At 44.0% G+C, this 113,886-nt stretch overlaps 4 protein-coding genes and 1 long non-coding RNA gene across 34 annotated transcripts in view; 2 read left to right on the top strand and 3 right to left on the bottom strand.

Annotated features, from left to right (window-relative positions):
* Nucleotides 1-5,773, bottom strand: part of LOC101089933 (zinc finger protein 2) — an 11,342-nt gene extending 5,569 nt beyond the window's left edge. Inside the window, exons 1-4 of one of the 8 annotated variants that reach the window (XM_045054601.1) lie at nucleotides 5,623-5,704; nucleotides 4,601-4,661; nucleotides 2,653-3,061; nucleotides 624-708 (exon numbers count right to left, since the gene is read on the bottom strand). In XM_045054601.1, coding sequence (XP_044910536.1) covers nucleotides 624-656 — 33 coding nt within the window. In that variant the 5' untranslated portion in view covers nucleotides 657-708; nucleotides 2,653-3,061; nucleotides 4,601-4,661; nucleotides 5,623-5,704. The other 7 variants (XM_045054600.1, XM_045054603.1, XM_045054599.1 and 4 more) reach the window with 7 other exon arrangements.
* Nucleotides 5,774-11,446: 5,673 nt separating this feature from the next.
* Nucleotides 11,447-37,365, bottom strand: ZNF2 (zinc finger protein 2). 4 transcript variants are annotated; one of them, XM_023251907.2, is made up of 5 exons: nucleotides 37,180-37,365; nucleotides 18,334-18,405; nucleotides 16,768-16,894; nucleotides 13,887-14,000; nucleotides 11,447-13,357 (listed from the first exon to the last, which is right to left on the bottom strand). In XM_023251907.2, the coding sequence occupies exons 2-5, from the start codon at nucleotides 18,364-18,366 to the stop codon at nucleotides 12,351-12,353; spliced, it is 1,281 nt and encodes a 426-aa protein (XP_023107675.1). In that variant the 5' UTR covers nucleotides 18,367-18,405; nucleotides 37,180-37,365; the 3' UTR covers nucleotides 11,447-12,350. The 4 variants fall into 4 exon arrangements, with proteins under 4 accessions (XP_023107675.1, XP_023107677.2, XP_023107676.1 ...); XM_023251909.2 differs by lacking the exon at nucleotides 37,180-37,365 and adding an exon at nucleotides 27,730-27,878; XM_023251908.2 differs by lacking the exons at nucleotides 13,887-14,000; nucleotides 37,180-37,365 and adding an exon at nucleotides 27,730-27,880.
* Nucleotides 33,854-46,796, top strand: ZNF514 (zinc finger protein 514). Of its 12 annotated transcripts, none has more exons than XM_045054610.1 (5): nucleotides 33,854-34,383; nucleotides 34,873-36,597; nucleotides 41,607-41,733; nucleotides 42,075-42,158; nucleotides 44,763-46,796. In XM_045054610.1, exons 2-5 carry the CDS (start codon nucleotides 36,487-36,489, stop codon nucleotides 45,746-45,748), a joined length of 1,308 nt encoding a protein of 435 aa, XP_044910545.1. In that variant the 5' UTR covers nucleotides 33,854-34,383; nucleotides 34,873-36,486; the 3' UTR covers nucleotides 45,749-46,796. The 12 variants fall into 12 exon arrangements, with proteins under 12 accessions (XP_044910545.1, XP_044910549.1, XP_044910544.1 ...); XM_045054609.1 differs by lacking the exon at nucleotides 33,854-34,383 and adding an exon at nucleotides 34,398-34,566; XM_045054608.1 differs by lacking the exon at nucleotides 33,854-34,383 and adding an exon at nucleotides 34,398-34,626.
* LOC109498264 lies at nucleotides 37,366-57,551 on the bottom strand. Of its 8 annotated transcripts, XR_006595778.1 has the most exons (5): nucleotides 57,377-57,543; nucleotides 42,952-43,135; nucleotides 38,890-38,972; nucleotides 38,570-38,662; nucleotides 37,471-37,882 (listed from the first exon to the last, which is right to left on the bottom strand). It is a non-coding gene; the product is annotated as an uncharacterized LOC109498264 (long non-coding RNA). The 8 variants fall into 8 exon arrangements; XR_006595776.1 differs by lacking the exon at nucleotides 38,890-38,972 and adding an exon at nucleotides 37,366-37,423 and having other exon boundaries at nucleotides 37,763-38,662; nucleotides 57,377-57,539; XR_002741232.2 differs by having other exon boundaries at nucleotides 37,471-38,662; nucleotides 57,377-57,541.
* Nucleotides 57,552-57,703: 152 nt separating this feature from the next.
* MRPS5 (mitochondrial ribosomal protein S5) lies at nucleotides 57,704-87,625 on the top strand. Of its 2 annotated transcripts, XM_003984272.6 has the most exons (12): nucleotides 57,704-57,835; nucleotides 62,203-62,283; nucleotides 64,287-64,424; nucleotides 68,966-69,091; nucleotides 70,741-70,974; nucleotides 73,935-73,969; nucleotides 75,570-75,660; nucleotides 77,686-77,732; nucleotides 78,430-78,487; nucleotides 78,772-78,834; nucleotides 84,018-84,154; nucleotides 87,253-87,625. In XM_003984272.6, the coding sequence occupies exons 1-12, from the start codon at nucleotides 57,778-57,780 to the stop codon at nucleotides 87,475-87,477; spliced, it is 1,293 nt and encodes a 430-aa protein (XP_003984321.2). In that variant the 5' UTR covers nucleotides 57,704-57,777; the 3' UTR covers nucleotides 87,478-87,625. The 2 variants fall into 2 exon arrangements, with proteins under 2 accessions (XP_003984321.2, XP_019683169.2); XM_019827610.3 differs by lacking the exons at nucleotides 57,704-57,835; nucleotides 62,203-62,283; nucleotides 64,287-64,424; nucleotides 68,966-69,091 and having other exon boundaries at nucleotides 70,757-70,895.
* Nucleotides 87,626-113,886: the final 26,261 nt, after the last annotated feature.

Raw genomic sequence — 113,886 nt, 5'->3', positions numbered from 1 at the left:
ACTTGTAAGAGCTAAAACTGAAGAAAAAGGATAAAAAATATGGTGTCCCTTTGAAAGGAAGATAATATTCCAGACTAGAGGATTCAGAAGTTTTATATTCCCATGAAAGTTCTCTAAGCACTCCCTGAGCCATTGCTAAGGGCAGAACTGCCTCAATTCTCTGCTTCCCCACCATTACAAAACACAGGATGGGGCTGGTCATCAAGGCCTTATGAAGGGCCATCTAGAAGGAAGATCCCGGGGCACCTGGGTGGCTCAGTTGGTTGAGCGTCCGACTTCAGCTCAGGTCATGATCTCATGGTCTGTGAGTTCGAGCCCCGCATCGGGCTCTGTGCTGACAGCTCAGAGCCTGGAGCCTGCTTCAGATTCTGTGTCTCTCTCTCTGCCCCTCCGCTGCTCATGCTCTGCCTCTCTCAATCTCAAAAATGCATAAATGTTAAAAAAAAACAAAAAACAACAAAACTTTAGAAGGAAGATCCCTACAGCTTTGTTGTATGGTGAGAAGGGAGAGAATCTGAAGCCAGAAAGGGTACTAGTCTTTTCTATAGAGCACCACTTCTACCAAAATGAGACCAATCTCAAGGCTGGCAAGGAAGCTCCGGACTGAAGAAAATCCAACTCACCTGCCATCTGGCTGTTAGAGGTACAGCTGCCATTCTCTCCTCTACTATGTCCTCTTGGAAAAGGCCCAGGTCAGAGTTGGCAGAGCTAGAGAAGGAAACATGAAAAGAGACCACTCCCATTTCATAGTTAACTGACCCAGACTAAAAATCTCTACATATCCATTAGGCGTGAAACAGTCCTTACGCTCAATACCACTAAGAGCAAAGCAAGCCTAGAAGTAAATTCACCCTTTCCCAGGAGATGGAAATTACGGATAGTGCCACAACTCTGTTCCTGAGTTAGCAGCTTCCTGGGAACAGAGCTCTGTTCCCATATCAGAAAACTATTAAAAATCAAATAGTTTACAATGAAGGCAATTTTTTTTTAATTTTTTTTTCAACGTTTATTTATTTTTGGGACAGAGAGAGACAGAGCATGAACGGGGGAGGGGCAGAGAGAGAGGGAGACACAGAATCGGAAATAGGCTCCAGGCTCTGAGCCATCAGCCCAGAGCCCAACGCGGGGCTCGAACTCACGGACCGCGAGATCGTGACCTGGCTTAAGTCAGACGCTTAACCGACTGCGCCACCCAGGCGCCCCCAATGAAGTCAATTTTTACTCCATTTTATAAATCTATAATAAGCATTGTGCTCTGTAGTATTTTGACACAAATAAGCAACTTAATAAATAACTCAATCTGACTTTTAAATTCAAGATGACCAGAAGGAGGCTTATACTAGCATTTTTTTAAAGGCTGATGTGGAGCCTATATGGTCAAGAATAAAAAAGCAAGGGGCGCCTGGGTGGCGCAGTTGGTTAAGCGACTGACTTCAGCCAGGTCACGATCTTGCGGTCCGTGAGTTCGAGCCCCGCGTCAGGCTCTGGGCTGATGGCTCAGAGCCTGGAGCCTGTTTCCGATTCTGTGTCTCCCTCTCTCTCTGCCCCTCCCCCGTTCATGCTCTGTCTCTCTCTCTGTCCCAAAAGTAAAAAAAAAAAAAAAAAAAAAAAGAATGCAAAAGCAAATTCGTGTATTAGTGTTATTAGTCAAGTTTTGTTTAGTTCTAAGGGCCAGAAATATGTTCAAGCAAGCTACGGTGTTATTTTTAGGATACAATGGACATTATAAGGATACTGTAATTAAACAGCACCTAGGCCTCATGACATCTGTGGCCCCTACTGGGATGAAGAGCACTGGCCTCCTGTCCTAATTCTTTCCTGATTGCCAAAGGTCCCAAGTAGAGGTTCAAGAAGTGACTGGGTCCTATCCAATCAAGAAATGGAGTCAGGGGCACCTGGGTGGCTCAGTTGGTTAAGCATTCAATCCTCGATTTCAGCTCAGGTCATGATCTCACAGTTCCTGAGATTGAGTCCTGAGTCGGGCTCTGCACTGACAGTGCAGAGCCTGCTTGGGATTCTCTCTCTCCCTCTCTCTCTGCCCCTCCCCCCCACACATGCACATGCTTGTGCTCTTTCTCTCTCTCAAAAAGAAACAAACTTAAACAAAAAATTAAACAACAGCAACAACAACAACACAAGAAATGGAGTCAAACACCAAATGCTAGAAATTCCAGCCAGTTTCTTTAGGGTCATCTTTTTTTTGTTAGAGTCCATTTTTTTAAGTTTATTATTTAGTAATCTCTATACCCAACGTGGGGCTTGAACACATGACCCTGAGATCAAGAGTCGCATGCTCCTCTGACTGAGCCAGCCAGAGGCCCCTGTTAGAGTCACTTTTAAAGTTTCCATAGAACTAGGAGGCTATATGCAAAATGAAACCCAGCTATTCAATCCAGTCCAGAACTGAATACAATTGCTTCTCCAGCAAAAGGGGCAGCAGGACCAACCGGATGGACTGACTGACCGCTGCCCCTACAGCACTGGCTGGCATCACAGAAGCCCATGGGAAATAAAGGATTAGCTAGAGAGCTAGGTGTCCAGAGTGCAATGGTCACCTGCAGAGACAGACCCCACGTGAAGTTTGGTTTCAATGTTGAGAATGATGATGCCACACGCACAAACACACACCAAGTATATAAAAAGGTTTATTACTTATGTCATTGAGGTCTCTGGAGAGAGCAGAGCCGGTCTCTCAATAGGTCCAAAATGGCTCTAGAGAGGAGGAGGAAAGGAGGAAAGGAGACCAGCCTGGTCTTTATTGTGGTTAGGGGGCAGGGCCAGGGTGAGCGTGCCCACATGCCCACAGGAAGGGGCTTGTGTGATTGGAATCCCCCGCCAATGCCCAAGGAGAGAGCATTCAGACTTCCTTATCAGCTTGTCCAGGTGTGAGACACAAGGGCAAGAAGGAGGGGTGAGTCTTAAAAGCCCAGCAGTCAAGTATCAAGGCAGACCGCACAGTGTAACTATATGTCCGAAACAGGAGGAAGAATCTCTGTCCTCTTCTCTCTAGACCTTCTGATCTTTGGGCCTGATATGGAGACAATCTGTGACATAACAGCAACTGGAAGACAGGAGAGGGAATACTATTCTCAAGAAAAAGATTCATTTACCTAACAGAAGCTTTATTCAGAGGATCTGAAAAATCCTTCCAGGAGTACAGCCGGGAACAACGATCTCCCCAAACTTCCCTGTCCACAGGGAATGCCAGAATAACATTCTCTCAGGGTTTTATTACAAAGACTGTTAAAAATGTAGTCGGTATCCAGTAGGGAGGGCAAAAGACTAGAAAAAGAAAGAGGGTAAAGGGACCCAATAGTACTCATCCAAGGCTGACTCTATGTAATATAATCCATACAAACCAGTAGGATGAGTCACATTTGGCACTATCTTCTGGACTCCAATTATGATGGTGATCCACTACCAATCAGATTTTTTTTTTTCATGAATAGATTTGTGTATCCTGCTGGATACTGAAGGATAATGATGGTGCCATACATCTTTATCTCTTGCTCTTGAGATCAAGATAGAGCAACGTATCTTGATAGAGAACCTGGATATACCATCTTGGACATTTAGAATGGCCAACAGCAAGATTACATTGATAATTTCTGTGTACGCAGGCCATCTGACATGTGCCTGGAGGTGACCACAAATGAGAATGGTGCTGGAACCAAGCCACCAAGGGCTACATGGGTCATGCACCTCTCCATCCCCCAAGAGAATGTTCTGAGTTCTCAGAGGAATGTTCTCGGAACATTCTCCTCTGTACAGACAAGGTTCAATAAGGTCTTTAACTCCCAGCCCTCCTGAGTTTATTGCTCTAACACTCACAATTAAGTGGCCATGGTCTCTGTGTCTCCTACTTAGAATTCTCAAGACCTTTGTGGTTGTTAGCCATTGAGAGGCTAATGACCTTAGATCACGTTTCCACCTCTTACCCACTCAGCCATTGCCAAGGAGCACAATGAAGAGCAGTTCTCAGAGACATGAACTATGGCCAGGACAGGCCTACCACTCTTTACAGAGTGATTTTCTTAGTAGTTGTATTTCAAGGTGAATGACAGGCAACAAGAAGCATCTACTGTTCTGTCTCTGGAGCTCTGCCAATACTTCACACTTTTCAAGGCCATATCTTTATTCACATCCATACATTACTAAAAACGGTCTCTATTTCCTGGCCAAAGCTGACTGGCATCTGAACCAATTAGTCCTTCCCCTGGCATTTTGGAAGTGGAACCAAGAAAAAGAGGTCAGCCTCTCATGAGGCTCCCCTTGAGGGCATGAAAACCTGGGACCCCTTGACAGTCACATTTTGTCATGCCATCTGAGAGCAGAAAAAGCCAGTCAGCAGTGACAGGGAAATATAAAACAGAAGTACAAACAGAAGTAAAGGCAAGGGGTTAAGAGAGGGTCCTGAATTTTTTTGTTCTGTCCCCAGCTGCAGTTTACAAGCACACCGCAGTCTTTTTCCTTGGGTTCCGTGACCTAACCAAGCATCCTCAAAATGAATCCCCCTTCTACTAGTTTGAGCGGGGTTTCTGCAGTTTGCAACCCAAAGAGACCTAAGACAGGGAGCAAAACTAATCTTCTACCTTCTTACCTGAGGTTTCACTGTTCACGTTCTGCTACCAGACCTCTCCTCTTAAGAGCTCTTTTGAGTCCTGGGGGTACATAGAGGACACAGCATCCAGTGTGGCTCACAGAACCAAAAGGGTGGCATTAATCTTAAGACGCCTGCCAGTATCATTAAAATAAGCTGTGGATGTTTCCAGCCAAGCCTATAAACTCTTTTCCAGTCCATAACCAAATTGATCCACATCACAAAACAAAGACTCAGGGTCATTACCGTCTTTGAACGCTCAGATTTCTGATTCAATCACCTGGTGTATACTATCTTATACTACAGTTATTTGTATCTTTGTCTTTCTAAGTAGGTAAATCTTGGGAGTCAAATCTTGCTTTCCTCACACTAAGAAAGCTACTTCCACAATACTTAGTACTCCAGAAATCTTTGCAGACTAATTGAAATACCAAGTTTTGCAAGAAAGTCTAGTTGGTGTTGGAAAGCAGCTCTCAAAGAGGGAGCGCCACTGGATAGCTCCAAGAAGCCGGGTGCAAGGGGTTGAAACCCTGGCCCAGGGAACCGAGAGAAATGAGTAATTGAGGGGCTTTCCCGGAAGGATGGACCAGCAGGATTCAGCGGAGTCAGTTCAATCCTGGCGTACTGAGCCCCCAGCACTTCCCAAGCAGGGGAAGGGCCGCCTCGGGAGGAAATGCGCCATTCTACCCAGCGGATACACACTGCGGAGCGCGGCCCTGCGCACCCCAGCGCACGTCATCTCACACTGCGGGGCCAGGCCACCGACGTCTCACTTCACTTCGCACCCATGTCGTCACCCTGAGTCGCGCCGGGCCTGCAGCTGGCGCCTCCTCCCCTTCCCCGCTGCAGGTCGGATCAAGGTCAGCCTGGGAGCAGCGGCCAAGGATAGTTCCAAACACCCCATTTCGGTTCCACCCTCACGTCACCGCGCCTCGCAGCCCAGCTTCCTTCCCGGCCCGTTCTTCAACACCTTCCTCTCGCCGCAGCCACGGGTCCCACCACACCCAACCCCTGGTCCTCACCTTGGGCGCCAACCGGCTCCCGGCGGCCCCCACGAGGAGCAGGACCACAGAGCGCCTGCGCAAAGTGCCCTCGGAAAACTACGATTCCCAGAAGGCCTCGGGGCGGGTTTTCGGAGGCCCCGCCTCCTGAGGTACCACAGGGGTAGTCGCGCGCGTCATTCAAAAGGTGGAAGGTGACACTTGTAGTAAAAATGAAGGGAAGAAATGTAGTAAATGTAGTAAAATAGAAAGAAAATGTAGTAAAAAAAAAAGTGAAGAACCAAGGCTGTCTTCTGGCCCTCCCTGTTCGCTTGCCCCAGGCGGACCCCTACCAAGGATGCCTCTGTTTCTTAGGCAGTTTTCTATCCAGGAGGATATTTGCAACCTCTACTCTCTTCAGGCACCTGCTGCTTCATCTCCCTCGCTTTCCGAGTGGGGGTGGAGCGGAGAAAGCTTGAGAGAGAATTCCCATACTTGCCTGTAATCAGAAATACAAATTTGCCTTTCTTCACGTTCGTTCTACTGCCCTCTCCAATTAGAACAATAAACAGAGATACATCTGGGCTTTGTAATTATGTTAGTTAATAAAGTCCCTTGAGGCTTAAAGCAAGTTGAGGAAGCATTTTCTATCTGCTGTACCCGAAGGCATCCTGATACACATTCACATCTCTTACATTTTTTTTTTTTTACATCTCTTACATTTTAAAAGAAATATTCTCTTTGTTTCACATCCCGCTCCAGCTACCAATCTTAACCTCTCCTTTTTATCAAAGCGAAACTACTCAGCATTGAAGATACTTGCTATGTTTACCTTCCTCTCCACCCATTACTTAACCAAATTCATTCCAATATGGCTTTGGCGCCACCATCCAAGTTATCGACAAATCAGGGGGTGGGGGTGGGTAATGCTTTGGTTTTCTTTTTTTTTAATGTTTATTTATTTTTGAGAGAGACAGAGACAGAATGCGAGTGGGTTAGGGGCAGAGAGAGAGGGAGACACAGAATCCTAAGCAGGCTGCAGGCTCTGAGCTGTTAGCACCGAGCCCGAGGCGGGGATCAAACTCACGAGCTGTGAGATCATGACCTGAGCTGAAGTCGGATGCTCAACCGACTGAGCCACCCAGGCGCCCCTAATGCTTTGGTTTTCTTGACCACTTGACAACATTGAACACTTTTTGACTATTCCCTTTCTTGAAAGTCTTTCCTGTTAACCTGCTCTCACCTAGTGTTTCTCTTTACCTACCTAGTCTCTTCCATTTACTTTTCTTTTATGGACTCTTCCTCTTTTCATGCCCATTAAATCTGTGTTCTTCAAGGACCTGTCCTAGATCCTAGTCTCTTCCAACACTCTACCTTCATAAGCTATTTCCCACCACCTATATGGTTTCAGGTATCATCCATATATATGAAATCACTCTTTTCAGGTTCAGTCTGCCTGCAGAACATTCCTACATTTGTCTGGATATTTCACAAACATCTCAAGCTCATTATATTCAAATGGGCTCACTCCCTACCCTTATACCAAACACCTTGGGTACACTACCTCATATTCTCTTGGCCCGAATTTTACCCCAGCCATGCTGCAGCAACCACATTTGCACAAACATAATCAGATAACCCCTTGCCTTGGTCGTACCCCACACTTTTCACTTTCCTCCCTGGAGTTACTCTCTGACTCTGCCACAGGGGATGACTACAGCAAGCCTTGATGTTCATGCGGCAACACTTAGCCAATGGGGGACGGGAGCCAGTAGATAAATGCTCCCCACTTCAAGGGCAGATAATCCTGAGGCTCACTCGACATGACTCTCCAGGTCCCAGCGGGACTGAACCTCAGTTGCCACGGCAGTGACCAACTTAATTACACACTGTTTATTGGCTTTTTCTCCTTCCCTTATTTAACAGATACTGTCATTAGTGTAATGACTGACATCAGTATTTTAATTATTTAAATCTTGCTCTATCAGATTATGGTATAATGCAAAAATAATGAATTATCTCAGTGGCAGGACAATAAAAGCAAATTGCTAGTTTGTTCAGTGAAGTTAAATTTACACCGCTATTAGCGGATCAATTTAATGGGTATAGAAAAGAATGTGTCAACTAGATCAATGGCTACATATCCGTCAAGAGGCAACTGACAGCCATCTTCCAATATAGAAACAAGGCGAAGCACAAAACGAGCTACGGTTGACTCTTCTTCATTAGCTTCTCTATTGAGCTATCAGAGATAGTTAACTTCTCGGATCTAGCTTTTTCACCAGACAAGTCAAGGAATCAGAAAGGAAATGGTGGGACAAATCACTCCCAGGTCCTCCAACTTTATTGTCATGCCTTTAATTTTCCTCACTGTTTTATATTGACAGTTTTGGAGTGGTGGGGGAGCTCCAGTAGTTTCCACTGGGCACATCCATTGCCAGCACCCATTCATGCTTTGCCCATTCTAATAGAACATTTTCCTCCCTCTAGAGTCATAATAAATGGATTCTAATATCCTGCTCAGAAAGAGGTGATGATCACACGAAGGATCGTTTATCTTTCACAACTGGCAACCTTAGATATTTCCTCTTCCATATCCTGGTTGGGTTGTTAGAGGTCCGTAAGTAACATCTCTTCCCTACCTGAGATAACAAAAGATCCAACTCAGAACAAAGGAGTCCGGCACACAAAGATCCAAGCAGCTGTTTTGAGATCTATTTATAAAAAAAAAAAAAAAAAAAAAAAAAAAAATGTGCCTGAGGGATGGTAACAACAGGCTTCCCAGGCTTGGACCTCACCCAGACGCTTGACCTACTGGAAGCAAAAGACTTCTTTCTGCAGGTGCATAGTGCTTACCACAGGACCAGAAACAAACACCCCTCAAACATCTCCAATGATCAAAATAACTCCTGGAGTGCGTGGGTGGCTCAGTCAGTTAAGCCTCCAACTTTGGCTCAGGTCATGATCTCACGGCTGGTGGGTTCAAGCTCCGCGTCAGGCTCTGTGCTGACAGCTCACATCCAGGAGCCTGCTTCAGATTCTGTGTCTCCCCCTCTCTGTCCCTCCCCCACTCATGCTCAGTCTCTCTCTGTCTCAAAAATAAAGAAACATAAAAAAAAAATTCAGAGGCGCCTGGATGGCTCAGTCGGTTAGGCATCTGACTTTGGCTCAGGTCACGATCTCATGGTTCATGGGTTTGAGCCCTGTGTTGGGCTCTGTGCTGACAGCTCAGAGCCTGGAACCTGTTTCAGGTTGTCTCTCTCTCTCTCTCTCTGCCCCTCCCCCGCTCAAGCTGTGTGTGTCTCTCTCTCAAAAACATTAAAAAAAGTTTGAAAATAAAAAGAACTCAAAATAGTCCCTTTATCTGTTACCTATAAAAGCCCCTGATGGCTATCCGAAACTGTGCTGTACGATATAGTAGCTGCTAGCCACAGGTAGCTCTTGAGCACTTGAAATGTGACTAGTCTGAACTTGAGATGTGCTGTAAATACAAAGAAGTTGAAGATTATTTAAATTATTTTTCTTTTTTTAATGTTTGAGAGAGAGAGAGAGAGACAGCATGAGCGGGAGGAGGTCAGAGAGAGGGAGACACAGAATCAGAAGCAGGCTCCAGGCTCTGAGCTGCCAGCACAGAGCCTGAGGTGGGGCTCCGACCTGTGGAACCACGAGGTCATGACCGGAGCCAAAGTCGAGTGCCCAACCAACTGAGCCGCCCAGTCACCTCGAAAATTTAGTTTTTTTCAAAAAGGTTGTAACACATGTCAATAATTTTTGCGTTGATTACATGTGGAAATGACATTGAATGAAACATTTATTCAACTATTTTTAAATTAAAACTTAATTATAAAAATTAATCTCACCAGTTTCATTTTTAATTTTAAAACTATGGTATTTTTAATTTTAAAACTTTGACCAATTTCTGGTTCCAAGATTTGCTACTACTAATGATCATTTGGTGAAGCTGAAACCTCAAAATTTAAGGCCTCCAGTACTGTATGCCCTATTGGGAGATACCAGTTCAAAGGTAAAGTGGCCCTTCCCTCAGAATTTTTAGTAGGTGGAATAGTATTTCACATTAAAAAAAAAAAAAAAAAAAAAGCCCTCCAGATCACTACATTTAAAAAAAGAACAAAGATGGGGTGCCTGGGTGGCTCAGTCAGTTAAACATCTGACTCTTAATTTCAGCGCAGGTCATGATCTCATGGTTTCCTGAGTTCAAGCCCCCTATTGGGCTCTGTGCTGATGGTAGGGAGCCTGTTTGGGATTCTCTCTCCCTCTCTCTCTGCCCTTCCCCTGCTCATGCGGTCTCTATTGCTAAATAAATAAACTTAAAAAAAAATTAAAAAAACCAAAAAGGTAACAAAGGGAAAGTATCAAATTTATATCCCCTTTCTGTTTCACTAACCACTGTAGTCCCAGGTCCATTAGTATTCTGAATTTGTTCTAGTTTTATCTTGCTGACAATAGCAGAATATCTTAGGAAAATATTTGATTCTCAATTTACTTATTTACGTCTTCCTTTTTTTTTTTTTTTTTTTTTTTTGTGTGTGTGTGTGTGTAGAGAGAAAGAGCAGGGGAGAGAGGCAGAGGGAGAGAATCTTAAGCAGGCTCCATGCTCAGTGTGGAGCCTGATGCAGGGCTCAATCCCATGAACTTGGGATCATGACCTGTGCCGAAATCAAGAGCTGGGCCTTCGACTGACTGAGCCACCCAGGCGCCCCTGATCCTCACTTTACTTCTAACAAGGGAATAAATTAAAAATTCAGAACTCTCAGATGTAGTCATCAGTCCAAAGTCTGTCAATCGTCCCTTTTATTTTCTACTGGACATTAAATAAGACCAGCTATTATCCACGCTGATAGATTCTGCACTCTGTGAAGTGTTTTTCCTTAAGTTGCTTCAAGAGTCCACACGTGAAAAAGCCTTCCCTGCCACTCGTCTGCTCTAAGAAAGGTGGACAAATAGGGTTGTTAGGAGGTGGGGAGTGATCTGTTTGGCGATCCCCCTTCTTGAATATGACTTTAGCTCCCAGGAGAAATGTTTCTTGGTCCCCTGGGATTCATGCTGGGAGAACTAAGTTCCAGACAGCCTTTCAGAATCAAGTTCTCTTCTGGGCTTCACCTCAAGCAACCCAGAAAGGAATGCAGACACCTGGAGTCGAAGTTGCCTAGCGCCTGATCTTTGATAAAATAAAAATATAGGACTGGGCCCAGGGCATACAGGAGTTTTTTGGGACTCAGCATTTCGGGAGTCAGAAGTTCAGAGAGGTGGAATCACATCAAGGCAGACCTTAAATATTCCGAGATTTCATTAAACAGGGAGCTATTTTAGGTCTTGAATAAGGCATTGATGGGCAGGAGAGAGTCATTTAGAAAGACTAGAAAGACTGGCCTAATAGTAGTGTGCAAAATGTCAGTAATGTGCAAAATGTAATTTGCGACAGAGGCCGTTGATGTTAACCAAATACTGAGGTGCTTTCCTAGCCTCTGGTGCTGGGTTCTGGTTTATGGGATGTGGAGAGAAGAAGGGATGGCCCTTAAAATTGTCCTAAAATACCTCCCAGCTTTCTCTTTCATGATAACCCTAGAGGCGACAAGTTCTAAATGATGAGGATGGAGTAAGACAGACTTGACTCACATCAGATTTTACGTGAGAAAGAAAACTTTACTTGGGGGGTTACTTACTATGGCACCATAGCATAGCATTCCCCTGTTCAATGGTGAAGAGGGAAGAATTCAAATGAGGAAATGACTACTGCAGTAAGGGAGCTGAGATGAGAAAGGTGTAGGCTAGACTGAAAATTCAGAGAAAGGACGAACCCAAGGATATGTTTTACACAGAGAGAACTTGGTAGGTAGAAAAGTCATTAATTCGGATAAATATTTATTGAGCACCTATTATGTGCAAGGCACCGTGTGAGATACAAAGACACATAAGTCACGCCTCCAAGTGCTTACAATCTAGTTGAGGAGAGATTACACGTACATAAATTATGAAACAGACCGTAGAGCATAATGCTTAAAGGAACAGACTTTGAAGGCAGACTTGTATCCAAGACTTGGCTTCACCTTTTCCTAGCTGTGCCACCTTGGGCAAATTATTCGACACCTCTAAATTTCAGTTTGCTCATCTGTAAAATGAGGATAGTAACAGTACCTACTTCTACTTGATAGGGTTGGTGAGAGGACCAAATAATCTACTCTTTGCCGAACTCTCCACTGAGTGCTTACCCCATAATGAGCACTCGGTAAGTGCTACTTAGCTAGCTAGTCATAGCAGCAGCAGCAGCAGCAGCAGCAGCAGCAGCAGAAGGGACCTACAAGCTAGGACACAAAGAACAAGGTCAGTGCCCAAAAAAGCTCCCAGGGGAAAGGGACCCAGCTATAAAAAGAACCGTTCTGGAAGCAACAGTACGGCCCTGACACAATTCTGCCATCCCTCCCATCCTGGCCTCCGGTTATTAAAGTGCAGTGGTACCTGGGGCCTCAGACAAGAGGCGTGCCTGCGGATCACCTCCTAACATTTATCCTATTGTCTGATAAGCTTCAGCAAAATGTCGACTCTTTAGAGTCACAGCCTCCTTTCCGGCATCCCACATCAGTTCTATAACACAGTAGGTAGCGAGTGTTTATTCACACCGTGGCAGCAGAGATGGAAAAGGGGAGTAGTGGCCAGAATACGTAGAGTGCTCAAAGGAGGGATTTGCCTGCTGTGGGAAAGACCAGTCTTGGGTTTCTACGGTGGTCCGCTGACTGAAGCTTCCACCCAACTCAGTCTATTCCTTGTTTGGCATAACGCCGTTGATGTTGAATGACTGACGATTTCGAACTGAACACTTTGCCACACACGCTGCATTCGAAGGGTTTCTCTCCCGTGTGCACTCTCTGATGTCGCGTAAGCCGGCACCTCTGGCTAAAGGCTTTCCCACATTCGGTGCATTCGTATGGCTTGTCTCCAGTGTGAATCTTCTGGTGCTGCGTGAGGGACGAGCGGTCAAAGAAAGCTTTCCCACACTCGCTGCACCGATAGCGAGGCTCTCCAGTGTGGGCTTTCTGATGTCTGTTCAGTGACGAGACGCCATAGAAGGCTTTCCCACACTCATTACATTCGTAGGGCTTCCTGCCAGTGTGGATGAGCTGATGTCGAGTAAGAATACTTTTCTGGCTGAAGGCTTTCCCGCACTGATTACATTCATAAGGACTTTCTCCAGTATGAATTCTCTGGTGTCGAGTAAGGGACGAGCGGTCAAAGAAGGCCTTTCCGCACTCGCTGCATTTAAAGGGCTTCTCTCCGGTATGAATTCGCTGATGGACCGTTAGGGACGACCGGTCAAAGAAGGCCTTCCCACACGCGTTGCATTCGTAGGGGCTCTCCCCCGTGTGAGACATCAGATGTCTGCTGAGACTGCTCCTGTGACTGAAGGCCTTCCCGCACTCGTGACAGTCATAGGGCTTCTCTCCAGTGTGAGTCCTCTGGTGGCGGATAAGCGATGAGTGGTCAAAAAAGGTCTTCCCACAGTTGCTGCATTCCTGGTCTCTCTCCTTAGTGAGAATTTTCTTCAGAGGGCTAGACCCTTGCTGCAAATTTTCCTTCTGGGAAAGGGACTTCTTGCAGGTCTGCACCACAGGGCTCCCCTTCCCTGTTTCTAACTCACCCTCCAGGGCATGAGCTTCAAATTTAGGACACAGAGGAACTTTTCTTCCAAGCCTTTCCCTCACTATTCGTCCTGGTTTTTCTTCTTCCGAAGCACCCTGAGGCTCAGGCTTGGTCTCCCAATCTGGAATGGACAGAAAATACAGATGCAGTTTCTTTCCTGGGCTGGGAAATACTACATCAGAAAGAAGAGACACTACGATAAATCGGAAAAGTAGAGTGTGGTGACTGCCTCACTCGCTCGCACAGACACTTGTCCATGCTGGGGAAAGACTGAGACCTGGGAAGGCAGAAGAAAGTAGGGAATAGAACTGACAGTGGACATCTCAGAAAAGAGAAGACCTTCCATTGGGAGCATGGCCAGGATAACTAGGAGAGTACACTGAGTGGAGAGGATGGTGGGGAATAGGAATATCAAAGGGTGAACGGGCAATGTGACAGATCTGAGAGAACAACATTTGGTGAATAAAGATGAGTGACACTTTAAGGTGTACAGAAAAAAAGTCAAAGCTCATGGGTGATAAAGAGTAAACACTAAAGCAGAAGATTTGAATGTGAGGAAAAACGTGGTACCCAAGCCTCCCTCCCAAACACCCAAATAACAACCACAAAACAAACCCAAACTCTGCCCAGCCCTGTTCATACACAATTACCTAGAGAGACATTCCCTGGACATTCTCTCTCCTCAGATCCATGAAGATCAACTATCCAAGGCTCATCCCCTCTCTTCAACTGAAAAATGACCTCAGGTCGAGGAACTGGGAGTCCTGCTCATGGAGAAAGAAACAAGCCAGGCACATGATGAAAATACGCCACTATTTCAAAGCGTAATCCCAGCCTCAGAGTGCTTCTGAGAGAAAATGCAAAAGGCAGAGGGCACACACCAGGAATACAGAGCGCAAAGTACTGCAAAAGAATGCTCAGAATGGAGGTTCTAAAAGGGACCAAATAGATGGGGCCCCTGGTGGCTCAATCAGCTAGCATCTGACTCCAGCTCAGGTCATGATCTCATCACTCTGAGTTCGAGCCCTGATTCGGGCTCTCTGCTGTCAGCACGGAGGCCACTCCGGTTCCTGTCTCCCTCTCTCTCTGCCCTTCCCCATCTCGTGCTTTCTCTCTGTCTCAAAAATAAATAAAAACATCAAAAAAAATTTTTTAAGTTAAAGGAAACAAAGTAGCACTTGGTCAAAAAGTTGATAAAATTCATTTGAATTATGTATTTATTCTTCCCACTGAACTGAATGGGATGTCCCAGCTTTAGCACTGGTAGGATGGGGGGAAACAGTCCTTGGGTCAGGGAAGATGAGAATCAAAACAGATCATCTTGAGTAAAAACATATAATCTTTTTGTTTACCCTTTACTACTAAGCTGTTATTTAAACAAGTGGGTCATGCTCATTGTAGGAAAATTAGGGGTAAGTTGAAGTAAAAAGAAAAATCACCTTTTGTACTTTGTATCTATTTTGAAACTGAAAGATACTTATAGATACATTCTGTTAAAAACTGGGTTATAGGGGCACCTGGGTGGCTCAGTTGGTTAAGCATCTGACTTCAGCTCAGGTCATGATCTCACAGTTTGCGGGTTCGAGCCCCATGTCGGGCTCTGTGCTCACAGTCCAGAGCCTGGAGCCTGCTTCAGATTCTGTGTCTCCCTCTCTCTCGCCCCCTTTCCCCACCTATGCTCTGTCTCTCTGTCTCTCAAAAATAAATAAACATTAAAAAAATTTATTTTTTTTTTTAATTTTTTTTTCAACGTTTTTTATTTATTTTTGGGACAGAGAGAGACAGAGCATGAACGGGGGAGGGGCAGAGAGAGAGGGAGACACAGAATTGGAAACAGGCTCCAGGCTCCGAGCCATCAGCCCAGAGCCTGACGTGGGGCTCGAACTCACAGACCGCGAGATCATGACCTGGCTGAAGTCGGACGCTCAACCGACTGCGCCACCCAGGCGCCCCTAAAATAATTTTTTTAAATGGGTTATAAAATAATCCTGACTTGTAAATTTGATTTTTTTCACATAATAATAAACTTAAACATTATTTTACTTCAATTAACACAGATCTATCTTAGCACTTTAATGGCTACATGAGGTTACGTTGTATGGAATAATCTAATTTATTTACTCTCCTGCTGACAGACATTCAGACTGTTTTTAATGTTTTGCTATTAACAAACAATGATATGGTGAACATTTTTATATACCAGGGGCTGTTAATCCTATTACTTCCTTAGGACAAATTTCTAGAAGTGAATCTGTCCATTTTTGGTTATTTAAAGAAATAGAACCCATCCTAGAAATGGTCTCGAAGTCTAAACTTCTATTGCACTGGGGGCCCCAAACTGGGAAAGAGACACACTTTCTTACTGGGCCCACGGATCACCTATCTGGTTGTATGCTGATTCTCGGCTGATAAACTGGCCACATCCATGGCCTGCCTGTGGCTTCCTCTTTCTGACCTTTGCTAGGAATTCTATTTTCCCCAATATTTCATCCCACCAAAGCCTGTGACAAAGGCTCAGCAGTCTCCCTTAATGGTCCCTGAACATTTACCTGTGTTTTCCTATTTGGCCTATTTAAATTCTTGACATGCCTTGCATAAAATCTGTAATGGGACTCCTTTGGCTGCCACCTCCTGCTTATTTTATACTGGTTTCTGAATCTGTACACTCTCCCAGCCTCTTATTCTGGAAGCTCCTGAGAGGTTCTCACTACCTACAGGAGCCTAACTTCTTTACTTCTCACAAATATATTACATCAGCTTCTTTTTTTTTTTTTTTTTTTTTTTTTTTTTTTTTTTTTTTTAAGTAAGCTCTACACCCAATATGGGGCTTGAACTCAACAACCCTGAGATCGAGAGCTGCAAGATGTACAGACTGAGTGAGCCAGCCAGGTGCCTCCAGGCAGTCATTCTTAATTTTCCCTTTGTCACACAGGTCTCTATAATTGCAAAGTGCCTTCTGTGCGCCTCTAAGATTGTATTTAAGATAAATATTCAAAAATCAAACGCAGAGTAGTGACCTACTCTGAGGCACAGCCTTGTATTTCTGTGCCCATACTGCCCTCTTTTTAAAGGGAAACACTTCTTCCTCCCCTTCTCTGCTTCTCTGAAAAGAAAACTTCCCTCAGTAAGATAGCCCCTGCCCCCCACCTCCCCCACCAACCCTTCATCCTCTGGATGGAGCTGAGAAAGTTACCTGCCTGATAAGCTGGGGGAAGGACGGGGCATATGTGACTCGGCTTCTTCTGTCTGCCCCTGCTCTGGGGAGGGGGCCCTCTGTATTGCAGGGGCAGGCTGCTGAGCAAGGGAGGCTGGGGTTCCCTTGCCTACGGCTCAGGGAACAAGTCTGTCCAATGCTGCGGTTCACAATTGAGAAGTCCACTGTTGCTGTACATCTTAGCCATAGCCTTCTACCCCTCCATTTTGTCTCTCAGTGCTTCAGAACTCAGGTGGGAGAAGAGGTATCACTCATTAGCCCACGACCCCCCATTAACGCAGTACAGAGTCTAACTTCTTGTGGGAAGCTCTCCTTACCCAATGAGACAATGCTCTTATAGTTTTCCAGCATCACCTCCTTGTAGAGGTCCTTCTGAATAGGGACTAGATGCCTCCACTCTTCATCTGTGAAAATCACAGCCACATCCTCAAATGTCACTGATTCCTGGAAACACAATAACATTCTCCCTTACTCATAACCCTTCTTTTTACATGGACCAGACGAAACAGTCTATAAAGGTGACAGCCCTGAGGTTGTGGAGGGAAGGTTAAGGGACATGGTTCTGATAAAGCAGGGCTTTGAAGCACTCGGGGAAAGTGGCATAATTCCCTGAGGCATGAAGTTCTTGGTCGTAATCCCTATATTCACAGCTCAGCCTGTGAATATCAGGGCCTCTTTTTTCATACTTACAGAAAACTTGCAAGGAAAGGACAAAGAATTCCTATGTACCCTTCACCCAGCTTCCCCAAATGTTAACATTTTCCACATTTGCTTTATCTTTCTCTCAGTACACACACATTCTATCTTTCTCCTGAACTTTTTTTTTTTTTTTTGAGAGAAAGCGTGTGCATGCATGCAGGGAAGGAGCAGAGAGAGAGAGAGAGAGAGAGAGAGAGAGAGCGAGAGAGCTTGAGAATATTAAGCAGGCTCCATGCCTAGTGCAGAGCCTGATGCAGGGCCTGACATGGGGTTCGATCTCATGACCGTGAGATCATGACCTGAGCTGAAATCAAGAGTCAGACACTTAACCAACTGAGCCACCCAGGTGTCCCTTTCCTGAATGTAACTTGCAAACATGATGCTTCTTTACTCATATTTTATAAAAACAAGGATATTCTCTTGCAAAATCACAGTATAATTATGAAAGCCAAGAAAACAGCACTGATATTACACTATAATCTACAATCTTATTCAGATTCCACCAATTGTCTTTTTTTTTTTTTTACAAATCCATAAAATGATGATGTAGATTAGGTTGTCCTTAGGATCCCCTCATCTCACGCTAATGCTTCGTGATTCTGCAAGACTGCATCTTTACCTCCAGTCCTAAAACTCCAGATGAGTCTCCAGGGTGCATGCAGACGTTCTAAGCCAGAGCACAGAATTCAAGACACTGGGCCCTCGGGCAGGAATGGGGCAAGCCACATGTCTCTACCCACACTCATCTCTCTTTGTTCTAAAGAGAACACCTCTTACCACCTCTTACCACCTCACTGAGATGCTCTACAACAGGTGTCATTGGCCTAACCCAACACCTCCTGGAATACTTGGGGTCTGCTCTCAGTCTATACACAGATGCACTAAAGGGAAATAAGGACTAGAACCGTTCCCCAAACCATCCAAGCAGACCTGTACCAACACTTTTAGTCAAAATCACTCAGCGCAAAGGTCACAGTGTGCCTGGTGACAGGCTCCTGGGCACATGTTCAAGGTAAGAAAAGGTCACTGAAGGATACCACAGATCAAATGGGAAAGACACATTCCCTGTGGAGTCCTTCATTCACCTGGTTAGGTTTGATCGAAGAAGCTCCAGGATAGACACAGAAAAGTGGTTACATTCTGGAGACTAACAGAGTATTTCAGAAACACAAAGTCCACCTCACCTGGCATCTGTCAGTTGGAGACACAGCGGCCATTCCCTCCTGTGTGCTCTCCTTGTAGAAAAGGGCAGAGTCCTAATGAGGAAGAGGTACGGGATGAGAACGTCGGTATGAGAAAGACTAGTCTTGTAGTTTTCTGACCCATTAAGCAGGAAATCTCCAAATACCAGTGAGTCATATGCCCATTCTCATTCCTGATACCCTACAAAAAGGGAAGACAAAGCAAAGCAAGGCCAGGAGCAACCCCACCCCACCCCAGAACTGGAGCGAAAGACCACAGATATTACTACTCAGGATACAATGTGGGACTTGTTTTACTATGATCCCACAGGAGAAGTTCTGTTCCTGGAACCAAGAACGTATTAAGCTTACACTGTATTTATAAGGTCATTCACTATTGCCCTGATAGCTACCAGATAAAAAGTCCAAGAAATTTTATAAATGATTATATGGATAAGATGTGTCAAGTAAACACCCATAGTCTCTTTAAGAGAAAAATAACCCATTCATGACCCCGTGCTCCAGGAGCAGCGCTCGGACAGCCATGTTTTGTTCTGCATGATGCTGCGTCTCACTCCGGGAGCCACACTGATTTAGGTCTCAGGTGGGCAATGTGCAGGTTGACCAGTAGACTGAGATGCAATCTAGCTTAAAAAGGTGACATCCTTCCTCGGGAATGTGAACTAAGAAATGTCAGGACAACAGGTGGGTGATGAGCTGAAAGGATATCATGAGGGATGGAAGTAGCCATGAGGATCAGGGGAGCCCAAGTAACCAGGAAGCAGAGCCAGTGAGTACATGGGAGGCATGATACGGTAAGACTAGACATGGGTCAGGGGAAGAAAAGCCTGCTCACATCAGCAGTGGAGCAAAGACCTCAGAGTTTTTTACTGGCTTTGAAGTCCCTCAATTCATGTAGGACCATCTCTGGGCTCCAGTTTGCATATAGACCAGCCTTATTTATTCTTGGATTTCCATAAGACTCTAAACCTCTTAGGCTTTGTGTGAATCCTTATCAGTAAACTCCCTTTACTTGAGTTAGCTGAGTAGGTCTCAGTTTCCCACAGTCAGGAGTCTAATTAAACACAGTTGAATCAAGCATTCTTGGGATTCATGAGTGGTATGGGAGGTGTGGTCCTGGGAAGAAGGAGGAAAAGAGATCGCCCACTGACTATTCTCCTGTAGTCAAGGGAATATATGTTCTGATCTTTGGTATTCATTCATTCGTCTACTAACTAACATTTATTTAGCAGCAACTTTTTATGCCAAAGACAAAAACTATAGGACACTGTCTTTGTCCTCCAAAAGCTTATAGTCTAGAACACAGGACATAAGAGTAACCCAAATAATGAGTCACTACAGGATGGATACGTACTATAAAGAGATACCTGATGAGGGCTTGCCTAATGCAGATAGGGGCTTGCCTAATGCAGATAGGAGGGCTTGCCTAATGCAGATAGGAGGCTGTAGGTTCCTTGGCAGAAGCAGGATCTAAGATAAGTTTTGATCTGGGTGGGGAGGAGGTGGAACATTCTAGGTAAGAAAAATATCAAGTTAAAAAAAAAACAAAACGAGGAGATGGGTCTTTACACGGAAAAGATGAGCAACTGTAAGTGGTTTAGAATGGGAGAAGTCTAGGCTGTGAGTAGTGCTGTAAGGAAAGATGAGACTGGAGAAGTGGGCAGAGGCCAGGTAGATCAAGGACAATTTTGCATGGGCCCATACATAGAAGAAGGACCGCAGCCATGGAGACCACTGAGGATTAAACATGGAAGGGTTATCATCAGATTTGTGTTTTAGAAAAATCATTGCGATTGGTATCACAGGCCTTGGAATATACATACTCTTTGGCTCAGCAACCCTCTCCTAGGAGTTTGTCCTAAGGAAATAAGTGAGAATATATGCAAAGTTTTTCTTAGTCATCATTAACACTAACCTTTACTGAGGTGTTACATGTGGTAACTTTTGAAGCACTTTACATGTAGTATCTCATTTCATCCTTAAACTACAGGAAAAATTTGAAATATCCTAAGTTTCTACAACAGAAGATATGATTAAATAATTTGTGATCCAGCCCATCCATACACTGTAATACCATTTAACATCATAGTAACCAGCATTTATTGAGCATTTGCTATTCACCAGGCACTGTGCTAAGCACTGTTTTGTTGTTGTTGTTGTTTATTTATTTATTTTGAGAGAGAGAAAGCACACGCAAGTGGGGGAGGGGCAGAGAGGGAGAGAGAGCATTCCAAACAGGCTCCGAGCTGTCAGCACTGAGCCCAATGCGGGGCTCGAACCCATGAACTGTGAGATCATGACCTGAGTTGAAATCAAGAGTCAGATGCTTAGGGTGCTCAGTCGGTTGAGCGACCGACTTTGGCGCAGGTCATGATGTCAGGGTTCATGAGTTTGAGCCTCACGTCGGGCTCTGTGCTGACATCTCAGAGCCTGGAGCCTGCTTCAGATTCTGTGTCTCCCTTTCTTTCTGCCCCTCCTCCACTCACATCCTTTCTCAAAAATAAAATAAACATTAAAAAAAAACCAAAACTGACTGAGCCACCCAGGTGGCCCTGCTAAGCACTCTTTCTAAGGATAATTTAATTCCATCCTCATAAATCAATAAGGTAGGTACAATATTACAGATTAGTGAAGTTAAGGCTTTGTAAGAGGCTGAAGTAGAATTTGAACCCAGGTCTGTTAATCAGCTTTCAATCTCTATGCTATGTGATTTTTATTTTCATGAAAAAATAACCACATAGATAACAGACTAATAGACTAGAATAAAAAATCTGCAAACGTATCCAAACATGTAGAGAAGCTTGATCTACAACTGAGGTGGCATTACAAATCACCAAGGAAGGGCGCCTGGCTGGCTCAGTCACTAGAGCATGCAACTCTTGATCTCAGGGTTGTGAGTTCAAGCCCCACATTGGGCATGGAGTCTATTTAAAACAAAAAGTCACCAAGGAAAAGATCACTAGTGATAAACTGCAAACGACTTAAATGTTCATCAGTAGGATAAACTGTGATTTTATGTGTGTGAGTTTATGTGTATAGGAATATTACACATTGATTAAGATGAATGGAGTAGAGCTGTACGTTAATGATAGAGATAAATCACAGAATTACTGAGCAAAAAATAAGAAAGCTTTAGAATTACTGTGTAGTATTTATACAAAACTTAAAAACAGGTAAATAATATCTACAAAAATCTATATGGGGGGTGCACCTGGGTGGTTCAGTCAGTTCAGCATCTGACTTTGGCTCAGGTCATGATCTCATGGTTCATGAGTCTGAGCCCCATGTCAGCCCCTGTGCTGTCAGCATGGAGCTTGGAGCCTGCTTTGGATTCTGTCTCCCTCTCTCTCTCTCTATCCTTCCCCCCACTCGTGCATGCTCTCGCTCTCTCTCAAAAATAAATAGACATTAAAAAAGGGAAATAATCCTTAAATATTAAAAAAAAAGTCTATATGGGACAATAAGTACCAAATTGTGAGTTATCCCTGGGGAGGGAGGGTTATGGGATTGGTACAGATAACCAGGAGAGTTCAACTTTGTGATGTTTATTTTAAAAAGTTTTTTTTTTCCTGTGAAAACGTGCAGTGAAATTTTTATTTTTATTTATTTTTTAATATATGAAATTTATTGTCAAATTGGTTTCCATACAACACCCAGGGCTCATGCCAAAAGATGCCCTCTTCAATGCTCATCACCTACCCTACCCTCCCTCCCACCCTAAAAAAGTTTTTCAAACAAATTCACAAATATTAAGAATGCACACTTAGGGGCGCCTGGGTGGCTCAGTCAGTCAAGTGTCTGACTCTTGATTTCTCCTCAGGTCATGATCTCAGTGTTTGTGGAATCAAGCCCTACACTGGGCTCTGCATTGACAGTGCAGAGCCTGCTTTGGATTCTCTCTCTCCCCCCTCTCTCCTCCTCTCTCTCTCTCTCTCTCTGCCCTCCCCCACTTGTGCTCTTGCTCAAATATCAATTAACTTTAAAAGAAAAAAAAGAATGCACACTTAAAATTACTTATTTGTGTACGCACATGTGTATAGAAAAAAGACTGAAAGAATATATACTAAAATGTAAATGGAATTTGACTGGTGGAATTGTGAGTGATTTTATTCTATTTCTTACAATTCTTTACATTCTAATTTTTGTTTTTACAAGAGTACGTATTTACTTTGGTGCACAGGAAAAATAACAGGAAGGAAAGGTGGTGTACAGAAAAGTTACAAAGCAGACCCGAGACTGCTACTCTTAGAAAGGTCTACTTGTGAGACTGACCCTTGGCTGGGGTCTGGGAACTTAGATTTTGGGAGGGTTCCCTAAAAGAGAAGGGTGGTCCATTGCCTAAATGATTTGGGTCCATGCCTAAATGATTTGTGCAAACAATGCGGTTTATGCTGGATGCTTGCTTTCCTGCTAGACGCTCTGGAATTTTGGTAGGTGTTAGGCAGAGGGTGCCTACCTGACCTGCCCTCAATAAAAAATAACTTGGGCTCTGAGTCTCTAATGAGCTCTTTTGGGCTGGAACATCACACACATGTTGTTGCATTTTCATTGCTAGAGAGGATGTGTTCTGTGTGACTCCTCCTGGCAAGGAGAGAACACAAGAAAGCCTGCCTATGAATTCCTCCAGATTCTACCTCTCTTCCCCTTATGACCTGGCTGTGCATCCTTGCAAGATCGGTCATCATCTTAGACATGAGTGCAACTATAGGCTGAGTCCCACATCCTTCCGGCAAATCCTTGAATGTGGGGTGATCTTGGAGACCTCTGACACAGGCAGCCATGCCACTCTGGAAGCTGCAGCAGAAAGGGACCAGAGGAGGGCAAAAATGGAGGTAAGGAAGAACCAGCGAGGAATCTCATAATTGAGTAAAAATGAAGAAAAACTGAACAAAAGCAGTGGCGGCAGAAATGGAAAGAAGGGGAACTACTGACAAGACATGAAGAACAGACAATAGACTGACTGGAAGTGGAGGCCGAAGGTGATGGGAGAGGCAAGGATGACTTATGACTTCCAGGTCACTCATTTGCACAACGCTGTGCATAATGCTACCATTCGTGGAGACGTGCGATGGAAAAGGTGGTTTGGGGGGAAAGCTAATGAGTACAGCTTGGAGTATTTCGAATTTGAGCTGTTCCCACATCTTTGGATAGGAAAAATCAGGTGACTCTGGATTCACTGGCCAAGTTGTAAAAATTATTATCGCTAAATGAAATAGTTCGAATTTTGAAGGACGGTGAGTTAAACGCTCAAAATAGAAAAATTAATATAAAGTATTAAAAACTGGTTGTAATACAAACAGGGCAATGAGTAAGCCTTTAGTTACATAAATAAGTACTTTGTGTTTTTTTCTATTAATTATATGACTACTCACCAAGTACAGATGTATCCTTAGGATATATACTTGCACCCATTCATATAAGCATGAAAAAAGAAATCTAGGGAATGGAGGTAAAACCAAGTAATGCCAGAGAGAGGAACTACAAACCCTAAACAGACTAATCAGTACTGAGGTCAGGAAGAAGGAAGAGCATGTACCTCTAATAATGAATCCACTTTAGATTCTAAAAAGGCAAAGTAACCGTGCAGACTTAATCCCTTCCTTCCCTAGATGAACCCTCCATCTTGCCTTATTAATGATAAGATCCTAATAAGGTACAGTTTTCCAAAACTCTGAAAGACCAGATCAATATACATTTACTAGACAAGGGGTTACTGAACACTGGTTAAGCCAGACTTTAAAAGAATATTACCCTGAGGTGAACACCAGTTTGCATAAATGTGTAAAACCTATGCAAAAGGTAAAAACTTAAAAAAAAAAAAAAAGTACTGGAAAGACAAGTTTAATATAACTATAAAAAAAAAAAAAAAAAAAAAAGAATTTGACCTGAGGAGAGATTGGGGTTTGAATCTTGTTAGGAGGAGGCAGAGTGATATATACACAAATGGAAACAGATATATGATCAGTAGCCTGCAAGTTGCGTTTAGACAGTAGTCTTTTCCTTGTTTGTTAAGATTTCTCCATTTCCAGGAGGATCTTAAAATATTACTCTTGGGCCCTAGTAAGAAGTCAAAATTAGTATTTAGAGATACAGGACAGTTTAGTCATTAGGTGTACGGACTCTGGCAGACTGCCTGAAATAAAATTCCAGCTGTGTCTTACTACCTGTATGACCTTAGGCAAGTTTCTCAACCTGTGTCTCAGTTTACCCATCTGTAAAGTTAGAATAATGAAGGTATCTGTCTAATACAGTTACTGTAATGCTTAAATAATACCTATAAAGCATATAGAATAATGTGCCAAGTGTTAGCATTAGCTAAAAGTCATGTTATAATCCTAGGAAGGTAGAAATAATGAAAAGACTAATTACAACGAAATTATAATTACAATGTTTTTGAGTAGGTTTAAGTATAAGTGTAGTAATAACTTTGGAACCAAAGTATTTGGATGTTTCCAAAGCATTTGAGCTTTTCAAACAAATCAGTTGAACTACATCTGAAACTGCTCAGTGTTTAAATGCTTAAAGATAATTTTCAAAGTTTCATTTATTAGATTATGACTTCCATAAAGTGAGCATTGAAAAATTACAAATGATGGGGAGCATAAAAGCTCCCCCAGCCATTAAGCAACCAGTCAATACTCCCCCAGGTGCTCATTATCTGTGGGCTCCCTGCCAGGCTGACTTCCCTCCTGGGCAGTTGCTTCAGTAGGCTCTCGGTGAAATTCAAGGCTCCCCAAATCCACCAAATTCACGTGGAGTTACTTCTGTTCTCTCTTGTCCTCTTCCCGGTTCTCAGAGTATTTCTGGAGAAAAAACTCCCCAAATTCTTATTCTAGATCTTCAAATAAGCCCTTGTCTGGAAAGTTTTTAGTGTTCCCATCCTTGCTCCATAGCTACCATTCAATTTCAGTAGAACACTCACTCACAAAAGAGTTCCAGAAGAGGCGGGTCTGTGTGGTAAAAAGCATTCCACAGGCCTTTAATTATTATCTGTAAAGGCTTGGGCATATCACTTAAGCTAAAAGTTGACCCCCAGTTGTTTAATACCTACTTCACAAAGTAGTTATAAATATTGAATGAGATAGTTAATGGAAAGCATTTATTTTTCTGTCTGTTCAACAAACGAAAGTTGCTTTCCTTGCTACTGCCCAACACCAACCCATTCACCCACTCATTCATCCTACTATTCAACAAATATGTCCAGGCACCTGCTATGTGCTAGGTAGCATGGGATGTGAGGACAACCAAACAGAAATGTCTGTCTCCAGGACTTTACCTGAGTGTCCCTCTGACTGTGTCCTACTTCCTTTCCACTACTGTTGCCTCTTAGAATCTGCTCCCTGCTCCCAGTCTTTCTTTCTCCACCATCTCCCACCTCACCAATAGCTTCAATTCCCACATCTTCAAACAGTACAACCCTTCATCTATGTGAAACTATCTCCACCACATCCCATGGCCTCTCTGTACCAAGGGTTCTCATTTGGGTTTTCCTTTCATGATCAATCTTGGTAACATATACCTATCAATGCCACCTACTCTTCTTGAATCCATTATCCTGCTCTTGCTACCCCTCACATCCTGAAACTGCACGCTCAAAACTTACTAGTGCATTTCTGACCTCTAATTCTGATAGTCCTTTTCTCCTTAACTTTAATTCTTGCAGCTTTTGACTGTCCTGACAAGTTCCTGCTTCTTCAAGTGGTGACTGTAGTTGCTGTGATACTGCATTAGCCTGACTTTCTTCCTACCAATAAAACTGCATCTCTGTGTGCCTCTTTTTCCCAGTCTTGCCCTGGAAACAAGGACACTGCCCAATGCTCAGTCTTTGTACAATGCTCTTCTTGCTATCCCTCGGAAAGTCCATCCAGCTGGCATTCCATTTTCCACCTCTACAGAGATGGCTCCCAATCTAGTCCCAATCCCTCTTCCAAACCCAACCTGCGTTTCCAAATGACTCAAATGTTGAATCTGGCATTCTGCCAGCACCTCAACACCATCTTCCCCTATGCAACTCCCCAATCAGCCCCTCTCTTTCTATTGTGCTATTATTTTCCAGATGCCCCCAATTCAAACTTTTACCTTTCTTTCCTTTCAAATCAAGTTAGTCACCAGATAGATCCCTTGACCCTTCTTCCGCATTGTCATTTTTATCCTTTCCCGCCACTGACACCATAATTCAGGTCCCTAACAACTTGCATCAGGATTACTCTGCATTCCTAACTGGCTCCCTGCCACTAGTCCCTTCCTCTCCCTAGTCCTAGATATGATCTCTAGAATTGGTGTCCCCAAATAGTTTTATTCCTGTCAGTCTCCGGATCAGAACCATAAAATCCACCCTGCCTACTTGGTTTTGTCCTGATTCTCTAGGTCATCACACCAGTAGACTTTTCTCCACCCTTATCTCCCACTATTCTTGACACTTCACTCCAGTTAAAGTCAGTTCCCTCTCAAATTCAACTAATGATTTGCTACTTACTCCTTGTTTGTTTGCTTTTTTGCCACCTCAGATCCTACCTCCTCCATGAAAGGGCTTCAAGGCCCCTAGCAACTAAAGAATGATATTAAAGCATTCATTCCTTTGAACTAAGAAAAGATTGTATATGATGTTGACAGCTGAAACAGACACATTAGGCATTAAGGTAGCTTTAATTATTGGTTTAATCGATAATGATATATGTCAAACCAAGAGCTTTAAGGACTGCATCTCAGACTCGATTCACTAATATTCTTCTTTTAAATCGAGGATATCTTAGAGGTGTACTTATTTCGAGAATTAAACTTGTCAATGAACTACATAATAACCATAGCTTTCAAAAATGGATTCCAACCGCTTAGAAGTTCAACTGCCATGATTAAAATCAAGTAAAAATGTTCAATGATGTAGTCTAAAAAATGAAGTATCTATCTTTAAATGGGAGCCTCACACGAAGGCCCAAGGCAGGGGGCTAAACGAGACAATCCGAGACTCTTTCTGGGAAAGAGGGAAGGGGCTGAGTGGGCGATTCTATGGATTTAGTGTCAGTTTCCACCCGTATTTATTAAACACCCATTATGGGAAGAAGAACGAAAAGAGCGGAGGAAGGCTCCAAACTTCCAACCTGAAAGTTGGGATCTGGCATATGGGATCCATGCTGAAAGACCACTCGTAACAGTGCCCACACTCCACGGAACACATGCACACATAGCGGGCGAGGGGCAACTTTCCGTCCGCCCCTCTCCGAGCCGGGACGTCCACACACACAGACACACTCCGCAAGCTGGCTCCGTCCGCGTCACCCCGTTCTATTCCCACAGCACCTCCCCCAAGTTCTCAGTGTTCCCTTCTCTCGGCCGCTGCGCTCACTCCGCATCTCGAAGACAAACACCCCCAGCCCTCACCTCCGGCACAGAGTGCTCGGGACCCAGGAAGACGGCGCCTCTTCAGGTCCGGAAAACAATGCGCCTGCGCAAAGCCTCTGACGTTGGCGCTCCCAATCAATGTTCGGCCTTCTCACAAACTCCATTCCCCAGAAGTCTCAGCGGCCAGCGCGCTTCAATATGACGTATGAAATTCCGCGCAAGCGCGCGTTTCTGAGAAAAAGGCTGATGGCTCTGAAGGTAGTTAGTCCCAGCGTTCCGGGAGCCGTAGTCCGGGTCGGGGGAGAACGGTTGAGGATGTAAAGGAGGCTTATGGTCACCCTGGAAATACTGCCTACGTGTGATGTCACGTCCCTCCAGTCCTCCGATGGAAGGGCCGTCCGAAGAATATGTGTGGGATCTTTGGGGCCCGTCCCTACCCTTCGTTTTCACTGCCCGGGAAGACCAAGAACCAGTCTCCTGGCGCTTCGAAGAGGCTTGTTCTGCTTCATCTTGTCCACTTTCAGGGATTTGGTTCTGAAATTTGGGCCGGAGAGATACAGAATTTGGTTCTGAGGACGAGGCTGCGCCTGAGGCATAGGATGCACATTTTTGCGCCCTAAGTGGAGAGCCCAGGATACACGTCTATACAAACTGGGCACCCGGGCAGACTACCGACAGTTTGAGCGCACACCAGCCTGCCTGCCTTGGTACTGCTAGAGGGCCCTGGGTGGAGACGTCGTAGGGATTCTCAGCCTTGGCTGCATGTCGGAATTACCTGAAAAGCTTTGCACATATTGATACCTGGAATCCATTCAGGAGCGAGAGTTTACTAATAACTTCAGGTGACTCTACTGTGCAGCTAAAGCTAAGAACCATTGAGCTAGAGCTCCAGAGAAGACTGGAGATTACAAGAATATGATAAAATCCTACTTTGGGAACAAGTCTGTACTTTCACTCAAAAAGCCTAAAATGCCAGCTTAGGCAAGGCATTGTTACCGATATAAATAGGACACAGTTAACCGCCCCAAACGAACTCATGCTCCAAAGGAAAACCCACAATGTAAAAGCATAACAACACAATGCAGTATGTTCTATATGTCACGTCTAAGACACTATGGGAGCACATGGAGGAAGCAATTAACTATGGCTGAGAAAGTTAGAAAAGGCTTCCTGTAACTGGTACACTTGAAAAAGAATAATTCATTAAGAAGAAGAAAAAAGTGCAATCTATGCAGAGAGAATAACACCTGTAAAGGTACAGACTAGAGGATAAAAATGCGAAGAATTAGTAGCAAGATGACTGGCGAGTGGGTGTTTAGGGGCTGATAACCGTAATTTGGGGCCAGATTGGGGATGATTTTGTACTGTAGTAAGGGTTTGGACCTTGATTAAAGGTCCTTGATTAAAGTCATGATGTCTAAGACATTTTCTTGCTCTTCCTTTCTGTGTGGTGTTTGTTTTAATTTAGCCTTATGCAGAGTTGAAATTTGGGGGTTCTAGATGAGTTTCCTTCTAGAACTCCCCACCCTTGGGCAGGCCCTAGGCTTTATCTCTCTTTGCTGACCCCGGTTAACTGTCAAAGTGGAAGCTTAAGTTCACTGGGGTTTAGCAGTGAAAAAGTCAGGTTTGCTGCTCCCTTCTCAGAGTTGTAGCTCTCCATTTTTTTTTTTTTAAGTCTGCAAATTCCTCATTTTCAGACCTGGTGACCAGTGTGTTTATAAAGATGTTTTATAGCTTTTCAGCATTTTTAGTGTTTTCAGTTAGGAGAGTTGTTCAGGGTGTGCAATCTGCCATGTTGCTGGAAAGTTTAAAGAGAATTTCAGCTGAATTTCTTAAAAAAGAAAGGGCATATAGATGCTGAGCAACCAAGAAACAACACCTATCTTGTCTAGGTTAAGACAGATGTCCACTAGGCCCACCAACTCTGAGCTCTGACAAACTTCAGGACGTTATGGCTATCTGCTGCTGTGTAACACACTACTCCAAACTTAGTCACTTAAAACATCTGTATCATGCGAATAGATTGTGTGGGTGAGGAATTTGGACAGGGCACTGTGGCAATGGCTTGCTTCTGCTTCACTGCTTCATAATTTCCGGACCCTCAGATGGGAGGACTCAAACGGCTTCTCCACTTGAGTCTGCTACCTGAACTGGAACCTGTGGCTGGGCTCACGTGGGGCTGTGGGCCAGAATTTCTACTGGCAGCCTCTCTTTGTTCTTGGACTACCTCACAGTAGGTGGTTTCGGGGTAATCAGGCAGGGTATATGGCAGCTCAGGGCTCCAAGAGAGTGTTCCAGTGAGCAAAATAGAAGCTGCATGGCCTTTTATGACCTAGCTTTGAAAATCAGTAGTGTCTGGCACAAAAACAGACACATAGACCAATGGAATAGAATAGAAACCCCAGAAGAAGACCCACAAATGTATGGCCAACTAATCTTTGACAAAGCAGGAAAGAACATCCAATGGAAAAAAGACAGTCTCTTTAACAAATGGTGCTGGGAGAACTGGACAGCAACATGCAGAAGGTTGAAACTAGACCACTTTCTCACACCATTCACAAAAATAAACTCAAAATGGATAAAGGACCTGAATGTGAGACAGGAAACCATCAAAACCCTAGAGGAGAAAGCAGGAAAAGACCTCTCTGACCTCAGCCATAAATTTCTTACTTGACACATCCCCAAAGCAAGGGAATTAAAAGCAAAAATGAATTACTGGGACCTTATGAAGATAAAAAGCTTCTGCACAGCAAAGGAAACAACCAACAAAACTAAAAGGTAACCAGCGGAATGGGAAAAGATATTTGCAAATGACATATCGGACAAAGGGCTAGTATCCAAAATCTATAAAGAGCTCACCAAACTCCACACCCAAAGAACAAATAACCCAGTGAAGAAATGGGCAGAAAACATGAATAGACGCTTCTCTAAAGAAGACATCCGGATGGCCAACAGGCATATGAAAAGATGCTCAACGTCGCTCATCAGGGAAATACAAATCAAAACCACACTCAGATATCACCTCACGCCAGTCAGAGTGGCCAAAATGAACAAATCAGGAGACTATAGATGCTGGAGAGGATGTGGAGAAACGGGAACCCTCTTGCACTGTTGGTGGGAATGCAAATTGGTGCAGCCACTCTGGAAAGCAGTGTGGAGGTTCCTCAGAAAATTAAAAATAGACCTACCCTATGACCCAGCAATAGCACTGCTAGGAATTTACCCAAGGGATACAGGAGTACTGATGCATAGGGGCACTTGTACCCCCGATGTTTATAGCAGCACTCTCAACAATAGCCAAATTATGGAAAGAGCCTAAATGTCCATCAAATGATGAATGGATAAAGAAATTGTGGTTTATATACACAATGGAGTACTACATGGCAATGAGAAAGAACGAAATATGGCCCTTTGTAGCAACGTGGATGGAACTGGAGAGTGTGATGCTAAGTGAAATAAGCCATACGGAGAAAGACAGATACCATGCGGTTTCACTCTTATGTGGATCCTGAGAAACTTAACAGAAACCCATGGGGGAGGGGAAGGAAAAAAAAAAGAGGTTAGAGTGGGAGAGAGCCAAAGCATAAGAGACTCTTAAAAACTGAGAACAAACTGAGGGTTGATGGGGGGTGGGAGGGAGGGGAGGGTGGGTGATGGGTATTGAGGAGGGCACCTTTTGGGATGAGCACTGGGTGTTGAATGGAAACCAATTTGTCAATAAATTTCATATATTGAAAAAAAAAAGAAAAAAGAAAATCAGTAGTGTCATTTCTATTGCACACTATTGGTTGCAGCCATTATAAGCTTGCCCAGAGTCAAGAGGAGGCACCATACAGCCCACTCTCAAAGGGAGGTCTATGAAAGAATCCGTGGCCATGAAAAACAAACTTGTTGTGGTGCCTGGGTGGCTCATTCGGTAAGTGTCCAACTCTTGGTTTTGGCTCAGGTCACGATCTCATAGTTTGTGGGACTGAACTCTGTGTCAGGGTTCACCCTGGGCTTCCCAGGGCTCACAGAGCCCACGCTGACAGCATGGAGGCTGCTTGGAATTCCCTTTCTTCCTCTCTCTCTGCCCCTCTCCTGCTCGTGCGCATTCCCCCCCTCTCTCTCTCTTTCAAAATAAATAAATAGACTTAAGAGAAAACTTGCCAAAAAGGATTTGGGCCTTCCCTCTTTTATGGGCGTTTCTCTGTGAGAAGCAGGGGTGGGGGCGGAATGTAGAAATGTCCCTATTTCAACCAACGTTTTTGCTTTCCCTCACGGTTCTGCTTGTTTGTATTGCCTCCTGAAGTTGCTTCTACCAGCAATCTTTGCTCCTCCTAGGTCACTTCTTGCAGTTCCAAGACCTCTCTTCTTGAACACCTTTTGGCTTTATTTCTCTAAGCATCTCTCCTTAGCTGCTGCTACGTAGTACTCTGTGTCCAGATCTACATCTTACAATATCATCTATTAATCAATCTATCTACCTCCATATCTGCCTGCCTACCTATCTCTCACAGAAGAAAGCATCATCCCTTTACATCATGGGGCCTTTTTAGAAGTGTTACCTTAGAGGAATAGCACAGGTCCTTAGTGGTATTTTCAGTTTTATCACTCAGTCAATGGGGGAAAGGATGGTTGGCCCCCTAGCAAAGAGGTTTGACTACTTAGTAATAATATTGTTTATTTTCTACTACCAACTTTCTTTTTTGCAGTGCATGTGTATCATCAGAAGCTGGGTGATGGGGCGGAAAAGAAATATTCAGGCACAATTTCACACTATACCTGAAAAAAACACTGCTGCTTCTAATACCCAGGTCTGATACCAGATTGGAGTAGTTTTTACTTCTATGTTTTTGTTTTTGTAATCCCTTTTCTCAAAATGGCCACCATTGGGGCATCTTTAGTCCACCGTCAATGACCCAAGCCCTAATTGTGAACATGTTGCTGTTTTTACCAGGAGCTGCCAACCCAGGAGAGTTGGAGGTTGTGTGATGATGGATGTCTGACCGCTTGGAGGACCTGTAGAAAAGTCTGTGCTTTGGGGCACCTGGCTGGCTCAGTTGGTAGAGCATGTGACTCTGTCTCAGGGTTGTGAGTTCTAGCCCCACGCTGGGTGCAGAGATTACTTAAAAATAAAATCTTAGGAGCGCCTGGGCGGCTCAGTAGGTTAAGCGTCCAACTCTTGGTTTCAGCCCAGGTCATGATCTCATGGTTAGTGGGTTAGAGCCCCACATTGGGCTCTGCGATCTCTGTCTCCCTCTCTTTGTCCCTCCCCCACTCGCACTCTCCCTCTCTCAAAAATAAACAATTAAAAAAAATAAAATCTTGTGGTGCCTGGATGGCTCAGTCGGTTGGGCATCCGACTTCGGCCCAGGTCATGATCTCACAGTCCATGAGTTTAAGCCCCGCGTTGGACTCTGCACTGACAGCTCAGAGCCTGGAGGCTACTTCAGATTCTGTTTCCCTCTCTCTCTGCCCCTACCCCACTCACACTCTGTCTCTGTCTCAAAAATACAAATAAAAGCATAAAAATTTAAAAATAAAACCTTTAAAAGATTCTGTGCTTCAGTTCTGCCTTACAAAAGCACCTTTCACATTTCTTTTGTTGTTTTTTTTGTTTTTTGTTTTTGTAATTAGTTCTTAAAGTAGGGTAAGCCACCTCCTTCAGGCTGATTCGATTTACAGATGCTCTTGCTCTCTGCTCTTCCTCTGGTAAACTGCAGTTTATCAATACTGTTCCTAAAATCTGATGTTACCCATTATTTTTTTCTCTCCATCTTCCATGGTAATAGAATTCTAGCCAGACACATGTTTAAAGAATACATTTCTCTGCAGCTAGGTGTGGTCAAGTGTCCTGGTAAATAGGATGTCAATGGATGTGCTGTGTAGCTCCTTAAGACAGCTTTCCATATAGGATAGCTAGACTCAAGAGTACAAGGGAATGAATTATTGGTCCCTATGACAACACAGATGGATCTTAAGGGCTTAATGCTGTTATAGAAGTGATAGAGTGTGATAGAGTGATGGAAGCCACTCTCAAAAGGTTACATACTATATAATCCTGTTTATATGACACTCTGGAAAAGGCAAAACTATACGGAAAGAACAGAGAGCCGTCACAATGGGCTGGAGTGGGAGAAACGTTTGACTACAAAGGAGCAGGAAAAGGGAATGTTGGGGGGTGATGCGCAAATATTTCTTTCAGGTTAACGATACTCTTTGTGGAGCAGGAAGGAGTCCATAGTCCTTTCTTCACTGACCCTTCACTGAATTCAAAACTTGGGGCCGTGAGGGAAAGGCGGAGAAACACGGGATGGCCTATAGAATAGCAGTTAGTAGTTAATGAGACATGGGTATCTCCTGGGCGCCCTGTAAGAAATACGCCCAGAGAGCCTCCTGGAAATCCTTACTCTGTAGATTCAGGGTAGGACCCACGTTTCTCTTTTTAACAAAAAAGAGTGGTGGCCTCTGGTTGGAGAGCCGCAAACCCGGCTATCGCGTCTAACGTGGGAGTTGCTCCCAGGTCCCAGCCGGCGCTGGGAGCCGGCTGGGGGAATCCTCCACTCACGTCAGCGACGCACAGAGAAGCTTCCATGAGACGCCAGCAACCTCACTCCGCTCAATTCTCTCCGGCCTCCAGGGCGCAGGCGCCGCTCGCCCCGCCCCGCACGCAGGATTGATTGCTCCTTGCGCGGTGGCCCGTCTGCGCAGGTTCGGGACTTATCTTGGGAGGAGGGGCCGGGGAAGAGGTGGGGTTTGTTCTTTGTGGGTTCGGAGACTTCGGGGCCGCCGGCCTGTTGCGAGCGCTGCGCGCCAGCCCGTGACATTGTTGGAAGTGTCCCTCCGCGAGGGGCTGTGGGGCCTGGAGCTAGGAGATCGAGTTGCAGTGTCCCCGTGAGGCTCTCTTTTGAATCCCTGCTAGCTCCGGGCCGCGGAGGCGCACTGGGTACCGAGGTAGCAGGTGTGGCTACGGCCGTATCTCTTGGTGGTGTGGTAGTCATCATGGGTGTGGGTCTGCGCTGAAACTGGGGTCCAGAGTCCGGTCCCGAGGAGCAAGGCGACGGAGCGAAGCCAGGGGGCCCAGGCTCGTGAGGGGTCTGAGAGCGCGCCTGAAAGCAGGGGAACCGCACCACCCCGGGCGGCAGCGCTACGCGCTCGGACAGGAGTCTGGGTTTGACTGCCCTGTTCTGGGCCTTGCAGGTCGCCTGGGCGTCACTGCGCGGAGTGGGAATGCCCGATGTCACCTAGCTTGCTCCCTGCTCTCTGAGCCGTAAGGGAGGACCTCAGGGCTGCGGCTGCAGGACAGACATTTGGACCTAGTGAAAGGACGTCGCCGCTTAGCCCCAGCTATGGACTCCACAGCATCAGGTTTGGCTCTCGAGGGTGGAGAGGGCCAGAAGCCCTTCTGGGGAGTTAGTCGCGGGCCAAGGAGGAGGACGACCCTAGGAAGAGGCCGAGGAATCCAAGGAAGGGGCAGAGCCTGTAACCGCCTTCCCTGTGGCATTTCCTAATTATCCAAGCCCAGGAGCGTGAAGTCTCCGTATCCAGACACCATGGTAGAGGTGGAGGGGATGGCCGCGGAAGACTTCCCAAAAGCCAGAGGAGAGCGGGGAGGGCTCTCCTGTGTGGGAGGGAGAGGGTAAATAATAAACAAACCTGTGAAGGAGTGGCCTTGGCCAGGGATCAGAGGGCAGTGGGGCCATTTAGAGCCTTGCCACCATTTCCTTTATTGCTTCATTAAGTAATAGGATTCCTCCAGCCTTTCTAGCTCAACTGTGTAGAAGATTAGCAGTATACATGGGGGGTACTTCCTGTAGTCACCTCTTCACTAGTGTTGGGGACAAGGCAATCCAGGTGACCCATGAGTTTTTAAGCCATTTCTTTCTATGTTTAGAATCTTCTGTCCTTCACCAAGTGGGCATTTTAACTTTTCGTTCTTCAGCGCACATGCTCAAGGTCACAAGACTGGCCAGTGGCAGAACTGGGCCGAATCTCTGGGACTACCACCCCCTCTGTATTCCTTTATGCCTTGTATTCTGTAGACTATAGCACAGGAATCATCTCAAACTCTTTAGAAATGCAGACTCTCAGGCCCTACCCCACATACACTGAATCAGAGTCTGTTTAACAAGATCCCCCAGAATCCATACGCATTAACGTTTGAGATGTGCTGACCTATGCTATGCCATGCTGCCTGCCATTTCCATGCTTTTGTTGTTGTTAGCTATGATAACTTCTTTGGCATGGTTGCGGCTAGTGTTTTGTTTGTTTTCAGGCTTTGAAAATAGTATGATATAAAAACCCTATTATAGTGGGACTTAAAAAGTATGCTTGCAGAGACCTATGCTTGGGAACTTCTCAGGGAGAACTGACCTTTGAGCTGGGTTCCCAAGGATGAGGGGAAAGGTGTAACTTCTTTCCCTTAAAGTGTATATATTTCTTGGCCTTGCCCTGGGCCTTGTTTTGTGTTCTTAATCTCATACCATAGGCTATATTTAAAGTTCCTTGAAAGTCTTCTCCATGTTGATATTTTTAAAAGGCCTAGTAGAGGAGATGCCCAGTAAGTAACTCTCCAGTGGAGTGGCTGGAATTTGGTGATACTTCAGTTACCTGAAGCCTGCGGTGCCCTTTGGACAGGAGAGGTGGGGGAGGGCTTGTGCAATTCTGTCTCCTGTAGGATAGCTAGAGGCTGCCCGTCAGCTCCCTTTGACCCAGCCCTGTCCCCAGAACCACTGAGGTGACATACTGACTCTTCAGGGGTTTCCAGCTTGGGGCATCTGGGAGCTGCAAAGGCCATAAGGGTTAGCCTTCCTTATGGCTCCTTTTACCTTCTTAGTTCTCCCTTCTCAGGACCCTGCTCTTTCTCCAGAGAGATACCCAGGAGAAAAGGGAACAGCCAGTTTATTCCTGAAAGCCAGGCCCCAGGTGAGTTGGGGTTCTCTTCATTATTCCTCAAATGATTGAACTATAATGTATTCGCCTCCTTTTCTCTGGAGCCTCTTTGTTCGCTCAAGGGAACTGACCCCAATTCCTGCTCTGCTGGAGGCTGAACCCATCAAGGTGGATGCTGGCCTCCCTGTCCCTTTCTAGGGGCCCCTCCTCTCTGCTCAGTATGTACTCACACAGATCCTTTGGTTTATTTCTGTCATGAGCACTGCAGTGAGTACCAAGTAAGGGAGGGAGCCCTGAACTTGAAGGAGTGTCACTACCACAGAAAGGGGCGGGGGGGGGAGACTCTGGTACCCAGGACGCAGCCCCAGTCACAGTAAGGTTGTGCATGGTTTGATGACAGATGGACGTGGCACAGATAGGCCTTTCCATCAGGGTGTAGTAAAAGAACAGTGAGCCTGGCGAGGTTCGGGAAGGCTCATGGAGAAAAGGGGGCAAGGACATTCTGAGGGTATGGACAGGTGGGGAGGCCATTTGAGGCTATGTGCCTGTTCAGATGTTATCTTCCTGGATTAGTGAGAAGATAGACTTAACTTACCTCCTGGCTGGAACACTCACCTAAATTCTCTATGCATTGGGTTTGCAGTTGTGAAATGAGGATGGTAATCATGTTGATGATAATGGTGGGGCGCCTGGGTGGCTCAGACGGTCAAGTGTCCAACTTCAGCTCAGGTCATGGTCTCATGGTTTGTGAGTTCGAGCCCCACGTCGGGCTCTGTGCTGACAGCTCAGAGCCTGGAGCCTGTTTCGGATTCTGCGTCTTCTTCTCTGCTCCTCCCCTGCTCACGCTTTGTCTCTCTCTCTCAAAAATAAATAAACATTAAAAAAAATTTTTTTTACATCATGTTAATGATCATGGTGAAAATAGTAATGGCCATTATGTACTGAGAACCAAATATGTATCAGGAGCCGTTCTACACAATTTCCTTACACTAACTCATCTTTCAAACATTCTTATTTTGAAGAATGGCAACTGAGGCACAGAGGGGTAACTGAGAAAAGCAAGAGAGATAAAGTCACTTGTTCGTGGTTCTCTAGCACATAAGGAAGGCAGCCTAGTTTCAGCACATAAGGAAGGCAGCCTAGTTTCAGATCCAGGTTGTCTGGCTCTAAGATCTTAACCACTCAATAACGCAGTTACCTCATATCGTTGCTGGAGTCTTCTGGTAAATGGTAATTCCTAGTCAGCTTCGGTTGTGAGGGGGTAAACGGGGTAATGGTGACCGACTCCAGAATTGGATTCAGGTTTGGCTGTAGTAGGCTGGATGTGGAGAAAATCAAGTGGAAGGCTGTGGATGCCAGGCTGCCTCATTTCCTAGCAGCCAAGATGGTAGTTTCGTGTATTGTAGCCTAATGATAGACATTTGTATTTAATTTTCTAGCCAGTGGGGGAAACCCCCACCAATAGAGGATTCTCACAGATAACTAGTAGGATAATAAATCGAGTTTCAACCTCTTTGGCCTTAATGTACACCATTCAGAGGTATATCAGAGAGCTTAATCTAGGAGTGTCGTAGGAACGATGGCCTGTTGATCTCAATGGCTCATAGTAACAAAGGTGTATTTCTTCTTTATGTTACGTATCACTAGTGGGCCAGCTCTGACTCCTCCACACCCTCTTTGCTCTGGGATTCATGCTGAAAGATCAAGTCTGCTCTGGGATGTTGTTATGTGGCAGGGAAAAGTACAGTGTCAGAACCAGGAGATGGTTCTTCTGGCTTCTGCCCACAACTCATTGGCCGAAGCAAGTCATGTGGCCAAGCCTAATGTCAGTGAGGTGGGAAGTAAAAATAGGCCTTCCATAATGTGGGGCGTCAGGGGAGGGGCCGTGAATACTTTGAACAAATAATTAGTCTGCCACTGTCTGTTTTCTTACAAATATTCACTTCCCTCCCTCCACACACAATCTCTCCCTAAGAGAGATAACCTAAAACCTCTATTTAGTTACCTACCAAGAGCATTAAGATCAAAGTCTTGGATGGTGTGATGGCCTCAACATCAGGTCTGGATGTTTTTCCTCCGGATCTGGAGACCTCTGAACCTATGATGTAAAAGGACAAATTGCCTGAATCCGTATATCCAATACAGTGGAATAATGCAGAAGGATAACCACAAGATAACCACAATTAGGAGTCCGGGAAGGGGAAGCATGGGAGGAGCCCAGCAATCTCAGGTCTGCAGCAGCTATGAAATTCCTCTGGGCAGACTTGGTGAGAAACGCTGACCTTGGGACCGGGGAGTCTTCTGGTTATGCCCTGCTTCTGCTACCTGGATGGAGCTCCTCAGGCCAGTGCTCTCCTTAGCTCTTGGCTCTGCCCCCAAGTTCCTTCTGCAGTACCCTCCTTGGTCACCTATGAAATGATATTGGAGAATAAACTCACTTGAGGGCTAAGCAACTTTTTCATCCTCCTTGAATAAATTGATGGCCCAAGGATTTTTTCAAGTCATGAACATTCGGTGTAACTCTTGAAAAGGTCATCAGCTTTTTATGTAGTTGTTTTCTGTCACTTCCATGTGTCAGCAATTTTACCCACAGTTCTTTTTTGTGGAACTCTTGGGGTTTTTCTTGAGAAAGCCATTCCTTTAGTCACTAAGCACTTCAGCTGCCCTGAAAGGATTTACTGGGAGCCATCTTTGGTCCTTCCATTAGGTTGTTAACCATCCTTTGTCATGTAAAAGCCTTATCTATATTGTCTTTGACCAACTGGGAACCAGAATTGGTTAAATCTCCAACTCTGTAAGTTTACAATTTCCGGATCCTTTCTTTTGCCTTCCATTTTTATTTTGCAAACTAGCCAACTCTTGAGCTCATTTCTTTTTCTTGAGATATTTTGTCAACTTCTGCCAATAACAACCACCTCACACTACTGATGTTCCGGCCTCTTCTCACAGCACCACAAATTCATTCTTACATTGTTCGTCTTTCCAGTTATTGCAGACAACTGTTTTAGCACACAGTTCACCACCAAATTACATGGGTTGCCATAGCATCAATAACTTTCTTTACTTCTGGCTCTAAGCCAAAGTCACGTATTTTAGGCTTTTTGTGATGGCAGAACCTTGCTTTAAGTACTAGGTTTTTTTTTTTTTGTTTTGTTTTGTTTTTAATGAGTCAGTTTAGGCTAGTTATGCTATATTAAGAACAGCAAAACTTCAAAGACTTCTATCATCAAAGGTTTATTTTTTGCCTGTATTACATGTTTCACATTCTGTTTGTGAAAAGCAGATTATTTGACAACACTTAGGTCAGTGGAACAGGAAATTCAATCCTACAGGGAGAGCCAGTGAGTATTTTGAATAAATAATACAATCTATCAAAAGGGGTTATTAGAAGTGAGTTTTCCATATCTGATTATTTTGGACTGACTTATGTTAATGTAAAATTTTTACTTTGACTTATTCTATGGAATCAATGTCTAAATGGGATTTCTAAACATATTTTGGGAAAAGTATAGGAGTTTATGCTACATTTATCTGCATTTTAGTTCACGGTATGTGAATTACCATACAGTGTAAGTCAAATGGGAGGTTATCTCGTTGCTGTTTAGAGGGTGACAGGATACTTCTGGTTGGGACCCACCGAGTGTTTGTCCCTTGTGGAGACCTGGGATCCAGGGTGTGTCAATTTTGGACATTCAGGAATTGAATGAATAGGAATAGAAAAGTGATTAGGCTTTGGGGGAGAGGATTCATGGTAATCAAACTCATAAAAGACTTAACGATTCATTATAAGGCTACTTGGTACACTATCACTGAACTGTGTGCTGGGGTGGGGTGGGGGTAAATTATTATAAATCCCAAATTATTTGATTTGGATTTAGTGAAAATTGTCATTAAAATCATAGGTCACAAGTTTCAAAAATAGAAGACTATTGATACTAGTGTGTTTGAGAATGCAAAGCGTATAGCCTGTTATTTCTAGTTGATTCTAATTAAGTGCAACTAAGTTGAGAGTAGAACTTGTAGAAAATGAAGGAAATGGATTACATTTGTCTCCCTTCCTAAGCAGAATGTCTCTGTAGGGCTGATTCTCTTGAGACCCTGATTATATATTTTTTTTAACTTGTTTTATTTTTTATTTTTTTTAAATTTACATCCAAATTAGTTAGCATATGGTGCAACAATGATTTCAGGAGTAGATTCCTTAGTGCCCTTCCCCATTTAGCCCATCCCCCCTCCCACAGCCCCTCCAGTAACCCTCTGTTTGTTCTTCATATTTATGAGTCTCTTCTGTTTTGTCCCCCTCCCTGTTTTTATATTATTTTTGCTTCCCTTCCCTTATGTTCATCTGTTTTGTCTCTTAAAGTCCTCATAGGAGTGAAGTCATATGATATTTGTCTTTCTCTGACTGACTAATTTCACTTAGCATAATACCCTCCAGTTCCATCCACGTAGTTGCAAATGGCAAGATTTCATTCTTTCTGATTGCCGAGTGATACTCTATTGTATATATATACCACCTCTTTATCCATTCACCCATCGATGGACATTTGGGCTCTTTCCATACTTTGGCTATTGTTGATAGTGCTGCTATAAACATGAGGGTGCATGTGCCCCTTTGAAACAGCACACCTGTATCCCTTGGATAAATGCCTAGCAGTGCAATTGCTGGGTTGTAGGGTAGTTGTATTTTTAGTTTTTTGAGGAACCTTCATACTGTTTTCCAGAGTGGCTGCACCAGCTTGCATTCCCACCAACAATGCAAAAGAGATCCTCTTTCTGACCCTGATTATACTTCTAAGCAGTGTGACTAAAGTATTGACAAGAGTGGGCACTTACTACTTCCAAGTAGTAAGGAAGATACGTTTCCTGAAGCAGCTTAAAATATTTTTGAGATGACAAAATCCCAAACGGGGCATTGGGATAGCTAGGAACTCGTGGAATCCCTTCTACATCCTAAGGTTCTACTCAGACGCCCATCCTCTCTTCTTCCTGGGGCTGTTAGTGTGCTCCCTAAGGATACAGCAGTGTCTTCTGTGTTTCAGGATCTGATGACATTCAAGGATGTGGCTGTGGAATTCACCCAGTGGGAATGGGGGCAGCTGGATCCTGCTCAGAAGGACCTGTACAGGGAAGTGATGCTGGAGAACTTCAAGAACTTGGCCTCTCTGGGTGAGCTCAGCTCCTCCAAAGCCTAAAGCCTGCCCATCAGGCCTGCCATCTTTATTTCATTGTTGTTTAAAAGCTTGGGGTTTCTAGGCCTGTTGGCTGAGTTTTGCCCTGGGGTTCTGGAATCAGACATTTACATTTTCTCTGGAGTCCTCATTCTTCATTTGTAGGAAAAGTCTTGCTTGCTATGAAACCATAATAAGAAGTTTCATGATTCTGCTCCTAATATTTTACAATGCCTATTTGTAGGCTTTCCACACCTATTTCTCCCCCAGAAAGACCTAGGGCTAAAGCCTTGGCCTCTAACATACCCAGTCATGATCCTTTTCTTTCTCTACCATCAGGGCTTCCAGTATCTAAACCATATGTGATCTGCCAGTTGGAGGAAGGGGAAGAGCCCTGTGTGGTAGAGGGAGAAATCTCAACAGGTGAGTGAGTGAGACCTAAGCAGCATCACACGTAATAAGGATCAGCCCTGGGTAGGAAGTTGTCCTGAAACCTTGGTTAGGGGACCATCCTCTGAGAGGTGAGGCTACTTGTCAGAAGCCCTCCACCCACTACAGTATTTTGAAAAAATTTTTTAATGTTTATTTATTTTTGAGAGACAGAGTGCAAGTGGGGGAGGGGCAGAGAGAGAGGGAGACACAGAATCTGAAGCAGGCTCCAGGCTCTGAGCCGTCAGCACAGAGCCCGACACAGGGTTTGAACTCATGAGCTGTGAGATCACGACCTGAGCTGAAGTTTGACACTTAACCGACTGAGCCACCAGGCACCCCAACAGTATTTTGAATACTATTAGGCTTTTGTAATTATCTCTAGTGTCAGAAGAAGAGATGTTCATTTTCTTCTCTAGCACTTAAGCTGCTTTTGGTACCCATCTCTGCCCACCCCTTCTGAATTCTTAGTGCCACTCAGTATCGCTAGATGTCACATGATCAATGTTGGATGGACTCTAAGGGTCAACAGTTGTAAATGGCCAGACTGTCTTATATCAGCAGGGTTAAGGGAGTTACTAAGAGACCAAACAGAACAGTTGAGTGGCCTAGAAACTAAAGGGTTACAGGCAAGGGCAGATGGATGATGTCAAGAAGATCAAGGTGAGGACACTGAGCTTCAACAGAGGTGGTTCCAGAAACAAAGACTACTCCTTGCCATCTGTTGATGTCATCTCTTTGAGACCATGTATTCCTAGGTGACTTGAGAGTACCTGATAGGCCTCACCTCTTGGAGCAGAATTCTGGACTCAGAGCTCTTCTTCTTGCCATGTGTAGCCCAAGCACACTGGAGAAAGGTGACAGTCTATGCCAATGTTCATCTCTGAGGCAGAATCACAGCCCTGGGTCAGAGGTAAAGCTCAGAAAAGAAGTCCTCAAATCCCAAGGCACAGGTTGGGACTCATAGGAGCCTAGAATAGAGGACAGAGAGGGAAGTTGCTGATCTCTCCTATATTAGTCTTTTCTTAATCTTTTTTTTTTTTAAAGTTTATTTATTTTGAGAGAGAGAGAGAGAGAGAGAGAGAGAGAGAGGGCATGTGCATGTGCGTGTGCAAGTTGGGGAGGGACAGAGAGAGAGAGGGAAAGAGAGAATCCCAAGCAGGCTCCCCACCAACAGCACAGATCCCAATGTGGGGCTCAATCTCATGAACCATGAGATCATGACCTGAGCCAAAATCAAGAGTTGGATGGTTAACCGACTGAGCCACCCAGGTGCTCCTTTCTTGTTCTTTTTCTGATTGGGAGCAAGGGTCTGACATCTGGATCTGGTCTCAAGATAAATATCTGTCCATTTACAGTGCTCTACAAATATGGCTGTGCTTCAGAATCTCTCAGGGAACTTGTTGAAACATCCAGAACCCCAGGGGTCACACAAGACCCACTGACTCAGAATCTAGCCTTTGGGAGCACTGGCGTCACTAGTCATTTACCTTTTCAGACACTTTATTATTATTGTATTCATTTTCTATTGTTGCTGAAACAAATTACCACAAACTTAAAGACTTTAAACTTATTAGTTTAGACTTTAGACTTATTATTTAGTAGTTCATAGGTCAGAAGTCTGGCATGGGTCTCACACAAGATGTCAGCAGAGGTGTTCCTTTCTGGAGTGGCTAGGGTAGAATCTGGTTTCTGGTTATTTGAGTTGTTAGCAGAACCAGTTTCTTGCAGTTGTGAAACCGAGATCCTTGTTTTCTTGCTGGCTATAAACTGAGGAATGGTAACAGCTTCTAGAGACTGCTACATTCCTTGGCTCTTGGTGCCCTTTCTCCACCATCAAAGACAGAAATGGTGGGCTGAGTCCTTCTCACACCACATCTCTCTGACCCAGCCATGAAATGCTCTCTGATTTGAAGGATGTGGGTGATTACATTGGTCCTGTCTGAATAATCCAGGATAATCTCCCCATCTAAAGGTTTGGGCCCTTAATCACATCCACAAAGTCCCTTTAGCCATGTAAGGCATTTTTTTCTTCTTGTGCCATGTCAGGCACATATTTACAAGTTCTTGGGATTAGGGCATGGATGACTTTGAGGGAGAATTAATCTTCCTGTCACAATTATATATAGTAATATAAACTGAAGTGCTGAGGGGACCTTGTGAGGGCATCTTCCTACCCTCTTCTCATCTTTACGATCTTTGGACTTACCTTGTGTACTGGAATCCAAACACTATTTTTTCAGGTTTTCCTAATCTGTATTCACTTGCTTATCACTTATTCTTGGTAACTCCAAAACCTCAGACATATACCATTCTTGAAAGAAACTGTACACGTCTCAGATGATATTATTATTATTATTATTATTATCATTATTTTGAGGTGAAAGAATTCACCTGAGGCAAAGAGATAGAAGTTTATTGAATACACTGCAAGGAAGCAGTGGGCAGGACAGCAAAGGAAAGGCGACAGCAAAGGAGAGGCTGTCTGCCTCAGATATTATTTTAAAGCTTCATGATCTTACATCCATTATAGGATTTTACTTCCTCTTCGCCCATGGAACAGTTAATACAAGCATGTCTCTTTTTTCCCCCACCCAGACTGGGAGAAAAGGCCTAAAGCCAAGGAATCAAGACTAAATCAGGATATTTCCAAAGAGGAATTATTCCCCATAGCATCAGTAGAAAAACACATCAGAGATGAACTCTCCTTCTGCAAACTGAAAGCAATTTGTGGTTGTGATGACCAGTTAGAGATACATCCAAAAAAACTGGAGAGACATCCGAAAGAAATGTCAGTCACTCACAAATCTACTACCACCCTTAGGATAGATCGTGAATGGAGTGATTTTGGGAGAAGTTTAGACTTAAGATCAGTCCTTTTTAACCAACACAATGTTCCCATAGGAGAAGGATCTTATAAATCGGACACAGAATTCAGACAGACTTCAGGAAGAAGTAACTCCCGGAGAACCCATCCAGGGAAGAAGCCTTGTAAATGTAACGAATGTGGGAAGTCTTTCCATTTCCAGTCAGAACTTAGGCGCCATCAGAGATGTCACACTGGAGAAAAGCCCTATGAATGCAGTGAATGTGGGAGAGCTTTTGGTCATATTTCATCCCTTATTAAACATCAGAGAACTCATACTGGAGAAAAGCCCTATGAATGCAGCGAGTGTGGGAGAGCCTTCAGCCAGAGTTCATCTCTTGTTCTACATTATAGATTTCATACTGGAGAGAAACCTTACAAATGTAATGAATGTGGAAGAGCCTTTGGTCATACTTCATCCCTTATTAAACATCAGAGAACTCATACTGGAGAAAAGCCCTATGAATGCAGGGAATGTGGGAGAACCTTCAGCCAGAGTTCATCTCTCATTGTACATTATAGATTTCATACTGGAGAGAAACCTTACAAATGTAATAAATGTGGGAGAGCCTTCAGCCAGAGTTCATCTCTCACTCAACATTATAGATTTCATACTGGAGAGAAACCCTACAAATGTAATGAATGTGGGAGAGCCTTCGCTCATACCGCATCCCTTATTAAACATCAGAAAAGTCATGCTGGAAAAAAGGCTGTATGAATTCAGTGAACGTAGGAAGGCTTTCAGCTGGAGTACACACACGATTCACATGACACACATTGGCGAGAGCTCCTATAAGTGTAACGTATGTGCGACGACTTGGTTGGAAGACATCTTATTTAACATCAGACAGTACACGCTAAAGAGACGCTCTGTCAATGTTAAGAGAGAAGCTGAGCTTTGAATCACACTATCAAACAGCAGAGAATCCATCCTAGTGAGAAACCAAGTATGTGTGATGGATTTGGAAAGGCTTTCGTCAGAGGATACCCATTATTCAACGTCAGACAGTTTCTACTGGCCAGAAGCCTTATTCATGCAATGAATATGGCACAGCTTTCAGTCACATATTGTTCAATCAATCAATCAATCAATCAACCAGTAAGTAAATAAATATCAGATAACTCATACGGGAGAGCAACTACAAGTGTGGTAAAAGCCATCTGTAATACTTCTTCCTTTACTAAGCACCAAGAACACATATAAAAGGGAAGCCCCCTGAAAGCAGTAAATGTGGGAAGGTCTATCAGAGCTCATCTCTTCAAAAGAATCAGAGAATCATTCTTGAGAAAAACACTATGGAAATGGTGAATGTGGGAGTGCCTTTAGCCAAACCTCTTTCCTTTATAAACATCAGTGAACTCACCCTACTAGTTAGAAATCCTGGGAATGCAATGCATGTGGGAAAGCCTTTGACAGATTTTCCACCCATTTTGCACATCAGGGAATGTGTACTAGAGTGACTCTTTGAACTTGGTGAAACTAGGAAAACCCACTAGTATAGTTCAGGCCTCAGCATACATTAAGGCTTCACTCCTAGAGAAACCTGGGAACTTAATGGATGTGGGGAAAATTCCTTTCAGACTTGAGATTCATAAAACAAGAGCTGAAAGGAATCTGAGAAATCACCTCGTCTGGTGATTTTCTACCTGGTAGGGGCTCTTTATAACTGCAATGTGCTTTGCCTCCCCATTCGGTGAGCGGAGGGAGGTGTTACCATGTGGGCGAAGAGAATGGTGGCTGAGCGAGGTGGAGAGCCACCAGTGACTTAGCCCAACCATAGTTTAGAGCTAAGGAAACTGATCTTCTGGAAGTGCCATGCCCTGGGCTGGGCCTCGTTCCTTCTGGTTCACAGCTGTGGTTTTGAGATGGAGAGACTGAAGATCTTCCTGTACAAACTCCCGTGCACTCATTACACATTACCTTTCTCTAAGAGGCAATGGAGTGGTATTTTTTAAATTTTTTTTTCAACGTTTTTTATTTATTTTTGGGACAGAGAGAGACAGAGCATGAACGGGGGAAGGGCAGAGAGAGAGGGAGACACAGAATCGGAAACAGGCTCCAGGCTCCGAGCCATCAGCCCAGAGCCTGACGCGGGGCTCGAACTCACGGACCGCGAGATCATGACCTGGCTGAAGTTGGACACTTAACCGACTGCACCACCCAGGCGCCCCTGGAGTGGTATTTTTAAAGTTTGAGCAAAAAGCAATTTTTGTTAGATCATTATGCTACTAGATTTGGGATTTTCAAAATAAAATAAAAAATTTTTAAACATTAAAATCATTAAATATGGGCATTGTATAAAAAGATCAAAACTTCAAAAACATTATTCCGAGTGAAAGTAGCCAGATGCCAGATACCATGTATTGTATAGTTCCTTTTATAGGAAATGTCCAGAAATGGCAAGTCTTCAGAGGCAAAGTACATTCCTGATTTCCTGGTGCTGGGAGAGGTAATTGGGAGTGAATGCAAATGTTACAAGGAATCTTATTGGAGTGATGCAAATGTCCTAAAACTGGATTATGGTGACGGTTGAACAATTTGGTAAATTTACTAAAAATCATTGAATTGTGCACAGAATATGGGTGAAATTTATGGTATGTAAAATACACCTCAATAAAAATTGTTTTTTAAAAATCTCAAATATACAAATACACCAACTATTGCTAAACTACTTTTCCTGTCTTGTCTGTTACTTCGGTGTGTCTGTGTGTGTTTATTTTCTGAAATAGTTACCCCTAAGCTTACTGAGTCTCAAGTTCATATCATGTTGCCTCTGAAATTTGTATGGAAAAACCAAAAGCAGGAGCTGGCATAGACCAGAATAGTCTTGACTAAAAGATTAGCTTAAACTAAAAACAGTCCTTTAACCATTTTAAGTCCAGATTAGGAAGCTGAGCCCAGACATCAGGGGATCAGTTCAAAGTGGGTCCATGCAGACAGGCAGGACTAGGGGTCCAACAGGCTGGCTAAGACAGAGGGGTGCAGGCAGATAGGATGAACAGGAGGCATCTGGACAGCTGAGATCAGAATGCCAGTCTAGGAACCTAGAAATCATGGAAACTGCTTCCCAGAGAGCCAGGTTGCACAGGGAAGAAAGAGCAAATTTATTATATTAGTAATAGCTTAGTTTGCTCTATCGGTTCTCCCAATGCCCTTCTCTAACCCCAACCTAAGTCCCTTTATATACCTGGATACCTGCGACTTTATAGCTGGTCTTGCTTAACGTCTGTCCCTCCTGTGTATCTTTGCCATATTAACCATTATCAGTGTGCACCCATTGCCTCATCTGAAAACCTTTGTGAAGAGGACATTTAATGCCAAACTGAGTGAGGATCTATCTTCACTCAGTTTGGCATTAAATGTCCTCTTTGCTCTGCCTTAACCTCCTGCTGCTCCTGACAGGACCTCTAGTACAGACAAACTAGTTAGCTTGTCATACCTCAGACATGCCTCCACACTCCCCTGCCTGTTCCACCAGGCTGGGATGCCCCCTTCACTTATCTGAAGCCTGATAATCAGTCATAACCCTGTTCAAACACCCCCCTCCTCAGGGAAGAATTCTCTTGAACATTGATGTGAAGGCATAGCTTACTGATTTGCAATTGTAAAAGCATTTGTGTTTGCTTAAGGTTTTTAAAAACAAAAAGTATCTTGTCTTGGGATAGTTCTTACTACTGTTTTGATCTATTTAAATTACTGGTTGTTTATCAGTTTCCACTTTCTTGTCTCCTGAACCAGATTATCAGCTGCTTCAGGTAATTTCTCATACTTCCTCTCAAATGAGCAGACAGTAGGTCATTACTAACCATGTGTTAATTTGAAAAACTTGTATTACCCACTTTTTCTCACTGCTTCTGACTTTTAAAAAGTATTTTACTGTTCAGATATACCACATTAAAAATATTTATTTATTTATTTTAAGTGATCTCTACACCGAATGTGGGGCTTGAACTCACGACCCTGTGATTAAGAGTCGCGTGCTCTTCTGAGTCAGCCAGGTGCCCCTGACTTCACACTTTTGTACTAGATGAAAAACTCCTAGGAAACTACCAGTTAAATATTTTCTTTGAAAAATACAATGTTGCTTCCTGTAATTATTTTTCTTTTTTTTTTTTTAATTTTTTTTTTCAACGTTTATTTATTTTTGGGACAGAGAGAGACAGAGCATGAACGGGGGAGGGGCAGAGAGAGAGGGAGACACAGAATCGGAAACAGGCTCCAGGCTCTGAGCCATCAGCCCAGAGCCTGACGCGGGGCTCGAACTCCCGGACCGCGAGATCGTGACCTGGCTGAAGTCGGACGCTTAACCGACTGCGCCACCCAGGCGCCCCAATTATTTTTCAATTCAAGTATAGATGGGCATTGTTCCATCTTTTGGAGGTGGGTTGGTATGTGTGTACATAAAAACTCATTGCTATTTTGTAGCACTACAATGACTTAACACACCAACTACCCAGAATCAGGCCAAACTTCACAGGTTAAAGACACAGTACTCCACAAGACTGTTCCACTTCAGCCATAAATTTGGGGGTCCCTAGGCTACTCTTCTGACCAGCTGGCTACAAATTTGGGAGTTGCCACACTTTTCAGGCTTGATAATTCTCTAGAGCAAATCTCAGGACTGTGGAAAGGGCTATATTATGATGACTTTTTATAGCAAAAAGATACAAATCAAAAGCACCCTAAGGAAGAGGCACATAGATTGAGGTCTGGGAGCATCTCGAATGTGAGGCTTTCTTCTTCCCCAGGAACACATCACCTGCGGGCATATGTGTAACTATGCAGAGTACTGCCAAGCAGGGAAGCTCGCCTGACCTTCGTTGTCCAGAGTCTTCACTGGCGTTTCATTATGTTGTCATGGTTGGTTGACCACACAGTTGAACTCAAGCTTCAGTGCCCCTTCCCTCCTTGGAGGTCGGGCTGATATCACATGGCTCAAAATTCCAATTCCAACCACAAGGTTGGTCTTTCTGACTTGGTCAGCCCTCACCCCGAATCATCTAATTAGCATAAACTAGGGGTAACTAAGAGTCCCCTCATTAGCATAAACTATCAGGTGTGGTCTCAAGACCCACTATGAATAACAAAGACACATCAGAAAATTCCAAGGATTGAGGGGTTACCTCCCAGGAAGCAGGGACAAAGACCAGCCAAGTTCTTTCTGACACAAGCACACACATTCAAGTGGATGTGAAAACGTGAAAATGCTTCAATTCTTTTTTTCTCCCTTCATAAGTGTACTCTTTAATCCCCATCACCTATTTCCCCCATTCCCCCATCTCCCCCTCTAGTAACCACCAGTTTGTTCTCTACAGATACGAGTCTGTTTTTTGGTTTCTCTTTTTTTCCCCCTTTGCTCATTTGTTTTTGTTTCTTAAATTCTACATGAGTGAGTTCATGTGGTATTTGTCTTTCTCTGACTTCTTTCTCTTAGTATTATATTCTCTAGCTCCGTCTATGTTTTTGCAAATGGCAAGGTTTCATTCTTTTTTTGTGGCTGAAAAATACATTGCGCGCGCGCACACACACACACACACACACACACACACACACCCTGCATCTTCTTTATCCATTCATCTATTAATGGGCTCTTGGGCTGCTTTCATAGTTTGGCTATTGTAAATAATGCTGCAGTAAATAATGCATGTATCCCTTTTAATTAGTGGTGTTTTTTTTTGCGGCGGGCGGGGGGGGGGGGGCGGTAAATACCCAGTAGCGTGATTACTGATTATAGGGTAGTTCTATTTTTTTTTAAGTTTATTTATTTAGTTTGAGACAGAGAGCAAGGGAGAGCGAGTGGGGGGAAGGGCAGAGAGAGAGGGAGACAGAGAATCCCAAGCAGGGTCTGCAGTCGTGTAGAGCTGCAGTCGTGTAGAGTCGTGTAGAGCTCGACTTGGGGCTTGATCCCACGTTTCACTGACTGAGCCACCCAGGTGCCCCTATTTTTAATTCGTTTGAGGAACCTCAATACTGTTTTCCACAGTGTCTGTGATATTATTTGGGGTCTGGGAGCAAACAGTCAAGAAAGAATTTTTGAGATGTTTTCACTGCAAAAAGGTGGTTTTACAAAGCATGGGGACAGGACCTGTGGGCAGAAAGAGCTGCACTGGGATTGTGCGGAGTTTTAGTAATGGACCTTCTCTCTTCTTCAATTCCCAAGGACTGTCCCCTGGAATGCCTTTTTTTTTTTTTAACGTTTATTTATTTTTGAGACAGAGAGAGACAGAGCATGAACAGGGGAGGGTCAGAGAGAGGGAGACACAGAATCTGAAACAGGCTCCAGGCTCTGAGCTGTCAGCACAGAGCCTGATGCGGGGCTCAAACTCACAGACCGTGAGATCATGACCTGAGCTGAAGTCGGCCGCTTCACCGACTGAGCCACCCAGGCGCCCCCCCCTTGGAATGCCTTTTAACCCACTGGGAACAATTTGGATTGCAAAATTTAAGAAAGGACTCATCCTATGGTGCCTGGGTGGCTCAGGTGGTTATGCATCCCACTCTTGGTTTCAGCTCAAATCATGATCTCACAATTCATGAGTTCAAGCCCCACATCGGGCTCTGCGCTGGCAGTGGGGATCCTGCTTGGGGTTCTCTCTCATCCCCTCTCTCAATCTCTCTGGAAGAAGAAAAAGAAATGACTCATCTCCTGTAACACTGCATGATCTCAGTATGACCTATCAGATCTCTCCTGCAGGAAATAGGGCAAATGGATGGAGGTACACTACGTCCAGGCCTTCATGGCTCTAAATCAGGACCCAGACCTAAAGACCTCCTGCAGAATGTGTCTGGCCACTCAGCCAGGCCAATAAACTCGCTCCTGACATATTGGAAAATGTTCTAAATAGGCCTCCTTCTAAACCCAGGTTGCTGGAGGAAACAGAGGCCATTCCTAATTAAGGGGATGGTAACCCTCTCACTGTTCCCTCCTAATAGATGTGGGGGCTTCTTCTCATTCATTTCCCAGCTCCATGGCGATAATTAGAGCCAACTGTGATTAGTCTGCCTTGGGATGGGGACTTTAAGGAATATTCCTAGGCAGCTGCTGAAACTCCTTTTGTTTTGGGAAAGTACCTTGTATTCTCCAGCCCAACGTGGACTGCATATTTCCACTTTGGTGGAAAAAAGGCAACCACAAAAATATGGTATCTGCTCATCTGTCTGAGCTGATGAGGTTTAGAGCCGGGAACTCTCTTTCTCTGCCTTCTGGCAGCACATCACTTCTTCTCCCACTCCTCCCGTTTCTGCACCACCTTGGGTGTGGCCTACATAGCTGGTTCCTAGAGCATCCTCTGGCCTCCAGCACCAATGGCTCCTCCTCCTCCCATCGCTGTCCAGGAGCAAAGAGCACCCCTCAGACTTATCATTGCCCACTTTAGATATCCCCCCTGGTGCCCCAAGTAAAACAAACAACAACCAAACAAAACAAAACAAAACAAAACAAACCCAAAAAACTGACAATGGGGAACAAATCTTAAGTGGACCCGAGTGGAACATAATTCAATATTCAAAGTAATTGAAACTTTTATTCTACCAAGGATTACTGAAGGTTTAATAAGCTTGTGTTATCTCTGTTGCAATTTGTTAACAAAAAGATGACTTAAAATGACGGTTGGGGCACCTGGGTGGTCAGTTAAGTGTCCAACTCTTGATTTGGGCTCAGGTCATGATCCCAGGGTTATGGGATTGAGCCCTGCTTTGGGCTCCATGCTGAGCATGGAACCTGCTTGGGATTCTCTACCCCCCACTCTTGTGCACGTGCTCTCTCAATCTCTCTCAAAAAACAATGATGGCTAATTCTATTTCAAAGTTTTCATGGATAATTGTTAACTTTAAAGTTTTGCTTGGATGATAGATTGAATTAAGTTCATTGAACATCCTTCCTTAGAGATTCCTTAGAGATTTATGCTATCTCTAATATATAATTGAAAGTATATAATCAGCCATTCCTCATGACCCCGACGTAGCTCTTTCTGCCCATTGATCCTGTCCCTGTGCTTTAATAAAATTACCTTTATGCACCAAAGATGTCTCAATTCTTTCTTGACCTTTCGCTCAGAACCTCTACATTTCCACATCATTTTGGTTCCCAATGTGGGGCCCAAGTCCTCTCATCTGGACTTTGAACCGTGGTGCAAACTTGGTGAGTACTTTCTCTTCTCTTCCTTTAACTTCAGGGGCTTTTCAAGGAGTATGGTTTTATTGGCATACTTTTATGTCAATTTCTCAGGCTGCAATCCTCTAGCCTGTGGCTACTCTATGAGGAGGAGAAAGCCTGTCTTTTGGCTGGAAATTAGTACCTTGGTCAGAATGGTAGTAAGACCCAGAAACTTGATGTCCTCTTTTTCATTGGATTTCTAGGTCTTTTCCAAATAGGAGAAAGTGCTAAAGCACTGACAACTGAACACAGGTTTCTGCTTTTGGCTTCTTACTGCAGAAAAACTAAGGATATTTGAGTCTGTTGGTAATACACTTTATGCTTAATTGATTCATAAATTTGCCGTCTAAAGAATTCTGGTATAACAGTTCACAATTTGTTACTACTTAGTTTTCACTGGAGACTAAGGTTTCTAAGAGTTCAAAATTCTGTTACGTGTAATTAAGACTGATGAAAACAAAGGAAGCAACTCTGTATGTAGGAAAGCAGATGTGTAAGAAAGATATAAGGAATGGAAATACATTTTTGTTGAATTAAAAGAAAGTAATTTTGTCCATAACGAGACTAGTTGTTTGGAGAGAAATGGCTTGGGACAAAATCTAAATGCAAAGTAAAGTTGTAGAAGGTTTGTGAAGGAAATCTTTGGAAAGGAATTTTATGTGTGGTCAAGACAGACTAAGGTTGAAATGAATGGATTTTATTTATTTTTTTTATTTTTTGAGAGAGCAAGTGAACATGTAAGTGGGGGAGGGGGTGGAGGGAGACAGAGAGAGAATCTTGAGGAGGCTCCATGCTCATTGAAGAGCCTGATGCTAGGCTTGATCTCACGACCCTGGGATCATGACCTGAGCTGAAATCAAGAGTCAGATGCTCCATCAATTGACTAAGCCACCCGGGTGCCCCTGAAATGAATGGATTTTAAAAATACACTAGTATAAAATTAAAATTCTACTTCCAAAAATGCCTGCTAGGGCAGGTGTCAAAGTGACTAGAGGTCTCCCTCAAATGAAATTGCTGTTGATCACTGTCCTACCATAAAGGCCCTGTAGGAGGGATGCTAGCTTCCCCCTGCTTCCCTACTGTATCCTACAAATGGGTGCCGGTGAATGGACTGAAATATCATGCCATGCTGTGACAAACATCCCATTTTAAACCCATGGAAAACATTAGAAAAGATTTACAAGAGGAATTTATCCAATTTGGTAATTTAAGTAGTTAGTAGAGGACATTGACAGAAAACCCTCAAGATAGAAATCCATCACGGTCTAAGTGGCTTCCCAACACAGGAAGTCTTTTATAGCCAATTTCCCTAGGAAACAGTCCCCAGTTGGGTTTTAATTCAATTGGGGATGGGTTTTGGTGGGCTCCAAGCAGAGGTCTCACAGCCAGAAGAGGCTAGACCAGAGATGTGAAGGGAATCACATCAGACCAATGAGGAGGAAACCTCACACACGAGTCTTAAGATTGGCAACCATGCTAGTGACTTAGGTGGCTGTCCCATGCCCAAGACAGACAACTTTGTATAAGGACAGGAATAAGGAGAGGTCTGTTGGCTCCAGACCCCCATCACTCTAAAACCTCATCACAGACTCAGACATGACCAGACAGCTTTAAGGAACTAAGGCTGACTTTACGAAATATGGAGCCATAAAGCCCCTTGGAAATGTTGGCCTTATAGAGGCCAGCATTACATATTATAGAGTGCCTAGCAACTTTATCAGGTGAGTAAAGAAAGCCACTTTGTGGCAGGTGCAGGAACCTCAGGATGTTCCGGGGGGGGGGGGGGGGCGGTCTTCACGAAGAGGAATTTGCCCAAATCTACAGGTATTGCAGGCTTATCTGATGGCAAGTATGTGGCGTGGCTTCTGGCCTACAGAGGCTACTAATATTAGATTCATTATGAAAAGTTCCAGCAAAGCAGATTTTAAAAGATCTGGATGGTCAATTGCTATTCTTACTGAGCTTATATAAATAATCCGGCTAAATTTGTTAAAATTGGTCTTGTTTTTCAAATGAATTAGTCTTGATTTGGCTATCTCTGGAAATATGGGTGATTTTAGAGAGAAAAAATATGTTTCAATAACCCATCTTGGTGGATGTTAAGTTCTAGTTGATTTTTGAATGTTTGTTGTTTGCCTAAGCTAGACAGCTTGAGGTAAACTTCAGAGAAATTGCCATCATAGCTCATATATCAACAATCTTCTTGTTATTCTGTAGGGATAAAGAAGGACCCCATGGGCACATGATTTTTAAAAAATATTTTGAATGTTTACTTATTTTTGAGAGAGGCAGAGAGAGTGTGAGTGGGGGAAGGGCAGAGAGAGAAGGAGACACAGAACCCGAAGCAGGTTCCAGGTTCTGAGCTATCAGCACAGCTCCAGGCTCTGAGCGTCAGCACAGAGTCTGACATGGGGCTATAACCCACAAACCATGAGATCATGACCTGAGCTGAAGTCAGATGCCTAACCATGACTGAGGCGCCCTGGGCATATGATTATTTAAACAGCTGGAAAATAGGATGGATTCCTCAACAATTGTATAACTCAACTATCACCTTGACCAATTCTGTGTGGCTGGGATGACAAAATTGTTCCTTAAAAGCCAGAGTGTATCCCACTCCATGGGGTTAATTATGGACTTGTGGAGATAATGGGTAACCCCACTTTCCTTATGCTATTAGATTGGATGATGCACTTGGGGCTCTACTTGTCTATTCTAAATCTTTTCTAATGTCTTGTCTACTCCTAGACAAGTCTTGCCTCACTTGTCAGTGATTCCTTGTAATTAAGATATTGTTAGGGCTAGACCTCAAAGAGCGCTTCTTGATGGTTTTATCCCTTAGCCATATTTGTCCTAGGAACTACCTCTATTGATGTGAAATTGCAAACAGAGGCTTTAGCCAAGCATACAACAGCCCTCCTGGTGGAAGGAGCCTCAAAACTTACTGTGGGACAGTTCCTGATAGTAATGATTTCACATCAGGTCCGAAGTGTTTTAGAAACTAAAGGCCACCAATGGATGATGGGGGCGGGGGGTTCTTACTAAACGCCAGGCTATGCTTTTAGACACACCTGAAGTGGTCCGTAAGACCCATCAGACTGTAATCCCAGTTACTCTTATGCCTGGACCTGACCATCATACTTCTATAAAGCATAGCTGTTCAGAGGTTATTGATCTTGTTTATTCTACCTGATCAGACTTAAAACATTCTCCTATTGATGATGCAGATGATGATTTACTGACCGCAGTAGTTTCATGAAAAGGGGGATATAAAAAGCTGGGGACACAACAGTCAGACTCAGACTGTTGAGGCCAAAGCACTCCCAGTAAATACATCTGCCCAAAAAGCAGAGTTAATAGCGCTCACTCGTGCTTTACAATTGGCAAAGAGCCTCAAACGCATGGGGCAATCTGGAGACAGAGAGAGAGACAGAGAGAGACAGAGAGAGACAGAGAGAGAGAGAGAGAGAGAGAGAGAGAGAGGGCTGTTATCAAATCATAACTCTCCTATTAAATATGGACCTGAAATAATAGCTGTCTTAGAGGCTGTGCATGAACCTAAAGAGGTGGCTGTAATTCATCTGGGAGGCATCAAAAGGGAGGGTCTATAGAATCTAAAGGAAATAACGGACTATGCAGCCAAGCAAGCTGCACAAAGTCTACAAATATTAAGTCTCAATACCAGTCCTAACACCAATAAAAGATACATCCCCAGTATCTTCAGATCAAGAAATTCACATAGCCCAGGAACCAGGATATTCAAAAAAGGCACAGGACTTGATTGTTAATAATGAGGGAGAAAGAACAGGTGAAGCAACCGTGTCAGTCTTAGTTTTTGAACTCTAACTTGTCACTATTTTTGTTTTCCTGTGCTTGAAAATTTTTATACTAAATTTGAAAATCAGAGGTCGGCCTGAGCAGGAATACTAGCTTCTTACAAGAAGTCCGTGTCTTCTCCCCGTCTGCATACTTGGGTAATGCGGGCAGGCCCAGATGGTATGAAGCCACGAGTGGGGCTCGTGAAAACCCGTAGCATAGGTCTAGGTTACGAGTGTGTGACCAAACGTTAGAATCAGAGCACACAAATGCGTGTGAAGTCCAAGGTAACAGAAGTGCTTAAATAAATCTAACCAACTTCCAAGCTTTACTGAAGTTGGGTATGAACACTTTATACTCCTGGTCTTATTCACCTATTAGTTCTAAGCCTCCTGGAGACATCAGCCTTGGACCTTCACGTAGACCCTTTTCGCGCTCATGTGTACCTCGCACTTCTTGCTGCGAACGGCCCACAGCACCAACTCACTGCGCCGGAGCGACCCGCCGCCTTCTCGGTTGCGCCCCCACCCGCAGCCAACCCAAGCCCCGCCCCCGGGTCTTAATGCGAGGACCCTCAGCGGGGCTGTCCGCGGCGGCGCCGTGCTCATTCTATCCTGTTGCCGGTGCAGACAATCACCCGCCTCGGCGTGCGCTGCGGTGCGGCATTTTGGCCTCGGGAATTCAGCCGCAGGCCGTGGCCAGCCGTTTGGCGAGACGCAGTCGCGGCAGGCGGTGGAGAAAGCGGCCTGGACAGAGGCTCTCTCAGGGCTCCACCATGGCGGCGGTGGTACGCGCTGCAGGCTGCCTCCCTGCGCTGTGTGGCTTGCCGGCGGGTGAGAGCCGGGACGCCGGGAGAGGGGCTCTGAGCGGGGACGGGAGCGGGGGCTCGCCTGCGGCCTGCAGATGCACGGGCAGAAAGAAGCGGCCTCTGAACCCATCATGCCGGGCTCCGATCCTGCCCGGAGCCGCTGTGTGACCTTGCACGCTTCCGCGCCCTCTCTGGGTCGCGGGGCTTCTGTCTGTAAAGTGAGGGTGGACTGGACGCTGTCCAAGGCTCGTTCCAGTTCACCGGACTTCTCCTGCGTGCTTGGCTACCAGGCGCGGGAAACTGGGGAGCAAGCATCGCCTTCCCGGCGGGCGTGACCCACAGGTTCCTTTGGTGAGGTCGATGTGGGGTTCGAAGCCGATGGAGGCAGTCCTGCAGCTTGGGTCGGATAGGATTAGTGTCAGTCATTTTAGATCCCGGGCTGATCAGTGTCATTATTGAAAAGAAGAATGTTTTGAATGTCCTTAGTTTTGCTGTTACTGTTGTCTCCCCCCGCCCCTTGTTGGTTTGCAGCCTGAGGAGGGTCAGTCTGCTGTATACTTTAGCATAAGGTCTACCACTGTGCTTCATGACTAGGGCTTTTTTTCATCCTTCTATTTTATTGTAAGCCCACAACCCAACATTCGTAATTCCAAATTCTAAAGACCTCTGAAAACCGAAAAGGTCTTGTTTGTTTCTTTTTGGTAACTCATTTTGTTGGGAAACTTAACCTGAAATGATTTGGCAGGAAATCTGACCTGAACATTCTTTACTTTTGTTCATGTTGTGACCACCTCCTCCTCTTTTCAAGGCTCCATTCAAATAACACCTATAGCGTTTGTAGCTTTCCCTCATGAGTTCTTACTGTGTTCCAGGAACTATCTTAAAACTATTTATGCTTTTCCTCACTTCATCTATACAGTGCCCTTGTGAGATAGATGCTTTTACTATTCTTATTTTGCAGACCAAGAATTAAGACACATGGGTTGAGAAACGTGTTCAAAGTTACACTGGGAGGAGGTCAGGTTTTTGCGCCCACACACACCCTCTGGCTCCAGAGCCTGGTTGTGTTTGGTTTTGTTTTGTTTTTTCTTCTTCTGGTGCATTATAAACTTTTCTTTTGGTAGCAGCTTTATTGAGATGTAATTTACACACCATACAATTCATCCTCTGAAGGGGTATGATTCAGTGGTTTTTAGTATATCTGCAAATCTATACAACCATCACCATAATAAATTTTTAGAACATTTTCATTTCCCCAAAAACATACCCTTTTGCTCTCATCCCCCCGACTTGCTCATTGCCCCCAGCTCTAGGCAACCACTGATCTTTCTACCTCTATAGTTTGCGTGTTCTGCATATTTCATATAGACGGAATCATATGTGGTCTTTTGTGATTGGCTTGTTTCACTTAGCATAAGGCTTTCAAGATTCATTCATGTTGTAGCATGTAGCACTACTGCATTCCATTTTATGGCTGAATTTCTGTGGCATGTATCTACTACATTTTGTTTATCCATTTATCAGTTGATGAACATTTGGGTTTTTCCACCTTTTGGCTGTTATGCCTGATGTTGCTATAAATATTTGCATACAGTATTTTTGTTTCTGTTGTGTGTAGACCCGGGAGTGGAATTGCTCGATCAAACGATCAAACGGTAACTCCATGTTTAACTTTGAGGAATGGCTAGACTGTTTTCTAAAGTAGTTGCACAATTTCACACTCCCGCCAGCAGTGCGTGAGAGTTCTTCCTTCTCTACATTCTTGTCAACGTTTGTTATTATTTGTCCTTTTGATTATAGTTATTCTAGTGGGTGTGAAGTGGTATCAGTTTGTGGTTTTGATTTGCATTTCCCTGGTGGCTTATAAACATCTTTTTTGTGTGTGTTTATTTGGCCATTTATGAATGTTCTTTGGAGAGATGTCTATTCAAATATTTACCCATTTCTTTTTTTTTTTTTAATTTTTTTTAACGTTTATTTATTTTTTTTAATTTTTTTTTTCAACGTTTATTTATTTTTGGGACAGAGAGAGACAGAGCATGAACGGGGGAGGGGCAGAGAGACAGGGAGACACAGAATCGGAAACAGGCTCCAGGCTCTGAGCCATCAGCCCAGAGCCTGACGCGGGACTCGAACTCACAGACCGCGAGATCGTGACCTGGCTGAAGTCGGACGCTTAACCGACTGCGCCACCCAGGCGCCCCACATTTATTTATTTTTGAGACAGAGAGAGACAGAGCATGAATGGGGGAGGTACAGAGAGAGAGGGAGACACGGAATGGGAAGCAGGCTCCAGGCTCTGAGCCATCACCCCAGAGCCCGATGCGGGGCTCGAACTCACGGACCGCGAGATTGTGACCTGAGCTGAAGTCGGATGCTTAACTGACTGAGCCACCCAGGTGCCCCTATTTACCCATTTCTAAATTGGGTTGTCTTTTTATTAGTGAATTGTAAGAGTTCTTTGTATACTCTAGATATAAGTTCCTTGTCAGATAATTTGCAAAAATTTTCTCCATTTGTGTGTTGTCTTTTCTCTCTGAATATAGTTTCCCTTAAAACACAGTTTTAAATTTTAGTGAAGTCTGATTTATCTATTTACTCTTTGTTGCTTATGCTTTTAGTATATCTAAGAAACCATTGCCAATTTGAAGGTCATGATGATGTACCCTTATGGTTTTTTTCTAAGAGTTTTATAGTTTTTCCTCTTACCTTTAGGTCTTTGACCCATTTTGAGCTGATTTTTATATATGGTATGAAGTAGCACTCTAACTTCATTGTTTTGCAAGAGGATATTCGTTTGTCCTAACACCATTTCTTTTTTCTTTTTTCTTTTTTTTTAATGTTTATTTATTATTGAGACACAGAGAGAGACAGAGTGTGAGCAGGGGAGGGGCTGAGAGAGAGGGAGACACAGAATCTGAAACAGGCTCCAGGCTCTGAGCTGTCAGCACAGAGCCCAATGCTGGGCTCGAACTCACGAACCGCGAGATCATGTCCTGAGCCAAAGTCGGACGCTTAACCGACTGAGCCACCCAGATGCCCCTGTCCTACCAACATTTCTTAAAAAGATTGTTCTTTCCCCACTGATTTGTCTTGGTACCCTTTTCAAAAATCACTTACGAATAAATGCTGTCAGAACCTGTTTGGAAGCACTCTGCTATGTGAAGTGGCACATAATATGGTTACAGCCTGAGACTGCGGGAGTTTCAGAGTCTTGAGAGAGGGGGACTCTCTCCCCCAGAGTGCTGGGGGGGCCTCTTTGGGAACCAGGAGCCTTCAGATATTTCAGGAGAGTGATATTTCAGGAGAACGTGTCAGAGACACAAAGGGATTGAAGAGCACAGTGTGTTCAAGAATGACTACAAGTTGGGGGCGCCTGGGTGGCGCAGTCGGTTAAGCGTCCGACTTCAGCCAGGTCACGATCTCGCGGTCCGTGAGTTCGAGCCCTGCGTCGGGCTCTGGGCCGATGGCTCGGAACCTGGAGCCTGTTTCCGATTCTGTGTCTCCTTCTCTCTCTGCCCCTCCCCTGTTCATGCTCTGTCTCTTTCTGTCCCAAAAATAAATAAACATTAAAAAAAAAATTAAAAAAAAAAAAAAAAAAAAGAATGACTACAAGTTGGAGGTGCCTGGGTGACCAAGTGTCCAACTCTTGATTTCAGCTCAGGTCATGATCCTGGGGTCATGGGACTGAGCCCTGCTTCGGGCTCTGTGCTGAGTGTGGAGCCAGCTTAAGATTGTCTCTCTCTCTCTCTCTCTCTCTCTCTCTCTCTCTCTCTCCTTCCGCCCTCTGCCCCTCTCCCTAGCTCACACGCTCAACCTCTGTCTTTAAAAAAAAAAAAAAAAAAGAATGACTACAAAGTCTGGTGTAGTCAGAGAGGGTGGAGGGGAGAGTGGTGGCAAGTGAGGCTGATATGGGAGGTTGGGTCCTCGTTGCAGTCACGTAGGCTATGTTGAGGAATTTTGAATTGGTGCAGGCAGTGGGGAGCCAAAGAATGATAAATCAGAGCTGGGAGGTGACCAGACTTGTTATTTTAGGAAGGGCTGCCTGACGGCAGATGGGGAATGAGAGGGGTAGCAGCAGGACCTACTAAGGGACTGTTGCTACTTTGTGGCTGAGGGATGGCACCTGAATAAAGAGGGGGCAGTGAGACCATAGGGGAGGGCGTAGCTGATAGATTTTTGCAGAGAATTAATAGGGCTTGGTAACTGGTTAGATGTGAGCATGAAGGAGAAGGTGATGCTGTCTCCTTCACGTGGCCATGGAACCTGGAAATTATTCACTTCCTTCTCTTGGTTCTTTTATTCTATAGCTGTTAATATTCTTTGGGTGGTAAAATGTTCCTTTTAATGCAGAAAGTATCTTAAAAGATTTTTTTTTTTTTTAATATACAGGTCACATATGGTCCAGGCAGCTTTACCTAAACACCTTTCCAACAGCTTCCATTTTGGCCTTGAAGACTGTTCTCAGCAATGGTGAGATTCATTTATCCAACTACTGTTTCTTACAGGATCGAATGCTAGAGTGCTTCGTGTAACTGTAAATGAACAGAGCACATACTTTTTTTTTTGGGGGGGGGGCATTCTTTATAATGGAAGTACATAAGGTCTAGAGTATTTTTCAAATTTTTTATGATTACAGTTGTTAGAGTTCAAGGCTTTAAAAAACAATAGCTACAGTTTTTGACTAATTCCTATGTGCTAGGCTTGTAACACGTTATATTGGTTAATCGTCACCAGTTTTTATGAGGGGGTTGTCCTTTCCATCTTGCGGACGATGGAGTGAGTCTGTGAGAGGCTAAGTGACTTGCTCAAGATTGCACAGCCAGTAAATGGCAGGACTGGGTCCTGAGCTGTCTGGGGACTGTGATGCATCCTCGTAATGCAGGGTCTTTGCAGAGGCCTTTGCTTCTACACTGCCATAGCGCAGGGCCCTCTCTTCAGTCACTCTCCAGAAGGGAAGGAAGCCGACCCTTGCCTGGTCCATGTTGTGCTTATGGTCCGTGGAACCCTGCCTTTCCCTATGGTTAGGGCGGAATTGAAATCTCATTGTTTTCTTGGCCTTTTGGAGCTTTACTTTTAGTCTTCTTCTCTTTCATATTATTAACCCCACTTGTCAAGATGCTGTCATACCTTGCTTGAGGGGTTCAGAAGAGGGTGGTGACCTGAACTCTTCCCTTTATTTCTTCACTGACTAGTTGGGTGACTCATTCATTCGTAAACTACTAACTCTGCCCTCTATTGTGAGCCAGGTAGTGTCCCCAACCTGAGCTGATATGGGGCCTGCAGAAGCCTTCGTGAGGAAGGCCAGAGACTGGCCTAATTTCTTTTTTTTTTATTTTATTTTTTTTTTTAACGTTTATTTATTTTTGGGACAGAGAGAGACAGAGCATGAACGGGGGAGGGGCAGAGAGAGAGGGAGACACAGAATCGGAAGCAGGCTCCAGGCTCTGAGCCATCAGCCCAGAGCCCGACGCGGGGCTCGAACTCACGGACCGCGAGATCGTGACCTGAGCTGAAGTCAGACGCTTAACCGACTGCGCCACCCAGGCGCCCCGAGACTGGCCTAATTTCTCAGAGACTCACAAATAGCTGCTTTCACTCTTCGGCTTTCTGTTCAAGCCTGTTGCCCTGAAATAAACTTTATTCTCTCCAGGGCTGTTTTAATCCTCCTTTTCACTTTTCTCACAGTGACTAAATTCTCCACTGAAACGCAAAGCTGGAGTGTGTACGCGGTTTTTGTAATCAGTATTCCCATTTCCTTGAGTCCACTAATTCCTGTCACCCCTGCCATTGCCCTCACTGGACACCACCATCCATGGGATTGGTCAAATGGCTGCCTCTAAGACATGGTTTTTCATAAAAACTTGATGTGATACATGCATGTAGTTAGAAAAATTCCAAGAAACACAAAAAAGCAAATCTCTCGTTCTAACCCCAAACGCATCAGTTTTCATCCTCAGAGGCAACTGCTGTTACCAGTTTCCTTTATATGCTTCTGAAATTAGTCTATAAAGTATATTCATATCCCCTCCTGGTTTTTTCAACATGAAGGGCAGGATGTTCTACTACTCTTCTGCACCTTGCTCTTCTGAACAGGTCATTTATAGGACTTTCCACACGGGTACATGGCCCCGCTCATACAGCAGAGGTCGCCATTTGCCAAGACTAGACTGTTGATTGTGGGCTCCTAAGGGCAAGTAGCAACCCTGGTAAGGACAGATCTCCCATCTTTCTTTAGATGGCTACATCCGTTGTGTGGACAGACTGTAACTTCTGTAACTAGGATGGACATTTAAGTTAGCAGAATAAAGTTTTGATTTATGTTTTAAAGAAAGACTGTCCTCAAAATATGATTCTTAAAGGTTCAGGATTTTAGTGACTTACTTTCATGAGTAATGATTAATTCTTTGGTGCTGGCAATATTTTCCCACAGGCGTGGAACATCTAACTCAAAGTTTTATTCCGTCTACCCACAGGCCCTTTGTCATCTCCAGGAACCAGAGGCAGCCGTCATTTTTCCAGCTTGACCCGTGCGCTACAGACACAATGCTGTATTTCTTCTCCCAGTAACTTGATGGGCCAGCAGTATAGATCCTATAGTTTCTTCACTAAATGTACGTAGACTGGCTACAAACTTCCCATTTCGTGAAACAGAAAAATAAAAGGTGCTTTCGTATCTCCACTTTTCTTCTTTTTCTTCTTCCTTTAGTGAATGAACACTTTAGAGACTAGTATATGATGTGCTATTAAAATAAAAATATTCCTTAGAGTACCTCCTGGGATTATGTCGCATATTACCAGCTGTATTTGTACTGTTCTTTGGGGAGCACTCGTTTACTTTTATCCCCTTGGTTGGGTACCTGAGACCTAAGGAGTATCGAATCGTGGCCCAGATCCCTGCTGATGTAGATTCACACCAAGAATATAATCAAAGTCTGTTTTTAGTTGCACTTCAGTTGAGGAGAGAGTACAAATCAGGAAAAATTAATTTTAAGTAGACATTGTTTTGCTAACACTGCTCTGACTTGCAGTAGTGTTTGAAATAGTCGAGTCTGAACTGAAATTATCTTGATTCGTAATAAATGGAGATTGATTTCAGAACTCAGCATTAGACAAATTAAAAGAAATTAGAATTGGAATGCTTGGCTGGCTTACTCGGTAGACTATACAACTATTAATCTTGGGGTCGTGAGTTCATGCCTCATGTTGGGTGTAGAGATTACTAAAAAAAAAAAAAAGAAGAGCTTCTGTTTAAAAAAAAGAAATTAGGATTATAAAGCCAATTCATTTTAGATTATTTGGTAAATACAGAAAATCAAAAAGAAGAAAATCACCTATAATTCTACTACCTTAAAATACTGGTCGGCTACTTTTCTCATGCAGCAGTGTATTAGATGTTTTTCCATGTCAATACATAGACTTCTTCAGTGCAGTGTCGTGACTATAGAGTATTTAATTGTCACTTTATCAAAGATCGCTTCACTTTGGAAGTCTCATAGTAGGTAGGTCATTTGTGTTGCAATGCAGAAATGAGGACCAGGCTGTAGGGGGATTGCAACTAACACAGGCTCAGTTGTATCTGTGGATTTTGGTGCAAAGAGAAAAGAGGAAAAGATCAAAAATCAGAATTCGAAGGACGGTTGCTACTGAATATATGTCATTTTGCACCATCGTAAAGTCAGAAAACTGTAAGTCAAGCCATCATAACCCAGGGCCTGTCCGTTGTTTTTCCCCTGCCCTAAAAGTCCTTTTCTGTAACTCTTCTTGTTTTAGAGGTGCCCCTTGCCCTTTGACACCCCTGTCCGTGCACTGTTGTCTCATATCTGCCTGACTCTCCATTAGCCTACGTTCTTCCCCAGTTACAGGACTCTGAACCCTTATGAGTTTATTGCTCCCAAGTCACACTAAGATTAACTTCAAGAGGATGAACTCAGTTGAAACTAGCATTGAGCTAGCTAGCTTTTGTTGTTTCAGTAAGAAATAGTCTTTGATTTTGTAAATTTCCTCCAAAAAAACCCCCACAAAAACCAAAAACTATAATTTATCAAAATTCATTAAGATTTCCTAAGAGTATTTAACATTGTACTTGTAAATCTATCCCTCTGCTATGGGTGTGTGTGTGTGTGTGGGGAGGGGGGGGGAATCTACCATTTAAATACCTTTGATCCAAATTAGCAAGTAGTTTACTTAGCATGATTAAGTCTGAAATAGCTCCATGTATCAAATTGGATGTAATAGTGGATTTTGCATATATGTATGTGTGTGTGTGTATAAAACATGAAATATATTTTACCTAACTATGGTAGTTAACAGGTATATATGTTAATCTACCTAAGCCCTTCCAAAAATGACAGAAAGAGCTAAAATAATAGTAAATCTATTCTAAATAACATCTCAGGTTAATTAGAATCAGACCAGTATGTTCTGATGTTAAAATAGTAAAATCTTTGTCAAATAACTTAATTCAACTTAGAGCCATTGAAAAAATTATGTTTGTGAATAATAGTAAGAATATGAGATAAGGCTCACAATGTAATATGTAAAAAAAACCAGGATGCAAAATTGTACATGTAGCATAATTGCAGTTTTGTCTAAAACAAATGAAATATGTATGTATACTTATGTGTATATGCATGAAGGAAGAAAAAATGTATGTTCTGATTTAACAGTGGGATTATGATTAATTTTTGTATGCTTGTCATAGTGTTTATATTTTCCAAATTTCATTTTTTACTTCATTTTATTTTTTTTAATGTTTATTTATTTTTGAGAGAGAGAGAGAGAGAGAGAGAGAGAGAGAGACAGAGACAGAGAGACAGAGCGTGAGTGGGGGAGGAGCAGAGAGAGGGAGGGAGCTGTCAGCACACAGCCCAACGTGAGGCTCGAACTCCCGGACTGTGAGAAACGGCCTGAGCCGAAGTCAGATACTTATCTGACTGAGCCACCCAGACACCCCTATATTTTCTAAATTTTAAAAAGTAACTATTTCTGTTATAATCTGAAAAAAGACTAAAACCAATTTTAATAGCATAATGGCATTCAAGAGTTGACATATGACTCACTGTCTTTTCCCGATGTAGTTCGAAATTTTATTTTCCTCTTAGAGTATGTAATAAAGAAAATGAACTAAACTTTTTAGTCTTTTACATCTTTGTCTCAATATCAATTTCTTTTTAAAATAAGATCCTTTTTAGTATTTTTTTTTTTTTTTAGAAATAAAGAGTGTACCCTTTTATTAAAAAAAATTTTTTTTTTAATGTTTACTTATCTTTGAGAGAGAGAGAGAGAGACAGAGTACAAGTGGGGGAGAGCTAGAGAGAGAGGGCCACAGAATCCGAAGCAGGCTGCAGGCTCTGAGCTGTCAGCACAGAGCCTGACGCAGGGCTCAAACCCACGAACCGTGAGATCATGACCTGAGCTGAATTCAGATGCTTAACCAATTGAGCCACCCAGGTGCCCCAGATCCTTTTTAGTATTAATGAGTGATTTGCTTATTCTAAGTGAAGAAAAACTAATTGACCTCTTAATATGCCCCCATTAAAAGTGCTTTCATTGTGAACTTTCAAGTTTTTGATGGCATCTATAGGTAGCACCATTTTTAAGCGGTTAGGAAACAAAATCAAATGTTTAGTGAGAATTTAGTTTGGGGTTGGTGATTTTATTTCAAACTTGTGTTCTTTTAAGTGAATCAGCGTCAAAGTTTGAGCTCAACTTAAAGCCTTTGCTCTGATCAGGGAGGTACAAAGCAGCATGTGATGTGGAATCTCAGTTACTTCTGAGCTTCAGTTATGAAGATCAACTCTAATATGTATGTGTTTAGATAAATGGGATACCGAACAGATTAAAGCCTTTAAAAATATAAATCCAGGGGCGTCTGGGTGGCTCAGTCGGTTAAGCGTCCGACCTCGGCTCAGGTCATGATCTCACCGTCCGTGAGTTCGAGCCCCGCGTCGGGCTCTGTGCTGACAGCTCAGAGCCTGGAGCCTGCTTCCGATTCTGTGTCTCCCTCTCTCTCTGACCCTCCCCCATTCATGCTCTGTCTCTCTCTGTCTCAAAAATAAATAAACATTAAAAAAATTAAAAAAAATATATAAATCCAAAACATTTTTCCCTTTCCATGCTATCTACTCAGAAGATCAAGGGAAGACCTTTCAGGAAGTAAGCAGGTAGAACTTTTAAACCCTAAGGGTAAGAGAATGAAGATACTCATTTGTTTTCCAGAATATGTTTAGTATTTCCGGCATGTAGATAGATGTATTTTAGAGTTTTGAGTACTACAACATTTGTGTGGCTGTGATTCTTTATTAAATAAATTGGTAATGGGACAGAATCTATGACTGTAAAATCAATTGGTGATGCTGTGAAAGGCTGGAAGTCCTTGGGAAGACAGGACTTAAATTGGCTACATCAATAGAATTCAGTAGTGTCGAAAGTAATGAATCTGAATATTCCACAAGTACAGAGGGGTAAGTACTGATTGAAATGTATGGTAGAAAAAGATTTGGGGATCCTAGAAATTCACAAATGGAAATAAATCAGCAGTGTAGGGGTCTATACATCAAGTGAAAGGCAAGCATGGTTTGAGAATACACACACTCTATGCAAATATTAACTATCAGACTCCTACCTCCTCATTCCTTTCTATGTATTGTTTAGATTTTAATTAGAGTTGAAGGTGAATGTGGGCATCTTATTTTGAAGGATGCACAGAGGTATTTAAGGCATTCACAGAAGAATAGAGCAAATCACAGTATTAAGATTTATGAGTTCAGATTGCAATGTTGATTCTTGTTTGGGCTAAGAAACCTTTATTTAAGGATAGGTATTATCTCAGGGGTTATAGTGGTGGCAGGAGGGCAGGGAAGAGACCCGTAACATAGTTGATGAGATGTCTGGGAAATGAACTACCGGCAAATGGGATTTAAATGTTGGCTGTCTTTTGTGGAGGGAGGCCATGCGCTTTGAGAATAGTATAGTCATCTCTTGGGTTGTCCAAATGTAACCATGTGTTTGATATGTATAAAGAATGATATAATTTTATTTTCATCACCACAGTGATACAAGTGAGCTGGACTCTTTGGGCCTTTTTTATTCAGCAGGGGACCACAGATCATTGCTTGGTAATTAAAAAACCAAAAAACCTGTTTCATTACAGTGACAGCAGATGAGCTATGGAAAGGCGCTTTAGCAGAGACTGGTGCAGGAGCAAGAAAAGGAAGAGGCAAAAGAACTAAGAAAAAGAGAAGAAAGGATTTGAACAGGGGTCAGATCATTGGTGAAGGTAAGCTTATTTATAAAAAGTCTAATGTGCTTTTTAAAGTTTCCCTCCCAGTTTTGTAGAGATTTTTACAGCCTAGAAGCCTCATACATTTCTCATGAAGGGCATTAGGTTTGCAGTTTTAGAATTAAACCAAATGGCTCACTTAATGCCCCATGATTCTGGGGGACGAAAATCCCATAGAAAGGAATTCATTCAGTTATTCATTCCACAAGCCTAAGTGCCCTTGCGTCACATCTTCTGTGACAGTGCCCTCAAGGATCTTATGATTCGGTGAAAGTTGGCAAACCTCTGCAGAGGGCCAGATGGTCAATATTTTTAGCTTTCTGAGCCACATGGACTCTGTTACTTACAACTCTTCAACTCTGCTAAGGGGGCACAGAAACAGTCCTAGACAATATATGATCTAACCAGGAGAGCTGTGTTCCCGTAAAACTTTATAAAAACAAGTGGTGGGCAGGATTTGGCCCCTGAGCCTTAGTCTGCCAACCCCTGGAAGCATAACTGTTTATACTTGTGTTTTTTAAAGAGTAAAAATTGTATAGTGTACTTGGATCAACATTTTGTGCTATGGTTATTGACCAATTATCCTTGGTAATGATAGCCTTCAGGCATAAAGAAAACACCTTTCACTGCACTTACGTGTCTACTTGAATCTTTTTCTCTGATGACTCACCTTATATCTTATTTTATTTTTTAACTTTTTAAAAAGTACAGCAATCATGTGTATACTTTCTCAGTAAAAAAATTCAAAGATTGTAGAGAAATCTAAAGCCCCCTTGATGCCCTTTCTATCTCCCCACCAATCCCAGTTGCTGCCCCCCAAGGAAGGCACTGATCTCATTTTGATGTGTTTCCTTCTGACCTTTTTTATTTTTTATTAAAAAACAATTTTTTTTTTTTAACATTTGTTTAGTTTTGAGAGACAGAGTACGACCAGGGGAGGGGGAGAGAGAGAGGGAGACACAGAATCTGAAGCAGGCTCCAGGCTCTGAGCTGTCAGCACAGAGCCCGACAGGGAGCTCAAACCCACGAACCATGAGATTGTGACCTGAGCTGAAGTTGGACGCTTAACTGACTGAGCCACCCAGGCGCCCCTTCTTCTGACCCTTTATAATGTTTTTATATACATAAATACCCTAAAAGAAATACATATTTTCTTTTTAAAAAAGTAAATTCTATCGTATGGTACATTCTGTCCTATAATTTACTTTTTCCACTAATATTAGGCCTTAGAAATTGTTCCACATCAGTATCTCTATAGCAACCTCATTCTTTGAATTTAGTGTAGAATATTTCACGGGTTGAAGATGCCGTAGTCATTTAACCAGTCCACTATTGCTGTACATTTAGATCGCTTCCACTCTTTGCCTTTACAAGTAACACTTCAGTGGACCTCCTTGTCCAAGCACACTTACGCCTCGTAACTGTGTGGGAATGTTCCTGTAGGTAGCATTGAGTGGGATTACTAGTTATTACAGTAGGTACACTTAAAATTTTAATAGATGGTGCCAAGTGGCCTGCCAAGTGATTGTTAGTTTAAGCTCCCTCCGGCAGCATCATTATCTGTACACCCCTTGCCTACCATTTTAGCACGTAAGAAACGAATGATTTTTAAAAATTCTTATTAATGTATGTCTTCAAACCTCCAGGGCGTCATGGCTTCCTATGGCCTGGTCTCAATGTCCCTCTCATGAGAGACGGAGCTGTACAGACCATTGCCCAAAGAAGCAAGGAAGACCAGGAGAAGATAGAGGCGGAGATGGTCCAGCAGAGGGAAGAGTGGGACCGGAAGAGGAAGATGAAGGTTAAACGGGAGCGAGGATGGAGTGGAAACACGTGGGGAGGCGTCAGTCTTGGCCCCCCGGACCCTGGTCCCAATGGAGGTAGCTGAGTCCTGGTATTGCTTACCTTTGTGATGGAGAGAGTACTTGTAGTTCTAGAATTCCTTAAGTGGATTTTACTTGTCTGTTTAGATTGCCTTTTTCCAAAAAAAGGGATTTGAGCATTATTGAAATAACTTCGTGTTAATTACTCAGTTGTATTTTATGGAACACTAGAGGCCCATACGCAAAAGTAGTCCACACACAGGATGCAAAGCATTGGCTTCTGGAATCCTTACTGTGTGGCTTCTCAGAGCGTTGAATGTGGTGGTCTATTTTAGATCTATATAGAGCTACTTGTCGGGTGCAGTTCCTCAAACACAGGTGCTCATGGGGTACCTATGGAGCAGCGTGGCTTGGGAGTTCTGTTTTGATAACAGAAGATAAGCCAGATAGTTGTCATTCAGTGTCATAAAAGCATACATGAAATAAAAATTGCTAATACTTATCAGGCCAAATTAGAAAATGAAGTCCTCCCCGCACCACCCCATCCCGAATATGTAAAGAAGTAAAACTCATGTGAAAAATTCAATATTGTCAATGAGTAGGAGATGAAGAAATAGGCAAGTTTGGCTGCTTTGTTAAATTTGGCTTAAAGAGGAGAGAAGTTGAGACGGAGAGATTCAGGTAAACATGCTTAGAACGGAGCAAAATGCTTCAGTTGAGTGGATGAAGGTATGGGAGGGAGAGAAAAAAACCCGTAAACTAAAACCCTAATGAGGACCCAGACCCAGGGTGGATAAATGGATTAACTCGTGACTGTGGGATCAGGTGGAGCCTGTGTTGTTGGTAGTGGAAATGTGAGCCTGCTGGGGGTGTGGTGGGTGAGTGGTAGCTGTCTGGTGGCTTCGGTTAGTCTGTGAGGAGGAGATGGGGTCATCTGCTGAAAGTAGGATGAGCATTGATGAACATGGGCACCAGAATATTTTGATGAAGAGACAGGTATCTAGGACTGGCTTCAGAATTACCCAATGGCAGCAAAACTAAAAGGCAACCGACAGAATGGGAGAAGATATTTGCAAATGACATGTCAGATAAAGGGTTAGTATCCAAAATCTGTAAAGAACTTATCAAACTCAACACCCAAAAAATGAATAATCCAGTGAAGAAATGGGCAAAAGACGTGAGTAGATACTCTTCCAAAGAAGACATCCAGATGGCTAACACACATGAAAAGATGCTGAACGTCACTCATCATCAGGAAAATACAAATCAAGACCACAATGAGATACCGCCTCACACCTGTCAGGATGGCTAACATTAACAACTCAGGCAACAACAGATGTTGGCGAGGATGCGGAGAGAGAGCATCATTTTTGCATTGTTGGTGGCAATGCAAGCTGGTGCAGCCACTCTGGAAAACAGTATGGAGGTTCCTCAAAAAACTAAAAATAGAACTACCCTACAACCTAGCAATTGCACTGCTAGCTATTTACCCAAGGGATACAGGTGTGCTGTTTCGAAGGGGCACATGCACCCCAATGTTTATAGCAGCGCTGTTGACAATAACCAAAGTATGGAAAGAGCCCAAATGTCCATCGATGGATGAATGGATAAAGATGTGGTATGTATATACAATGGGGTATTACTTGGCAATCAAAAAGAATGAAATCTTACCATTTGCAACTATGTGGATGGAACTGAAGGGTATTGTGCTAAGTGAAATTAGAGAAAGACAAATATCATATGACTTCACTCAAATGAGGAATTTAAGATACTAAACAGATGAACATAGGGAAGGGAAGCAAAAATAATAATGAAGATAGGGAATGGGACAAAACATAAGAGACTTAAAAAAATTTTTTTTTAATGTTTATTTGTGAGAGAGAGAGACAGAGCGTGAGCAGGGGAGAGGCAGAGAGAGAGGGAGACACAGAATCCAAAGCAGGCTCCAGGCTCTGAGCGGTCAGCACAGAGCCCGACTCGGGGCTCGAACTCAAGAACCATGAGATCATGACCTGAGCCAAAGTCAGACGCGTAACCGACTGAGCCACCCAGGTGCCCAAGGGACTTTTAAATATAGAGAACAAACAGAGGGTTGCTGGAGAGGTTATGGGAGGGGGGATGGGCTAAATGGGTAAGGGGCTTTAAGGAGTCTGCTGCTGAAATCATTGTTGCACTATATACTAACTACCTTGGATGTAAATTAAACAATAAATAAATTAATTAAAAAAAATTACCCAACGAAGTAGGAATTGGACAGAGAACTTAGAGGAAAGAAGATTGGCTAGGAGTTGATAATTGTCGAAGCTGGCTAATGGGTGTGTAAGACTTCATTTTGCTGTTCTATCTTATTTTTTATGTGAGTGAAATTTTCTATAGGAAAAAGTTAATAAAAATCAGAGAACCCAGAGTGTTTGAAATGGCTGCTGTGGTGAGTGGAAAGAGACATAAAAGGCCAACAGGCAGCAGGGAGGACTTGACTGAGTTGGAGACCATGACTTTTTCGTGGCTCACGTGTGTACTCTGCTTTGACTTCTCTCTAGCAGCGGTCAGGTGTGGCCAGGGAGTTGCCTTGATTCTGGCCTAGGTGGTATGGTGGGGAGAGAACAGGGGGAGGAAGTTGAGGCTATTTGCAACGTCTGGTGGAAGTGATGGCTTATGGTGTCTTGGCTGAGTGGCAGAGGCTGTGAAGACCGTAGGGGGTCCGAGGGAAAATAAAGAAGGGGTCAGGAGTCTGGTGGTGCTGGGGAGCTCCAAGAACCACCACCTTGTGAGTTGCTGAGTGAGAGAGCTGCCGGGGTAGGAGGATGCAGTCAGGGAGATGGCCGAGTTTTAGGAATTTAGTGGTGGAGCAGTCTGGTGATCATGGAGGACTAGGGTGTGGCCTGGGGAGTGACACCAAAAGATCTGAGATTCCTTCTCACTTAAAAATCAGTGATGGTGCCTGGTTTGAGAAATGCTTTCGTGCACTAATTGTAGAGATCCGTTTATCTACATGCCTTCTTCTTTTCTCTCCACAGAAACATATGATGATTTTGATACCAGAATACTGGAGGTAGGCGTGCTGCATCACATACCCAGTTGAGCCTTTAGAGAAGTTGGTGTGGGTAGAGCGGGAATAGTGCGAGTGGAAGCATGAGGAACAGCCTTTGGTGCGTGATTTTTTTTTGAGACACGGAGCTGGTTCGGATAAGGGAATAACGAAACTTTAATTTCAGTTACTTGATCCTGGCTGTCCTGACTGCTGCCCTCTTTTGGGGGCTACCAGTTGCGGTCTCATGACAAGGCAACTTCAGGGGTACGGTCAAGAACAGAATTTGGAGATTACTATTGAAACCCTCCCTTCTAAAGCCAACATTAGCAATCTGTCCTGGCACTCAGTTCATGGGGCAGGGTAAGAAAGCTTTGAGTTGCTGTGAATGCCCAGCTCTTGACGGGGAAATAATCTTTTGGGCTGTTTGCAGGCCGTTGAAAAGCCTGTGTCAGGGAAATTTCAGTCACTCTTTCCAGGGTGATTGAAAATCACCAAAATAGTCCACTTCCCTTTGAGCGAGTGCTGCATACTTGGCCGGTGTTAACTATCATTTGGAATAACCATTTATTGATTTTGTGATTGAATATGTATATTATTTCATCAATATCACTGCTTTATGTTTACAAGCATTTTATGTCTTTGGGGCCCAGTTTATATCTTTTGGAAGTTAATCCCTTTGAAGAATTCTTATATGTGGATGACTACCTGTAAGATTGTCCACGGGTATGGACTCGACCTTTTCCTTTAACCTTACTTTTGGGAAGGGACCTGCCATGTAAGCAGTTTAAGGTAACAGTTTCATAGATCCTGGCCTTTTAAATATGCCCAAACAAAACAAACAAACAAAACACAGATTTTCCTGTAGTTTCTAGTAAGCAGGTATTTCTAGATTTTGTACTATCCGGTGAGCCTGTGAGCCTAAACCTTAGCGTAGAGATTCAGTCCTGTGCTCATTCTTCCTGTAGACTGCATTTTCATATCTAAGATACACATCTTCTTTGTTTTAACATCTCTGATCACCAGGAATATGTCTTATAATAAGTCCGTTACAAATTCTTTCAAAGTTTGGTCAGCAACTTTCTTCCTTTGTGAAATTCACTAAAATAGTGTATATTGAGTTGTATGGTTTCTCTCTTTTTTTAAAATTTTTTTATTGTTTATTATTTTTGAGAGAGAGAGAGAGAGACAGAGAGCAAGCAGGGAAGGGGCAGAGGGAGAAGGAGACACAGAATCTGAAGCAGGCTCCAGGCTCTGAGCTCTCAGGACAGAGCCCGACGTGGGGCCCGAACTCACAGACCGCGAGATCATGACCTGAGCTGTAGTCGGCTGCCCAACCAACTGAGCCACCCAGGTGCCCCCATTTGTATGGTTTCTAATCCGTTCAAAAGTTATCTCCGTTCAGCCTTCTAACAACCTTAGGAAATAGGAAGGGAAAGTTCGATTTTACCACTAGAGAAACTGCAGAGAGAGGTTTCCTTTGGAGAGTTTGCTGTTGCTACTCATGACTTCGAGGATGTTGTAGCTACTCAGGTGGCGCTGTGTGTGTGTAAGGGGCTCAGTCCAGTTCCCTACTTCAGAATTTCCTTAAGGTGTAATATGTATGAAACATTTTGTCTTTTAGGTAAGAAATGTTTTCAACATGACAGCAAAAGAGGGAAGAAAGAGATCAGTCCGTGTCCTGGTCGCTGTGGGGAATGGCAGAGGAGCCGCAGGTGACCGGGGTGTGATGTGCATGGTGCTGGAGGTGGGGGCAGAGGACAGGTGTGGCCTGGGCTCAGCCCTGGAGTCTGCGGGTTCTTGCCGGTGCCCAGCCCCTTTGTACAGATTAAGCCTTTTAAGTGGTTTGGGCTCATATACCTTGTGGTAAACACATAAAATTCCTTGGAGGGAAAAGGAACAGAAGTTCCTCTATCTGCCTTTTTCTATGAGAACAATGGATATTTTAAAAGGCTTAAGATACTGTTGTCTTATGTATAATGAAAAATTAGGGAGGGAAAGCCACTAAATGTTCAATAGTAGGGGCGTAGTTACGAAGGAGTATATCCAGGGCGCCTGGGTAACTCAGTTTAAGTGTCTGACTCTTGATTTCAGTTCAGGTCATGACCTCACAGTCCTGAGATTGAGCCCCATAGGCCCTGTGCTGGGCATAGAACCTGCTTAAAATTCTCTCTCTCTCTCTCTCTCTCTCTCTCTCTCTCTCTCTCTCCCCCCCTCTCTGTCTTTCTCTCTTTGTCTTTCTCTCTCTCTCTCTCCCCCTTTCCCTCTCCCTCCCTCCCTTCTTCTCCCTCTCCCTCTGCCACCCCTCTCCTGTGTGCATGTGAGCACTCTTTCTCTAAAAAAAAAAAAAAAAAAGTATAGCCACACATTGTAATATGCTGTAGCCATTAAAGAATATATTAGAAAATTATTTATGAAATAATGCTAATTAAAAATAAACAAAAAAACTTCATATAAGACTGTATAATACAATCCCAATTTTTTGTTTTGTTTTGTTTTGTTTTTTTTTTCAACGTTTATTTGTTTTTGGGACAGAGAGAGATAGAGCATGAACGGGGGAGGGGCAGAGAGAGAGGGAGACACAGAATCGGAAACAGGCTCCAGGCTCTGAGCCATCAGCTCAGAGCCTGACGCGGGGCTCGAACTCACGGACCGCGAGATCGTGACCTGGCTGAAGTCGGACGCTTAACCAACTGCGCCACCCAGGCGCCCCTGTTTTGTTTTTTTTAATATAAAGTATGTTTATATGCAAAGACTAGAAGGATATACACTGAAATGGTTAATAATGTTTAATCTGTAGGTTTGCCAGTCATTTAAACTTTCTTCTTTATACTTCTCTGTAAAATTTCCCCAGTGAACATCTGGTTTTGAAATGTATACACGAACGTGTACAGGAGAGAAAATTGGAAAACTGCCTACTGACACTTTTTGTCTTTAAGTTTATTTATTTTGAGAGAGAGAGAGTGCGTAAGACGGAAAGGAACAGAGAGAGAGAGGGAGAGAATCCCCAAGCAGGCTCTGTGCTGTCAGCGTCGAGCCCCACACGAGGCTTGGACTCACAAACTGGGAGATCATGATCTGAGCTGAAATCAAGAGTCAGACGCTCAACTGACTGAGAAACCCAGGCGCCCTGCTTTATATTACTTTCTTATATATAATTTAAAAATACATTCTTCAAAATAAAGAATTAATGTGATAGCAAATAATGGCAGCATTTCCATTAATTTGTGATAAATTTCATTTTATAGGGTTAAGCATTCACAAACTTAAGGATTGTTGATTTTATTTCCTGGTTAATTGAAATTCGAATTGCATTTGTAAGTTCCAGGGAAGTCATGGTTTTTCTCTATAGCAGTGTATATTTTTCCCCAACCTTTCTGGTTATTTTAATCTATTTTTTAAAATGTTCAAAACCATTTATCTTATTAGTTTAGAGCATGATTAGTTTTTGTTTAAGTATATTTCGTTTTATCTAGAGACTTACAAAAGGTAATGTTATACACCTAACCTTGGATTTCATAGATACTTTCAAATGTAATCTTTCCAAAATGCCCCAAAACAGATAGGCACATCTCAGTAGCCTCATGTTTTATGGTTTGTTTTGGATAGCAGGTTTTCTGTGGGCAGAAGACAAATGAAATGCTACGAAATATTGTAGGAACTGAAACTTAAAATGTAGTGAAAGACAGTATGTGCCAAATTTATGCCCCTTTTTTTATTTGTCATTTTTCCTTTTTAAGGTTTTGCCATTGGGAAAGCCACTGAACGAGCAGATGCTTTCAGAAAAGTACGTACATTTTTCTTTTGTTGATACTAAAAGTTCGGCGTGCTAGGTACCATTAGAACCACACACACACAAAATAATAAAAATAAGAACCCTCCCCGGAGGCTTACTGTCAACAGTTACTGAACTCATACATAGCCTAAGCAGTACCTGTTTTCTTTTGCGTCATTTTTAGCAGACTTGTGATTGCTTCCCAAAAGTATGAGACAGCTGGGAAGGCTTGAACTCTGACAGAATGTTCGAAGATGCTAAGGAATTATTGTTAATGTTTTTTAGATATGATAGTGATACTGTGGTTATAAGTTTGTTTTGTTTTGTTTTGTTTTTTAATTTTTTTAACGTTTATTTATTTTTGAGACAGAGAGAGACAGAGCATGAACGGGGGAGGGTCAGAGAGAGGGAGACACAGAATCCGAAACAGGCTCCAGGCCCTGAGCTGTCAGCACAGAGCCCGACGCGGGGCTCGAACCCACGGACCGTGAGATCACGACCTGGGCCGAAGTCGGCCGCTTAACCGACTGAGCTACCCAGGCGCCCCATAAGTTTTTTAAATTAAGTCTTTTTATAAGTATATAATGAAATGTTTAAGTTGGAAATTTTCGGTAATAAAATATTTTCTGCAAGCTGTTTTTTAACATCTCCAAGAAAATGTAAATTCCAATAGTGGATTTGAGAATAGTGTTTTCCTTCTTTCTTTCAGGCAAAGAACAGAGCAGTACAATATTTACACTATGTAGAACGGTACGAAGACCATACAAGTGAGTGTTAATCATTTGTAGGATTACACTTGTTTCATTATATGTGACAATATATCTCTAAGGCCACCTTCGCGTTTCTCTGCTTGTTACCATGTTCTGGAACAAATAATTATATAAAATGCATAAACAAATTTTCTTCCCTAGTGATGAGTGAAATCAGAATCTTGTCACTCATCCTTGGCCAATGTGTGCTGGCTGCTTTGGTAGCATTAGTTCTGTGGTGGCATTTGCAAGGGCATTAAAGCTACACATCTAATCCTTATGCTTATGTTTTTATCCTCCAGTATTCCACGATATTTCTTTAACATTTAAAAGGACGCATATCAAGATGAAGAAAAAACCCAGAGGTAACCGAAAACACTCTTATAATTTGTTAAAGATAAAGCAGAGTAATTATCACAATTCCATCCTGTCCTGTATTTTTGATCAGTTGTATTGAACTCATTTTGAAAATACCAAAATGGAAAGGCCTGAGTTTGATTTAAGAAGGCCGAGGCTCCCAGGGAAATAAAATGTAGTCAGCGCACTCAGGCTCCTGTGAACACAGGCGTGTACCAGGGGTAATTCTAGGTGGGAAGAGCATACTCTGAATAGGAAATAGTAACGGAATGAATCATTGGGTTTGGATAAGTGCGAGCATTCATTTCTCCTTGAGAATTCATCGATGCTGTTAGATGGCCTACTTACAGCTTCTTCAGTTCCAGTCATTTATTCACATCGTCAAATATTGATTGAACATCATCTGTGAGCTGGGTGGTATGCTAAGCTCTGGAAGCAGAGGTAGACTTTCTTCCTGTTGCAAGCAAGGAGGCAGAGTTCAGGGTCACAGAGCTGTGGCAGTCATGCCCAGTGGACTTTGGGTATAGAATTCTTGAGCACTTTGATTTTGTTTAGCTATGGTTGGTTCTACAGTAAAAATGATACTCTTGGTATATGTTTATTTTGTTTTCTTTTATTAAAAAATTTTTTTTAGGGGCGCCTGGGTGGCGCAGTCGGTTAAGCGTCCGACTTCAGCCAGGTCACGATCTCGCGGTCCGTGAGTTCGAGCCCCGCGTCAGGCTCTGGGCTGATGGCTCGGAGCCTGGAGCCTGCTTCCGATTCTGTGTCTCCCTCTCTCTCTGCCCCTCCCCCATTCATGCTCTGTCTCTCTCTGTCCCCAAAATAAGTAAACGTTGAAAAAAAAAAAAATTTAAAAAAAAAAAATTTTTTTTAACATTTATTTATTTTTGAGGGAGAGAGAGAGCATGAGTAGGGGAGGGGCAGAGAAAGAGAGGGAGACAGAATCCGAAGCAGGCTTCAGGCTCTGAGCTGTGAGCACAGAGCCTGATGCGGGGCTTGAACTCACGAACCATGAGATCGTGACCTGAGCCAAAGTCGGACACTTACCTGACTGAGCCACCCAGGCACCTCTATCTTTATTTATTTATTTATTATTTTTACAGTTTATTTATTTATTTATTTTGAGAGAGAGAGAGAACAAGTAGGAGAGGGGCAGAGAGAGGGAGAGACAGAATCCCAAGCAGGCTTTGCGCCATCAGCCCAGACCTTAATTCGGGGCTCGAACTCAGAGACTGTGAGATCATGACCTGAGTTGAGATCAAGAGTCAGATGCTTAACCGACTGAACCACCCAGGTGCGTGCCCCTCTAGGCATATCTTTAAAAGTTTGGATCAGGGGCGTCTGGGTGGCTCGGTCGGTTGAGTGACCGACTTCAGCTCAGGTCGTGATCTCACGGTTTGTGAGTTCGAGCCCCACGTCGGGCTCTGTGCTGACAGCTCAGAGCCTGGAGCCTGCATCGGATTCTGTGTCTCCCTCTCTCTCTGCCCCTTCCCCACTCATGCTCTGTCTCTCTCTGTCTCAGAAGTAAATAAACATTAAAAAAGAAAAAAATTAAAAAAAAAAGTTTGGATCAGAAAAAGAATAAGACACCTAAATTTTTCATGTCAAAGCTAGGACATGGAAACCAATCTGGAGGAAAAAACATCAAATTCAGTACTAATTGTGCACCAAGAGAACCTGCCTATTTTTAAGTGAACTTACCTTCTGCTTTAAAATCACAGTCATTCATATGCCTAATAAAAACCTTTATTTATTAGAAAAAGTATTAAATTGAACACTTAGACGTCAAGCTTATACTTGCACTATTCCTATGATAGCTACTACCCTGAATGGCTATCGAGCACTTGAAATGTGGTTACTGAGATCTGTGAAGTACAAAGGCTTAGTATGAAAAAAAAAAGAATGTAAAATATCTCAAAATTATTGTATTGATTACATGTTGAAATGATAGTGTTTTGGATATATTAGGTTAATACAATATATTACTAAAAATAATTTTACCTTTTTTTTTGAAATGTATCAGTGAGAAAATTTGAAATTCCATGTATGGCTTGCATATATGGCTTATGTCCTATTTCTGTTGAACAGCGTTGGTTTAGATACATTTGTATCCAAATGATTTTTGAAAGATAGCTACAGTTTTCATTAATTGCCGAAGTTACCTTTTTTATCTTCCCTGTCCCCTCAAGCTGTATCTTTCAGGTTTCTGTCTAGTTAAACACATTCCCTGTGCATTGAGGTTAAATATACATTTAGACAGCATAAATATACATTTATGTATATTTATAGACATAATTTTTAAATACAAATTAAATATAATTTAATTATATTTATAATTAATTATAATTATTTTGTAAATTTTTATAAATTATATATTTTTTATAAATTATAAATTTTTATAAATTATTTTACAAATTTATAAAATATTTTATAAATATATTATATATTATAATTAATATAAACATTAAATATAAATACAAATTTATAAAACATAAATATACATTATAGACAGCATTTCCTAAACTATGTTCCTGTGCATCACTGTTTCTATGAGCAGATACTAATAAGTGTGAACTCCAGAAAGAGTGTCATGTGGGAAAACGATAAAGGAAAGTAAAAAAAAAAAAATGTTTGTACATCTTTGTGATTGTCACAGTCTTTTTTTTTAAATTTTTTTTTTTTTAACATTTATTTATTTTTGAGACAGAGAGAGACAGAGCATGAACGGGGGAGGGTCAGAGAGAGAGGGAGACACAGAATCTGAAACAGGCTCCAGGCTCTGAGCTGTCAGCACAGAGCCTGACGCGGGGCTCGAACTCATGGACCACGAGATCGTGAGCCGAGCCGAAGTCGGCCACTTAACCGACTGAGCCACCCAGGCGCCCCTGATTGTTAGTCTTTAATGCACTACTGTGCAATGTGAATCCCCCAGAGGGGGATAGAGAATGTAGCGTTTCCAAACTTATTTAGTCATGGGACACTTCTTCCTTGGCTGCAGGATGGTGTCTGATTCCTCACACAGCACTGCTAAACATTTCCTATCTTGCATCCGTGTTCATCAGGGAAATTGGTCTGTAGTTCTCCTTTTTAGCGGGGTTTCTGTCTGGTTTTGGAATCAAGGTAATGCTGGCCTCGTAGAAAGAGTCTGGAAGTTTCCCTTCCATTTTTATTTTTTTGAACAGCTTCAAGAGAATAGGTGTTAACTCTTCCTTAAATGGTAGAATTCCCCTGGAAAGCCATCTGGCCCTGGACTCTTGTATTTGGGAGATTTTTGATTGCTAATTAGATTTTTTTACTGGTTATGGGTCTGTTCAAATTTTCTATTTCTTCCTGTTTCAGCTTTGGTAGTGTATATGTTTCTAGGAGTTTGTCCATTTCTTCCAGATTGCCCATTTTATTAGTATATAATTGCTCATAATATTCTCTTATTATTGTTTTTATTTCTGCTGTGTTGGTTGTGATCTCTCCTCTTTCATTCTTGATTTTATTTATTTGGGTCCTTTCCTTTTTGATCCAACTGTCTAGTGGTTTATCAATTTTGTTAATTCTTCCAAAGGACCAGCTTCTGGTTTCATTGATTTCTGCTGTTTTTTTTTGGTTTCGATAGCATTAATTTCTGCTCCAATCTTTATTATTTCCTGTCTTCTGCTGGTAAGCATTTCCTGTCTTAACACACACACACACACACACACACACGCACACACACTTTCATTAAACAAGGAGTTTTTGACACAGTGTGTACCTGAAAGACTTCACAAAGTACATCCAAATAATTCCCATGGGACTATGACCACTATTATATGGGTATTTGTATATGTACACAACTGGCTACCATTTGGGGAGGGCCGTGTATGGTCCAGGTGCTGTGCGGTATTCACACCTTCCCTTGGGAGCTCGCCATCAGCTCTGCCACGTAGGTGTGGAGGGCAAGGGAGGTTCTGGCCTAGGATCATTCAGTGAGCGGTAGCAGGTTAGAGTCTGCCTTCTAGGCCCTTCCAAGGATCTGCCTTGCATGGGCACCAGTCTGCAGGTGTGTGTGCATCTATACACATCTACGCATGCATACATTTGTTCACACGTGGACGCATGTTCTATGTGTATAACTCCGCACACGGAAGAACAGACCACCCCGTTGTTGCATGTCTTAGCTACCCTCTGAGGTCCCGGTTCTTATGTGATCTGCCATAGCTATGGGGTCCACTTTAATTGGCTCTTTCAAGTAGAAGGGATGGAACGTTAGTTGCTTGTATCCGAATGTAGTTTTTACACACATATATTGAATTACCATTGAAAATTGGGAATTAGAGGGGCACCTGGATGGCTCAGTCGGTTGAGCATTCGACTTCAGCTCAGGTCATGATCTCGTGGTTCATGAGTTCAAGCCCCGCAAAGGGCTCTGTGCTGACAGCCTGGAGCCTGCTTCAGATTCTGTGTCCTTCTCTATCTACCCCCCTCCTGCTCATGCTCTGTCTGTCTCTCTCTCTCTCAAAAATAAACATTAAAAAAATTGGAAATTAGAAAGACAGTAACATGTAATATCTAGAGTAGATCCTCTGCCTTAAAGCAGGGAGGCATGTGCTAAGTTTCATGTCTGGCTAATCAAAATGAGTCTAAATTTGGGGTGTCTTTCTCTCACTGCTGCCTGCATTTGCTGGCTATTGGTTTAGGGTCTGGGGATACAGTAGAAACAAACAATATCCTAGCCTTCACAGAGCCCACATTCTAGTGAGGGGAAGCATCAGATAAACAAATTCCACTAAGTGCCTGAAAGCAGCAATTAAGATGCTATGTTTTGTGGGGAGCGGGGGAAAGGGTGCATTACCAAAGCCAAGAGAGGAGTTTTTCCTGGAAGAGGAAATAGGTATCTCTGCTCAGTGCAAATGAGCAATTGAGGAGGGAGAGAATAGACATGTCCTTCTGTCCTTAGCCAACATGGGCGTGGGGGGCCTAGAACTTTCACACATTTCTGTTCATCTTTATAATATTCCTGTTTTTTTGCCCACATGTTTAAGAAATTTATATATATTGTTTTTTTAATCTTTATAACATCTCATTTAAATCAGTGTCGTTATGGAAATTAAGGAAGCTGTCCAGGGAAGCGATGAAGCCATAATATGAACCAGGGCCTCCTAAGCCCAGAGCCCAAAGCTGTGTGAAGGCCAGCAGGGTGACTGCGTTTTTCCTTTTCTAGGCTACGGCCTCCGCTGCCATCGGGCCATCATCACCATCTGCCGGCTCATTGGCATTAAAGACATGTATGCCAAGGTCTCTGGGTCCGTCAACATGCTCAACCTCACACGAGGCCTCTTCCGTGGGCTCTCCCACCAGGTAACCTTTCCCTAGGCTCTGAAACAGAAGTTCTAGTTTGTATTTCAATTGTGTGCATTTAGGCCATGATGGCCTGGGGCCACCAGGGGACTTGAGCATTCTTTGTTGCCTATGGCTGCATCAGTTTAAAGTTAATCCAACTGGAGAATTAGTTCATGAATATTACCCTTAAAAAATACTTCAGGGGTATTTTGAAGTTTCAAAATTTAGTATTTTTCAAAGCCAATAATTATAATGTGTTTTTTTTACGAAAAGAATTTATGCTTGTTCTATAGCTCTAACAATATAGACATGTAAAGTAAAAAGAGGAAGGCTGTTTCCTAATTTAGTTCTTTCAGTTGGGACTAGAGTGAAGCCTCTAGGGTACCTCTCCACTCTAGAGTGCTGTCTTCAGTAGAAGCACAGGCGGTTTTCAAGTTACCTGCATAGGTCGTTTAGACAGACACCTGCGTTAGTAGGAACCATGAATGTTAATATGCCAAGTTCTTTCTCTGCAGAGCTGAAAGCCCTGGGCCGCTACCCAGCCTGCCCACTCAGCCTGGGCTAGGCTTGCAATCACTCTACTCCCCAGTGAAGAGGTCCCTCCTCCTAGGTTGCCCTCTTACCTGCTCCAAGGGATTGCGTGTTCTTGAAGGGATGGACCTTAGCGGAGGGGAAGGGTCCTTAGCTAAGGGTAGACCTTAGCGGAGCTGGATGAGCAGAAAAGACAGCCAGGTTCAAGAGACTCCACTTGCTGAGCTATTAAGGACTTTGACAGGCTTCCTGACATTTAAAAGTGTGATGGCCAGGGGTGCCTAGGTGGCTCAGTCGGTTAAGCGTCTGACGTCGGCTCAATTCATGATCTCATGGCTCGTGAATTTGAGCCCCATGTCGGGCTCTGTGCTGACAGCTCAGAGCCTGGAACCTGCTTTGGATTCTCTTGTCTTCCTCTCTCTCTGCCCCTCCCCTGTTCGCTCTATGTCTCTCTCTCAAAAATAAATGAACATTAAAACAAAAAAAGAAAGTCTGATGGCTAGGTTTAAATAAAGTGGTCCCTGGACTAATTATACATGCTCTGCTTAAAATAGGAAAGTTAATTAGAAGAAAAAGCTTTAGAGGTGCCTGGGTGGTTCAGTCAGTTGAGCATCCAACTCTTGACTTCAGCTTAGGTCATGATCCCAGGGTGTGGGATCAAGCCCTGTGCTCTGCACTGAGCATGGAGCCTGCTTGGGATTCTCTCTCCTCTCTCTCTCTCTCTCTCTCTCTCTCTCTCTCTCTCCCTCCCTCCCTCCCTCCCTCCCTTCCTCCCTTCCTCCCTCCCCTCTCTCCTTCCCCTCCCCCTTTCCTTCTCCCTCTCCCTCCTTCCTTCTGCCCCTCTTTCCCCACTCTCACTCTCTCTTTGAAATAAATAAAATGAAAAAAAAAGGAAAATTTTAGGTGAAGAGATCCTTTTTGAACAGGTGTGTGTGTGTGTGTCTGTGTGTGTGTGTGTGTGTGTTGTTACTGTCTAAAATATGCTTCAAAAACACTTCTAGGAGGGTCTGGGTGGCTCAGTCGGTTAAGTATCTGACTTCAGCTCAGGTCATGATCTTGCGTTTTGTGTGTTTGAGCCCCACCTCCAGCTCTGTGCTGACAGCTCAGAGCCTGGAGCCTGCTTCAGATCCTCTGTCTGCTTCTCTCTCTGCCCCTCTCCTGCTCGAGTTCTGTCTCTCTCTCTCTCTCTCTCTCTCTCTCTCTCTCAAAAATGAATAAACATTAAAAAAAAATAAAAAATAAAAAGCACTTTCAAATTCAAACTGTTAGACGTTTAATTTTTTGATGTAGCTACAGTATTGGTTTTAGATAGGTCATATTTATGATCAAGTAGACTTGTTCTTTTATATAATATTTTTGTTTTAAGTTAGTACTTTGGATTTTCTGATATGATTACCAGGTATCATCTCTTCTAAGATGCTGTCAGCTGTAAAATGTTGCATTATTTAATGTGCTATTCAAAAAGAAAAAGAATGTCACCAATTTAAGCAACATGCCATTGATTATAAGATCTGCCAATTTAAATTCTTTTGTTTTTATGAAGCAGCTCATCTTTTTTCTAATTTCAAACTTCTGTAGGATTAGAGAGAATAGTACAAGATGGCCATAAAGTCTGGAAACAGGAGATGGGCATATCAGGTATTTTAATGTACTACCAATAAACTAACTGTATTTCCTTTTTCCACACTTCTGTGGCTACTGTCCATGATGAGTCCCCTTGGCCCTCTTACCCAATGTCAGCAGTGAACAGCTCATGGCCAGTCTTTGTCTCAGTACCACCCCCATGCTGCCCAGTCATTTTGAACCAGGCCTCAGACATCACTTTATGTCATTTGTAAATATTTCAGTATGTATTTCTAAAAGATAAGGATTAAAAAGTACCCGTTAGTACTATTATACCTAAAAAGTAACAGTACCACAGTATCTTGAGTTACCTAGGTAGTGTTCATAGAAATGTATCCATTTGTTATATTAAAAAGAAGTTTGTTACATAATTTGTGTTCCAGGAAAGGTCTGTAGATTGTAAGTTCTTGCCATGTCTTTTAAATCACTTCTAATCTGTAGGTTTCCCTCTTCTTTTTTTCCGTGTGTGTGTGTGTGTGTGTGTGTGTGTGTGTGTGTATTTGTTTTTATTTATATTATATTATATTATATTATATTATATTATATTATATTATATTATATTTTTTAGGGAACTGGGTTGTTTGTCTTGTAGCTTCCCAGTCTGGTGCTGACTAAATACCTGTGGTCCTCAGTGCAGGTCTCACCCTGCACGTCCTGTAAAACATTAGCTAGAGCTAGGGGCTTGATGAGACTCAAGTTCAGTTTTGGGCACAGCGTGACACATGATTGGGAGGGTTTGGAAGGCAAGAGACCAGAGGCCAACGCCCTTCCTCCTGTCCAGTTGGGAGCGGGGAGATGATGCCATCCACCCCAAGTCACTGTGGTGTAGCCACAAAACACATTGCCCGGAATCGACTTTGAAATGGGAAGTCCCCCAAGTGGTACGTGGGAAGTTCCCCATCTTTAAGTTACAGGTGTATTTCATGGACCTAACCTGGCGTTCTCAATTTGGTCTTGCCCAGGAAACCCACCAACAACTGGCTGATAAGAAGAGTCTCCATGTTGTGGAATTCCGGGAGGAATGTGGCCCTCTACCCATCGTGGTGGCCTCCCCCACGGGGGCCTTGAGAAAGGATCCGGAGCCGGAAGATGACGTTCCAGACATCCGACTGGACTGGGAAGAAGTGAGGGCGGCGCAGGGAATGAAGCGCTCAGCGTGGTCAAATTTAAAGAGAGGTGCTACGTGAGCTTCCCTCTGGCCTTGCACGGTTGCCACGTCTGGTACTGCCTGGCACCGAGAAGAGACTCAGCCCTTCACATTTTGGAATGTCACTTTCTTTTTAAAGGAAAGGTCAACCTTCTTTATTTACAAATAATAAAGAACTATACCTTCAATTTATTGAGCACGTGGTATATACCAGTCACTGTGAGAGGAGCTGTGCGTACATATTTTAGTTCAAGACTGCTTTAAATATTCATTTAAACGAGCAAAAGCAGGGGTACCTCGGTGGCTCAGTTGGTTAAGTTTCCCACTTTGGCTCAGGTCATGATCTCGCGGTCCGTGAGTTCGAGCCCCGCGTCGGGCTCTGTGCTGACCACTCAGAGCCTGGAGCCTGTTTCGGATTCTGTGTCTCCTTCTCTCTCTGCCCCTCCCCTGTTCATGCTCTGTCTCTCCCTGTCTCAAAAATAAATAAAAATGTTAAAAAAAAAAAAATTAAAAAAAAATAATAAAATAAAATAAACTAGCAAAAGCAAATGGACTAGGAAGACAGGGCTTATAGCCTGACCTAATCAAAAATAATATGCCAAATAATAATTGCTATAATAATTAAAGCTAATATATATTAACTTTGATTTGTCCAAAATGAGTGTTATTAACTTCATTTTACAGAGCAGTTAAGTACTTGACTAGAGTCACACAGCTAGAAAGTAGAGGAACATGGACAAACCCTGTTCTTTTTGACTCTAGAAATCCTCTTTTAAACCTTTTTGTATGGCTGTTTTAGTAGTCGCTGTATGGGTGTTACACTGTGCGAATGCCACTCCTCACCAGTCTGCTGGTGTTGACGTTTAATCACTTGCAAGTGTAGAAACTTTAAATCCCTTCCCTTCCCTTTCAATCCCTTCCCTTCCCCTGTTTCTGTAATTGTGTTTAAATTTACTCCACCTACGTTTAGAACCATAGTATTCTATTTTCTGCTTTAACCATCAAACGTAATATGGAAAACTCAAGAAGAAAAAAAAAGCCTATTGTATACCCGTGTTTTAAAATTTTATTATTTGTTTAAAATAAACTCTGTCCCCAACGTGGGGCTCCGGCTCATGAACCCAAGATCAAGAGTTACATGCTCTATTGACTTGAGCCAGCCAGGAGACCCTTCCCAAATTTTTATTCTTTCAGTTGTTTCTTCTTCTTTTTTTATTTTTTATTTTAGACAGAGAAAGCATGAACAGGGGAAGTGGGGGGAGAGAGAGAGAGAGAGAGAGAGAGAGAGGGAGGGAAAGAATCTCAAGCAGGTTCCATGCTCAACACTCAGCACGGAGCCTGGGTGGGGTGGACTCTACCCCAGGACCCTGGGATCATGACCTGCTCTGCAATCCGGAGTTGGGCGCTTAAACAATTGAGCCACACCCAGGCGCTCCTCGATTGTTTTTTTTCTTCTTTCCTGAAATTCCAAGAGTCTTTCTGTTACCACTCTGAGGAGGGCAACACCCAGTTCTCCTGTGAATCCCCTTTACCGCCATAGTCACAACACTTCTGACGCCAGACGTGGGGTTTTCCTTCCCCAGGCAATTCAGGTGTCCTGCAATTTAACACGATCCTGATACGCTTTACCTGAAGATGGGGTCAGAGCTCACAGGTTAGGGGCTCAGACCCACAAGGCTGCCCTTACCCTACTTTAGATGCCAGTTCCAAGTCGGGTTGTCACCTGTGTTTCTGAGTGATCAGCTATAAATCAAGTTCCTACGACACTGTCACTGAGTGATTAATTTGCTCGAGCAGCTCACAGAACTCAGGAAAAGTTTCCTTACTGTTTACCAGTTTATTGTAAAAGGATATGATAACTGGTGCAGCCACTCTGGAAAACGGTGTGGAGGTTCCACAAAAAGTTAAAGTAGAACTACCCTACGACCCAGCAATTGCACTAGTAGGTATTTATCTAAAGGATACAGGTGTGCTGTTTCGAAGGGGCACGTGCACCCCAATGTTTATAGCAGCACTATTGACAATAACCAAAGTATGGAAAGAGCCCAAATGTCTATCGATGGATGAATGGACAAAGAAGATGTGTTATATATATACAATGGAGGATTACTTGGCCTTCAAAAAGAATGAAATCTTGGGGCACCTGGGTGGCTCAGTCGGTTAAGCGTCCGACTTCAGCTCAGGTCATGATCTCACAGTTTGTGAGCTCTGTGCTGACAGGTCGGAGCCTGGAGCCTGCTTCAGATTCTGTGTCTCCCTCTCTCTCTGCCCCTCCACAGCTCATGCTCTGTCTCTGTCTCTGTCTCTGTCTCTCTCTCTCTCTCTCTCATTCTTTCAAAAATAAATAAACATTAAAAATTTTTTTAAAAAATGAAATCTTGCCAGGCAACAACACGGATGGAACTAGAGTGTATTATGCTAAAGGAAATTAGAGACTGACAATTATCATACGACTTCACTCACGGAATTTAAGGTGCAAAACAGATGAACATAAGGGAAGGGAAGCAAAAATACTAGAAAAATAGGGACGGGAACAAAACATAAGAGACCTTTAAATATAGGGAGCAAACTGAGGGTTGCTGGAGGGGTGGGGGGTGGGGGGATGGGCTAAACGGGCAAGGGGCGTTAGGGAGGACACTTGATGGGATGAGCTCTGGGTGTTATATGTAGGGGATGAATCACTGGATTCTACTCCTGAAATCATTGCACTATATGCTAACTAACATGGGTGTAAATTAAAAAAAAAAAAAAAGATATGATAAAAGATCCAGATAATGTACAGATGGAAGAAATGCCTGGGCACGAAACGTAGGAAGGGGCGTGTCATTCTTAGCACCTCCATGTGTTCACCAACCCAGAAGCTCCCAGAAACCTGTACTTTTGGGATTTTTATGGCATCTCTATCACATAGGGATGATGGATCGTGAACTCCATTTCCGGCCCCTCTCCCCTCTTTGGAGAATGAAAGGTGGGACTGAAAATCCCAAGCTTCTAATCGTGACTTGGTCTTTTTGGTGGCCAGGCCCCATGCAGGAGCCCACCAAGAGTCACCTCATTAAAATAAAAGACACTTTAAAAAAAACAAACTTTTTAAAATATTTATTTATTATTGAGAAGCAGAGAGAGACAAAAAGCACAAGCATGGGAGGGGCCAAGAGCTGGGGAGACATAGAATCCAAAGCAGGTTCCAGGGTCTGAGCTGAGCTGTCAGCACAGAGCCTAACGCGGGGCTCGAACTCACAAACCGAGAGATCATGACCTGAGCTGAAGTCAGACACTTAACCGACTGAGCCACCCAGGTGCCCCTACCATCACCTAGCTAATTCCAAGGGATTTAGGAACTGTCAGCAACGGGAGTCAAAGACCAACTATTAGCACAAAAGATACTGCTTATCACTTAAGCAATTACAATGGTTTTAGGATCTCTGTGCCAGGAACTGGGAGCAGAGAGCAATACGGATTTTTTGTTTTTGTTTTTGTTTTTTCTATTTTCTACTATATATCTGCCTGCTTTCTACAATCAATCAATCATCTCACACATTTCCTTCCTGCTTCAAGAACTTCTTTAACAAATTCTCTTAGTTTTCCTTCAGTGAGAATGTCTTTATTTTTCTTTCATTCCTAAAGAGTAGTCTCGCCAGATAGAGAATTCCAGGCTTGTTAACCAAACCCAAACTTGTCTGTGCACCCCAACGCACAGTGAGCCAATGTCTGAGACACTGGTTTTGAAGCAAAGAAAGCTTTATGATCCGAAGGCAGCCCGACAAGAAGGCAGGGGATCATTTCCAAAGCTGCCTTGCCCTGTTGAGCCCAGGGGCAGCTTACATACACAGGAGAGGAGGGTTAGGGGTTTCTCGAAACCTTGAGGGAGGGGACTTGAAACAATGCAGAGGTGAGCCTTCCTCCCCACGATGAGGGGCTATTGGGACCTGGTAAAATCAGATACATCAAGACAAATGTTGCCATCCCGTCCCCATTAGGTTTCTACAATCAGTGGGTAAACAGGGAGTAGGAGAGGAAAGGGCAAAGTTAATTAGGTAGAGAACAAGACAATGTGGAGCAAAGTTAATAATACAATGAAGACAACGATAGCTCTGCTGATGCTTTCGGGGTAGATCCAGGAACCAGGTGTCAGACTCAGGCTGACAGTTACTGACTTTCAGCATTTGACAAATGTGCCACTTCCTGCTGGCCTCCGTGGTTTCTGATGACAATGTGCTGTGATTTGAATTGTTTTCCCTTATAGACAAGGTACTGTTTTCTCTCTGAGCTTTTAAGAACTTTTCTTTGTCTTTAATTTTCTGAAGTCCGATTATGATGTGTCTTAGTATAGATTTCTTTCAGTCTATTTTATTTGGGGTTTGCTCACCTTGAGTCTGTAGGTTTACCTGTCTTTTTGCCAAGCTTGGAAAATTTTCTCCCATAATTTGTTTATTAAATTTTCTCTACAACCCAGCAGTCGCACTACTAGGTATTTACCCAAAGAGTACAAAAATACTGATTCGAAGGGGTTCACGCACCCGATGTTCTTAGCAGCATTATCAACAATAGCCAAATTATGGAAAGAGCCTAAGTGTCCCATCGTCTGATGAATGGATAAAGAGGATATATACATATATATATATATATATACACACATATATATACGGATATATACGGATATATATATATATATATACATATATACGTATATATGTATATATACGTATATATGTATATATTCAGTGGAATATTATTTGGCCATCAAAAAGAATGAAAATTTGGCATTTGCAATGAAGTCGATGGAACTAGAGGGTGTTATGCTAAGTGGAGTCAGTCAGAGAAAGACAAATACCATATAATATCACTCATCTGTGGAATTTTTTTTTTTTTAATTTTTTTTTCAACGTTTTTTATTTATTTTTGGGACAGAGAGAGACAAAGCATGAACGGGGGAGGGGCAGAGAGAGAGGGAGACACAGAATCAGAAGCAGGCTCCAGGCTCTGAGCCATCAGCCCAGAGCCCGACGCGGGGCTCGAACTCACAGACCGCGAGATCGTGACCTGGCTGAAGTCGGATGCTTAACCGACTGCGCCACCCAGGTGCCCCTCATCTGTGGAATTTAAGAAACAAAATAGATGAACCTCTGGGAAGGGGGGGAAAAAGAGAGAGGGAAACAAACCATAAGAAACTCATAATGATAGGGGGCAAACCGAGGGTTGATGGAGGGAGGGAGGTGTGGGATGGGCTAAATGAGCAGTGGGCATTAAGGAGGGTTTGTTGTGATGAACCCTGGGGGTATTTTATGTCAGTGATGAATCACTCAATTCTACTCCTGAGACCAATATTATATGTTAACTGATCAGAATGCAAATAAAAAATTGAAAAAGAAAAAAAATGCCTACTAACAATTTAGCAGATTTTAGTTTACTCACAGAGTTGTGCAACTCTTACCACAATCAATTTGAGAACTTTTATCACCCCAGTAAGATACTCTATACCCATTCGCAGTACCTTCTCATTACCCACTCTTTCAGGCCTGTGGCATCCAACAGTCTACTCTCTATGGATTTGCCAATCCTGGACATTTCACATAGGTGGACTCACAAATTTGTGGTCTTTCGTGACGGGGGTTTTTGAATTAGCATAACGTTGTCAAGATTCATGTAGTAGCTCTTTTGAATAATGCTGCTATGCACATTTTTTTTTCAACGTTTATTTATTTTTGGGACAGAGAGAGACAGAGCATGAACGGGGGAGGGGCAGAGAGAGAGGGAGACACAGAATCGGAAACAGGCTCCAGGCTCTGAGCCATCAGCCCAGAGCCTGATGCAGGGGCTCGAACTCACAGACCGCGAGATCGTGACCTGGCTGAAGTCGGACGCTTAACCGACTGCACCACCCAGGCGCCCCTGCTATGCACATTTTTAAAAAGACTTTATTTTTAAGTAATCTCTGCATCCAACGTGGGACTCAAACTTATAACCCAGAGATCAAGAGTCGCGTGCTGTTCCATCTGAGGCCAGCCAGGCTCCCCTGCTATGGACATTTTTGTACAAGTTTTCGTGTGGACCAATGTTTTCTTTGGGGTATATACCTAGGAGTGGAGTTGCTGGGTCATGCCATAATTCTATGCTTCACTCTTTGTGGAACTGCTAAACTGTCTTCCACAGCGGCCGCACCCTTTTACGTTCCCACCAGTGATGTATGAGGGTTCTTCTTCATCTTCGTCAATATTTTTTTCCGTCTTTTGGTGGTAGTTACCTTAGTAGGTATGAAACGGTGTCTCATTGTGGTTTTGATTTGCATTTCCCTAGTGGTTCATGATGTTGAATGGCTTTTCATGAGCTTATTGGCCATTTGTTTACATTCTTTGGAGAAATGTCTACTCATTTCTTTTGGGCATTTGAAAAATTGGGTTGGGGCGCTTGGGTGTCTCTGTTGGTTGAGTACCCAACTCGTGATCTCAGGTCATGATCTCATGATCTCAGGTCATGATCTCAGCTCAGGTCATGATCTCATGGTTGTGAGATCGAGCCCTGTGTAAGGCTCTGAGCTGGTGTGGAGCCTGCTTAAGATTCTCTCTCTCCCTCTGCCCCTTCCCCAGTCACTTGACTCTCTCTCCTCCTTTCTCTCTCGCTCGTGTGCTCTCTCTCTCTCTCTCAAAAAAAAAATTGGGTTATTTGTGATTTTATTGAGTGTAGTAGTTCTTTATAGATCTATCCCCCATCAGATATATGACTTGCAAAAAGTGTCTCCCGTTCTGTGGGTTGTATTATTATTTTCTTTTTTTTTTTGAATATTTTTTTCAACTTCACCCACATTCTACTGAGACACTGATGACACAAATGTTAGATCTTTGGTTATAGTCCTACATATCTCTGAGGCTCTGTTTATTTTTTTCTAGTCTGCTTACTCTCTGTTGTTCAGTTTGGGTAATTTCTATTCTGTAAGTGCAAACCAACAATAATAGGAGAGGGTAGGGAGGTGTGGGAGGGAAGGGTGACAAAGGGACATAAGGAAAGTTTCGGGGGTAATAGATATGATTGTTAGTTTGGTAGCGGTGATGATTTCGTAGTGGTTTCGTGTACTTATGTCCAAAGTTACCAAAGTTTTGGTAAGTTTAAAACGTATGCGGTTACGTTATTCACACCTCACTGAAACTATTAAAAAGTTATACTTACAACCACCAGGGGGCAGAGAGAACTCCTCCAAGTAGTCCACGTTCTGTTAATTGAATGAGCGCCTCCAACAATGTAGAAATGGATGATTCTAGTAGCAACCCATCTCTGTCCTCTCAAGGAAATATTTTGTATTTAGAAATGCTTGCTTACCACACAGATACATCATTCCAATCTGCAATGCTAGAGGTGAGATCCCTAGGGGATGGGGGTTATAAACACCTACTAGCAACAAGATTCAAGTTAAGCTTTCAGCTTTATGCTATAAATACTCTCTTGAAAGAGTCACATTTGCTGCTCTACCTCTCATGAGGATATTCAAATTTCTTTCAGCTGCAGATCCCTGCATTCAGACTAAAGCTCACAAGGCCAAAGTGTAAGTCAGGGTTGGGGGGCAGCTGCAGGAAGCACAAGGGATCTGGGGACTATAGCCCTTAACCTAAGGTTCATCTTTGGCAATGGTGATTCCTTGAAAAGAAAGCTGCCCCCTTCCTCCTGGGTGTCCGTGCCCACACAGCAGGGCTGCATTTTTTTTTTTTTTTTTTGTCTCATCATATCCCTGGAAATCAATTCAATTCATGTCTAGTAAACATAAACTGGGAGATTCTCTCTCTCTCTTTGTCTCCCTCTCTGTCTATTTTTAAATGTTTATTTATTTCTGAGAGAGAGAGAACGCAAGCAGAGGAGGGGCAGAGAGAGAGGGACAGAGGATCGGAAGCGGGCTCTGCACTGACAGCCGACAGCCTGACGCAGGGCTCGAACTCACGAACCGTGAGATCATGACCTAAGCCAAAGTCATGCACTTAACAGACGGAGCCAACCAGGCGCCCTGGGGGATTCTCTTTTTTCAGAACATTTGCAGATATAACTAAAAAATCAGGATAAGATTTGCATCTTACACGTGAAGCGTGGGCCCTACTTCCATGGGGATTCAACTCACCAAAGCTGGTGGTTCGGTCAGTTAAGCGTCAGACTCTTGATTTTAGCTCAGGTCACAATCTCAGTTTCGTAGATTTGAGCCCCGCATCGGGCTCCGCACTGACAGTGTGGGGCCTGCTTTAGGCTTCTCCCTCTCTCTCTGTGCCCCTCCCCTGCTGGTGCTCTCTTGGTCTCTCTCAAGAAAATAAATAAATAAACTTAAAAAAAAAAAAAGTATGTCATCTTGGGGCCCAGGACAGAGACCCAGCAAATGTTTTCTCTGCCTCCTGAGGGCAGACCTGGGAGAAGTCTCTTGGGGAGATGCCAGGGAATACAACAAGGATAGTGGGGATTGCCATCAGCATGGTCAAGGGCATTCTTAGAAGGCAAACTTACAAGCCCATGAGTCACGTTCTCTGTGGCTCTCAGGAACCCCCTTGGGATGCCTCTGTCTTTTAAAAGGGGCGTTTAACCTCTCTCAGACCCTTTGCTGATGCTGGGATCACAGCAGTCTTCAGAGGAGACCCCATAGCTGTATCCGTTCCTCATGTCCTTGGTGACCAGCAATCCTGCCACCTGCAGTCTCTTCCTGCCTGGATGCTGCCCTGCCCTTTCCAGAAGCCCCACAGAGATGGTGGTGGCAATACCCTCTTGGGTTCTAGCCTTCTCCTGGGGAGCAAGGCTTCCCCTCCAACCTCCAGCTGTCCTTACCTGCTGCCCTGGGGGCTTTATCCCTGTTTACCCCAAGCCTTCAGGCTGTGACCAGGCCTCCAGTAGAGGCTCCCTGGCCTCTGCCCCCAGGCTCGGTAGGGCTTCTCTCCTCCTCAGAGCCATTCTGGAAGCCCTCAGACTGCCGCCCCTACCCCAAAGCTGGTAGCCTTCAACAGCAAGAAACTGCTCCCACCACCGGGCCCATCCAGCCCCCTTTTTCCCCCTCTGTTGAAATAAAACCTGTTGGGGCACCTGGGTGGCTCATTCGGTTAAACATCTGACTTCAGCTCAGGTCACGATCTCACGGTTTGTGAGTTCAAGCCCCGCATTGGTCTCTCTGCAGTCAGCACAGAGCCCGCTTAGGATCCTCTGTCCCTCTCTCTGCTCCCCGCCACCACTTGTATGCGCTTTATGTCTCTCTCAACATAAACAAATAAACTTAGAAAAAAAGAAAAGAAATACAACCCGGAGGCATTCCTTGCTATTATGTTGTGCAGGAAGAAGACTGCTTGCAAAGAAACCGCTTCAAAGGACTAGGGCTGGAAAGCATTTTACAGGGTCTGGGAACAGAGGCCCAGGGAACAAATGGCAACACTTGAGCAAGGTTCTAAGCATTCTGTCCTGAAGGTTTTAGCAAAATAAGTTTACAGGTTTCCCTGCTAACGGAAAGGAAAGCATTTCTATGAAAACATTTCGCAAGCCATCATTTGAAGTGATCACCGTTAATTTATACGGAAAAAATTTTGAGCATGCCCATACCTCCAAAATAACTTCTTCTCGGCTATTCTGATACCTTAAGACAGATCTTGCTAATGTATGCACACAATAAATCGAGGTAAAGTACAGATTCAAAGCTCCGGCGGCTGGATGTGCAGGTGCTGAGCGTAGTTCCGGGGAGAGGAGCTTGGTGGCGCCACTCTCGCCCCGGGCACACACTGCCTCCAGGAGGGCGGGCTGAAAACCAAACACTGAATGCTCTTTGTGCCCTTTGCCTTTTTCATAAAAGCAAAATCCTCTTTGGGTTTCTTAGAGTTGACGGAAATAGGTACTGATGTATGTCTTTGGTAAAAGCGAAGTGGCCTAATGCAAACTTTCAAAAAGTGGGTACACCTGTCTTGATTGGCAAGGGCAAGAACAAAAGGACCCCTAAAGTTTCCTTGAGAAGGTAGAGGTGCTTATTTCTCAGAATTTACTCGGGACCAAATAGAATTCCCCAGCTGGGGTGAATGGGGGGTTTGGGGAAAGTGCTGGAAGGACAGGAGGTTTCAAGACAGTTCAGGAAAATGAAGGCTTTTAATACCCCCCCTCCCCCACCAGATGTCTTGTGTGTCCTCAAGATGGTGGCATTGTCAGGGCTTTTGTGCCCTTGAGATTCACAGGAGCGAAGTCTGATGTCCTCTCGGTAGGAAGCCATGTAGGAGTTTCAGTGATCATCTGATTTAAGGCTGCGAGTGAGTCAGACACCAGGTCACCCCAGATTTATAACTTTTCCCAAGTTAGGAAGGGCCATGAGGTTGGTTAGGTAATGAGAGTTTATTCTTGGTGCCTTTGTGGGTCTTATAGAAGCTTTTGAGACCGTTAATACATAGACTCTTCCACTCAAAGTTGGAAAGGCTGAGAAATCCCCTAAGAGTCAGTCTGAAATGGGGGAGGGGAAGGAGAAGGAGTCCACTTGGATGGCAGCCATAGTGCCCTCCCCCTCACCCCTACTACTGTTCTGTAGTCAAATGAACCACTCCATCCCTGGGTCCTGAATCTCCTTTCTAACGGAGCCCTCACTGTCACAGACTGGGATGACTCAAGTCCTGGAGAACACCCGGGCCAGCTGGTCACCCAAGTGGGGCGGGGGTGGCTGGTGACTGCCTGCCCAGTGGACAGATCAGCAACCTCCCAGCTGCTGTGAACTCAAAGGATACTGCTGGCTCCAGGGGGCCTCTCCCCCAGGACTTCCCAGCCTTTCCGTGGATGGAGATCCCTACCTAAAATTTAAAAAATAAAAAATAACGGGCACCTGGGTGGCTCAGTCAGTTGAGCATCTGACTCTCGATTTTGGCTCAGGTCATGATCTCGTGGTTTGTGGGTTTGAGCCCTCTTGGGATTCTCTCTCTCTCTGCCCCTTCCCTGCCCCCGCTCACGTTCTCTCTCTCTCTCTCTCTCTCTCTCTCAAAATAAATAATAAATAAACTTACAAAAATAAAAAATAAAAATCACAAATTGGCCCCCTACCCAAGACACATAAAATAGTAGGTGTACTTCTAGTAACTGTTGGTAGAGAAAAGTAAAACCTCGAAAAGGTTGCTCTGAGTTCAGCAGTGTTTTTACATCATGTTGTATTGTAGGTATCACAAACATGTCTACACATACCCGAAAAATAGCACTAAAGAGTATATAGGTGTATCACACAAGGGCACGCAGGTACAGTCCCCAGGGCCTTCCGGGACCACAGGTTTATGAAATCAGAGTCCCTCCATTTCCCAGAGAGAGCTGGATTCAGCAATGTGCACACAGACACACACACTCCTGCTTCACTTTGGCTAGAACTGGCCCTAGAAGGTCTGTGTTATCCACATGATCTCTAAGACCCTCCAGGAACGCCTAGATCTCAATGGTGGTGAGGCTGAGGCCAGGACCTTCCACTGTCTTCCTACTCAGTAGTTTCCTAACCTGTCTTTAAGAAGCTTCTAAACAGCTTCTTTAAAAAAAAAAACAAAAACAAAACCAGATTCCTGGGGCACATGGGGGGTTCAGTCGGTTGGTCATCTGACTTCGGCTCAGGTTATGGTTTGAGGGTTCATGAGTTCGAGCCCCGAGTCGGGCTCTCCACTCTCAGCGCAGAGCCTGTTTCCATCCTGGGGCAACTGGATCAGAATCTCCAGGGCTTGGACCCCGGGTTGTATTTTTTTTGAAGCTCCCCAAGTCTATGCAGGACATGAAAAGAAAACCGTGTCAATCTCACATATGTATCCGCCAACCAAAATTCTGAATAAATTATGGCATATATAAAGAACATTATACCATTACTATGTTGGGCCCTGCTGAAATGAGGAATTATTCCCTTTGCTGGGTGAATCTTTACTTTGATTCCTTTGATCTCAAGGAGATGAATGAACTTTCTTTTTTTTTTTTTCCTTTTTTTTTTTAAAAGCTGACTCTTTAAAAAAAATTTTTTTTAACGTTTATTTATTTTTGAGACAGAGAGAGACAGAGCATGAATGGGGGAGGGTCAGAGAAAGAGGGAGACACAGAATCGGAAACAGGCTCCAGGCTCTGAGCCATCAGCCCAGAGCCCGACACGGGGCTCGAACTCACGGACCGTGAGATCGTGACCTGAGCCAAAGTCGGACGCTTAACCCACTGAGCCACCCAGGCACCCCTGAATGAGCTTTCAAGACACCAAGAGATGGAGACCAGCTGAAGTGTGCTTATCCCTAGCCATTTTTCTATCCAGAGTACAATTTCTCCTGAGCCTGAATGTCCTGGACCCTGGAGCTGGTCACTCACTCCTACAGGTGGACACAGCCAGTCACTGAGGGCATGAGCAGGGGTGTGCGGGGGTGTTCTAAATGGCTGCTTGTATCCCTTAAAGCAGAAATCACAGGTCTGGATCATAGCCTGGCTTGGTTCCATCCTCCTTCGGGACCTGAAGGGTGCAACTTTTCACTGAACGCTAAGCAAGCCCATCTCCAAACACTGATCCGACAAGGAAAATATGCAGATCTACACGATGTTGCTCCCTGAGACTATCTTCCAGTAAGGGGGCGAACAGATATTGGCGAAACTTGCCTGAGAACGTGGGCCCTGGTTTGTTCTCTCTGTCTACTCTCCTGAAAAGAAGAAATGATCACATGGTCGGGTTAAGGTGTCCAGAAGGCTGCCAGAACAATGCTCCAGACTTAGCTCAATAATAGTCATACCTGTGTAATTTAGTAGAATGACAGCTTAAAAGGGGAAAACCTTGTGATGTCTCCGAGAGAGGCCAAGGAAACCGATCAAAGTCACGCTCACTCTTGATACAATCTCTCGCAAACGGGAAGCAGAAGGGAACTTCCTTAATGTGATAAGTAGTACTGACAAGAATAAACCTGGAACTTAATGGTGAAAACTTAGAAACGTTCCTTCCATTCAAAGATGGGACAGAACTTCCGTGCCTGCTCCTTTACCATTCAGTTCTGTCCTGGAAGTTGACCCACCATAGCAAGACGAGAGAAGGCACAGGAAGGAACAAAACGGTCTTCATTTACAGGGGACACGATTGTCCATCTACGTTATCCAAGAGGATCAGTGGGTGGACATTTAGAGCAAATACAAGTGAGGCTCGGGGTGGCCAGATACAGGCAACCCCATAGGAGATTGTTAGGTGGCCAGTGCCCCAGAACAGCCAGTCAGTAAAAGCAACATCAGAGAGATTCCAGCCATGATAGCGACACAAGTTATAAAGAACACAGGAACCCATAGAACAGAAAATATGCAAGATTTTAAAGAAGAAAACAAATCTCTACTGAAGGACGTAAACATGTTGATCAAATGGAGACACGTGGTGTTCATGGATGAGAAGACATGCATGGTAGGCAGTTGTGTGCCTGGATCTGGAGTTTGGGGGAGAGGCAGGTGATAAATGGACTTGGGAGTCATTGGCCTGGGTCTGCGTGATTGTTCCAAGAAAGAATATGCACATGGGGGTTCGAGAAGATGGCTCCAGTTGGAGTGTTGAAGGTCACCAAGACAGAGAAATAGGTGGGAGACCAGGTCAGTGTGAGGTCACTGAAGCTTGGGAAGGAAGCAGTGCCCAACAGGGAGGCCCAGGGGTAACAAATGCTGTTGAGAGGTCAGGGAAGATAAGGGTTGATCAGCATCCCTTGTACTTGGTGAGGAGGAGTTAATTACTGAGCTAGGAAGGAGCAGCTTTCTGTGGAGTGGTTGATCAGAAGCCAGATTGCAGTGGATTGGAAATAAAAACAAGTCCTTTGGGGGGTAAATATGGCAGATGAAACATACATATCTACTTAAGTGCTTTCTTGAAACTACACTCCAATGATAGTAAAGGTTGTTTTTAAAGTAAAAGCATAAACCTGGGGTGCCTGGGTGGCTCAGTCAGTTGAGCATCCGACTATGGCTCAGGCCCCTCCACACCTGAGCCTGGACCAAGTGAGGAGGGGCAGGGGCATGGATTGCTGGATGCATGGATTGCTGAACATTGATTGCTGGATGTCCCCCCTCTGGGTTCCCACGGGGCAGACCACCAGCCTAACTAACCCCTTCGGGCTGGAGAGTGGAACAGTCTGCTCTCAGGAATCTGAGAGGCAAGAGGGAAGATTAACAGATAGTGGTATTAAAGATTCCTTTACTAAACAGCCCATCTGGATCACCCTCCAGTGATGCTCCAGGAAAGCCCACCCTTGTACTCAGAACTGCCAAGCAGCTTTTAGAACCCATTTTAAATATGAGCTCTATACTCAAAGAAAACTCCAGATTAATTCAACCAAATACTTAAAGAATAAAATAGGGGCGCCTGGTTGGCGCAGTCGGTTAAGCGTCCGACTTCAGCCAGGTCACGATCTCGCAGTCCGTGAGTTCGAGCCCCACGTCAGGCTCTGGGCTGATGGCTCGGAGCCTGGAGCCTGTTTCCGATTCTGTGTCTCCCTCTCTCTCTGCCCCTCCCCCGTTCATGCTGTCTCTCTCTGTCCCAAAAATAAATTAAAAAAAAAAAACATTGAAAAAAAATTAAAAAAAAAAAAAAGAATAAAATAATGCCGATCCTACACAAATTCAGAACATGAAAAAAGAGGGAAAACTTCCCAACTCATTTTATGGGTCCAGTATTGCTCTAATATGAAAACCAGACAAATATATCACAAGGCAAGAAAACTAAAGACCAATAACCCTTATAAACAAAGACACAAAAATATCCAGTAAAATATTACAAAGTTGAATCTAGTAATATGTATTTTTACATAAAACCATTTAAAAAACACCATGACCGAGTAGAGTTAATCCTAGAAAAGCAAAGTTGGTTTAACATTTGAAAATCAGGTGATGTAATCCACCATATTAACAGAATGAAGAAAACCCATACGATTATCTCAACAGATACAGAAGAAGCATTTGATAAAATTTGGCAAAACAACTTTCATGATACGATCTCTCAGAAAATTAAAAATATAAGGAAATGTCTTCAACCTGATAAAGACCATCTGTGAAAAACCTGCAACAAATATCATATTTAATGGTGAAACACAGTGCTCGCTCTCTCTAAGACTAGAAACAAAACAAGAATGCCCACTCTTACCACAACTAATCAACATTGTGTTGGAGATCCTAGCTAGTGTCCTAGCTAGTGTAATAAGGCAAGAAAAAAAATTAAAGGCATCTAGATTGAAAAGGAAAAAGAAAAACCATATTTGCAGCTGATATGATTGTATAGATATAAAATCCTAAGGAATCTATGAAAAACTTCTAGAACTAATAAGTGTTTAGCAAGATCATACAAGATCAATACATAAAAATCAATATATTTTTATATATACCACCAAATATTTTAAACTTAAAATTAAAAACTGTATCATTTGTAATAACATTAAATAGGAAGAAAATGATACTACCCAAAGCAATCTACATATTCAATGCAATCCCTATCAAAATAACACCAGCATTCTTCACAGAGCTAGAACAAATAATCCTAAAATTTGTATGGAACCAAAAGACTCTGAATAGCCAAAACAATCTTGAACAAGAAAACCAAAGCAGGACACATCACAGTCCCAGACTTCAAACTATACTACAAAGCTGTAATCATCAAGACAGTATGGTACTGGTACAGGAACAGACACTCAGATCAATGGAACAGAACAGAGAACCCAAAAATGGACCCACAAACATATGGCCAACAATCTTTGACAAAGCAGTAAAGAATATCCAATGGAATCAAGACAGTCTCTTCAGCAAGTGGTGCTGGGAAAACTGGACAGCGACATGCAGAGGAATGAACCTGGACCACTTTCTTATACCACACACAAAAATAAACTCAAAATGGATGAAGGACCTGAATGTGAGACAGGAAGCCATCAAAATCCTTGAGGAGAAAGCAGGCAAAAACCTCTTTGATCTTGGCTGCAGCAACTTCTTACTTAGCACGTCTCCGGAGGCAAGGGAAACAAAAGCAAAAATGACTACTGGGATCTCATCAAAATAAAAACCTTCTGCACAGTGAAGGAAACAATCAGCAAAACTAAAAGGCAACCAATGGAATGGGAGAAGATATTTGCAAACAACATATCAGATAAAGGGTTAGTATCTAAAATCTATAAAGAACTTATCAAACTCAACACCCCAAAAACAAATAATCGAGTGAAGAAATGGGCCAAAGACATGAATAGACACTTCTCCAAAGAAGACATCCAGATGGCCAACCAACACATGAAAAAATGCTCAACATCACTCATCATCAGAGAAATACAAATCAAAAGGACAATGAGATACCACCTTACACCTGTCAGAATGGCTAACATTAACAAATCAGGCAACAACAGATGTTGGTGAGGATGCGGAGAAAGAGGGTCTCTTTTGCATTGTTGGTGGCAATGCAAGCTGATGCAGCCACTCTGGAAAACGGTATGGTTTTCCATACCGTTCCTCAAAAACGGTTCCTTGGGGCGCCTGGGTGGCGCAGTCGGTTAAGCATCCGACTTCAGCCAGGTCACGATCTCGCGGTCCGTGAGTTCGAGCCCCGCGTCAGGCTCTGGGCTGATGGCTCAGAGCCTGGAGCCTGTTTCCGATTCTGTGTCTCCCTCTCTCTCTGCCCCTCCCCCGTTCATGCTCTGTCTCTCTCTGTCCCAAAAATAAATAAACGTTGAAAAAAAAATAAAAAAAAAAAAAGGTTCCTCAAAAAACTAAAAATAGAACTACCCTATGACCCAGCAATTGCACTACTAGGCATTTATCCACGGGATACAGGTGTGCTGTTTCGAAGGGACATATGCACCCCCATGTCTATAGCAGCACTATCAACAATAGCCAAAGTATGGAGAGAGCCCAAATGTCCATCGATGGACGAATGGATAAAGAAGATATGGTATATGTATATATATATGGATAAAGAAGATATGGTATATGTATATATGGTATACACACACACACACACACACACACACACACACACACAATGGGGTATTACTCCGCAATCAAAAAGAATGAAATCTTGCCATTTGCAACTACATGGATGGAACTAGAGGGTATTATGCTAAGCGAAATTGGTCAGTCAGAGAAAGACAAATATCATATGACTTCACTCCTATGAGGACTTTAAGACACAGAACAGATGAACATAAAGGATGGGAAACAAAAATAATATAAAAACAGGGAGGGGGACAAAACATGAGAAACTCATAAATATGGAGAACAAACAGAGGGTTCCTGGAGGGGCTGTGGGAGGGGCGATGGGCTAAATGGGTAAGGGGCACTAAGGAATCTACTCCTGAAATCATTGTTGCACTATATGCTAACTAATTTAGATGAAAATTGAAAAAAAAATGAAGTGGATGTCAAAGGTTAAAAAAAAAAGAAGAAAATGAATAACACTGTGTGCAAGATATGTATCTAGAAAACAAAATGTCGCCAAGAGACATTAAAGAGATTAAATAAATAGAAAGATGGGCCATGTTTGACGATTAAAAGACTCAATGCTGTTAAGGTGACAGTTCTCCCCAAACTGAGCTATAGATTCAATGAAATCCCAATCGTAGACCCATCAGGCTTTTTTGCTGAAATTGACAAAAAAATTTGTATGAAAATGGGAAGGACATAGCAGAGACAAAACAATTTTGAAAAAGAAGGAAAAAAAGGGGGCTTTCAATACTGATTTCAAGACTTATTATAAAGGTACAATGATAAAAACTGCGTTATTGGCAAAAGGGTAGACACCCGGACCAATGGTGCACAGAGAATCCAGAAATAAGACCGCTAATATTGACAAAGCCTCCAAGGTAATCCAGTGAGGAAAAAGATGGTTTTTTCAACATGCAGTGATGGGACCCTTGGATGTTCCTATGGGGAAAAAACGGCTAAACACGAAAATTAACTCAAAATGGATCACAAACTTAAATATAACAGATAAGTGAAATGTCTAGAAGGTAATAGAGGACAAAAAAATCTTCAGGGCCGTGGGTTAGACAAACACTAATGTGTCTGAGACACACAAAAAGCACGAATCATAAAAAGAAACATTGAGAAACCAGTCTTCATAAAATTAAAATCTGCTTTTCAAAAGACATGTCAGCAGCTGGGAGAAAATATTCACGCTGCCTACGTCTGACAAAGGGCTTGGGTCCAACTTGGCTCATGTATTCCTCTGACTATGTATATAGCTTCTTCTCATTAATTGTGGATCCCACGATGCAAATTCGTCTACTCACTAAGATTTATTCGTGACCCCAAATTCAATGCTTGTGGCGCGTTTTCTGTCACTTGTGACAAAAAAACAAAAACCAAAACCCAAAAACAAACAACTGAGTTTCTGGATGGGCACATTCTGCCTGGGGCTAAACAAGGTAACACCCTGCTTGGTGTTTCAACCCTCATACTGTAACCAAACGTCCTTTTTGTGGTCTGTGGCATGCCATGTGTTTTGCAGTTTTCTGCTTTTTGTTAGTGATTTTGCTTTTTTAAATGGTGCCATAGTGCTGGCTAGTACGAAAAACAAAAAACAAAAAACAAAAAAAACTGTGATGTGCCTTATGGAGAAGATATCTGTGTTAGATAACTTTCATTCAGGAATAAATTATAATGCTGTTGGCTTTGAAGCCAGTCTTAAGGAATCAACAAAATATATAAAATAAAGTGTCTTTAAACAGAAACACACAGGGGTGCCTGGGTGGCGCAGTCGGTTAAGCGTCCGACTTCAGCCAGGTCACGATCTCGCGGTCCGTGAGTTCGAGCCCCGCGTCAGGCTCTGGGCTGATGGCTCAGAGCCTGGAGCCTGTTTCCGATTCTGTGTCTCCCTCTCTCTCTGCCCCTCCCCCGTTCATGCTCTGTCTCTCTCTGTCCCAAAAATAAATAAACGTTGGAAAAAAAAAAAAAAAACAGAAACACACATAAAAAAAGTTTATGTATTTGTCAGCTGATGAAAATGTTGTGATAATAGGCTCCTAGAACCTAATCCTTTATTTACGTAGGAGCAGTAGTTAAGTATTCGCTAAGTCAGTGTTTGTTGTGACTTTATAAAACATACCTACTGCAAATGAGAATCAAATATATATCTGATACACACACACACACACACACACACAGAGTGTGCCCAATAGAAAATGTGGAAAAGATTTCAACACACGCTTCACAAAAAAAGATATACAAATGGCCAATAAGCACATGAAATATTGTCTGACATCAGTGGTTAGTAGGAAAATGCAGATTAAAAATCTCACCTACAAGAATGACTAAGATTTAAAAAGACACATCAAGTGTTGGTAGGATGAGGAGGCCTGGAGCTCTCATACATTTCTGTGGTTGTAAAATAGTACAACCATTTTGGAAACCAAAATGGTTTTCCTAGAAACCTAAATATTCACTGACCGCATGATCCAGGCTATCCAACAACTAGGTTTTTACCCAAGAATAAAGAAAACGTGTTCACGCAAGGACAAAGCTTTATTGATAATATCTCAAGCTGAACCAACCCAAACGTCCTTTGACAGATGAATCGATAAAGAAATTATGATATAGACATACAATGGGATACTAGAAAAAAAAAACAACCATTAAGAGGAATGAATTGCTTCCAACTCAATAATATGGACGGATTTCATACACATCGTGCTGAGCAAAAGAAGCCAGGTATAAAAGAGTACACTCTGTAAGATTCTGTTGAGATGAAACTCGAGAAATGACAAATGTGATCCATAGAGACAGAAAGCAGATGAGCAGTTGCCTGGGGCTGAGGGGTGGGAGAGGTAGGGATGGACTGAAAGAGGCCCGAGGGAACTTTGCTGGGGGATCAAAATGTTCTACATTTTGATTGTGGAGGCTGGGCGTGCATATGGGTCACATTCACCAAAATGTGTGCATAAAATGGGTGCATTTTATTGTACCCAAATGATCCCTCAATAAAGTTGGTCAAATCGCTTTACTTGTCTCTAAATGCACCCGGGGGCACCTCCTTCAGAAGTGTGGCTGTGAAGTGGAGAAGAGGAGGGTTGATGGACAGGTTTGGTTTAGTTTGGTTTCATTTGTGTTATTAGTAGCTTGTAGTTTAGTTTCGCTTGTTTCTTTGTTCATCCGTTTCGGCCTCCTCTTGGTGTTGGTGGTGTCTTGGGGGAGGCAGATAGGTGAGCAGAGCACGTGCTGAGGCAGAAGCCCCAGCAGGGAACAGAGCAGCCATGGAAGGTTAGAGGGGAGGAGCGCTGGGAGGATGTGTGAGGTCCGGGAGCGTGGGACAGACTGGCCTTGGGTGGTGTATGTGTCCGGGAAGATGGAGGCAGGTTTGTAGAATAGAAGGGCGGACAGGAAGAAGGAGCCCGGGAAGGACAAGGCACTGGGGAAGTTCCTCTGATGGGCTTCTCTTTCTTTTCTTTATTGATTTATTGATTTATTTGGATGTTTATTTATTTTGAGAGATAGAGAGAGAGAGAGAGAACATGTGCGCACGTGCGAACAAGGAAGGGACAGAAAGAGGGAGAGAGAGCATCCCAAGCAGGTTCTGTGCCGTCGGCACAGAGCCTGACACGGGGCTCAAAACTATGAACCGTGAGACGGTGACCTAGGCCGAAATCAAGAGTCGGAAGCTCAACCAACGGAGCCATCCAGATGCCCCCTTTCTCTTCTCTTTAAATTTTTGGAAGTAGGAGGTGAGGTCACTCGCTGTGCTGGAAAGGAGGGACAAATAGGGGTTTGAGGAAAGCTGTGAGGGTCACACTGTTTCGGGCTGTGGAGGGACCTCCATTGCTGGTGGAGGTCCTGCTGAGGTTGGAGGCAGGGAGAGTAGAGGCTGATGCACCAGCTTTGAGAGCCACAGAGTGTCCTCAGCACCCTGGGTAGGAGGACAGAAGAAATAGAGCCGTTTCTCCTTGACCAGGGAGGAAGGAAGGGTCCCTGGTGCCCACCCCCTGGCCAGGTGGCCGGAGAGTGATCCAGCAGGTGACCTTGGTCCCCGTGCTGAAGTAGGGACTAAGGCCACATAGAAATCAGAACACGCCAAACCCACATCTGTTCGTGTGGCCATGCCCAAGAAAGAAGGATCCCCTTACCCATCCTGTGCTGTGCGCCTCTCCCGGCCGCCTGACAGCTTGCAGACCCGGACGGCGTCCGCGGCCACGTGTGTTCTTTCTCTCAGCTGTCTGGGAAATAACTTATTGGGGCCTACAGAGGACGGAGTGGCTTTGGCAAGTTGGGGCCTTCTTACTGCCCCTCAAGACGGGGGGGGTGTTGGGTTGTGGTCCCACCCCAGCAGGAAGAACATTCTCATGGGTGGAAGAGTTTCGGGACGTGCAAGAGCGGGCTTGTGTGTCTGAAACGGCACCATGAAAGCCTTCCTCTCTGATGCTTGCTAAAAGGCAAGCATCGTCTGGAACAGTAGCCCTTTTGAGCTCCAGGGATGAATGGCGGCAGCTGAGAACCTGTATCCAGCCAGGCCCGGGGCTGCGGGACAGTGGGTGAGACGAGTGCTGGAGGGAGGCAGGGGGACGTCGGGGATGCATTAGTCCTTACAATACTTCTGCGGGCATGGCTCCCTCTTTGCCCGAGCTCCAGGTTGGCCTGCCCGGGTTCAAGGCTGGGCTCAGCCTGGGAGTTATTCCATCAGAGAGCCTGCTTTCTCATCTGCACAGTGGAAATGGTCATGACATCTGCCTAGTAGATTGTTGTGAGGTGACAGCAAAGAACACGTGGGGCACTCAGTCCCACTGAGAATGCACTCCAGCCACTGGGGACCCACATATGGTAACCCAGGAGGGAACAAAGCTGAGCAGATGGCGAGGGGCAGGAGGGGTGGGACCCAACGATGACACATGGCAGTTTTCTCTATCTCCGTATCACCCCTCTCCCCGCCTCGACCTTCCTGCCTACTGAGGCCGGAAACCACTGCCCCTTCCGTTACAGCAGGGGGCTCTGCCAGAGTGTGGGGGACACCCTGTGGGGCTACCCCCAAAAGGTCAACATCGTTTGCTTGTTAGCAGCAGGAGCCAGGAAACCGTCTGACTCAGGTAAGTGGGGTGAAGGGCAGGGCGGCCCTAACGGAGCATCTGGCTGTCGAGGCCGGCTCACTGGGCACGCTGTCTCCGCATGCATTCTGGTTATTGTTTACACAAAGGAGGGCACAGGCCGAGACTGGCATCCTCAACCCCATGTCTAGATGTGAGAGGTCCGTGGAAATATGCTGTCTGTCCACCTGCGGTTCCCTTGCTGGCCATCACTTCCTGGCCTGCATGGCAAGGATGAATCATAGGAGAGGCTCTCGGGGCCAATTCACTTCCTCCTTCCTCTGCCCCTTTTCCTCCTGGGAGCTGCATAGGGGCCCCCGGGCCTTCTGGCTTCATTCTATCCTCCTGGGGGGGTGGGTACAGGTGAGTATCCGCAGAGAAACTGGTCAAGGCATCTTGTAGGCTTAAGGAGTGGAGGCTGGGCTGTGGAGAGCCAAGATACCCCAGAACAGGAGCCGGCTGGGTATGGGGACAGTGCACTGGAGGATGCCGCGTGTCAGCTAGGCAGGGTTCAGGCTGGTGGATGCCATCGTGACCACCATCACCACCATCATCGTCATCCCTGACATTCGTAGTACAACGTGTATAGACTGTGCCAGGTGCTTTGTGCACGATGTGTGGGGACAGCCACGCCCCTCACTCAGGGCACCGGTGGATGTGTGTCCTGTGAGATGCTCAAGAGTGTCATCAGTTATTTTTTTTTGACATTTATTGATTTATTTTGAGAGAGAGAAAAAGCGAGCATGTGTGCGTGAGCTGGGGGGGAAGGGCGGAGAGAAGGAGAGAGAGAATTTCAAGCAGGCTCTGTGCTCTTAGTGTAGAGCCCAGGGCAGGGCTCGATCCCACGAACCATGAGATCAAGGATTGTCATTAGTTCTAACCCCAGAAACTAAAGGCCACACGGTCTCCTGGTACGGAGCCTGGGTATTTATCCTCACGCTCACAGGGATGGCTCTTCCCCCACCCCCTTGTCATGTCATCAGTGCCGTTGCTAGGTCAGCTCCTCTCTGTCCACATCAGGGCAAGTGGCCTCCTTCCCAGGGACTTAAGTTTGGTTTTACTCTTGGGGCTATTTTAAACTATGTCATGGCCAATTAAACATTCAGTTCTGTGGGGTAAAGCAAATATCAGTCCAGGTTTATGATGTCAGCAACATGGTTAATCAATAAAGACAAAGCGAGACACCATCGTCGTCCCAGGTTAGAAACTTGAGGATCATTCTAGACCTTTCCCTTCTTCATTCCCATGATGGTGACCATAGTTGGCACTTCCTCAGGCAAGAAAACTGAGGTTGAGAAAGAGGACACACACTTGGGCTGGCTCAGGGATCCACGCCTTTGGCCACTACGTTCCACTGGCTCTCAGTCCACCAAAGTCTGGTCAAGTCCATCCCACTTTCCCAGCCCAGCTTGCCTGCCCCACTGCTGCTGTCCAGACCCAAGCTTCCCTCACTTGGACAGCTGCTATGTCCAACAAGGTATTCCCCGACTGGTGTCCCTGGGGTAAAAGCCAGGCTTTAACTTCACCTTCAGGACCACCCCAGATCATCAAAACCTCCCGAGCCCTCTCTCTCCCCACCCTGCCTGGGTTAGATCACCACCCTGGCTCTGCCCAGGAAAGCCCTCCCTGCCTTCTTTGCCTAACAAAGTCCCCATCATCTCAGACATACCTCCCGGGAGGGTTGGGCTTCTGGCTGCGTTTGCCTCACACTCTTTGTGTGCGGGTTGGAATCTTCTTATACCTTCTGTCAGTGTTGGAGGCGTGAAGAATTTGCTTACCATGTCTGTGCTCTCTGCTCCCAGAGGGACACAGACCCTCTAATGGTGAGATGTGGCACATGACAGGTAACTTTGGGGCTTTGAAGCTAGACCCCGGAAACTGGAATCACATTTACTTGCTGTGTGACCTTGGGTAAGTCATTTAACCTCTCTGTGCCTCAGATGCCTTGTCTAAATGGTATCTACCACATAGGGCTGTCATGAGGATTAAGTGGACAAGTAGCACTTCGGGCAGCACTGGGCACACGGTGTCATTGGCAGGTTTTCTCCCCCTTCGTGTCCCTGGGGGTCTATCCTAGCAGACTTTTGTTGACCATGCACTGGCCAATGGAAACCCTGGAAACTGAGCACGCTACGCATATCAAATCCCTGAGGGGACCGTCCAGAGAGCCTGGCACAGTGATTGTCCCTGTGTTACCTGAGAGGGAGCTCTGGCACCTGCCTCAGCACTGCAGCACCACGGCCACCATGGCCAAGTATGACGGGGATGGGACAAGGCCTTGAATCACGCAGTGAGCAACATCGCTTTAAATCTGTTTCTCCAAACCGTGTTATTTTAAATGCCCTGGGCAGATGCCCATGTGTGCAGGGACACTTGGCTGGGCCAGAGGCTCTTTGTCCCCTGAATGGCACCATTGTGACCCCCGAACCGGCCCCGAGTGATTCCTGGAACAACAGGCCCTTGTGTGGGCCCCGAAGGCCTGCTCGCCCCCACCCTCGGCTGGCAGTGTGAACCCTTGGCCGTCTCTTTAAAGTCGGCATAACGAGGCCTCAAATCCTCCGTTTGGGTGGCGGCCAGGGTTCTGATACGAAGTACTTTTTAGAGTTTGGTTCTAGGATGTCGATGAAGCTGAGTTCCTAGAAACTGTGCCCTCTCTGGGAGAAGGGCAGGTCCAGTGGGCACCTGCTATGAGCAGAATGGGGGAGCCAGACATTGGTGTGCAGAGGACGACCATATTCGGATGGGGCCAGCCTGCCCTGCACGGTGAAAGCCACTGCAATTCCCCCAGAGCCCCGACAAAGCAAGGGGGCCACGGCCACTGAAGTCTCGGCAAGAGTCTCCGAAATTCCTGGTTGGATTTGCTCCACAGCTGTCTTTGGCTGTTTGCCCTCCCGTGATTCGCGCCCTCACCACGTGTTTGTGGTGACCATGGTCCGTTCTGTTCTGCAAGCTTTGGCTCTTGGTCACATCACAGATAGCAGCTTCTTAATCCTTTCTCGGATCCATGGAGGGATTCGGCTCTTTGTTCCGGGACCTTAAAAACACCCAGTTGTTCACCTTTACAAAGGCTCAGCTGGACTAGGTGGGCCTTTGGCTCTCTGGAGGCTGCCAAGTGGAACTTGGGAGCCGCCTGGACGGGCATGGTCGTGACTTTGCAGCTCAGAGCAGTCAGTCCCTTTCAATAAGACAACTGAGTCCAGGGCCTGGACTCAGCCACGTGGCCTCCTGCAGACCCTGCCGGTGATCTGGGCTGTCCCAGGCGCCCGCCTCGGCCCCTCGGAAGACCCTTGCGCACTGGGCTGGTAGCAGGTGCACCAGAAGGTCTTATGTCACTGTGGCTTCCCCCCAGGTGGGAGGACAGACTTGCATGAGGACGGGTCTGGGCACCCTAGGGCAGTAAGCAAGCACAGGGCTCCAGGGCCAGAAGGAGCTGGCCAGACATCCACCTTCAGTTCTGACCGGCTGAGTGAGCCTGTCTCCTCACCTGTAAAAGACGGTATTAGCCATCTCCTGTGGCCACTGTGGGGATGACAAGAAGCTCTTTACATGTAAGGTGTTTATGAAGGGTCTGGGGCGGGGCAAGAGCTCCAAAAACAGAAGGCAAATGGCCACACAGGTGCAAATGCGGGTTCTTTGGGCAGTCATGGTTGGGTGTTGGTGCTACCTTACCTTTGGTCCATCGGGGACGCCAAGCAGGCGGCATCTGAGGAATGTTCCATCTGTCCTTGGGCCAAAACCAAGACATGCCCCAGAGAAGGACCCCCTCCTGCTCAACATTCAGAGGCACTGAGGTGAAGCATGCCAGCCACAAGAAGCTTTGGGGAGCAGACACCATCCCACATGTCGAGGGACCAATGGTCCCAGTAGAGTAGACACTCAGTTGCTGCCCATTTTGTGCGGTCGAGTACCATTCGGCCACTGACCAGCAGGCTTCTTAAATGCCCACTTCCGCAGGCATCGTGGGTTTCCAGAGGAGCAGTGCTCTTAGCAGGAAGGCCTGCCCACCAGCCAGCACTTGTCCCTGCAAACACTTCCCAAACAGCAGATGCAGACCGAACTGAGCAATGCGATGCCTGAGCAAGGAAACTAGACTAGTTTTGGGGGTGGGAGTCGGGGGCTGGGGAGGAGGGTCTGGGTAAGCCGAAAAGCAAGACCAGGAGAAGGCATTTTTGGAGGCTGGCCATCCATTAACATCCGATGAGAACAGGATGCAAGTCAAATGCCAGATGAACTGCAAATTTTAAAAATGACTCAGGATGGGAGGAATGAGGAAGCTATGTCAGGGGATCATCTGCAAAGCCTTGAACTAATAAGGGTCTCATCGTTAGACCGATTGGCAACTGACAAAGAGAAGAGAGAAAGAGCATATCAAGATTCGTTTAGGGGCACCTGGGTAGCTCAGTTGGTTAAGCCTCTGACTCTTGGTTTCAGCTCAGGTCATGATCTCATGGTTTGTGAGATCGAGCCCCGAGTCA

This window comes from Felis catus, chromosome A3, assembly GCF_018350175.1.
Source record: "Felis catus isolate Fca126 chromosome A3, F.catus_Fca126_mat1.0, whole genome shotgun sequence".
NCBI classification, from domain to species: domain Eukaryota; kingdom Metazoa; phylum Chordata; class Mammalia; order Carnivora; family Felidae; genus Felis; species Felis catus.
The sequence above is the reverse complement of the archived record's forward strand: the minus strand, read 5'-3'. Positions and strand labels throughout refer to the sequence as shown.

What these genes read in the sequence shown, in the direction of transcription:
- ZNF514 (XM_045054610.1), top strand. Translation starts at nt 36,487, where the DNA reads ATGGCTCCTTTTACCTTCTTAGTTCTCCCTTCTCAGGACCCTGCTCTT. An exon ending in TCCTGAAAGCCAGGCCCCAG is followed by an intron (nt 36,598 to 41,606) that starts GTGAGTTGGGGT and finishes TCTGTGTTTCAG; the next exon opens with GATCTGATGACATTCAAGGA. An exon ending in CAAGAACTTGGCCTCTCTGG is followed by an intron (nt 41,734 to 42,074) that starts GTGAGCTCAGCT and finishes CTCTACCATCAG; the next exon opens with GGCTTCCAGTATCTAAACCA.
- MRPS5 (XM_003984272.6), top strand. Translation starts at nt 57,778, where the DNA reads ATGGCGGCGGTGGTACGCGCTGCAGGCTGCCTCCCTGCGCTGTGTGGC. An exon ending in GGGTCAGATCATTGGTGAAG is followed by an intron (nt 69,092 to 70,740) that starts GTAAGCTTATTT and finishes TCAAACCTCCAG; the next exon opens with GGCGTCATGGCTTCCTATGG. An exon ending in ACGGTACGAAGACCATACAA is followed by an intron (nt 78,488 to 78,771) that starts GTGAGTGTTAAT and finishes TTTATCCTCCAG; the next exon opens with TATTCCACGATATTTCTTTA.
- ZNF2 (XM_023251907.2), bottom strand. Translation starts at nt 18,366, where the DNA reads ATGGCCGCTGTGTCTCCAACTGACAGATGCCAG. An exon ending in TAAGAGCATTGTCTCATTGG is followed by an intron (nt 14,001 to 16,767) that starts GTAAGGAGAGCT and finishes CTCCATGAGCAG; the next exon opens with GACTCCCAGTTCCTCGACCT. An exon ending in TCCAGGGAATGTCTCTCTAG is followed by an intron (nt 13,358 to 13,886) that starts GTAATTGTGTAT and finishes TGTCCATTCCAG; the next exon opens with ATTGGGAGACCAAGCCTGAG.